The sequence below is a fragment of the Caretta caretta genome, chromosome 13 (genome assembly GCF_965140235.1).
Source record: "Caretta caretta isolate rCarCar2 chromosome 13, rCarCar1.hap1, whole genome shotgun sequence".
In the NCBI taxonomy this organism is placed as follows: Eukaryota; Metazoa; Chordata; order Testudines; family Cheloniidae; genus Caretta; species Caretta caretta.
Genome location: NC_134218.1, coordinates 38,758,069 through 38,892,925, shown reverse-complemented (window position 1 = coordinate 38,892,925; position 134,857 = coordinate 38,758,069). Strand labels below are relative to the sequence as shown.

The following is a 134,857-nucleotide window of genomic DNA, read 5'->3' as shown; positions in this document are numbered from 1 at the left end:
TGTGATGCAGAACAGCTAGGATTATGTTCTGGATAGGACCATACATGCCCTGGGGCATGTTGTGATGAAGTGGAGGATGGGCTCAGAGAGATGCAGTTCCAGGAGGTGGAAGGTCTTAACCCCCAAGAGAGAGTGGATCCCCGAGAAGGGCTGTCACACTGAAGGGGGTTCCTCCCAGGGACTGCACGGGGCCAAGAATGGGCACAACCTGTGAGTCCATGACATGTGTCTTATGTTCTAGAGCATATGTAACATGTTTGGGGGCAGGCTACTTGTGTTCCATGCCAGACAACTCATGTTCTAGAGTGCAAGTTCTGGGGCACGCACTTTGGGTTCTAGAGCACACATTGTGTTCTGAGGCATGCAACTCGTGTTCTGGATCATACCATTTGTATTCTGGATTGCAAGATCTGCAGCTTATCTTATTTCCAGACCCACCCCCTCCCGGCGGTACCTGGTAGGTGAGCTCCTTGATGCGCCGCTCCGACTTGCGCAGGCCCTTGATGCTCTCCACGTTGCGCTTCTGCTCCGACTCCAGCTCGTTCTCGAGCTCCCGGACTCGCGCCTCCAGCTTCTGCAGCTGCTTCTTGCCACCCTTGAGGGCCAGCTGCTCGGCCTCATCCAGCCGCAGCTGCAGGTCCTTGATGGTCTGCTCCATGTTCTTCTTCATCCGCTCCAGATGGGCGCTGGTGTCCTGCTCCTTCTTCAGTTCCTCTGCCATCATTGCCGCCTGCCAGCCAGAAAGAAGAATCATTCCTGCCCCCCTGAGACAGCCAGTCCCCCCACTCTGGGGCCAGATCAGAGCCGGCGCCTGCGGGAGGGGAAAGGCCCCATGTCCCATTCCCTAGCACTCACGTCGGTGATGGCTTTCTTGGCCTTCTCCTCAGCATTCCTGCACTCCTGCACGGCCTCCTCCACCTCTGTCTGCAGCTGGGACAGATCCGCCTCCATCTTCTTCTTCTGGTTGATCAGGCTGGTGTTCTAGATCAGTGGGTGAGGAGAGATAAGCTCAGAGGCGGCATTGTTCCATCAGATATAGACATGATTTCCTGACATCTCAGGATCAGGGCCATCTGAGCTCCTTCCTTGGTGGGCTAGAACCTGATGCTGGCAGGTCTGTTCTAGATTTGCCTCTCTGGGAGAAATGCCACTCCCTAAAATGTTCTAGCCCCTTGATCTTGAATTAAATGGGATCAGGGGGTGGTTGTTGAGACCCAGGTTCTAGATTGGCCCAAAACCAGCTGGTGGAGTGAGGTCTGTACAGGCACCAGACAAATAAGAGACTCTTGTCTCTCACACACAAAGCAGTGACTATTTTCTAGACTTATCCCACTCAAAATGGGCATATTATAGACTATTATTTGCACAAAAGGAGTAATTATCATATTCTAGACTGCCACCCCACCCAAATGTTCTACATTATTGCCCCAACCAAATGGTGCAGTGATCCCATTCCAGAATGCTATTTTACCTGACCAAGACAAGTTCTAGATAATTTCTCCAAGCAATCAGGACATTGGCCATATTATACACATATTCTAGACTATCACATCACTCAAAACTGTTCTAGACTCTTAGTCAGACGAAACTTCTAGATGATCATTCAGATCAAATAAAGTGATGTTTATATTTCAGAGTATTATCCAAAACAAATAAATGGCCACCATGTTCTAGATGACTATGCTGAATGAACTTGGCAATGGCCATCTTCTAGACTACTATCCGGAATGTGCTGACCTCTAACCATGTTCCGGAGCATCACCCAAAATCATTCCTGTCGTGAATGAACAGGGAAGCCCATATGGTTGTGATCTTGTGCTAGGTTGTTTCCCAGACAGAGTGGATATTCTAGACTATTATCCAGAACAAATCAAGTGGCAATCATATTCTAAATGGTTATCCAGACACAAAAATGGCAGTATTGATGCTCTAGACCACTTCCCAGAGCAAACAAAGTCCTGTTCAGGTTCTGGATTACAATCCAACCCCAACACAGCAGCACCCACACTCTAGATTATGGCTGTCATGTTCTAGATCACTCTCCAGACCCAACAGGGCAGTGTCAGTGTTCTAGGCTCCTGTTGTGAATGAACAGGGAAGCCCACATGGGTCAGTGACGGGAACCGCTGCTGGGGCCAGGTTCTCTGCAGTGGCCCGAAGAGGGTTCGACTCTAGGGGTCAGATGTCAGGGGTCCCTGTCTCTCTGACCTGGGTGTGGAGCAGCTGGACTCTCTCGCTGGCTTCTATCAGCTCCTGCTCGGCCAGTTTCCGGGCACGCTCCGTCTGCTCCACCACTGCCCGCAGCTCCTCCAGCTCGGCCGTCAGCAGGTTGTTCCGCCGCTCCACAATCGCAATGTTCTCCTTCAGGTCCTCATTGGCCCTGACGACATCGTCCAGCTGGATCTGGGTGTCCTGGGGTGGAGGGAAACAGGCCATGAGTGGGGAGACAGGGCATGGCTAGGACCCTCCCCTCCACAGCACAGCACCCCCTAGGGCCAGGCTGGGAAACAGGGAACCACTGGGACCCCCCCACAGCATAGCACCCCCTGGAGGTACCTTGAGCAATCCCTGCAGCAGCTTGACTTGCTTCTGGGCCTCGGCCGCCATGCGGTTGGCATGGCTCAGCTGGATCTCCATCTCGTTGAGGTCGCCCTCCATTTTCTTCTTGACCCTCAGCGCCTCGTTGCGGCTGCGGGTCTCGGCGTCCAGCGAGGTCTGTAGCGAATCCACCACCCGCAGGTGGTTGCGCTTGGCCTGCTCCATCTCCTCATCCTTCTCCGCCAGCTTCCGCTCAAAATCTGCCTTGAACTGGCTAAATTCCAGCTGGGCCCGCAGGATCTTCCCCTCCTCGTGCTCCAGAGAGGCCTGGGGAGTGGAAGGGGGGAAGGATGAATGAGTGAGAGAAAAGAGAGAGAGAGATTAATACATAAGAGAAAGAAAGAAAGAAAGAAAGAAAGAAAGAAAGAAAGAAAGAATATATTCAAGGAAGAATTGAAAAAGTGGCAGACAGAAGAAAAGAATTAGTGAAAAAAGCAAGGGTGGATGAAAGGGGAAGACCAGGGAAAGGGTTGGAAAGAGAGAGAGGGAAAATGAAATCAGAATAGGCAGAGCTGGTGCTGGGGTGGGGGTGTTTCCCGGCTGACCCCCATGCTGCTCTGGGAAAGGGTGCTCGGCCCGTGCCCCTCACCTCAGCCTCCTCCAGCGCCGCCTGCAGCTCCATCTTCTCGGCCTCCAGCTGCTTCCGCACCTTCTCCAGCTCATGGATGGTTTTGCCGCTGGTTCCCAGCTGCTCCGTCAGGTCTGAGATCTCCTCTGTGGGGGCAGAGAGACTGCGCTAAGCAGGAAGCAAGTCATGGCTAGGGTGGGAGATTGTCCTACCCCAGCCTGGGGCCAATGGGTGCTGTGCTGCAGGGACTGGGGGCAGGGGGTGCCGGGGAAGGGGGCGGGGAGTCTCACCCTGTAGGTTCTTGTTCTCCCTCTTGAAGGTCTCCAGATGCTCCAGAGACTCCTCGTAGGCGTTCTTCAGCTTGAAGAGCTCGGTGCTGAGCGACCGCGCCTCCTTCTGTGAGGACTCCAGCTCCGTCTGTGACTCCTCGAACTTCTGCTTCCACTCGGACAGGATCTAGGGGGTAGGGGGTGAGAGAAAGTCACTCCAATGGAGAAAACTCCCTGCTTTGGGCCCCTCTCCCTCCTTTCCTCTAGCTTTTCATTCCTTCCTGCTTTCTCTTTCCTCTGTCTCTCCCCCTTTCCAGTCACCCATGTCTCCAGCCCATATCTGACAACTGAGCTAGAATGTATCTTAAGACACGCTGGTTCTTGATTTAAAGATGCCAAGTGAGAGAGAAGCCACTGTCGGCCTACGCTGGCTGTTCTAAGGGTTAATTCCTGTGCCCATGAAAAATGTGTACCTTATTTCTAGTCTGAACATGTCGTGCTTCAGATTCCAGCCACTGGGTCTCGTTCTCCTTTGGGCGTTGAGATTTAAGAGAGCCCTACCAGAAAACCTCTTACCTAGGTAGATCCTTGTAGACCACGATCAAGTCACCTAGGAAGCTCTGACATATTGTGGACCATCTGGTCCCGCCATCTCCGACAGGAGAACGAGGTGGGAGGGGGGTGGAAATGTTGACTTTTCAGGGAAACAAATATTTTTCACCTCTTAGCAACCCAAGTCAGAATGTTTTCTGCTGAAAAATACCCAATTGTTGGTTGCCGAAAACTATTTTTTGCCTTCCTTGGCTCTGTTTCATTCATTCTTTGGCTCTGTTTCATTCACTCGTTCTTTATTTGGCTCTCTCTATTTTGTTTTTTTTCCATTTTTCACTCCATCTATTTTTTGCCTCCATTTAAGTCTCTCTTTGCTCTGTTTCATTCATTTGTTCATTGGTTTTTTATTCAATTTTTCTTTGGCTCTCTCATTCTTTCTTTTATTCTTTGGCTGTACTTCAGTCTCTCATTCTTTGGCTCCTTCCCTCTAGTTCATTTTTACTTTTTTTCCATTTTTTTTGCTCTATTTTATTTATATTTGGTTTTGCTTCTTTCTTTCCTTGGCTCTATTTCATTCTTTCTGTGCTCTGTTTCCTTCTTTATTTCCCTCCTTTTAGTCTTTCTTTCATCTATTTCATTCATTCACTCTGTTTTATCCCTTCCTTCCTTCCTTCCTTCCTTCCTTCCATTTAAATTTTTTTTTGGCTTTGTATTCAATTTTTCTGCGGTTCTACCTCCTCCTTTCTTTCTTTCCTAGGCTCTATTTAATTCATGCTTCATTTCTTTAGCTTTGTTTTATTCTGTCTTCCTTTGGCCCTGTTTCATTATTTCTTTGCTCTACTCCATCCATCCATCCATCCATCCATCATCTCTCTCTCTCTCTCCCCCAGCCCCACCTTGTCGAAGTTTCTCTGCTTCTTGTCCAGGGCGGCGGCGGCGGCGTTCGACCGCTCCACGTCCACCATCAGGTCCTCGATCTCATTCTGCAGCCGGTGTTTGGTCTTCTCCAGCGATGAGCACTTGGCGTTCACGGCCTCCACGGCCTCCTCCGCCTCCTGCAGCCGCTGCGCCAGCTTCTTCCTGCCACCGGGGGGCGACAGACACCATCAGCCACCGAAGAGCAACTTGAGCTCTTCCCCACCTCCCTGGGCCTTGGAGTTATGGGGAGTTCCCAGCAGAAAAATGCCCGTGACACTGGCCTGATGGTCTAGACTATTCTAGACAAGTTCCCCATAGAAAATTACCAAGACACTGACTTGACATGTGGGATTCTTATATTCTAGATTGCTCTAGACCATTGTAGACAATCTCCCAGCTGTACATGACCAAGACACTGGCCGGATGCATGGGAACCTTATGTTCTAGACCATTCAAGGCAAAAAGAGTTTCTTGTCCATGGTGGGGACTAGAGAGAGACACACACACCTGCACTTCAGGCAAGACGGAAGAAAATAGGAGAGATGGCGGGAATGTGGAACCAAGCATAAGAGAGGATTAAATGAAAGGATAAACAAGAATGAACAGGAAGAACAAACAATCAGGAAGAAAGAAATGAACTGAAAGAAAGGACAAGAAGGAGGAAAAACAGGAAGATGAAAGGAAGAAAGAAAAAGAATGAGACAAACAATAAAAAGGGAAAAAAGAAAAAACAGAAGGAGTGAAAGAAGGAACAAAAGAATGAAAAAGTATGAAAGGAAAAAAGAGCCGGCGGATGAAAGAACAAACAAATGAAAAGCCAACAGAAAGAAAGGAAGCAAGAGAGATGGGAAGACAGAACAAAACAGGGAATGAAAGAACAACAAAAAGAAAGAAAAAAATGACAGAACAAACAAGAGAATGAAAGGAAAAAAGAAAGAATGAATGAGAGAAACAAGAGGAGCGGATGAAAAAAAGAACAAAAGAATAAGAGAATGTACAAAAAGATAAAAGAGCAAGGGAACGAAAAGAAAAAAGGAGGGATTGAATGAGAGGGGGAAAGAAAAGAGGAATGGAAGCACAGGGTAGTGGAAGGGTTCTAGACCGCTCTAGACAAGTCCCCAGCAGAAAACATCCAAAACACTGGCCTGCCACGTGGGATCCTCATGTTCCAGATGGCTCTAGAGCATTCTAGACAAGTTCCCAGGAAGGGGGGAAGGCAGGGAAGGGGACGGTGAGAGGGAAAGCCGCCCAGCACTCACTTGGCCTCCTCCAGCTCCTCCGTCCGCTGGATGGCGTCCGTCTCGTACTTGGTTCTCCACTGCGCCACCTCGGAGTTGGCCTTGGAGAGTGAGCGCTGCAGCTCGGCCTTCGCCTCCGTCTCCTCCTCGTACTGCTCCCGTAGCAGGTCGCAGTCGTGCCGGGCCGACTGCAGCGCATGGGCCAGGGCGTTCTTCGCCTGGGGCGGGGGACGAAGAGCTCTGCCGGTGCCCCTCACTCCGCACCCACAGCCCCCTGCTAGCCCAGCCCTGGGCTCCTCAGATCTGCCGGTGCCCCTCACTCCGAACCCGCAGCCCCCTGCTAGCCCAGCCCTGGGCTTCTCAGATCTGCCGGTGCCCCTCACTCCTGACCCAGAGCCCCTGGTAGCCCAGCCCTGCCCCCACCCCAGCTCTGTGATCACTCCTGACCACAGACCCCTGCTGGCCCAGCCCTGGGCTCCCCCCACTCCCAGCTCTGCCGGTGCCCCTCACCCCTGACCCGCAGCCCCCTGCCAGCCCAGCCTTGCCTTGGCCTCTTCCTCCAGTTGTCTCTTGAGATCTTCCAGCTGCTGCGTGTACGTCAGCTTCCCCCGTGTCAGCTGGTTGACCAGCGCATCCTTCTCATCCAGCTGCCTGGCCAGCTCGCCTGGGTGCAGGGCAGAAGGAGAATAGGGAACCATCCTCCACAAGGACCCCCCCCACCCCCGTGCACGGGGGCCATGAGGGGGGCTCCCAGAAGTGTGGAGGGAGGATCCATCATATGGAGTGCAGGGGGTTGGGAGAGAGCTCTTGGGAGGTCCCTCAGGGAGGGGCAGAGGGTGGGGAGGAGGGTTAAAGGGCTCAGGGGCTCGTGCATGGTGTGTGGGGTGCAGGGGGGAGGGAGGGGACATGGGGGGCGAGGAGGGGGCTCCCAGAGGGCACATCCCTCATGGGGTGCTCAGAAGGATGTAGCAGGGCTCTCAGGGGCAGGTGGGGGAGTCCCAGGGACATAGGGGGCAGGAAGGGGGGGTCCCAGGTTTGCAGGGGATACCAGTGGTGCAGGGTCCCAGGGGTGTAGGGGGATGGGGGCATCCCGGGGGGCAGGGCAGGGCTTCCCCACTCACCATTCTCAGCCTGGAGCTTGGCACGCTGGGTAGTGAGGTCATTCACCATGCGCTGCCCCTCCTCGGACTTGGTCCTGTGCTCGTTCATCTGATCCTCCATCGTCCGGCACAGCTTCTCCAGGTTGGCCTGGGGAGGGGGAGATTTCAGGGCGGTGAACGGGGGGGAAGAAATCAACGGGAGAATGAAGGAGCGACAGGAAAAGGAGACCCCGAAAAGACAGGAGGGCGGGAGAAAGCGAGGCACCTCCCGCTGCCGCACTGGCCCTGCCCACGAGCTTCGGCCCCGCCTCCCTGCCTTTGCCGGGCCCTCATGAGCACTGGAGGAGCAGTGGCTCCTCCCCCACTGATGCTGCCCTCACAGCGATGATTGGCCCTCCATCCGGAGCCCCTCCCCCTCCCCGTGGCTCCTCCCCCTCCATGGGCCTGCCCCCTGGGCACCTTGGCTTTGAGCAGCTGCTCCAGGTTGGAGCTGATGTCGTCCAGCTCCAGCTTGAGCTCGCTCTTCTCCTTCTCCAGCTTCTGCTTGACGCGCTGCAGGTTGTCGATCTGCTCGCCCAGCTCGGCCACCGAGTCGGCGTGTTTCTTGCGCAGGGTGGCGGCCGTGGCCTCGTGCTGCAGCGTGGCCTCCTCCAGGTCCCGCCGCATCTTCTGGAACTCCGCCTCCCGCTTCTTGTTCAGCTCGATCTGCACCGAGGTGGCGCCGCCCGCCTCCTCCAGCCGCTCGCTGATCTCCTCCAGCTCCCGCGACAGGTCCGAGCGCAGCTTCTCCACCTTGGCCCGGGCCGTGCGCTCCGCCTCCAGCTCTTCCTCCAGCTCCTCGATGCGCGCCTGCAGCCGGAGAGAGACCCATGGGCTTAGACAGGCCTAGAACATCTCACATTCTAGAGCAGGCAGGAACACGTGGGGTAGAGGAGCAAAGATCCTCAGCCAAATCTAGAACATGACATATGCTAGATACGATAGAAAAGTTCTAGGAACAAAGGTCATTAGCCAGATCTCAGACACCCAGGTTCACATACAGCATGTAGACATCCTAGGTCATGGGAAAGACTCCTTTGGGTTCCAGAAGGAAAGGACCAGTAGCGAAGCTACGGGGGGCAGCGGGGCAGCGGCCGCTCCCCCACCGGGCAGATGTGCCGCCTTTCTAATTCTTTGGTGCCTTTTAAATGTTTACTCACCCGGTGGCGCTCCGGGACTTCAGCAGCACTTCGGCGTCGGGTCCTTCACTCGCTCCGGTCTTCGGCGGCATTGCGGTGGGGGGTCCCTCAGCGCTGAAGACTGGAGCGAGTGAAGGACCTGACGCCCAAGTGCTGCTGAAGACCTGGAGCGCCGCCGGGTGAGTACCAGGGGGTGGTGCCTTTTTTATCTCTGCTCCCCGTTCTTTCCACCTGGCTACGCCACTTTAAAGGACCTGAACTGGGTCTACAACATGCAGCGCCAAAGGACAGAATGTAGATGTTCTAGATCAGGGAAAGCATGTGTTGGTGGGGACTCTAGAAGCAAGTGGCCTTAGCAGCATCTAGAGCACCCAACGTTGAAAACGACTGGTGGACATTCTAGAACAGGGAAGGAATAATATGAGTTCTGGAGATTCCCTGTTCAATCAGGAGAGAGCTCAGATAACCAATTTCTTTAAACAGTTCAAGACCCCACTGTGCCAAATAAAACACATAGATGTTCTAGATCATTATAAAAGTAGTCTAAGTTCTAGAAGCAAAGGAGCATAGGCTCAGACCCATATGAGGTATTCTAACTTTTGGGCATGCTGTTCTACAGCAGAGAGGAAGAGAATTTTCCTGAGAGACAAAAGAGGGGACCCTGAATGTCTCTATTGGTTCTAGACTTTCGATGAGCTTCTCCCTCCTAATTCTAGACCGAAGAGAAAGGAGGGGAGGGATTGTGGAGACACCCACAAGCAACACAGAGTAAAGACTGGAGAGGAGATGAGCACTGAGATCATCCTGCTACCACAGCCCAGCTAGGTGGGGAGCATTTCTATACCCCAACTCTGGTGATGTACAAGCCAGCCTGCCTCACCTGAAGCTCTTTGAGCTTTTTCTGGAGCTGGGCAGCTATCAGTTGCTCATCCTCGATCCGGGCATTCAGCGCACTGAGCTCAAAGTCTTTCCTGAAGGAGACAGAAAACAAGTTCTCTTTCTGGATCTGGGAGGGGAGTGGGGTCTAGTGGTTAGAGTGGGAGGTTGGGAGCCAGGACTCCTGGGTTCTACCCCTGGCTCTGGAGGGAGTGGGGTCTAGTGGCTAGAGTGGGAGGTTGGGAGCCAGGACTCCTGGGTTCTACCCCTGGCTCTGGAGGGAGTGGGGTCTAGGGGTTAGAGTGGGAGGTTGGGAGCCAGGACTCCTGGGTTCTACCCCTGGCTCTGGAGGGAGTGGGGTCTAGTGGCTAGAGTGGGAGGTTGGGAGCCAGGACTCCTGGGTTCTACCCCTGGCTCTGGAGGGAGTGGGGTCTAGGGGTTAGAGCAAAGAGGCGACACAAGGAGGCCCCTACTTTTTCAGCTTCTCGTCCATCTGCTGCTTGTCATTCTCCAGGTCCATGATGCTCTCCTGGGCCAGTTTCAAATCCCCTTCCAGCTTCCTCTTGGCCCGTTCCAGGTCCATGCGGATCTTCTTCTCCTGCTCCAGGGAGCCCTCCAACTGAGAGAGAGAGAAAGAAAATGAACCCAGGAACCCGGGGTCTGCTCAACAGGACATTTTTAGTGGGAAACCCCCCAGTGATGTATCGCCCTCCATCGGAGACACTCTGCTCTGTGTCCTCCCAGGCACCCTCCCTGGACCCCAACTTGGATCCCTCAGAGATAACCTCTCCAGACACAACATCCCCCAGAGTCTAAGGAGTCTAAGGTGAGTAACTAATAACCTATCAGTAATGCCATCTAGCTCCTTAGCCCCATCCCCAGGCTGCTGGTACTTACATCATCCACCTGCTGCTCCAGCTTGACCTTGGCTTTGCTCAAGGTATTGACCTTGTCCTCCTCAGCCTGTAGGTCATCCAGCGCTTGCTGATGGGCCTCCTGCAGGGCCTTCTTCTCCTTGGTCAGCTTGGCTATTATCTCATCCAGCCCGGCCATCTCTTCTGTCAGGTTCTTCACCTGCAAGTAGATAAATCATGTGGGTTTAGATATAGGGTGGCCCAATGTGCGAAGCTCAATGTTGGAGATTAGTGGCTTAATGGCAGGATGGAGGGTTTGTGGCCACTTGACTCAAACCAGCAATCCTTGAATCCACTTGACGAACCCAACGCAATCATCCCTCAGGCCACTGAACCAACCCAGCCAGTCTTGAGAACTCTCAGTATAACCAGGTCTCAGGCCATGAAATCCAACCCAACCCAACCAACCTTGTGGCCACTCTCCTCAGTCCAACTAGCCTTGATACCACTCAACCACAATAGTCTTGAAGCCACTTATCACAAATCAAACTCCCGTCTCTGCCCTCACCTTGTTCTCTGTCGCGTGTTTCTCCTTCTCCACCTTGGCCAGGGTCAGCTCCAGGTCGTCAATGTCCTTCTTGAGCTCCGAGCACTCGTCCTCCAGCTTCCTCTTCTTGGCTGTCAGCTCAGCATTCATCTCCTCTTCATCTTCCAGCCGCTCCGTCTGCTCTTTCACCTTGGCCTCCAGCTGGATCTTGTTCTTGATCAGCTGGTCACAGCGCTCCTCAGCATCTGCAAGATTGTCTTGCTCCTGAAAGGAAAGAAGAAAAAGATGGAGAGAATGAAGGAAAGAAAGAGTGTGATGGGTTGATAGGTGAAGCATGGGGTTCAAGGATAGGGGAATCCCTTTTTATAAGCCTATAGGGCAGAAGTTGGAGCTCCTTCATGGGCGTCAGGGAGGATTAAAACTGGGGGATCTCCATCATTCATGGCCCAACCAGCCTTGAGGCTCCTCAACCCAACCTCACTGACCATGGGCCCAGAAGGGTCGGGGGGGAGGAATGCTTCCATCACTCACAGCCTGCACTTGCAGCTGGAGATCGTTCTTCTCCTGCAGCAGAGAGACCATCTTCTCCTCCAGCTCCTTCCTCCGGGCCTCCGACTTCTCTAGCGCCTCCTTCAGGCGCCCAAACTCTTCCTTCATGGTCTGCACAGGGGCAGGGGAAGGATTAGACCAAAAGGAACATATAGGCCAGTATTGGCCCATCTCACCCCACCTCACTACCCTGGACCAGAGCAATGAGCCCATCTAGCAGTATTTATCTATGAACCCATCCATCTGACCACACATATATTCCCCCCTTATCATAGAATCATAGAATATCAGGGTTGGAAGGGACCTCAGGAGGTCATTTAGTCCAACCCCCTGCTCAAAGCAGGACCAATCCCCAAATAAATCATCCCAGCCAGGGCTTTGTCAAGCCTGACCTTAAAAACTTCTAAGGAAGGAGATTCTACCACCTCCCTAGGTAATGCATTCCAGTGTTTCACCACCCTCCTAGTGAAGAAGTTTTTCCTAATATCCAACCTAAACCTCCCCCACTGCAACCCTTCCTCTGTAATATCCATCCATCAGTCCACCCACATATATATCCCTCCATCCCTCCCTCTGCAAGATTCATCCATCCACCTGATCTACAACTATGCTAAACAGTAACCGTCTTTTCCATCTCCCCTTGAGCAAAATAATTTCCACTGCCAGAGTGAAACCAGAACTGAACCCACCATCCCAGGTGAGCAGCCATCTGCATTGGGCTGCCTTCAGTTCTTTCTTCTGAGCAGCTACATTTGACCTAGAACCCAAGTAAATTCCCCAAATGGTTCCAGTTAACCTAGAAACCAGCTGAGGGTTTAGTGGCTTAGAACAAAGTTGTGTCTTGCATTTGGCCTAGCTACCAGCTCCTTTTCCTAAGTAGTTCCAGTTGACCAAGAACCCAGCTGCTGGTTGTATATGATCTAGAACACATCCCTGAAGCCAATTTCAGCTAACCCAGAACGCAGCTCCTCAAAGTGAATAGACCCAATTGAACTAGAATGCAGCTGGAGCTGCATGTGACCTAGAACCCAGATTATCAAACCAAACAGTTCCAGATGTCCTAGATCACAACTACAGGCTAATTCGACTTAGAACTCAGTCCCTCATCCCAATCAGTTCAAACCAACCTAGAACCCATCTAGGGATCTAGAACCCATCTCTATCTAGAACCCACCAGAGGTTGTGTTAAAACAAGAACCCAAGTTTGTTACATTAACCTAGAACCCAACTCTGCAAACGGTTGACATGACTGACTTGCATTTGACCTAGAGACCACCTCTGTCCCTGAGCAGTCACAGCTGAGCTAGACCCCCATGCAATTGCCATGGGCCTAGCGCCCACCTCTGTCTCCTGAGCTCTTTCAGATAATCCAGTTCCCCAGGCCCACTGCAGCCCCTACTCCCACCCTTTGACCTCACCTGCATCTCCTTCTCCGTCTCAGCGCTTTTCAGGAGTGGTTTGATCTTGAAGTAGAGCTTCATCCAGGGCCAGTTCTTCACCCCCATGAAGGCCCGGATGTTCCACTGTATAACCAGCAAGGAGTCCCTGGCAGGGAGGGAGGCCACATGAGCTGGAGCTGTGAACTTCCCCACAGCAGTGCCCCAGCCAGAAATGGCTGCGAGCTTCCCTGCAACAACAATGGCTCCTCTGACGCCTTTGCACCCCATCCTACCTGCGTTCCAAGATCTTCTTGAATTCAATGCGGGAGAGGAGGCCCCGGGACTGGGCCTGGATGCGGGTGATGATCCGGGCGAGCCGCTCGTCCCGCATCTCCTCCAGCAGTCCCAGCAGCCCAGCCTTGAAGAACACCTGGGACAGCCAGTGAAATATGTACATCAGCCCAGCGCCCCCTAGCACCAGGCTGGGACCCCCACAGCCCAATGACCCCTCGCACCAGGCTGGGACCCCCATGGCCCAGCACCCATGGCCCAGCACCCCCAGCACCAGGCTGGGAGACAGGGCACAGTTGGAACCCCCCCGCCCCAGCACAGTGTCCCCTAATGCCAGCACAACTGTATGGTCCATGGTCCCTGGGGGTGGTGGCTAGCTGGGACCCTGCCCCCCACAGGCTCCGCCCACCCACACAGGCTCCTCCCCCTCACCTTGGTGTGCCCGAATTTGTACTGGCTGGAGTCGATGTCGAGGGAGCCAAGCAGCTTTTCCGCCCCCTTGCGGCTGTCGATGAACTGGCCCTCAGGGATGGCCGCTGGGTTCAGGATACGGTACCTGCGGGGAGGGGATCGTTAGAGACCCTGGATCTCTGAGCTCATCCCGTGAAACTGCGAGCTTCCCCTGCAGCAGTGCCCCCCTCACCCTGACGCTGCGAGCTTCCCCTGCAGCAGTGCCCCCTCACCCTGATGCTGCGAGCTTCCCCTGCAGCAGTGTCCCCTCACCCTGACACTGCCAGCTTCCCCTGGAGCAGTGCCCCCTCACCCTGACACTGCCAGCTTCCCCTGCAGCTGTGTCCCCTCACTCTGACGCTGCCAGCTTCCCCTGCAGCAGTGCCCCCTCACCCTGACGCTGCGAGCTTCCCCTGGAGCAGTGCCCTGGGGGGGCAGACCCACCTCTGTCTGAAGTCCCCGTAGAGGATGCGGTTGGGGAAGCCCTTCCTGCAGATGCGGATGCCCTCCAGCACCCCATTACAGCGCAGCTGGTGCATCACCAGGGGGTTGTCCATCACCCCTGGGGTCAGGAAAACAGGGGGGTTAGTGATGGAAAGGGTTGGAGCCTGGCAGCCACAGGCCCTGCCTTTACCTCTTGGCCATGTCCCTTGCCTCTGGAGAGGGGGTGGATAGGGAGCTTTATTCATGCAAATAAAGGCCCTGCCCCTTCCCACTGAGCCATGCCCCCGTGCCCTTAGCCCTGTCCGGCTCCTTTGGGGAGGGATTGATTTGGGTGGGGGGCAATGTATGCCCGTTAGGCCACACCCACTCTGCCCTTTAGGTAGGGACAGACGTGGAAGGGGGGCCCAATCTATAAACCACGCCCCCTCAGCCACAGGGAGAAATGGAGAGTGGATAATTTATGCAAAAAATGAACACGCCCCACTTCCTCTTAGCCCTGCCCCTCTCCTTTAGCCAGGTCCCCTCACCTCTGGGGAGGGATGGAAGGCAACAGAGACAGGACAAACCATGCAGACATACTCCCCACCCCCTCATGATTTAGCCTTCAGCCCTTAGCCACACCCCTCTCCCCTTAGCCATGCCCCTACCCCTTTAGGACCGCCCTCCAGTCCTTAGCCACGCCCCCTCCCTCGGAACAGCCCTGGGGAACCATGGAGCCTGTGACTTCCCCTCCCCCCCCCGCAGGGGGTATCACGTGCCTGGAGACTTTGTCTCATTGGGGATGATGCAGCGGACGAAGTGGGGGTGAGTTGAGCGCAGGTTTGTCATCAGCTTGTTCAGGTTCTCCTGGGGAGGGGGGGAGAGAGATGGAGAGAACAGGACAGAAAAGGCGGGATGGATGGATAAAGAGAATGAGGCAAAGAGAGGCAGAGGGAATGGAGAGAACAAGAAAGGAAGGAAGGAAGGAAGGAAGGATGAAGCAAGAGAGGTGAACAGAGTGAAACACAGAGAGAAAAACAGATGGATGGAATGAGACAGAAAGGGAGGCAGAAGGATGGATAGAATGAGAAAGCAAGAGTCAAGGACAAGCAAAGAAGAAAGAACAAGAAAGAGAGCGGGACAAAGAAGGTCTGTTAGGAATCTCCTCTGGCAGAGCTGATCCCACAGGAGATCTGAACCCTACCTCAGCCGCCTGCCCCCGGACCCCCTTACCCTGTGCAGTGCTGAAACTGTCTGGAAAGATGAACCCTTCTTCTTTGATCCTTTCCCCTTCCCGCCTTCATGGGCTGTGCGGGAGAGAGACCCACACCCATCAGAAAGGGAATGGGGATTAGTGGTTACAATGAGGGGGAAGGTAGTGGGAGCCCAGGACGCCTGGGTGCTTTCTCTGGTTATGGGAGGGGAGTGGGTTCTGGTGGTTAGAGCAGGGGGGCTGGGTCTTACCTGAGTCGGCCCCAGCGTAGTTGGCGAAGAGGAGGGCAAGGAGTTTGAGGGCGGATTTCTGGTACAGCCCCACCACCGTCTCATTGAGGGGGTCCTTGTTCTTCTGCAGCCAGCCCATGATGTTGTAGTCCACCGTGCCGGCGTAGTGCATGAGGGAGAAATGCGCCTCTGGCCTGCCCTTGATGTTCCGCGGCTTGCCGAAGTTGCCTGACTTGCCCAGGTGGTTGTCATAGAGCTTGGCCTTGAAGGTCATGTCCGTTGCCTTGGGGAACATGCACTCCTCCTCCAGGATGGACATGATGCCCATGGGCTGGAGGACAGAGACAACTAGGAGTCACCACAGGCAAACAGCAAAGGATTAGGGCTGTCTCTCTACCCTTAACTCTGCCCCTCATGAGAGACAGACTTCAATTCTGTGATCATGTGCTGCTTTCCCACAGGACCCTGCCTCAATTAGCACCTGACCTGGCCCGGCTCTGGGGCTGAACCAGTGCTGAGTCTGCCAGACCCTGCCTCCTTCCGCGCCTGGCCCCAAGCCCAGCCAGGCCTGTGTCTGCCAGACCCTGCCTCCTTCCGCGCCTGGCCCCAAGCCCAGCCAGGCCTGTGTCTGCCAGACCCTGCCTCCTTCCGCGCCTGGCCCCAAGCCCGGCCAGGCCTGTGTCTGCCAGACCCTGCCTCATGCGCTGCACGAGTTGCAAGGCATGGAATGAATGAGGCAGGGGCTGCAGGATCCGAAAGGCCAGTCTTGGAGTGAAGCAGCTGAATGCTGCCCCAGAAAATTAGATTCTCTCCCTGCCAAATTCTTGCAGGCCCTGCCTCAGTGTCCAGAGTGCCCCGAACTCTGACCTGGAAACTGACATTGTAATTGACGTGATGTGGCTGTGGAAAAGGCCAATGTTCCAGATCCCTAAATGGCCCCCTCAAGGATTGAACTCAGTCCTACTGCTTGTCAGGACAGGTTTTTCCAGGAGAGATAGGGAGGTTTTAACGCCATTGGACAAGGCACTGGCAAAACCTCATCTGGGATCCGGTGAGCAATTCCGGTCACCTGTTCCAGAAAGAGGGCTTCCTTCCAGGACAGGTGCCGAGCGAAGGACTGCCGGGACAATCGGGGGAACGGAGAGCAGGTCTTATAGGAGGCAAATGAAAGAGCTGGGCCTGTTTAGCATCAAACACAGACTGAGAGGGGATCTGGCTGCTCTATGAATACATTGTGGGAGGGAGACACCGGCGGGGGAGAAGAGCTGATGAAGTGAAAGGAGAACATCGGCACAAGAGCAAAATGGGATGAACTGGCCAGGGATCAGCTGAGGCTGGACATGAGAAGCAAAACCTGACTGCAGATCCTACTCCAGTGGCCGCGACGGAGGCGTGGAGGGTCGCGATGGAGTGGCGGCAGGAGGTACCTTCTCGATGAGGTCTATGCAGGCCTGCAGGTCCATGCCGAAGTCGATGAACACCCACTCGATCCCCTCCTTCTTGTACTCCTCCTGCTCCAGCACGAACATGTGGTGGTTGAAGAACTGCTGCAGCTTCTCGTTGGTGAAGTTGATGCAGAGCTGCTCGAAGCTGTTGAACTGGGGAGGAGATGGGGGAGCAAGAGACGAGTGAGAACAAAAAGTACCTCCTACTATGGTGAGACCATAGAGGCATCTGGGGGAGACATACCAGGGTGTAACTACACCTGCCAGGTGATGCTTTTCCATAGAGCCACCTAATGGAGGAAGGGAGGAACTAAACCACAACTAGCACTCCCTACAGCACCTTCTGCTGGGAGACGCTGGAGCTGGGGTAGCCAGGAGCTCCCGCACAGCCAGTGCCCCTGCCCTGCTCCCTACAGTGCCCCCTGCTGGGGGAATCACTTACATCGAAGATCTCAAAGCCAGCAATGTCCAGCACCCCGATGAAATACTGACGTGGCTGCTTCGTCTCGAGGGTGTTGTTGATCCTGGTCACCATCCAGCCGAACATCTTCTCATACATGGACTTGGCTAGGGCTCCTACAGCATAAGCTACCTGAGGGATGACAGATGAACTGGTTACCTATTGCAGGCTGGGAGGGTGAATCCCAGGCTTGGTGGTCCCTGGGCATGGATCTCCACACTCTGGACTGAACTCATGAGTCCCATTTCCAATTATCCAGGCTCAATTCAGGTGAAAGCAAGAATGAAAGAAAAGAATGAGACACAGGGAAGAAACAGTGAAATGGAAAGAAAGAAAGAAAGAAAGAAAGAAAGAAAGAAAGAAAGAAAGAAAGAAAGAAAGAAAGAATGGCAGTTATGATGGAAAAATGGAAGTTAGGATGGAAAATAGAGATGCAGTAGTGAGAGAAGGAGAAACACGCAAAGTAAAAGAATAAAAGAAAGAAAAACACTGGAAGAAACTGAGACAGAAAGCATGGAAGAAAGAAAGGGAATGTGAAGGAAATAAAAGAAATAATGAGACACAAAGGAAGAGTGAAAGAAAAAATAAGACACAGAAAGAGGAGAGGAAAGAAGGAGTGAAAAAGGAGAAGGAAGGAAGGAAGTGGGGTCTCACCTGCTGGACAGTCTGCCCCTTGGTCACATACTCATTCCCCACCTTGACCCGTGGGTGAACAAGCCCCTTCAGTAGATCTGACGAGTTCAACCCCATCAGGTAGGCAGATTTGTCCGCCTCTGGAAAAACAAAGGAGACAATGTTTGTCTTCCATTCCCCCAGCCCTGGGCATGACCAATCCCCACCCTACATTGGCCCCAGTCGCCACCAGTGCCCACCCTCAGTGCCATCAGGCTCGGCCTGCTCCTCGCGTTGCTTCTGCTTGAACTTCATGTTCCCAAAGTGCATGATGGCGCCTGTCAGCTTGTACAAAGAGTTCTTCTCCTCCTGAGTGAAGCCCAAGATGTCAAAGGCGCTCTGTGTTGGGAGAGGGACAAAATGTCAAGGCTTCCAACTGAAAAAGAGACAGCAATGGCTTCCCAGGCAGTGGTCCCTTGAGAGTCTTCCCGGTCCCCTGCTGCCCCTGGCTATACTCACATCAGTGGCTAGCAACTCTTCAGCATCATCGATGGACGTCACCGTGGTCTCTCCTTGGGAGATGAAGGCGTAGTCATATGGATTGTTGGTCACCAGCATCATGTCTGCAGAGGGAAGGTGATGGTTCACGGATGGACACAAGACCCTTGTCTATATGACGCATCTGCGCAACTCAACTCAGTGAAAGAGTGAGGATGCCACTCAACTGAAACCAGCTCAGCAAGGAAAGGTCAAGGACTTGGGGCCACTCAGTTCAATTCCTCAAGACCTGAATTCACTCAACCCAACATGAGTGAATTCACTCAGACTCAACAGGACTTGAGGACACTGAATTCAGCTCTTCTGGATTTGAGGGATCTCAGCCAGACTTGAAGATGCTAAGCTCAGTCTAACAAGACTGGACGCCATGCAACTGAACAAGATATGATGCCTCTAAACATACTAAGATGTGAGGATGCTCGGCTCATTTCAAATCAACACGACAGAAGGTCACTCCACTCTACTTGCAAGACTCAAGGGAACTCAGTTTAAGGATACTAGAGTTCATCATCTCCTCAAGACTGGAAGGGATTCAATGCAAGGGTACAAGAGGTCACTCCACTTGAATCAGACTCCAGGGAACTCAACTTTACTTAAGGATACTAGCGTCCAGTCACCTTAACAAGCTTTGTGGACACACCACTCAACTAGACCAACTCATGTAGACACGAGGCTGTTCAGTACAGCGCAAGCACAAGCTGCCTAGGTTGCTGAAGATCCTCACCCAGGAGTTCTGGCTTCTTGTTGGACAGGATCTGGTAGTAGATGTGATAGCTCCTCTCGGATTTGAGCTGGAAGATGACCCGGGATTTTTCCAGGAGATCTGAGGGAAAGGGGGAAAGAGTGGGTTAGAGAGAAGGTATGGGGAGAGGCAGAGAACAAACATGAACCCATGAGCCATGGGATGGAGGCAGAGAACATTGACATTTATCACACTCACAGGTCTCTATATCAGCTGAAGCCAACTTCCCCGTCGCCCCAAAATGAATCCGGATGAATTTACCCTGGAGAGAGAGGGAGGGAGGGAGACTGCTCATGATTAGGGGCTAATATAGCAGAGATAGCCCCATGGACTCCAAACACAGACCCCTTCCCCCGGCTCCCACAAGCCCCAAAACTTTCTTCCCCACAGCCACCCACCCCGTACACGGCCCTTCAGACCTCAAACCCCATAGACAGACACAGAGACTTCTCCCCCAGATCTCCCACCTGACATACAGCCCCACAATCTCCTTCCCTATAGACTCTCCCATCCCAGACACTGCCCTTCAGACTCCCAAACTCCATACACAGCCCCATAGATCCCTCCCCCAAAGACACCTTCACCCCACATACAACCACACAGACCTCTCCCCCCAGACATATAACCACACAACCTTCCCCACTGCCCTCACCCCATAACCTCCTCCACTGACCCCCACATCTGAGACAACAGCCCCACGGCTTCCTTCCCAGAGCTCCCACCCCAGACACAGCCCCACATACTACTCCCCCAGCTCTCCACCTCCACCCAAATTCCAGGATACTCACGAATCGGGACGAGTTGTCATTCCTCACAGTCTTGGCATTGCCAAAGGCCTCCAGGGCAGGATTGGCCTGGATGATTTGATCCTCCAGGGTCCCCTGAAGGAGGAACATCACACAGATGAGGGAAAAGGGAAAAAGAAATAATTAGAGGAAAGAAAGGGAGGAGTGAGACAAAGAATGGATGATGGGAAGAATGAGAAATAGATGGATGGACATACGGACATATGTGAGGATGGACAGACAGACATGGGGATGGATGGATGGATGGATGGGTGAACAGATATAGGAATGGGACAGATAGATGGGTACAGAGTTATGGGGATGGGGATGGATGGATGGTAGCAGATAAACACAAGGCCAGGGATGGACAGACTAGTAAAGGGATGGACAGATGGACATGGGGATAGGCATAGGCGGATGGACATGGGGATGGATACAGGTGTAGATGGATGGTTCAGATAGATGGGTGGAGGCCACACCTTGCTCTTGTCCACCTGTTGTTCCTTCTTGCTGCGGTCACTGATGGCTGCGATGACAGCAAAGTACTGAATGACCCGCTTGGTGTTCACGGTCTTCCCCGCCCCGGATTCTCCGCTGGGGGACAGGAGGGGACAGTGAGACACAGCCCCTCCTGCCTGTGTCCCACCCACCCTGAGCGCTGGAGAAGCTGGAAGACTCCATGCAGAATTCAGGGGTCAGGACTTCAGAGAGGGGGCGGGAAAGTTAAAACTTTAGCAGGTGGGGCTAAGACTTGAAGGGTAGGGGCTACAATACAAGAAGGGCTAAAACTTTGGGGGGTGGGATCAGACTTCAAGCGGGCTGTTAAAGGTTTTGGGGTGCAGTGATTTTGTGGGAGGGAGGGGGAAGAGAGGAGGGGATGGCGTGGCACTCACGTGATGAGGATGGACTGGTTCTCCCGATCTGGAAAGAAGAAGGGGAGGAGAAACAGCATTAGGTGGATAGAAGCTACCTAGCCCCATTCTGCCCACCCCAGATCAGAATGGACATCCTGTACCCATCCACATGTGCTGGTGGGCAGAGAGGGAAAGGAAGCAGTGGGATAGGTGTGCAGGTTAGGGGTTCATGGTTAGGGATATAGTTAGGGATAGAGACTATGGTTATGGCCAGGGGTATATTTATGGTTATGGGTATAATTAGGGATAAGCTTATGGATAGGAGTATAGTTAAGGTTAGGGTTATATTTATGGTTATGGCTGGAGTAGAGTTAAGGTTAGGGTTATAGTTATGGTTAGGGGCATAGTTAAGGATAGGGTTAGGTCCCTACCTGTCAGCATGTTCTGATAGGCATTGTCAGAGATGGAGAAGATGTGGGGCGGGGCTTCACTTCTCTTCTTGCCCCTGTAGGCGCCCACCACCTCTGCATTATAGACTGGCAACCACTTGTAGGGATTGACTGTCACACAGAACAGCCCCGAGTAGGTCTGGAGAGGGGAATGGGATGTGAGGGGGGGAAGGATGGAGAGAGGGAAGATAACAGAGACAATGCCTCCTCCCCTCCCCAGTGATCCAGGAAAGGAAAAAATGACACCACCCAACCTCCATCTAGAAGAAGAGATAATGCCACCCAATCCCAGTCTAGAAGGTGAGGCAACCCCCACCAATATGGAATGACACTAACATCCTTGATTTAGGAGCGGAGTGGAAGCCCTTCTTTCTCCTTCTCTAATGCTCCCCCCACAATCTAGAAGAGACATTGAGTTTCTGCTCTAAAATGGCTCCAGTGCCCCGATCTAAACCAGTGACTGAGTTTCTTTACTAGAACGGCTCTAACCTAGAAGATGGAGAGAGTCCCCAACCCTCTGATCTAGAAGATGGACTGATTTGCTGATGAAGAATGGCTCTAAACAGAGCCACTGGATGGGCTCCTCTGATTTAGAACGTCTGGCTCCAGAACGGCTCTGGATGTAGAGCTCCCAGAAAAACTACAGCCCCGATGCAGGGGTGGGTTGCACACCATGGAGGTCCAGGTATTTGGTCCTTCGCTCAACTAGGGAGGCCGGGGAAGGGAAGCTGGCAGAGCCCAGCAGGGGGCACCCCCTCCCGACTCACGTAGATCATCCAGGCAGCGTATCGCTCCTTGAGGTTGTAGAGCACGGCCGGCTCGTGCAGGAACGTCAGCATGGCCATGTCCTCGATCTTGTCGAACTTTGGCGGGTTCTGCTGCATGATCTGATCCTCCTTCACCGTTATCGTCTGCAGTGACACCCCCCAACACACACACCGGGTGGCGTTAGCGTGGGAGACCATTGCACAAAGAGGAGGGCTGAGGAGGTGGGTGCCATCTGGGGCAGGCAGCCCACAGAGGAACTGGGATCCGCCTCCAGGGGGCTCTGTAGGGATGGGAGGGGCTAGAGGAGTTGGGGGTAGTGGGGAGTTTATGGGGGGGAGTTTGGAGGGCCCCTGAAGTGAACTCATGAGGGGTGGGGGCTGGAGGGGGGGTTCCCTGGAGGAGGAGGTGGGGTCACTTGGGGGTTTTGAGTGTATGGTGTGGGGGAGGAGCAGTCATCCCTTCTTGAACGGGGGACCCAGGAGGTGCTGGGGGGCACCATGGAGGATGGCATCTGGAGCCTGTCGGGGGCGCCGTGCTTAGGAGCAGTGACACTGGAGGGGGGCAGGAGAGAACTGTGTGGATGGAGCTGTCTGGGGCACCCCCCCGCCCCCCGCTCCTCCGCACCTGGCCACTCTCGGTCTCAGCGGTGATCTTGCCCCCTTCCCGGGAGAGGAGCTTGGCCTTGACAAACTCCTCCTTGACGTCCGGCACGAAGATGTCCTTCTTCAGGTCGAAGGGCCGGGTCTGCGCTTCGAGCCGCAGCTTCTCCGACTGGCGCAGATAGGGGGCAGCGGTCCCAAACTCAGCCATCTCTGCGTCCGACATGGCAGGCTCTGCGGGTGGCAGTGGGGCAGTGGGTGACCCAGGCCCCTCCTCAGCCACTATTCGAACCCACGACCCTGGTGTGCTGTAGTTCCCTGACAGACCGCGAGGGGCAGAACCCCCTCATCCGAGCATCCCCCGGGGGAGCTGGAATAGGCGGGGTGAACTTCTTACAGCTGCTACCAAGGGGCAGCAACCTTCTCTTGCTGAGGGGTTCCCGTGTAACTAGCCCCCGTGCCCCACCCCAGAGCCAGCCGCATCTCAGCGCTGGGCTAGGGGTCCCCATATAACCAGCCCCAGCGCCCCATCCCAGAGCCAGTCACATCTCAGTGCCAGGTGAGGGGTCCCCGTATAACCAGCCCCTGCGCCCCACCCCAGAGGGGGCCGCATTTCGGCCTACCTTTCCTTTTCCTCTAACGCTCCTGCGGGGGAAGATCGCGGTGGGTTGGGCTGGCTGCTGTGGGTCTGGAGTCCTGTAAGGCAGAGGGAGCAGGGTCTGAGAGGAGCTGGGGATCCAGGGATGCCCCTCGAAGGGCCCAGACCCCCACGCCCCACCCCACATCCATCATTCACATGAGACCCCTTCTCCTGCAGCTCACAGCATGCATGCCCCCCACCCCGCCCCCGCAGGGCAGGGCCCGGCCCCACCAAGAGGGGGTGCACACGCACGTAAACATACACAACGACACAAACACAAAACCTCATAGACCCCCACAACTCCAGCCCCCCCTTCAATCTCACCCTGACTCCCCCTCCCTATTCCAGCACCACACATCCCCACAGAGACCCCAACCCCTCTGTACCCCAGGTCCCCCCACCCTCTTCCTCCCAAATTCCCCAGGGAGCCCCCCATCAGCCCCATAACACTGCTAGTGCCCTCCAGCCCCTTTCCCCACCCCTAGGAGCCCCTCAGGGGAATCCCCAATTCCCCTTCCCCCCATGCTCCCCAGGGAGCCTCCACACTCCCCTTCCCCCTTACCCCCACCAGAGGCCTGCCCCCGCTTCCCCAGGGCGCATCCCCACTCCAGAGCTCTAACGTTGCCAGTGCCCCCGATGCGTACCTCACACCGACACAAATGGGGGGCTGTGGACGGGCGTCCGAGGTGGGTTCCCCATTATATAGCCTGCTCCCCGCCCTGGCTGGGGGCTCCTGCCCAATATGGGCAGAGCCCCCCTCCCCCCCCACGGAACAATTGGAAGCTCTCGTCATTGTCCTGGAACGATGAAGAATGGGAACAGGTTCGGGGCGGGGGAGGGGGGGTCCAAAATATCCCGGGGCCGGAGGGTTGGGATTCCAGAGCGGAAGGACGGAGGGTCCCAGCGGAGGAGGGACAGGAACACGGACACCCCATTACGCCAGCCCCCCTCAATCCTGACCCGCAGCCCCCTGCTAGCCCAGCCCTGCCGGTGCCCCTCACTTCTGACCCACAGCCCCTGCTAGCCCAGTCCTCCCCCCCTCCCCCCCCCCGGTGTATAGGGTGCTGTCTAACATCCCATGTAGTTGTGCTGGGATGTGGGGCAGGGGGGGCAATGAAGGATCTTGGTTGGTCCTGTATCAGCATCAGGAATATTATGGGATTGTGCCTGAGAGCTTAAGTTTCCATGGAAATATTTCTCCATAAATATCTACCCTATCCTGGGCTTTCACAACAAAGCATAGAACTGGACTCCAGGACTCCTGGGTTCCAGGCCCGGGTCTGGGAGGGGAGTGGGGTCTGGTGAGTGAGAGCACTGGGGGGCTGGGAGCCAGGACTCCTGGGTTCCAGGCCCGGCTCTGGGAGGGGAGTGGGGTCGGGGTGGGGGGGGCTGAGAGCCAGGACTCCTGGGTTCCATCGCTGCTGTGTGATCCGTTCCCTTCCCCCTGTGCCGTGCTCAGATGGACAACAAACAGGTGGCCGCTGGGGGTGGGAGACAAAGCCAGGAGCAGGTGTCTGGCTGGAATCCTGGCCGCATGGCTCAGGGCATGGAGGGGAGGGGGGGACAATGTCCAAGTGCTGGGAGCTCCCAGGCATTAACCCTGCACTTGCTAGAGACCCCCCCCCCCACCAGCACCCCTGGGCCTTCGGAGCTGCCTGCTCTGGCCCGTAGGCACTTTGCCAGAGCGTGAACCAGGGACAGAGCCAAGGGGGGGAGAGAGACATGACAGCGATTTTCTCCTTCTCTCTCCCATATTCGTTCACACTCTACGTGTATCCCCAGCTCTTTTATTCTTTCTTTCCCGCTCCCTACTTTCTGTCCCTTTCCTTCCATCCACTCTCTCTTGCTCCCTGGCTCTTCCGTCTCGCCTTCCCCCTCTGTCCCGTTCTTTGTTAATTCTCTCTGCCTTTTTCTTCCCCCCTCCCTCCCACTGGTATAATTTTAGCCTCCTAGATGCAAAGGACGCCCCCCCCCCTGCATTCCCACACCACACGCCCCCCTCCCCCCCGTCACTCGATCGCTGGGTAACAAAGCGGGAGGATGGGACAATAGCAAGGAGGACAGACGGTCACCTTGCCCAGCACCAGACCTTATATAGACCTACCCAGTGCACGGGCCCCAAAAGGCCTGGCCATATTAATAGTAGCCAGAGCTGAAAATAGACCCCAGGAGTCCTGACTCCCAATCCCCTTTCCTCTGACCCCTAGCCCCTACTCCCCTCCCAGAGCCAGGGATAGAACCCAGGAGTCCTGGCTCCCAGCCCGCCCCCCCCCCACTCTAGCCACCAGCCCCCACTGCCTTCCCAGAGCCAGGGACAGAACCCAGGAGTCCTGGCTCCCACCCCCGGCTCAGGCCACTAGACCCCAAAGAGTTGCTGGCTCCTAGAACAATGAGCAGGTAGCAGGGAGAGTAGCCCCGGGTGGGGGCGGGGGGGGGGGATTGCGCCAGGCCAAAGGGGAAGGGAGGGATGCCCTGGCACAGGCAGCTGCATTCCCTGGAACAACAGCCAGGTGAGGGATCCCCCTGGACTGGGACCCAGACAATGGGAAACCCCCACCCCGCAGGAATGCGCCTGGCTATTGTTCCAGCAGAGCGAGAGAATCTGTGGGGCAGGCAGCCAGGGCCACCCGCAGAGCTGGGTGAGGTTGGGGGCAGGGCTGGGCTAGCAGGGGGCTGGGGGTCGGGAGTGAGGGGCACTGGCAGGGCTGGGGGGGGGCCAGGGCTGGGCTAGCAGGGGCTGCGGGTCGGGAGTGAGGGGCACTGGCAGGGCTGGGGGGGCGCCCAGGGCTGGGCTAGCAGGGGCTGCGGGTCGGGAGTGAGGGGCACTGGCAGGGCTGGGGGGGCGGTCAGGGCTGGGCTAACAGGGGTCTGCCGGTTTGGAGAGAGGGGCACCGGCAGCGCTGAAATGGGTGCCCCCACTCCTGGCCCGCAGCCCCTGGGATCCCAGCCCTGCTTCCCCGCAGCTCTGCGGGTGGCCCTGGCTGCCTGCTCCACAGATTCTCTCGCTCTGCTGGAACAATAGCCAGGCGCATTCCTGCGGGGTGGGGGTTTCCCATTGTCTGGGTCCCAGTCCAGGGGGATCCCTCACCTGGCTGTTGTTCCAGGGAATGCAGCTGCCTGCGCCAGGGCATCCCTCCCTTCCCCTTTGGCCTGGCGCAATCCCCCCTAGGCTGCACTGCCAGCTGGCTGCCCATCGTTCTGGGTCCCATCCCCGTCACCCCGGATTTCAAGGACAGCGTGGACAATCGCTGTTTGTACTCATGGGTCTTCGCACGGCTCCCCAGACCAATTCGGGGAGAACAACGCTGACCGCACGGAGCACCAAGAGCCCGCCACCCAGCTGCGGCGTGTCGCCCTGCGGTGCCCGCACTTGCTGGCCACGCGAAGATCGAAGCAGAAATATTCACCTCGTGCGAGTTTCGTTTCAGAGCCTCTTCCAAGAATTCCATCCGCCCTCCGCCCGCACGCCTGCCAGAGCTTCATGTGGAAGATAGACAGGTCTCCAGCCTGTGAATTACGTGGCCATTTCTTCGCAGTTGGGTGCAAATCAGGTTGTTGCACTTAAAGTATGGCACAGGGTCTTGTCGGGGGGATACGGCAAAGCGCCTCATTTACTGGCAATCAACGTGTCAATCCACACTGCATCAGACGCATATGATCGATATTACACTCATGCACTCGCACTCACACAGAAGCACGCCCCGTCTTGGTGTTGTTACCAACTAGTTGCTCCCCTTAACTTCACTGGCCAGGGGAGTTAGATGGGGGAGGGGTGGAGCCGGGCTTCTGTCGGTCCAGCTCGATGCTCCCATGTTGACAAGATGAGACCCGGGGTCCTTCGCAAGACACCTCACATTTATAGCAGCTTCCCTCTCATGCAAATCTGTCCCAGATGCAAAATCTGCGTCTGTGTCAGCTGGTCATCTGGGATGCTTCCTTCTGGGCGATGTTTTAATGCTGCCACATTTATTTTCAGAGAGGGTGTTTTCAAAAGAAGGTGCTCGCTCCTAATTCCCAAGGCCGTCAATATGTCCGATCTTCTTTAGTGAGCCCACTTGACAAGACTTATTGTTCTTGGCTCTGTCTTCCATCCCCTCTCCAACTGTTGCAGCTGTCTGGAGGAGCTGGCCTTCCACGCCTTCCTCATTCACATCTCATTCATTCAACAGGGCAGTTAATTAAAAGGGGGGAGATCTTATTCTACTCCTAGTGAAATGACATTTTTCTTCTACCTTAACTATCCTTAGGGGCTATAACATTATACCAAGGCTCAATACAAAGTTTCTACATCAAAGGGCTTGATACAAAGTTACATGAAAATAGAGGTTATATATGGAAAGACTTAATACAAAATCATATGAAAATGATACACAATTATGCGAAGATGCTTAATGCAGAGATTTCTCTACAAGGTGAGCCTTGATACCAACCAAACCAAGACTTCTGCATTGGGCACCCAGTCCTGCCCTTTGAGGCCCAGCGGTTGTTGGAAACATACAAGGTTTCTAAGGTCTGGGTTTCCTGCCCATAGAGCAAAGTTGAGACCACAACGGCATTATAGACTTTGTGTTTTGTTCACAGACAGATTGTGTGTTGCGTCCAGATTCGGTGAGAGAGGTGACCACGTGCTTTCTTATTTCGCGCATCCACTTCACAATTGATTGTTGCTGCCTTATTTAACATGCCGCCGAGTCAGTGAACTACCTGGCAGCTCGGACCATGGTATCCTCCCTGCTGATTGATGGATCGGGGGAAAGTTGTTGAGCGACAGGCTGTTCATAGGCTCGTTTGGCAGATGGCAAGGCCAACCTTATAAGCTGCCCCAGCCAAGTGGTTTGTAAGATTTCGTCCTGCACCTTCAGGTTGTGCTACCAAGGGACAGTCATAAGAGCCTAAGAACGGCGACCCTGGGTCAGACCCAAGGTCCATCTAGTCCAGTGTCCTGTCTTCTGACAGTGGCCTACGCCAGGTGCCCCAGAGGGAACGAACAGAACAGGGAATCACCAAGTGATCCATCCCCTCTCGCCATTCCCAGCTTCTGGCAAACAGAGGCTAGGGACATCACTGGTGTAGAGCAGTTCCTGGATCAATGTTTTGATCTCCTTGATATTTGCACGTAGACGAGAGAGAATAAAAAGCTTGCCAGTGTGAAAGCATATAGAGATGCTGTGACGGGTTCGGTCACAGAGACCCCCTTGGGGGCTGCCACCTGATGTGCTGAGATTACCCCTGAGCTCGTTTCCCTGCCAGCTTGGGACTTCAGTGCCCTGCCTGGTTGTGCCAGACATGCCAGGCTGCTGCAAACCCAGACCCAGGTCCGAACCATGTCCTCCTGCAGGCTTACCTGAAAACAGCTTAAGAAGTGCTCCTGTCTCCAGCACTCAGATGCCCACCTCCCAATGGGGTCCAAACCCCAAAAAAATCCGTTTTACCCTGTATAAAGCTTATACAGGGTAAACTCATAAATTGTTCGCCCTCTATGACACTGATAGAGAGATATGCACAGCTGTTTGCTCCCCTCCCCCCAGGTATTAATACATACTCTGGGTTAATTAATTAGTACAAAGTGATTTTATTAAATACAGAAAGTAGGATTTAAGTGGTTCCTGGTAATAACAGACAGAACAAAGTGAATTACGAAGCAAAATAAAATAAAACACGCAAGTCTAAGCCTATTACAGTAAAAAAACTGAATACAGATAGAATCTCACCCTCAGAGATGTTTCAATAAGCTTCTTACATGGACTGGACACCTTCCTAGTCTGGGCCAAATCCTTTCCCTTGGTACAGCCCTTATTCCAGCTCAGGTGGTAGGTAGGGGATTTCTCATGACTGATGCCCCCTTTGTTCTGTTCTACCCCCTTTTATCTCTTTTGCACAAGGCGGGGATCCTTTGTCCCTCTCTGGGTTCCCACCCCTCCCTCTAAATGGAAAAGCACCAGGTTAAGGATTGATTCCAGTTCAGGTGACATGATCACATGTCACTGTAAGACTTCATTACCCACTTGCCAGCCCACGGGTCTACAGGAAGACTTACAAGTAAACAGAGCCATCTACAGTCAATTGTCCTGGTTGATGGGAGCCATCAAGATTCCAAACCACCATTAATGGCCCACACTTTGCATAATTACAATAGGCCCTCAGAGTTATATTTCATATTTCTAGTTTCAGATACAAGAGTGATACCTTTATACAAGCAGGATGACCACACTCAGTAGATTTAAGCTTTGTAATGATACCTTACAAGAGACCTTTTGCATGAAGCATGTTCCAGTTACATTATATTTACACTCATTAGCATATTTTCATAAATCATATAGAGCACAATGTCACAGATACCATTTGAAGAACGATGGAGGGCTTGCTCTAGCATTGGAGACCAAGAAGAATAGACCAAGGCAGCTAGGAGCAAGGACACATCCTTGCTTCACCCCATTCGTGACTGGAAACAGGTCTGTTAGATCGCCATCCACACTAAAGGAAAAGGAGTACTTGTGGCACCTTAGAGACTAACCAATTTATTTGAGCAGAGCTTTCGTGAGCTTCATCCGATGAAGTGAGCTGTAGCTCACGAAAGCTCATGCTCAAATAAATTGGTTAGTCTCTAAGGTGCCACAAGTACTCCTTTTCTTTTTGTGAATACAGACTAACACGGCTGTTACTCTGAAACCATCCACACTAACTCTTCCAACCATGCTTTTGTGGCATTGCCAGCTGTTGTTAATAAATTTGTCTGGACGTCCAAATTTAGCAAGGATTTTCCAGACGCTAGTGGGGTAGACCATGTTGAAAGCTTAGACCAGGAACAATGATGTACAAAGGTTGATGCTGTCATGATATTTTTCCTGTACTTGTCAAAGGATGCAAATCATGTCAACAGTGCTCCGCAGAGCACAAAGCTGCACTGTGGCTTTGTCAATAATTTGGATCCGAAGCTGGATCCAAGCAAGAATCTTACCGGCTGTGAAGAGCAAGCAGATGCTGCCATAGTTCATAGAATCATAGAATATCAGGGTTGGAAGGGACCTGATGAGGTCATCTAGTCCAACCCCCTGCTCAAAGCAGGACCGATTCCCAATTAAATCATCCCAGCCAGGGCTTTGTCAAGCCTGACCTTAAAAACTTCTAAGGAAGGAGATTCCACCCCCTCCCTAGGTAACGCATTCCAGTGTTTCACCACCCTCCTAGTGAAAAAGTTTTTCCTAATATCCAACCTAAATCTCCCCCACTGCAACTTGAGACCATTACTCCTTGTTCTGTCATCTGCTACCACTGAGAACAGTCTAGAGCCATCCTCTTTGGAACCCCCCTTCAGGTAGTTGAAAGCAGCTATCAAATCCCCCCTCATTCTTCTCTTCTGTAGACTAAACATCCCCAGTTCACTCAGCCTCTCCTCATAACTCATGTGTTCCAGTCCCCTAATCATTTTTGTTGCCCTCCGCTGGACTCTTTCCAATTTTTCCACATCCTTCTTGTCGTGTGGGGCCCAAAACTGGACACAGTACTCCAGATGAGGCCTCACCAGTGTCGAATAGAGGGGAACGATCACGTCCCTCGATCTGCTGGCAATGCCCCTACTTATACAACCCAAAATGCCATTGGCCTTCTTGGCAACAAGGGCACACTGCTGACTCATATCCAGCTTCTCGTCCACTGTCACCCCTAGGTCCTTTTCTGCAGAACTGCTGCCGAGCCCTTCGGTCCCTAGTCTGTAGCGGTGCATCGGATTCTTCCGTCCTAAGTGCAGGACTCTGCACTTGTCCTTGTTGAACCTTGTTGTTACCACAGTTGCTATTTGAGCTTTTGTGCTTATAGAGCATGATAATGTTGGCTTCTTTCAATTGTTGTGGTGTGACTTCTTGAAGCCAGAGATGCATGAGAAGAATGCACAAAGCCCGGCACAGAGGTTTCCTCTGTGTTTCAAAACTTCAGCTGGAATAGCATCGTGACCAGGAGATTTGTTATTTTTCATTGCTTGGATGGCCTTCAACACCGCAGCTCGTGTGGGTGGATCTGCAAGTGCGTTAGATGCAGGCTCTCTGTGGGTGTTATTCAGTGACTCACGGAGAGTAGAGAGACAATTAAGTAATTCCCAAAAGCGTTCATGCCACCATTGGTGGACGGCAGTGCGATCCATGATAAAAAGTTTGCCATCAACCCTTGTTACTGGCACCAAGGCAGATCAGGTAGGGCTGTATACAGCTTTTACCGCATCACAGACGCTTCTGAAGCCATGCTTTTCAGAAGGGACCTGCAGGTCATCCACTCTGGGGTCAAGCCACATATTTTGCATTTGGCAGCATTTGCATTGAAGCGTGCCGCAAGCTACCACCTATCTGGCCTTTTTTGACTCAGAGAATGGGTCAGCTACGAGCACATCACATCCTTGCTGCTTGGCATCAAGAAGATTCGATATTTCAGGATTGTGATCAGCAAACCAGTCTGCATGATGGCGTTTCTTATATCCAGCACAGTCCATGACAGTATTCTAGATTGTAGCACACATTTGGCAGACACCTTATCACTGATCATGGGAAGAGTTTCCAAACCTGTAGCTGAAAATGTTTGGCAGTCAACAGATCTTACAACCAGGCAACGGTTAGATGCTTAGCAGACTGGGTTTTGTGCATTTTTGGCCAAATAAAAAGGGAAAACTCCAACTGAACGAGACAGTGGGCAGTCCACAGATCAGCTCTGTATAATACTCAGGTTATACTCACGGTGATGCTGGCAAACCGGGTGCCAGCTTATGCCAAAGCCAGTCTCAGCTGAACGCTGACAAATAGCTGGAACCAGTCTGGCTCAACCTGTGTCTTAGAGTTGTTAAAATAGGTATTGGAGTTCTCAACCCGTGGTGAGTATTTAGACTTTATGAAATGCTTGTGAGTTGCCGCCTGCACTAATCTCACCTATATCCCTGTATAAGGTAATGCTGAAGGGTTTGTGTGAAGGTCAAGCTTCAGAGGGGTAGCCATGTTAGTCTGGATCTGTCAAAGTGGCAAAGAGTCCTGTGCATATATAGAGACTAACAGACGTACTGGAGCATGAGCTTTCGTGGGTGCATCTGATGAAGTGGGCATTCACCCACGAAAGCTCATGCTCCAGTACGTCTGTTAGTCTATAAGGTGCCACAGGACTCTTTGTGTGACGGGGCTGCCCATGAGAGCCAGCTGAGGTCACTCAATCAGGGTGAACTGCAAACAGAACGAGGCAGACAAACCCCAAACGCTGGTGGATATTCCGATACTTAGATTTACCCAGCCAGCCCAAACCAGCTTCTACAGCACCTCCCTGGGTACTCAGACATTCAAAGAACGCAGTTCCCTTAAAGTACCCAGCCTCAGGCCTCCAGCCAGACACACGTCGGATGTGATGATGGTTACTGAAAATCTTATCTCATCATATAAAAGAAAAGGTTCTTCCAATCCCAAAGGACCAGACACCCCCCCATATCAAATGAAACTTAGATCCTACCCAAAATATATGCTATAGTCAATTCTTGTTAACTAAACTAAAATTTATTAAAAAAGAAAAGATGAAGAGTGTTGGTTAAAAGATCAATACACGGACAGACTTGAATTCAATTCTTGAGGTTCAGATACAGAGCAGAGATGAGCCTGTAGTTGCCAAAAGTCCTTTTAGAAATAGTCCATAGGTTATAGTCCAGTGTCCATATTCAGGGTGACTCTAGTCAGAGACTGGGGATCTCAATCCTTATTGCTCAAGGTTTCCCCCTCTTGAAACCCAAAGCAGATCTGAGATGTTGATTGTGTCCCAGGGTTTTTATATACTTCCAGCAGCCTTTTGGCCTGAGAAAACAAAAGGCTTAACTTTCCTTCTTCCAAACATCCTGACAATTAGCACAAGGTAATTTATCCATTAAACAGTTCAGACACAGATTACCACCACCTTCAAAGAAACATATAGACAATTATACTATTTCACTCAAGTGTCTTCCTAAATGTTAATATTCCTCTTTTGATCTTTGAATTAAAGCTATAGCCCTAGACAAGACTTGTTTGCTTACATCACAAGACCTGAGCAAACATCTACCCTTCTACCTCTAACAATGCAGGCTTGCATTTCAAAGCTCTATTCATTTACATCTCTTCCTAACAAGTCTTTAAAGTTCGGCCATGGGTCAGGTCAGTCTGTGAGTTAATTAACTCTTTCTGGCCCTGTCACCTTTCAATGAGATATTATATTACACTCGTAATGTCACAGTTTGCTCTGAAACGTTGGACATCAGGCGACAGGAGAGAAGAGTTAGCAAGCATGAAATACTAGCTGCCTGCAGGAGGCAGTATGTCTTGCCTGACGGAAAATGGCCCGTCAACCCCAGATGAACCAGAGTGGAACATCAGAAGACCAATGATTTTGTGGATTGCTCCCCCCACCCTATGAAGAGGAAACGGGCAACTGACTTTCTCCCAACAGCTAAATCTGCAACTCAAAGCAGAAGCAGGAAAGGAATAAAAAGCCCTAACAAGGGGGAGCTGCTTTGAGTCTGAGGGGAGAGGATTATTAAGCATAAGAAAAAGATCCCTGGATTAGCCCTAAGAGACATATTTGCTTAGGGCATGTTTATGCTACAAAACTAAGACAACCCAATTTATGTTGGCATATGGCTGCTGCAGTAATTACTCGCTTGTGCAGGTCTACACTTTGCTCCTTGTGTCAGCGGTGTGTGTCCTCACCAGGAGCGCTTGTCCCAATTGTGCTGTCGGTGGGCGGCACTGCGGGACGACTTCTGAAAGCCAGTAACAGCCAATTTTGGGGGAGCAAAATTTTTGTGTAGACACTTCCATAGGTAAATTGACGTAAATTGCCTTGCGTTGACCTCATCTGTAGCGTAGACCAGACCTTATTATAGAAGCTTCTATTCACCTTTTGAAACTTAAGCCTGTAACTCATCTTTGTGTGTGTTTACCTGCTTTAACCTTGTCAATAACTCTCTGATTTCCTGTTGCTAGGTAATAAATCTTTCAACAGTTTATTATAGGATTGGCTACAAGCATTGTCTTTGTGAGATCAAAGGGGCAATTGACCTGGGGTCAATGCCAGGTCCTTTGGGACTGGGAGTAACTTGAATATTGTTGTGATTTTTGGTGTAAGGGACCATCGATCTTGACAAGAGGGACTGGAGTCCCCAAGGGGACCAACTGTGACTCCATGGTTAGGCAGTTATACATTTGATTCTTGGTTGGTGACATCTAAGTACAGTAGAACCCCATTTATCCGATCCTCCATTATCTGGTTCTCCGCATTAAACGAACAACCTGGACTCCAGGCCCCGAAGCAGGCGATCTCTCCTGCAGCCACTAGATGGCGATGCAGCACTGCATTTTCCCATTCTCTGGCTTAACAGTCCTTTTGGCTTTCCAATCTAGCCCCGGTCCCAATTAGATGGGATAAACGGGGTTCTGCTATCTAGCATTCGCAGCCAACTGGGGGCTTGTGCCCCGCTTCCTGAGAGTCTGCCCTGACATCGGTTCTCACTGCAGGCACTGTTCAGCTGAAACTTCCTCGATCTGTCATTTATACTAGGGGTTCTCAGCCACGGGTACATGTACCCCTAGGGTACGCAGAGGTCTTCCAGGGGGGACATCAACTCATCTAGAGAGTTGCCTAGTTGTACAACAGGCTACAGAAAAAGCACTAGCGAAGTCAGTGCAAACTAAGATTTCATACAGATAATGACTTGTTTATGCTGCTCTATTTACTACATCAGTGGTTCTCCAACTGAGAGTCGCAACCCCAAGGCGAGTTGCAAGTTCGTTTTTAGGGGGTCATCAGGGCTTGCATTCGACTCACTGGGGCCCAGTGCAGAAAGCCGAAGCCCAAGCAATTTAGCTTCACCCTGCTTGCCACGCCCCTAACTCTGGCCACGAGAGCAGGAACAGACTCTGTGTGGGTAAACACTTAATTATCTCTGTGGTTTCACCACCTCCCAGAATGCCAAGGCTCACAAGTGAAAACCAGGGTCATGTATCACACAGGAATGGAAGTACAATATTTCTATTCCAATCTGCTTTATTTTATAACTGTATGGTGACAATGAGAAGGTCAGCAATTTGCCAGGAACAGTGTGCTGTGACCATTCTGAATTTTTACGCCTGACTTTGTAAGCAAGTCGTTTTTAAGTGAGGTGAAACTTGGGGTATGCAAATACAAATCAGACTCCTGAAAGGGGTACGGTTGTCTGGAAAGGTTGAGAGTCCAGCTATGAGGACAGGTGACTAGACTAGACGACCTCTCGAGGTCCCTTCCAGTCCTACGAGTCTATGATTTATCCCGATGGGCAGGCTCTCTGTGACGTTCCCCTCTGGTGTTGTCTGGACCAGTGATCTGCTAGGCCACTCTGACCCTTGACTCTGGGAGCCGGCCTTACCCTGCTCTGCTGTGAGAAACCCCACTCTGGGAGGTTCACACGCAGCCTCTGGCATGTCAGCTGCTCCCAGCTACTTGCAACCAAATTACACTAGCCAATATCTCCGGTCCCAGCCACAACCCTGGGAACCTCCATCTTGCAGTGTCCAGTTATGCCCGCTGGACGCTGCAAACTTATATAAGTTTCAGAGGAACAGCCGTGTTAGTCTGTATTCGCAAAAAGAAAAGGAGTACTTTTGAAGTGAGCTGTAGCTCACGAAAGCTCATGCTCAAATAAATTGGTTAGTCTCTAAGGTGCCACAAGTCCTCCTTTTCTTTTTATATAAGTTTGTTAGTTTAACAAAGAAATTGGTATGTACCAGGCTTGTTCTCCCAAGGGGAGCCTCTGACACACCGCAAACCAAACGCACTGCTTCAGGTAGAATAAACAAACAGATTTATGAACTATAAAGATTGATTTAAAGTGATTATAAGTCAAAGCACAGCAAGTCAGATTTGGTCCAATGAAATAAAAGCAAAACGCATTCTAAGCTGGTCTCAACACTTTCAGTGCCCTTACAAACATAGATGCTTCTCACCAAAGGCTGGCTCTTCAGCCAGGCTCTCCCCTTTGATCAGCATTTCAGTCACTTGGCGGTGGTGGTGTCTGTAGATGTAGGCAGAAGAGAGAGAGCATGGCAAAATGTCTCTCCCTTTTATCACGTCCTTTCTTTCCTCCTGGCTTTCCCCCCCCCCCCCCCCGCCCCTTCAGAGTCAGGTAAACATTACCTCATTGCAGTCCCAAACCGCCCAAAGGAAGGGGGTGACTCCCTCGAGGGTCTAACAGATTCTTTTGTCACTCCTAAGCCAGTGTCCTTTGTTCCCCTGAGGCTGGGCTGGGTTTGTCCCATCTATGCCCTGACGAGGTGTGAATGGCCCCTCTGCTCTTGGGGAGTTTTCGCCTGGGCTTGTTTTAAGCCATGAGGATACATTTTCAGCCTCATAACTACATACATGAAATTATAACCTATAACCTTACTATACCATTACTGTGACAATTACTGTAACATCACTATAACAACCATACTCAGTGCATCATGAGCCTCCCGAAGACACCCAACATGACAAACTTTGCTTTGGGTACCACACAATCATTTTATAACGATGAACCTGGGGGCGTAGAGTGTTCCCCTGAGGTACAGTGCGTCACACTCTCCAAACGAGATTCTTTCTCATTGTGACATGGACGCCCAAGTCACCCGGTGCATTTCGTGGCCGTCTCTTCCACAAGAAAGCGTATCCAGTTGCTCAGTCAATTGACGCTCTTCAGCAAGTGCAAGGGGCAGTTTGATTTGGACGATGAAGCAGCACACCGACCTCCCACGTCGTAACACGGAAGCTTTTCAAGGCTTATGTGTTGACAGCAGCTGGTCTAGGCTGTCGGGGAGGAACAATTTTTCGGGTGCGTTTTCGAGTGCCCCCCTCAGCTGGAGGTGGGCTGGGCTGTCGCTGAATAGAGCAGCCGGGTCGGCAAAGAAGTGGCCAAGCTATGGCGCCTCCCCCTCCCCCCACCAAGTCAACACACAAGTGGCCAAAGTCTCGACCCGCCCACACGCCATGAGTAGGACTCCAGCAGTGTCCGGCGTGGGTCGCTTCTGCCCTCCCCCATTGCTGTGGGACCCGTGGGATCGGAGCTTAAAGTGGGCGAGCGGCCGCCAACAACTTGCACGTGGGCTCAGCCGGCAAGGGCATTTCCAGCGATGGGGGAGGCTCTGTGGGGGCTAGTGGTTAGAGTGGGCGGGATGGGAGCCAGACTCCTGGGTTATCGGGGGGGGGGCTAGTGGTTGGGGTGAGGGGATGGGAGCCAGGGTCCTGGGTTTTTCTTGGGGGGGGCAGTGGTTAGAGTGGGGGAGATGGGAGCCAGACTCCTGGGTTATTGGGCGGGGCTAGTGGTTAGAGGGGAGAGGTGCGAGCCAGGACTCCTGCTTTTTCGGGGGAGGGGGGGGGAGCTAGGAGCCAGGACTCCTGGGTTATCAGGGGAGGGTCTAGTGGTTAGAGTGGGGGGATGGGAGCCAGGACTCCTGGGTTTTCGGGGGGGGGGGGCGCTAGTGTCACGGAGTCCCTGGCCGATGCTCTGGAACTGCTCCCTACTAAGCCAGTCAGGACTCTGGGGAAGTCTCCTTTCTGGGAGCAGCCTGTCTGCAGGACACACGGCTCACACAGCTTCCACCGTCCTGGGCCTGACCTAGGAGCATTCAGCCTCCTCTGCCCCTCCGTGCGCTTCCCACAGCCAGTCCGTTCAGGCGGGGTCCTGGGGAAGCCAGAGGGTCCTGCACCCCCAACTCCGCACTCAGCCAGGACTCTCAGCCAGCCAGGAAAACAGAAGGTTTATTAGACGACAGGAACATGGTCTAACACAGAGCTTGTAGGTGCAGAGAACAGGACCCCTCAGCTGGGTCCATTTTGGGGGGCAGTGAGTCAGACAACCCCGTCTGCCCTTCACTCCATGTCTCCAGCCAGCCCCAAACTGAAACTCCCTCCAGCCCCTCCTCCTCTGGGCTTTGTCCCTTTCCCGGGCCAGGTGGTCACCGGATTCCTTTGTTCTCCAACCCTTCAGCTCCCACCTCGCAGGGGGGAAGGGCCAGGCCATCAGCTGCCAGGACACAGGGTGTTGGCCATTCTCTGTGTCCAGACCCCTTCACACACCTGCCCTCTAGGGCTCCGCAGTGATCACACACCCGGACCCCACCCCCTAGAGACTTAAGAACTGCAGAGGGGAAACTGAGGCAGCCCCACACTATCCAGAGGAAACATTAAGAACAGTCCCGCTTCGTCACAGCTAGTGGGGGGGGATGGGAGCCAGGACCCCTGAGTTTTCGGGGGGGGCTAGTGAGGGGGAGCCGCGGGGGGGGGGGGGGCTCAGACAAGAGCCACCGCCTCCCAGCCCCGTTCTCCCCTCCGGCTCCGTCCTAGAGAATCTCTCCCTGCCATTGGTCTCCGTCCCTGTCAAGCACCCTCAGCCCGCCCCTCACCTCCCAGTTGCTGATTGGTCCGATAGAACCATGTGGAGGGAGCCAGGCGGCTGATTGGCTTAAATTTAGAGCGCTGCCGGCGACGCGGGGCTGATTCGCTGATTCCTCTCGCGGCGTCTGCATCCACCCGCTGATGGGTCCAACCCCGGGAAGGGGGCGGGGAGGGGGCGTGATTCCGTCTCTAATTGGTTAGTTCCTTTCTACCGGAGGCGGGCTAAGAGCATCAGGTGCCGCCCGCGATTGGTCGGATCCTCTCTAACGAGGCGGAAGTGCGGTCCTGATTTGCCCGAACCGCCGCCAGGAGGCGGGATCCGGGGCGCCGATTGGCCGAGGCGGGTACCGAGGCGGAAGCGGTAGGTGCGCTCGGCGCCGCGTGTCCCACTCCACGGGGAGGTTGGGATGGAGGCGGCAGGGCCCGAGCTGCGGGTGAGGCGGGGTTCCGGGGGGGGCGCCCGGGGGCGCTGGGGAAGGGAGTCGGGGGGCGCACGGGGGGGCGGGGCTGGGGAAGGGGATCGGGGGGCGCACGGGGGGGCGGGGCTGGGGAAGGGGAGCGGGGGGCGCACGGGGGGAGGGGCTGGGGAAGGGGAGCGGGGGGGCGGGGCTGGGGAGCGGGGAGCGCACGGGGGGAGGGGCTGGGGAAGGGGAGCGGGGGGCGCACGGGGGGAGGGGCTGGGGAAGGGGATCCGGGGGGGCGGGGCTGGGGAAGGGGATCGGGGGGTCGCACGGGGGGAGGGGCTGGGGAAGGGGATCCGGGGGGGCGGGGCTGGGGAAGGGGAGCGGGGGGCGCACGGGGGGAGGGGCTGGGGAAGGGGATCCGGGGGGGCGGGGCTGGGGAAGGGGATCGGGGGGGCGCACGGGGGGAGGGGCTGGGGAAGGGGAGCGGGGGGCGCACGGGGGGAGGGGCTGGGGAAGGGGAGCGGGGGGGCGGGGCTGGGGAGCGGGGAGCGCACGGGGGGAGGGGCTGGGGAAGGGGATCCGGGGGGGCGGGGCTGGGGAAGGGGATCGGGGGGGCGCACGGGGGGAGGGGCTGGGGAAGGGGAGCGGGGGGGCGGGGCTGGGGAGCGGGGAGCGCACGGGGGGAGGGGCTGGGGAAGGGGATCCGGGGGGGCGGGGCTGGGGAAGGGGAGCGGGGGGCGCACGGGGGGAGGGGCTGGGGAAGGGGAGCGGGGGGGCGCACGGGGGGGCGGGGCTGGGGAAGGGGAGCGGGGGGCGCACGGGGGGAGGGGCTGGGGAAGGGGATCCGGGGGGGCGGGGCTGGGGAAGGGGATCGGGGGGGCGCACGGGGGGAGGGGCTGGGGAAGGGGAGCGGGGGGCGCACGGGGGGAGGGGCTGGGGAAGGGGAGCGGGGGGGCGGGGCTGGGGAGCGGGGAGCGCACGGGGGGAGGGGCTGGGGAAGGGGATCCGGGGGGGGCGGGGCTGGGGAAGGGGAGCGGGGGGGCGCACGGGGGAGCGGGGCTGGGGAAGGGGATCCGGGGGAGCGGGGCTGGGGAAGGGGATCGGGGGGCGCACGGGGGAGCGGGGATGGGGAAGGGGATCCGGGGGGGCGGGGAAGGGGATCTGGGCGGGACGCTGGTGGGAGGGGGCCTGGCAGGAGGCATGGGGGGGTGGCTCGGTTTAAAGTCTCCCCACCCTGCAGGAGCAGCTGGTGTCCGACCTGCCCCCCGCACTGGCCTTGCTGGGATCGCTCCAGGAGCAGGTGAGAGAGACCCCGACCCCCCAGATCGGGGCCGCCCCCCAGGGGAAAGGCCCTGGCTCACCCCCTTTCTTCCCCCCACAGGTTGTTGGGGTCACGGCCCATGTCCAGGGGCTGCTGCAGAGGGTCCGGGCCGGCACCTTCCCCACGGAAAAGGTAAGAGCGGGTCCTCTTCCGCCCCCGGGTGTCCCCCCCCCATCCTGCCCCTGGGTCCACCCCCATCCTGCCCCTCTCCCGCTTCCCTGCCCCGGGCGTCCCCCCTATCCTGCTCCTGTCCCCTGGGTCCACCCCCATCCTGCCCCTCTCCTGCTTCCCTGGCCTGGGTGTCCCCCCGATCCTGTCCCTGTCCCCGTCCCCCCCTTGATGCCTCTGCCCCCTTCCGCAGGGGCTGAGTTTCCTGGAGCTGAAGGCCCAGCTGCTGCTGTTCTATCTCCAGGACCTGGCCCAGCTGCTGCTGGAGAAGAGCTCGGGCCGCTCCCTGGCCGCCCAGCCGGGTGTCCTGCGCCTGGCTGAGCTGCGCACGGTGCGTGGGGCCGATGGAGCCCATGGGGGCCATGCCGGGGCGGGGGCAGACCGCTGGAGGCAAGCTTCCGGCTCTGTAGGGTACCTCCGGGAGGGGAGTGGGGTCCAGTGGTTAGAGTGGGGGGGAAGGGCTGGGAGCCGGACTCCTGGGTTCTATCCCCAGCTCTGGGAGGGGAGGTGGGCTAGTGGTTAGAGCAGGGGGGGTACAGGGAGCCTGAACTCCTGGGTGTGGTGGGTGGTTCTTGGGGGGGCAGGGTCTCCCCACGTCTGACTCCCCCACACTCCTGAGCCCCCCCCCAGGTGTTGGAGAAGATGCGCCCCATTGAGCAGAAGCTCCGGTACCAGGTTGACAAGCTGGTGAAGGCAGCTGTGACGGGTGCCGTGGGTGAGTTGGGGGCACCGAGGGGGGTGGGCGCGAGGTGACCAGGGCCCCCGCTGACCACGCCTCACCCCCCCGGGGTGCTCTCATTGCAGGAGACGACAATCCGCTGAGATTCAAACCGGACCCTGGGAACATGATGAGCAAGGTGAAGGGGAAGGGCAGGACTCCTGGGTTCCATCCCCAGCTCTGGGAAGGGAGGGGGGGGTCTAGTGGTTAGAGCAGGGGAGGGGTTGGGAGCCAGGCTGGGCTCTGTCTATGGGGAGGAATGGGGTTACTCATTGGCCCGCGCTGGGGGGAGGAGGGCAGGGCCAGCTCTTGATTGACAGGCTGTTTTCTCTCGGGCAGCTGAGTGATGAGGAAGAGGACGGGACGGGAGGCAAAGCTGCCGGGAAGAAGCCCCTGGCCAAAGGAGGAGTCCGGAAATACGTCCCACCCCGGCTGGTACCGGTGCATTATGGTGCGAGCTGGGAGCCTGCCCAGCTTCTAGCCCCCGCCTTAGAAAGAGCGGGGTTTGTATAACCACCCCGCGCCCCACCCCAGAGCCAGCTGCCTCTCAGCACCAGGGGAGGGGTCCCGTATGTTCAGCACCGCGCCACATCCCAGAGAGGGCCACCTCTCAGCTCTGGGGGAGGGGTCCCCGTATAGGCAGCCCCCGCCCCACCCCAGAGGGGGCCACCTCTCCGCGCCGGGGGAGGGGTCCCCGTACACTCAGCTCCCGCGCCCCACCCTAGAGGGGGCCGCCTCTCCGCACCAGGGAAGGGGACCCGTACACTCAGCTCCCGCGCCCCACCCTAGAGGGGGCCGCCTCTCCGCACCGGGGAAGGGGTCCCCGTACACTCAGCCCCCGCGCCCCACCCCAGAGGTGACCACATCCCCATCCGTCCCCCCTCAGATGAGACGGAGGCCGAGCGGGAGAAGAAGGCCCTCGACCAGGCGAAGAAGCGGGCGCTGAGCAGCTCCGTCATCCGGGAGCTGAAAGAGCAGTTCTCAGACGCGCCGGAGGAGATCCGCGAAGGGCGCTACCTGCATGCGACCAGGCAGAGCCAGGAGGATGAGCACCGGTGAGTGCGGGCTAGTGGTTAGAGGCGGGGGGGCTGGGAGCTGGGACTCCTGGGTTCTGTCCCTGGCTCTGGGAGGGGAGGGGGGTCCCCGGGCGATGCTCTGGGACTGCTCCCGACGAAGCCAGGCAGGACTCTGGGGGAGCCTCCTCTCTGGGCGCAGCCGTCTGCAGGACACGCAGCTCACCCGGCTCCACCTTCCTGGGTCTGACCCCGGAGCATTCAGCCTCCCCTGCCCCTCCGGGTGCTTCCCACAGTGAGGTGGAGTCCTGGGGGAGCCAGGGGGTCCTGCCCCCCAACTCCGCAGTCAGCCGGGACTCTCAGCCAGCCGGTAACACAGGAGGTTTATTCGCCGACAGGAACACAGCTAGGGCACAGCTTGTTAGCACAGAAATCCGTGACTTTCAGCCAAGTCCATCTTGGGGGTCGGGGAGCCCAGAGCCAGGGCTCTGGCCCTCCCCCTGCACCCCAAGCCAGCCCAGACCGACTCGCTGCCAGCAGCCTGGCCCCTACCCTGCCCATTGCTCCTCCTCCGGCCTTCATCTTGCTTCCCAGGCCAACCATCCCCCTCCTGGGTCTCAGGTTACGAAGGGGCGGCCAGAGCATCCCTGCAGGCAGCTGGAGCAGCCTCCCCAAAAGTCACACACCCTTATTCCCACCACCTAGACATTGGAGCAATACACGGGGAAACTGAGGCACGCACCGCATCCATGCAAAACAGTAAGACTCACATAGGGTCACATACAACATAACAAGGGAAACTCCCCACGACATCACAGGGTCTAGTGGTTAAAGTGTGGGGCTGGGGGCCAGGACTCCTGGGTTCTATCCTGGCTCGGGGAGGGGAGCGGGGTCTTGTGGTAAGGGCTGGGAGCTAGGACTCCTGGGTTCTCTCCTAGCTCTGGGAGGCAGAGGGGAGTGGGGTCTAGTGATCAGAGCAGGACCCAGGCTCCCCGTTCTGGTCATTGCAGGAGGAGCTACGAGGAGGCCATGCTGGTGAGGCTGAACTTGAGCCGGCAGGACAAGGCCCGGCGTCGCCGGGTGGCTGCGCTGGGGGCCCAGCTCCACTCCTTGACCCACTTTGGCGACATCAGCGCCCTGACTGGGGCAGCGCCCCCCACTGGAGAGGTGAGGCAGCGCAGAGTGATGGGTAGGGGCAGGGGAGCAAGCTGGGGCTGAGCCTCACCCAGCTAATTGTCTCCATTCCTCTCCCAGGATCTGAGCCCCCAGAAGAAGAGGAGGAAGAAGACTAATGCAAAGAGGGGAAGGAAAAAGGGTGAGTGTGAAGGGCAGTCCCCTCTGTCCCAGCAGTCCCAACTTCAGTCCCCACCCCCACCTTTTAGAGCCCCTCAAAATCCAGTGGCAGGGGGTTCCACAGGTGAACAGCAGCCCGAGGAGGTTCTAGAACTAGCTGGGAGTCCGGTCACCGGGGTCCTGGCTCTGGAAGGAGAGTGGGCTGTAATGGGTTAGACCGGGTGGGAGGGGAGCCAGGACGCCTGGGTTTTCTCCCAGCTCTGGGAGGGGAGCCGGGGCTGTGATCTGTCACTTGTCCGCTCGCTCTCCTTCCACACTCCCCTATTCTCTTCCTTTTGTAGGTTTCCGGAGGCGATAACGGAGCCACATTGTCCCCACTGCACCCGCTGGAGTGATGCCCCCCGCCCCCACCACGGAGCGACTCTCACACGGGGCAGAATGTTTAGACAATAAAATTGAGCCTCTGAACATGTGTCTTGGTGTAAACGTCCACTAGGGGGAGCTGTGCTGCTGGGGCCCGTCGCCCAGCCCGTCACTAGGGGGCGCTGTGCGGCAGCGTTGCCTGCTCGGCTTAGGCCAAGGGTCCCCGGCAAGGGAGCTGATGCACGCTGGGGCCCTGTCCTATCCCCTTGCTCGGCCGGAGGGCAACCGGACCCCAGCATGCCCCCCAGCTCTTTGCCAGCCCCGCTCCATATCTTTGCCAGATCTCAGCTTCCCTCCCCCTAGGTCCTAGCGTAACTGAGCTAAATGTATTAGTGGGGGGGCGGGGGCCAGCTGTCCCCATTCTCCCTCTCGGGGGATCAAACGGGGGCGGGTGCCCCGTGCAGCTTTCCTCGGTTTCCGCCCTTGGGACGGGGGCCAAGCCAGGCGCCTGCTGGCGTGTGACCGCGGGTCATGCCGCAGTTAGCGACCGAGGCCAATTGCGCAGGGAGCCACCCTGCCTCGGTTGCTCGGCTGTGGGCTGGCCCCATAGGGCGGGGCCTCCAGAGCTCTGGGGTGAAAGCCATGTTCTGTGACCGTAGCATCCTTCGATGGGCTGCAGCTGTGGGGGCGTTGGGCTGCGGAGGGGGCCGGTCCGTGCCCAGTCTCCCCCCGACGCTAGGGGGCGCTGGGCTGCCTCTCCCCAGCACTAGGCCCCATTTCAACCTCCGCCGCCCCTGCCAGCCCCATCACTTTTGAGGGGCCACATGGCGCCGGCGTGTCAGGCCCGGAAGCGTTGTCGTCATGGGGGGGCGGTTGGGGGTCCCCGGCCAGCACCCCCGCCCGGAGCAGCTCCTGGTAGTGCCGGGGGCGATGCCGCTGGAGGTAGACGCTCATCTTGCCGGGCACACCGGTGGCACCGTCCCACCCTGGGAGGGGAGAGAAGACCCGGTCAGTGGGGGCGTCCCGGCGCCTCCCCCCCCCCCCCCCAGTGTCCCAGACGCCACTCACCCAGTGCCCGCTGAAGCTGCATCACCCCCTCCAGCGCTGCCGGCACCTCCTGCTGGGTCCCCACCACGGCCTCCACCTCGGCCACGGTGTAGCCGAAATCCGCCTGGTCCAGGTCCACCCGCAGGCCCCCCAGCCGGTAGCTGCGGCGCCAGGTCACGAAGCTGGCAAACTCTTGCAGGCCCAGCCCGGCCACGGCCCCGGGCACCTGGTCCCAGCCGGGCACGGGGGCCACGCCCAGCACCCCGCACAGCCGGCCCACAATGGCGCGGGGGCTCGTCAGCTCCTGGTAGGTGGTGGCCACGGCAGGCGGCTCTGGGGACGGGGCACCCGGGACGTGGCTGGAGCCTCCGGCGCCCTCTGCTGGCGGCTCTGGGGACAGGGCACCCGGGACGTGGCTGGAGCCTCCGGCGCCCTCTGCTGGCGGCTCTGGGGACAGGGCACCCGGGACGTGGCTGGAGCCTCCGGCTCCTCTGCGTGGCACCGGGGGGCACTTGAGCTCCCAGCCGGCCCCCTGGCGGAGCCGCAGCCAGTGGTCAGCCCGCGTGAGCCGCAGGTCGGGGGTGTCGTAATAGCGGTCGCGGAAGGACGAGCTCCCGGCCAGGGCCGCCCCCAGCGCCGCCAGCCTGGCCTCCGTGCCCGGCCCGGCTGTGAACTTCACCTCCACCTCGATGCTGCCCGACGGCATCACGGCCTCTCTGGGGGCAGGAGAGGGGGAGTGAGCCATGGAGCGACCCCCTGGTCACAGCCCACTGACCCCCCCCACGGCACCCCCTACCCCACTCCCCATAGCACAATGCACTTCACACAGGCCTGCCCCATGGTGACCCCCACCCAGCCCAGCTCCCTGCCCCAGAGCAACCCCCACCCTGCCCCACAGTGCCCCAGCCCAGCTCCCTGCCCCACTCCCCGCCCCACTCCCCAAGCACAGTGCACTTCACACAGGCCTGCCCCATGGTAACCCCCACCCAGCCCAGCTCCCTGCCCCAGAGCAACCCCCACCCTGCCCCACAGAGCCCCAGCCCAGCTCCCTGCCCCACGGCGCCCTTCGCCTGGCCCACTCCCGACAGCACGTGCACCCCGCTCAGCCCCGCCCCACTCCCTGCTCAAGGGGTCTCCTGGCGGGGTCCCGGGGCCAGCACCGACCTCGCCCCGGTCCCAGCTGTCGGCGCCTCCTGGGCGGGGCTGTGAGTGGGCGGGACTGCGAGGAGGGAGCTGGGAGGGGGCGGGGCCGTGAGGCGGGCGGGACTGTGAGTGGGCGGGGCCGTGGGGGGGCTGGAGTTTTCTTTTCGGAGAATTAATTTGCTTCCTCGCGCGAGAGTGGTGGGGAGAGGGGCATGCTGGGAGCTGTAGTTCCAGGGGGTGGGGCATGCTGGGAGCTGTAGTTCCAGGGGGTGGGGCATGCTGGGAGCTGTAGTTCTGAGGGGAGCAGGGAATGCTGGGAGCTGTAGTGCCAAAGGGAGTGGGGCATTTTGGGCGAAGTAGTTCCAAGAGGGCAGGGCATTCTGGGAACTGTAGTTCTGTAGGGAGCAGGGCATTCTGGGAGCTGTAGTTCTGTAGGGAGCAGAGCATTCTGGGAGCTGTAGTTCTGTGGGGAGCAGAGCATTCTGGGAGCTGTAGTTCCAGACGACTAAGGGATTGGGAAAACCGATGTCTTTGGCCTCTCTCTCTCTGTCTCACTCCCCGGCCCGCCAACTGCGTCTGTCTCGCTTCTTTGCTCCCAGTTGCTATGGTGACCGGAAAGCTGCAATTAGGAGCTGCAGGATGGGGGGTCCTTAATGAGGAGATGGGGTTAACCCCTTGTGGACCAGGAGGCAGGGACTTCTGAGTGCTATTCCGGGCTCTGAAAGTGGAGTAGGGTCCAGTGGTTAGAGGTGGGAGGGGGGCTGGGAGCCAGGACTCCTGGGTTCTCTCCCGGAGTCTGGGAGGAGAGTGGGGGCTAGTGGTTAGAGCGGGGGGTTGGGCACAGCTGATTATTGCTGTTCTCTCTCTGCCTGACAGAACGACCGGCCAGGGAAGGGAGCCCAGAGGCAGCCGGGGAGGAGACGCGGGCTGAAGAGCGGAGGGGGGGAGGGAGTGGGGTGATTATGAGGGAAAGACCATGGGGCGGAGGGGAGATGGGGAGGTTGTAGGGGGCGGTGAGCGAAGGGCTCTGGGGTCAGGGGTGGATGGGGAGGGGGTCAGGGGATGAGGTGTGGGGGAGAATTAGGGGGAAGCGATGTGCGTCTAGGGGAGTGTGGAAGGTGGGGGGAGGGGCATTGGAGCAATGGGGGCTGGGGGAATGGGTGGGGGTGGGGGTTAGCAGGGGCTGGAGGACTGGGGTTGGGAAAGGGCTGGAGGGTCAGGGGTGAGGTGAGGTGGGGGAGAAGGGTTGGGGGTCGGGTGAACCCCCTGAGCTGCTCCGTGCCTCAGTTTCCCCAGTGTAACATGCAGAGAATAGTCCTGCCCTCCCTCGCAAGGGGGTCGGGAGGGGAAAGCTTGTGGGGGGCTGTGATTCTGTAGGAATAGGTTGGAGGCCTGGCTGGCTCAGAGGGGCGAGGATCGGGGTCTTTTGCCTCTAGGGGGCGATGCTGAGGGGAGGCACGAGGCCTTTCCCCTCTAGGGTCACCAGCTCCAGCCCCAGGGGGGACTCGGGGACCTTCCCCTATAGGGGCCGCTGTGGGGCAGTGGGGGGGCAGTGCACCTGCTCTGGAGGGGGGGTCAGACACGCCCATCTCATCCCCCCCGGCTCCCCCTCACACACACTTTTGTCCACCCCAGGGTGCAGAGGCGGGGGGGGGGGGCAGAGCCTGCGGGGGGGGGCGAGAGACTACATTTCCCATCATGCTCAGCTGCACCTGCTCCCTGCCGCCCCCCCCCCCCGCCGGGGTGCTGGAGGGCGGGGGGGGGAGGGAAATTGATTATTCCATTGTGTGGCGCGGCTGCCGGCAGCTCCGGAGCGAGGGAGCGGAGCAGGGCGGGCGCGGACGAGTGTAAATCAATGGGGAAGCCCCGGCGGCGCCCCGATCGATCCGCGGGCCGGGCCTGAGCCAGGGGGAGGCGCTGGAGGAGGGGAGCGGCCGGAGCCGAGCTCCCCCCCCATCCCCACCCCCGGCGGAGCCCCCTCTTCCAGCGAGCAGAGTAAGTGGGATCGATTTCCCATCGCTTCACTCCGGCTGGCAGCGTGTGAACGGGAGGGGGGAGGGAAGGAGACAGAGGAGAGAGGGAGGGGGATGGAGAGAGGGAAGGAGACAGAAAGGGATGGAGGGAGGAATGGAGAGGGGGAAGGAGACAGAGAGGGATGGACAGAGAATGGAGAGGGGGAAGGGGAAGGAGAGAGAGGGGGATGGAGGGGAGAATGGAGAGGGGGATGGGGACAGAGAGGGACGGAGGAGGGATGGACGGGGGAAGGAGAGAGAGGGGGATGGAGAGGGGGAAGGAGACAGAGGGAGGGAGGGAGGGCGGGCGATGGAGAGGGGAAGGAGACAGAGAGGGATGGAGGGGGGATGGACAGGGGGAAGGAGAGAGAGAGGGAGGGCGATGGAGAGGGAGAAGGAGACAAGGAGGAATGGAGGGGAATGGAGACAGGGAAGTAGACAGAGGGGGATGGATGGGGGGTGAAGAGGGGGAAGGGGAGATAGAATGATGGAGGGGAGAATGAAGAGGGAGAAGGAGAAAGAGAGGGAAGGAGAGGAGGGGAAGGAGCGAGGGGAGGGGAGAGGAAGGAGCTAGGGAAGGGGATGGGGTGAGTGGAGGGGAAGGGAGGGGAAGGAGAGAGGGGAGGGGATGGGACGGGGAGAGTGGAGGGGAAGGGAAGGAGAGAGGGGAGGGGAGGGGATGGGGCGAGTGGAGGGGAGGGGATGGGGCGAGTGGAGGGGAAGGGAAGGAGCAAGGGGAGGAAATGGGGGAGGGGAGGGGACAGGGCGAGTGGAGGGGAGGGGATGGGGAGTGGAGGGGAAGGAGTGAGGGGAGGGGACGGGGCGAGGGGAGGGGAGGGGAAGGAGACAGGCGAGAGGGGGAAAGGGAGAGGGTGCATGGCGGGGAGCCCGCAGAACAGGGGAGGGAGGCGAGAAGGAAGGAGGGAAGAGGGCAGGGGAAGGAGATGAGAGAGGAAGGGGGGATGGAGGAGGAGAGAGGACTGAGACAGGACAATGGAGGGGTGTGTGGGGATGAAGCGAAGGATGGCTGGAGAGGAGAATGTAGGGATGGGAGGTTGGATAGAGGATGGGGCATGGAGGGACGGAAGGGAGGATGGAAGGAGGGGTGGAGGGGATGTGGAGATGGTGGATGGAAGGGTGGATGGAAGGAGGGGTGTGCGGGGATGGAAGGAGGGGTGGAGGGGATGTGGAGATGGAGGGATGGATGGAAGGAGGGTTGGAGGGGATGTGGAGATGGAGGGATGGATGGAAGGAGGGGTGGAAGGGTGGATGGAAGGAGGGGTGGAGGGGATGTGGAGATGGAGGATGGATGGAAGGAGGGATGGAAGGGTGGATGGAAGGAGGGGTGTGCGGGGATGGAAGGAGGGATGGAGGGGATGTGGAGATGGAGGAGTGTGGGGATGGAGGGATAGGGGACGGAGGAAGGTTTGGATGAGGGATGCATGGAGGGAAGGATGGATGGAAGGGAGGATGGAAGGAGGGGTGTGCGGGGATGGAAGGAGAGATGGAGGGGATGTGGAGATGGAGAGATGGATGGAAGGAGGAGTGGAGGGGTGGATGGAAGGAGGGGTGTGCGGGGATGGAAGGAGGGATGGAGGGGATGTGAAGATGGAGGGATGGATGGAAGGGTGGATGGAAGGAGGGGTGTGCGGGGATGGAAAGAGGGATGGATGGAAGGAAGGGTGGAGGGGATGTGGAGATGGAGGGATGGGGGATGGAGGGATGGATGGAAGGAGGGGTGGAGGGGATGTGGAGATGGAGGGATGGATGGAAGGAGGGATGGAAGGGTGGATGGAAGGAGGGGTGTGCAGGGATGGAAGGAGGGGTGGAGGTGATGTGGAGATGGAGGGATGGATGGAAGGGTGGATGGAAGGAGGGGTGTGCGGGGATGGAAGGAGGGGTGGAGGGGATGTGGAGATGGAGGGATGGATGGAAGGGTGGATGGAAGGAGGGGTGTGCGGGGATGGAAGGAGGGGTGGAGGGGATGTGGAGATGGAGGGATGGATGGAAGGGTGGATGGAAGGAGGGGTGTGCGGGGATGGAAGGAGGGGTGGAGGGGATGTGGAGATGGAGGGAGGGGTCGATGGGGCATGGAGGGATGGATGGAAGGAGGGATGGGACAAGGAGTGTGTGCAGGGGGGAGGGCCAGGCCCAGACGCGAGGGTTGTCTGCTGGGGGTCCCGGTATTGGGTTCCCCCCCTCCAGCTGGGCCCCCTTGTTTGGCTCCAGACACCCACTCCTGTCCCCGCTACAGCCAGAGGTGGGGGTTGGGGGAGTAGCAATGTCGGGAAGTGGGGGGCACAAAGGGGAGATGGGGTGGGGGATGTGGACAGTGGGGGAGGGGAAAGGAGCAATAGCGGTTTTGCGAGAGCCACCCTCCATGCCCCCCCGTGCCCTCCATGGGTGGGGGGAACAATGTGGGGGGAAGAGCGGCACCCCCAAACACACTGCCCCAGAGACTGTCCCCCCTCCTTTCTCTCCTTCCCTCCATCTTGGCTGGAGAAGAGGGGGTGGGGTGGGCGGAGGGATGGAGGGAAGGAGAGAACCAGGCCAGCGGACGTGTGGAGGGAAGCAGACAGGGATGGAGGGAAACTGGCTGGTGGAGGGATGGAGGGAAGCCACAGGGATGGAGGGAAAGAAGAAGCCGGGCCGGCGGAGGGCTGGAGGGAAGGAAGGAGTCAGGCTGGCGCAGGGAAGGAGGGAACCGGGCCGGAGGAGGAATGGAGGGAGGGAAGGAACCGGGCCGGCAGAGGGATGGAGGGAAGGAAGAAGCCGGGCTGGCGGAGGGATGGAGGGAAGGAGGGAACCGGGCCAGCAGAGGGATGGAGGGAGGAAGGGAAGGAGGGAACCTGGCTGGCAGAGGGATGGAGGGAAGGATGGAGCCGGGTTGGTGGAGGGATGGAGGGAAGGAAGAAGCAGGCTGGCGGAGGGATGGAGGGAAGGAAGAAGCCAGGCTGGTGGAGGGAAGGAGGGAACCAGGCTGGCAGAGGGATGGAGGGAAGGAAGGAGTCAGGCTGGCGCAGGGAAGGAGGGAACCGGGCCGGAGGAGGAATGGAGGGAGGGAAGGAACCGGGCCAGCGGAGGGATGGAGGGAAGGAAGAAGCCAGGCTGGCGGAGGGATGGAGGTAAGGAGGGAACCGGGCCAGCAGAGGGATGGAGGGATGAAGGGAAGGAGGGAACCTGGCTGGCAGAGGGATGGAGGGAAGGATGGAACCGGGTTGGTGGAGGGATGGAGGGAAGGAAGAAGCCAGGCTGGTGGAGGGAAGGAGGGAACCAGGCTGGTAGAGGGATGGAGGGAAGAAGGGAACCGGGCCAGCGGAGGGATGGAGGGAAGGAAGAAGCCAGGCTGGCGGAGGGATGGAGGGAAGGAAGAAGCAGGCTGGTGGAGGAATGGAGGGAAGGAAGAAGCCAGGCCGGCGGAGGGATGGAGAGAAGGAGGGAACCGGGCTGATGGAGGTAAGGAGGGAACCAGGCCAGCAGAGGGATGGAAGGAAGGAAGGAGCCGGGCCGGCGGAGGGATGAAGGGAAGGAGGGAACCGGGCTCGCGGAGGGGTGGAGGGAAGGAAGAAGCAGGCTGGCGGAGGGAAGGAGGGAAAAGGGCCGGCAGAGGGATGGAGGGAAGGAAGAAGCGGGGCTGGCAGAGGAGTGGAGGGAAGGAAGAAGCCGGGCCGGCAGAGGGATGGAGGGAAGGAAGAAGCCGGGTTGGCGGAGGGGTGGAGGGAAGGAAGAAGCCGGGTTGGCGGAGGGATGGAGGGAAGGAAGAAGCCAGGTTGGCGGAGGGGTGGAGGGAAGGAAGAAGCCGGGCCGGCGGAGGGGTGGAGGGAAGGAAGAAGCAGGCCGGCAGAGGGATGGAGGGAAGGAAGAAGCAGGCCGGCAGAGGGGTGGAGGGAAGGAAGAAGCCGGGCCGGCAGAGGGGTGGAGGGAAGGAAGAAGCTAGGCCGGCGGAGGGATGGAGGGAAGGAAGAAGCAGGCCGGCAGAGGGGTGGAGGGAAGGAAGAAGCCGGGCCTGCGGAGGGATGGAGGGAAGGAAGAAGCCAGGCCTGCGGAGGGATGGAGGGAAGGAAGAAGCCGGGTTGGCGGAGGGATGGAGGGAAGGAAGAAGCCGGGCCGGCGGAGGGGTGGAGGGAAGGAAGAAGCCGGGCCGGCGGAGGGGTGGAGGGAAAGAAGAAGCCAGGTTGGTGGAGGGGTGGAGGGAAGGAAGAAGCCGGGCCGGCAGAGGGGTGGAGGGAAGGAAGAAGCCGGGCCTGCGGAGGGGTGGAGGGAAGGAAGAAGCCGGGCCGGCAGAGGGGTGGAGGGAAGGAAGAAGCTAGGCCGGCGGAGGGATGGAGGGAAGGAAGAAGCAGGCCGGCAGAGGGGTGGAGGGAAGGAAGAAGCCGGGCCTGCGGAGGGATGGAGGGAAGGAAGAAGCCGGGTTGGCGGAGGGGTGGAGGGAAGGAAGAAGCCGGGCCTGCGGAGGGGTGGAGGGAAGGAAGAAGCCGGGCCGGCGGAGGGGTGGAGGGAAGGAAGAAGCCGGGCCGGCGGAGGGGTGGAGGGAAAGAAGAAGCCAGGTTGGTGGAGGGGTGGAGGGAAGGAAGAAGCCGGGCCGGCAGAGGGGTGGAGGGAAGGAAGAAGCCGGGCCTGCGGAGGGGTGGAGGGAAGGAAGAAGCCGGGCCGGCAGAGGGGTGGAGGGAAGGAAGAAGCTAGGCCGGCGGAGGGATGGAGGGAAGGAAGAAGCAGGCCGGCAGAGGGGTGGAGGGAAGGAAGAAGCCGGGCCTGCGGAGGGATGGAGGGAAGGAAGAAGCCGGGTTGGCGGAGGGGTGGAGGGAAGGAAGAAGCCGGGCCGGCGGAGGGGTGGAGGGAAGGAAGAAGCCGGGCCTGCGGAGGGGTGGAGGGAAGGAAGAAGCCGGGTTGGCGGAGGGATGGAGGGAAGGAAGAAGCCGGGTTGGCGGAGGGGTGGAGGGAAGGAAGAAGCCGGGCAGGCGGAGGGGTGGAGGGAAGGAAGAAGCCGGGCCGGCGGAGGGGTGGAGGGAAGGAAGAAGCCGGGCCTGCGGAGGGGTGGAGGGAAGGAAGAAGCCGGGTTGGCGGAGGGATGGAGGGAAGGAAGAAGCCGGGCAGGCGGAGGGGTGGAGGGAAGGAAGAAGCCGGGCCGGCGGAGGGGTGGAGGGAAGGAAGAAGCCGGGTTGGCGGAGGGATGGAGGGAAGGAAGAAGCCGGGCAGGCGGAGGGGTGGAGGGAAGGAAGAAGCCGGGCCGGCGGAGGGGTGGAAGTCGGAGTGTATCAAGGAAGCTCATATATTCCAGTGGGCGACAGCTCCGTGCCCTGGCTGGCTCAGCCCATCGATTTTACAATCCTTCTTCCTCCGTCACCTGCTTCTTCGCTCCCTCGCTCCCCCCTCCCCCCGCACAGGACAGAACCCACAGCGCGGGAGGGGGGTGGTTACAGCGGGGGCTGGGAGACAGGACTCCTGGGTTCTCTCCCTGTCTCTGGGAGGGGAGTGGGGTGTGGTGGTTAGAGCGGGGAGCTGGGAGCCAGGACTCCTGGGTTCTCTCTCTGATTTTATGGGACTCCCCCCATCTGGGCAGTATGGGGTGTTTGAATCACTTATTCTCTGTGGCTGAGGCCTAAAGGAGGTTGTTGCCGTGTTGCCGTTCTGTGCGTATTGAGTTGTGTAGCAGCCCCAACGGGCTCGTGATGGGACACAGCAGAGGAGACAGCAACACAAACACACCAAACACAACCCAGCAGCAGGACACAACACACACAGAACACAACCAGGCAGGGGTACCCAGCGCACAACCGCACACGAGAGAATCACAATACAGACCCACAACACAACTGCTTGCCCCTCACCTCCGAAGTCCCACACAACAGAAAGATAAAACACAACCAACCAACACTCCACACAAAAACACACCCTCGCAAAACACAACCAGCCAGCAGGACGCTGCACACAACCAGGCCACACAACAGGCAAATGAAGAAGCAAATGCAAACACCACAAAAGCCCAGCACAAACACATCTCCCAGAATGAAGCCAAACACAACATGACAAATGTAACACACAATCATATAAACCCCGCCAAGGTTTCACAAAGCACCCCCAGCAAATGGTGACACAACCCCCCAGAAATCAAACACCAAAAAGCACAACCAAGCAACAACACACAAAATACAAATCACATAACCGCAGAGAACCCACAATAAAACCAGAAACATACAATAAAACCAGAATCCACAATAAACCCCTCACAACGCAAACCCACAAAACAACAATGCACAAAGCCCCAATCCCAACCCCACAAAAACTCCACCACCAAGACACAAAATACTAAATCCACAACACCGCCCACCAAAAACGCAACCAACTGACACAAAATCCAACCAATAACACACAATATACAAAACCCACAACAACCAGAAAGGACAACCAGCCAACAATATGCAAAATGCAAAACCCACAAGAAACACAGACCACAACCAACAACACACACAAAACCTAACCCTCACAAAAAGTACACAACAGACACCCAGAAAACCAGTCACAACAAACAAAGTAGAAACATCGTCTAATACAACCCAACAAACATATGACTCCAACACAAACCCTAAAGACACCCACACACCCTAACTGCACACTACACCACAACAGAAACCCACAACACACTACCAGAGAACAAATACAACAACACAAAACCCACCTGACATAATCTCCAAATGGAAAACAACATCACAGCACATACTTCAATAACACAACCCCCCCGCAACAACACAACCACCACCACATCCCCCTCCCATTCCTTGCCACAGTAACACAACCCCCCCACCAACACTCCACCGTCTTTCTCTCTCTCACACACACAATCCACTCCCACAGCCAGATACAACCACACAATCCCCAGTAACACAACACGTGCTGTCAGCCACACACACACCCCGCACCCTGACACTGAATAATGTACACACAACCACTCACACCCAGACACACACAACTCACATGTAGACACCTCTATACCCCCCCATCACACACGCCATATACATATAGGTGCTAACCAAAACCTCCACCCTCACACCACTACACAACACCACACCATATACACAAGCATCTCACAGTCATACACAGCACCCCCAAAGAGAGACAGGAACACACACAACATCTCACACAAATACACAACATACCCGTCAACACACATGCAACCCCCTACCCTCAAAAAAGATGGGTCATTCAAGTGCGACTACACAAACACAACACACTGAGCCACACAAACCAGCACACACAGAGACAGGGCTCCCTGGACTGCCGCATTCTGTAACACACCCCAAACATCCCCCCAGAGTCGCACAATGACACACTTGGCACAGACAGGGCAGGAGCACGCGTGTGCAGTCGACACACACAGCAAGTGCACCAGTGCACAGCTGGCATACAATTGACACACACAACATAAAGAGCACCCACAATGGATACACACAACACACCCCCAAGCGACACGCCCAATCAATGTGGAGAACACACACGCGCGCGATCAGTATACATAACGCATCCAAGCCACACAGCTGGTCGATATACACCACACCTCCAGTTCCCACACCCCATTGACAAACACAACACACACACAGAGTCGATGCACCTGATGGATGTACGTAACACACACCCAATCAATATACACAACACACACTTGATGGATATACACCACACACACGTGCACAGCTGATACACCTGATAGATATACATGACACACACCTGATCGATACACACAACACACACGCACACACAGTCAACACACCCTATCGATATACACGACACACACCCAATCGGTACACACACACACGCACACACACACTGCCGACACACCCAATCGGTGCACACACGCTCACACACACACACGCACACACACACTGCCGACACACCCAATCGGTGCACACACACACTCACACACACACACACTGCCGACACACCCAATCGGTGCACACACACACTCACACACACACACACACTGCCAACACACCCAATTGGTACACACACACACACACAGACACACGCACACTGCCGACACACCCAATCGGTACACACATGCTCACACACACACGCACACTGCCGACACACCCAATCGGTACACACATGCTCACACACACACGCACACTGCCGGCACACCCAATCGGTACACACATGCTCACACACACACGCACACTGCCGGCACACCCAATCGGTACACACATGCTCACACACACACACACACTGCCAACACACCCAATCGGTACACACACACACACACACACTGCCGACACACCCAATCGGTGCACACACACTGCCGACACACCCAATCGGCACACACACACACACGCACACACACACTGCCGACACACCCAATCGGTGCACACACGCTCACACACACACACACACACACATACTGCCGACACACCCAATCGGTGCACACACACTGCCGACACACCCAATCGGCACACACACACACACACACACACTGTTGACACACCCAATCGGTACACACACGCACACACACACACACACTGCTGACACACCCAATCGGCACACACACACACACACACACACTGCTGACACACCCAATCGGTACACACACACACACACGCACACACACACACTGCCGACACACCCAATCGGTGCACACACGCTCACACACACACACACACACACTGCCAACACACCCAATCAGTACACACACACACACATACACACACACACTGCCGACACACCCAATCGGTACACACATGCTCACACACACACACCGCCAACACACCCAATCGGTACACACACACACACACACACACTGCCGACACACCCAATCGGTGCACACACACACACACACACACACTGCCGACACACCCAATCGGTGCACACACACACACACACACACACACACACACACACACTGCCGACACACCCAATCGGCACACACATGCTCACACACACACACACACTGCCGACACACACACACACACACACACACACACTGCCGACACACCCAATCGGTACACACACACACTCACACACACTGCCGACACACCCAATCGGTACACACATGCTCACACACACACACACACTGCCAACACACCCAATCGGTACACACACACACACACACACACACTGCCGACACACCCAATCGGTGCACACACACTGCCGACACACCCAATCGGTGCACACACACACACACACACACACTGCCGACACACCCAATCGGTGCACACACACACACACACACACACTGCCGACACACCCAATCGGTACACACATGCTCACACACACACACACACACTGCCGACACACACACACACACACACACACACTGCCGACACACCCAATCGGTACACACATGCTCACACACACACACACACACACACACACACACACACACTGCCGACACACCCAATCGGTGCACACACAAGAGAGCCAGAGGATGTTGTGGCTTTCCCAGTCTCTCCGCCCTGGGCCCTCTGATGGCGTTTGCATATTTGCATATGCAGATGAGCGGGTGGAGCCTCCAGTCCACACCTCCCCCACCCCGTCAGCACACAGAACAAGATCAGAGCAGCCTCTTGGACACCCAGGGCTCAGGATTGTATGCAAATTCGATGCAAACGAGTGCCCTTGTGCATTGTGGGATGTCAGGCCTGGGAGAAAGGCCAACCACCGCAGGCATCCCTCCCCCCCAACCCCCAGCCAGGCCCTGCCCTCCTGCCCCCCCCGCATGGGAACTGCCCCCCCAGCGCCCCCTGCTGGAACGGGGCTGGAGGCGCCGGGAGCTCCCCTCTCCGGGATGCACCCGCTGCTCCAGCAGGCCTTTGGCTGCGGCTCCCCGAGCTGGTAACGAGCCTTTCTCGTCTCCCACCAATTAGTGCCACAAGCCAGCCCTGCCCCCCAGGTGAGAGTGAAGGGAGCAGGGGGGCAGGGCTGGGCTATCAGGGCTGCGGGGTCCGGAGTGAGGGGCACCAGCGGGGCTTGGGGGGGGACAGGGCTGGGTTGGCAGGGGGCTGCGGGTCGGGAGTGAGGGGCACCAGCGGGGCTCGGGGGGGGGCAGAGCATCTCCCCTCCCCCAAAGGCTGGTTTCTCGACATCTCGCTCGTTTTATTGACAGTTGCTGCGGCCCCGTCGCCCCCCCAACATGAATCTCCCCAAATCGGCCTGCGCCGACCCCACCCCTCCCCCACTGCCTGCGGCATGGACCCCTGGGTCACCCCCCCCATCACTGCCTTGCTCTGTCCCCTCCGCTGTCTCCTTCCCTCCTTCCTCCTCCTCTCCCTGCTTCATTCCCTCCATCCTCCTCCTCTATCTCCTTCCCTCCTTCCTCCTCCTTCCCTGCTTCGTTCCCTCCTTCCTCCTCCGTTCCCTCCTTCCTTCTCCTCTCCCTGCTTCCTTCCCTCCTTTCTCCTCCTGTCTCCTTCCCCCCTTCCTCCTCCTCTCCCTGCTTCGTTCCCTCCTTCCTCCTCCTCTGTCTCCTTCCCTCCTTCCTCCTCCTCTCCCTGCTTCGTTCCCTCCATCCTTCTCCTCTGTCTCCTTCTCTCCTTCCTCCTCCTTCCCTGCTTCGTTCCCTCCTTCCTCCTCCTCTCCCTGCTTCGTTCCCTCCTTCCTCCTCCTCTGTCTCCTTCCCTCCTTCCTCCTCCTCTCCCTGCTTCGTTCCCTCCATCCTCCTTCCCTGCTTCGTTCCCTCCTTCCTCCTCCTCTCCCTGCTTCGTTCCCTCCATCCTCCTCCTCTGTCTTCTTCCCTCCTTCCTCCTCCATTTCCTCCGTTCTCTTCTTTCCTGTCTGTTGCATCGTCGTCTCCCCTTCTCCTCTGTCTGTTTCGTTCCCTCCCTCCATCCCTCCTTCTGTCTCATTCCTTGCGTCAGTCCCTCTGGCCTCTGCCTCCAACCCTCTTTTCCAGCCTTTCGCTCTCCCGAGCTCTCTCTCGTTTTCTTTCCCTGTCTCCCGCTGCCTCGCTCCCTCCATCCTTCCCTTTCCCTCCCTCCAGCCCCTGTTTTCTTCCCTCCATCTCTCTCCCCTCCCCCATCCCGCTGCCTTTGTGTCGCTGATAAGAAATACAAGGCCCAGGCTAATTACCCTGCCCGCCGCTGGTTCCTTAATGAGGTGATTTGCATCCACAAGACTCCCCTCGGAGGGGGGAGTCCGCCCCCCCCCGCCTGGAACTCCCCCTCCCCTCGCCCCAGCGGAGACATGGGAGACAGAGTGAGATGGGAACGGGGGGGGGGTGAAAAGGGGGAGAGAGACGGGGGGGATGGATGGGGAAAGGGGGGCCGAATGACGGCAAATGGAGGGGTCTACGGCAAGGGACGAGTAGGAATGAATATCAGACTATGGCCTCCCCCCACCTGCATCCATCCACCCCCTGCACCCACCCCCATCCATCCATCCACCCCCTGCACCCCCCCATCCACCCTTCCATCCCCACCCACCCCCTGCACCCTCCACCCCCCATCCATTCATCTCCTGCACCCACCCACCCCCTGCACCCACTCCCCATCCATTCATCCATCCATCCATCCACCTGTCGCCATCCACCCCCTGCACCCCCCGATCCATCCACCCACCTGCACCCCCTTTATCTAGCTATCCGGGAGGTGGAGGTGCATTTTGCCGCTCTTAGGCCTGGTTCCCCCGAGCAGGCTGGTCTCAGGGGTCCCATGCCCTGGCGATTCTGTCTCTCAGCCCAAGCTCCCCAAGTGCCCCCTGTGGTTCTCAGCCCCTCCCCTGTGTCCTCCCCCCTCCCCCCCCCACTCCCAGCCTGTGTCCAGCTGCATTTGCAATGGAAATTCCTCCTCCAGCCTGGATTTGCCAGTTAAATAAACTCCTCTTATTTGCAAGTTAAACAACCTCCCCCTCCCCCACCAGTTCCTCCCCAACCAGCACCCCAATCCTACAGCCAGCGCCCCATGGAGGGGACAGGCCCTGCGCCCCACTCCCAGCCCCCCTGAGCCGGCCAGTCCCCGCCCAGGGGCCACAGGGGATGGGAGGAGTGGGGCCCTGGTCGCTGGTGTGGGGGGATGCAGTACTAGGCCCTGCCCCGTAGGGGGCTCTGCTCGCCCAGTCTCAATGGGTCCTGGCTGCGTGGAGGGGGCGGGGGGGCGCGGGGGGGCGTGCGGGGGCTCCCGTGCACTCCTTTTTTCTCACCCTCCTTCTTTCACTCTGTTCTCCCCCCTGCCCCCCGTAGGGTCTCGGCTCCTGCGCTGAGATGACCCCTCCACGCTCCTCCTGCCTCCACCGCCATGGACGCTCCCTCTAACTTTGCCTCCTCTTCTTCCTCCTCCTCCTCCTCCTCCTCCTCCTCCGCCCCCCCGGCCGACGGGCAGGATGCCAGGGCTGCGGGCTGGCCACCTCAGGACCCCTCCGCCCCTCCAGCCACCAAAGAACCCTCCCTGCCGGACCCCCCCTCCGCCTCCCCTTCCCCCGCTGAGACCATGAGGCCCAGCCCCATCCCGCGGCTGGAACCAGGCCCCGCCAGTCTCCCAGCGGCCATCTTGTCCACCCCACAACTCCAGGCAGGCTTCAGCCTAGTAGCACCAAGCCCATCCCTCCTCCAACCCTCGGCCCCCAGGGAAGATGGCCAGGAGGAGGAGGAAGAAGGAGGCAATGATGATGATGAAGAGGATGTGGAAGATGATGGCAGCACAGCCCATCTGCTCTTCTTCCCTGATGGCTCAGCCTATCTCCTCAGCGGCAGCCATGTTCTCTTACCAAAGGGCTACCCTGGCGCCACGGCAACCCTGCCGGTGTCCACCCTCCACGTCCAAGATGGCGGCCCCAACCAAGGCTTTATGTCTACTGACCAAATGTCCCAGAATACCTCAGCGCCGGGCGAGCAGCCCCCATCCGGCGCCTTCCGCAGCTACCGACTAGCCAGGGCCTCTGCTCCCACCACCTCTGCCAAAAACTCTCCCACCGAACCCAAAGATGCCGTCACCGACGGGGAGGGGGAAGCCAAAGTTGGCCAAGAGGAAGAACCATCATGGCCACCCTGGCTGTGCTTGGCCTGCCGTCTCTCCTTCCGACAGGGCTGCTCCTTGGCATCCCATGCCCTCTCGGCCCATGGGGTGCGGCTCAGCCCCGGGGAGCGCCGGGCCCTGTCCCGAGGGGTTCCCGCCATTCTCCAGGGCACTGCCCTCAGCTTCCTAGAACCAAATAACCCCACCAGCAGGGTGGACCTCAGCGCCGGAATGTGTAGTGGATGGGTGAATGTAATGAAGGAGGAGGAGGAGGAGAGAAGCCCCCAAGAAGGACGCAAGCCACCCGATGCCAAAGATTCAAGGGCCGGCAGCGTGGACTGGGCCAACGGGGGACAGGAGGAGGAGCAAGAGGAGGAGAAGGCTGAAGGCAGGAAGGAAGAAGAGGATGGGCTGAGGCTTCCGCCAGACCAAAGCTCACACGGCCAAAGCCCACCAAGAGGCACCAACGTCCCAGATGACCCACCACCAGAGAAGGCCAACACCGAGGTCAGCGTTGGGTTGGCCAACACCGAGCTCAACAATGAGGCCAATGTTGGGTTGGCCAACAGCGGGGTCAACCCCAACACTGGAGGGGTCCCTATTGGCTTTGGGGACGATTACACGGCCATGGCCTATCCTGGGCTCAGTCTCTCTGGCCACATGTCCCTGCTGCATTCCCGCAACTCCTGCAAAACCCTCAAGTGCCCCAAATGCAACTGGCACTACAAGTACCAGCAGACCTTGGATGTCCACATGAAGGAGAAGCATCCTGAAAGCAACAGCCACTGCGCCTTCTGCAGTGCCGGAGGCCCCCACCCACGCCTCGCCCGCGGCGAGAGTTACAACTGTGGCTATAAGCCATACCGCTGTGAGGCCTGCAACTACTCCACCACCACCAAGGGGAACCTCAGCATCCACATGCAGTCGGACAAGCATCTAGCCAACCTTCAGGGTTTCCAAGCCAACACGAGCAGCGGGGCCCATCCGGTGCCACCAGCCACCCCCACAGCCCCGACCCCTGTGGCCCCTGAGGAGAAAGAGACCAAGAGCAAGACGTCCTGGCAGTGCAAAGTCTGCAGCTATGAGACCGGCATCTCCCGCAACCTACGCATCCACATGACATCGGAAAAGCACATGCAGAATGTGCTTCTCCTCCACCAAGGGCTGCCATTGGCCTTGCCTGGACTCCTGGGACAGCCGGGGGGCAGCAGTGGGGGGAAACAGCAGCCGCAGACTGAGCTCTTCCAGTTCTATGGGGTGCAGGCTCTGGGTCACCACCATGGCCACCACCATGCAGGAGCCACCAGCGCCGTCCAGGGACTGCGGGTGGAGAAGCCCATGGAACCAGCCCAGCTGCTGCTCAATGGCTTCCACCCACTGGGTCCCGCTGGGAGGAAGGGGGCGGTTTCAGCACCAGGTAAGGGGCTGTGGCCCTTTGCCTCACTGTGACACTCACACCATGCCTTCACATCTCCCCCTGTCAACACCATCACCACCAGTGACCTTCTGCCCACACTGTGCCCCCCATTCCCCTCAGTAGTTAATTTTGGGTGGGTTGGCCAACAGTGGGGTCAATGTTGGGTTGGCCAACAATGGGGTCCAACTTTGGGATGGCCATCAATAGGGGGATCCCTGTTCACGTCCTCCCATGTCGCTCCTTCCTCACCATGTATCCCCATGTCCACCCCACCAGTGAGCTTCTCGCCGCCTTCCCAACCCTACTGCCACCCTTCTCTCCTGCTCCATCCCATCATTCCTCTTCCTCCTTCCAGGGGGCAGGACACTGAGAATCTGGAGGGGGCTGGAAAGGCTGGGATCCCCCAAGAGAGTTTGTGGGGGCAGTAGGGAAAATATCTTTTCAGGTCAATATTAACAGATTTCATCCATTCTCTTCTGTCCATCTTCTCTCTACATTTCGCCCTATCTTTCTTTTCATTCGTTTCTTCCTTCCTTCTTTCTGACTCGCAATCATTCTTTCTCTCATTCCTTCCTTCCTTCCACTTCCATTTTTTATTCATTCCTTTTTTCTTTTGTTCTTTCCTTTTCTCTCTCTCATCCATCCATCCATCCTTTCCTTCTTTACTTTCATTGTTTCTTCTTTACGCATTCTTTCTTATACATTAATTTGTTCTTTCATTCCTCTTTTTTCTTGTTCCTCCTTTCTTGCTCACACACATTCATTCTTTCTCTCTTTCCTCTCATTCATTCTTTCAATTGTTTCCCCGTTCTGGCTGCCTTTCTTGCTCATTTATTCATTCCTCATTTCTTCCTGTTTCATTCGTTCATTCTTTTTGTCTTCTCTCTCCCTCATTTGTTCGTTCATTCATTCTTTCTTTCTCTCTTTTATTCGTTCTCTCTTGTTCATTTTCTTTCAATTTCCTGTTCATTCTTTATTCCTTTCTTTCCTATTCATTCTTCCCTTTTCTCTCATTCTTTCTTCCTTTTCCTCTTTCTCTTTCCCCTTCTCTCTTTCTCTCCCTGCCCCAGCCCCAGCGGCTCCGGTGTCACTTTCCCCCTCCCCATGTCCTCTGCCCCCGCCGGCCCCTGCCTCCCCCCCACTGGCTGTGCCAGTGGCATCGGAGCGGCTCTTCGGCTGCCTGGTGTGCCAGCGGTTCGGCACGGACAGTGTGGAGGAGCTGCTGCGGCACTCCACCGCTCCACGCCGGCTGCCCGAGGCCGAGTGGAAGGAGGTGGCGGGGGATCTCCACCGCTGTCGGCTCTGCGCCTACGGCACCCAGCTCAAGGCCAACTTCCAGCTGCACCTCAAGACTGACAAGCACGCCCACAAGTACCAGCTGGCTGCCCACCTGCGCGAGGGGGGCGGGGCCTTGCCCACCGCCGCCCCCGGAGGGGCCGAGCTGCAGCCTGGCCCTGCCCCTGCCCCGGCCCCCCTCCACCTGCGCTGCAACCTCTGCGACTACGAGACCAACAGCAAGGAGAAGATGCGGCTGCACGTGCGGGGGGCGGGGCACGAGGAGGGCGAGCGAAGCTACAAGGTGAGGGGGCAGGGCTCTGGGGAAGGGTGGGGCTTCCAGGTAAGGATGAGGCAGGGCTGTGGGAGAGTGTGGAGTTGGGGGAGAGGGGATGGGAGGGGACCAGAGGAGGGCAAGCCAAGATACAAGGTGAGGAGGGGCTGGGCTAGCAGGGGAGGGTGGGGCTACAGCAGAAGGGGTGGGGCATGAGGAGTGTGCCCGGGCTATGAGAGGGCAGGTCTGCCATGCACTGGAGGCGGGGAATGAAAGGGGAGGGCGTGGCAACCGGGCATGGGGGTGAGGCAACCAACAGAGGGGGGGACGCATTGGTTCTGGGGGGGTGGGAAGCCAGGAGGGGAGTGTTGGGGGCAGGGTTGGGGGGGCTCCCCCACCAACACCTCTGATCTCTCTCTCCCCACCCCAGTTCCTACTGGAGTTGGAGGCGTCGGCACCGGGTCCCGACCCCCCGCACTTCCACTGCCTGCTCTGCAACACCACCGCTCCTTCCTGCCTCGCCATTCTGTCCCACCTGCGGGCCCCCCGGCACCGCGATGCCCAGGGCCAGCACCGCCTCCACCTGCTGCAGGGCGGGCGACCCACAGACGAGGGCACCAAGGCCCTGGAGAGATGCATCCGCCTGGCCGAGCCCGTGCCCCGGAGCACCGGTACCCAGGGGCTATGGGTCGGGGGGGGGGCACCGGCAGAGCTGGGAAAGGGGGGGAGCCCAGGGCAGGCAGACCATGGGGCTGCGGATCGGGAGTGAGGGGCGCCGTCACAGCCGCTGCTCCCCACCCCCCAGGGTGTTTCAGGCTCATGCCGCCCTGGGACACATTCAAGCGCGAAGCGGCTGCAGGGAAACTCGCCCCCCCCCCATGGATTCTGACAGACACCGGGACTCGTTGCCTAGCAACCAGCGGGGCGAATGAAGGAACGGGGAAAATGAGCCAGAGAAAGAGAGAAATTATCTCTGTGCGACTGACAGCCGCACGGGGGACCCCAGGCCTGGAATCTGCCCCCCCTTCCCCACCCCCTGAACCTGGGGAGCTGTGGGTCGGGAGTGAGGGGCACTGGCAGAGCAGGGGGGCAGAGCTGGGCTAGCAGGGGGCTGCGGGTCAGGAGTGAGGGGCACTGGCAGAGCTGGGTGGGGGGCAGGGTAGGGCCGGCAGGGGCTGTGGGTCGGGAGTGAGGGGCACCAGCAGGGTGGCGGGGGGGGGGCACTGGGCTGGCAGGGGGCTGCGGGTCGGGAGTGAGGGGCACCGCAGGGCCTGGGGTGGGGGCTGGGCTGGCAGGGGGCTGCGGGTCGGGAGTGAGGGGCACCAGCAGGGCCCGGGGGGGGGCGGGCAGGGCCGGCAGGGGCTGCGGGTCGGGAGTGAGGGGCACTGGCAGGGTGGGGGGGCAGGGCCGGCAGGGGCTGCGGGTCGGGAGTGAGGGGCACCGGCAGGGCCCGGGGTGGGGGCTGGGCTGGCAGGGAGCTGCGGGTCGGGAGTGAGGGGCACCGGCAGAACTGGTGGGGGGGCTGGGCTGGCAGGGGGCTGCGGGTCGGGAGTGAGGGGCATTGGCAGAGCTGGTGGGGGGGGCTGGGCTGGCAGGGGGCTGCGGGTCGGGAGTGAGGGGCACCGGCAGGGCCCGGGGTGGGGGCTGGGCTGGCAGGGGGCTGCGGGTCGGGAGTGAGGGGCACGGTCTGGTTCTGGGGCCAGTCGAACAAAACTGACGCAGGGATGGGGGGAACGAAGCAGGGGCGGGGGAGCATTTCCCCACCCCCGGCCCCACCCGACTGCTCCCACTCCCATAACCCATCCCGTCTGCCCCCCCACCAGGGAAGGAGTCGGCATCCGAGCCCACGACCCCCGAGAAAGAGACTCTGAACAAAGCCCCGCCCCCAGGTGAGTGGCCCCTCCGCCGCAGGACGCCTGGGTTCTGCCCTCTCCCCCCCCTCGCAGGACACCTGGGTTCCTGCAACCCACTGGGAGATTCCAGCTTTGCCCTCCCTGCTTGACCCTCCTGCAGCCGGGCGGCCTGGTGGCCCTGACCCCGCGCATGCTCCGCCCACTCCCCAAGGGGGAGGCCAGCGGGCTGGTGCTGGGCATGGCTGGCGGCCCAGGGCAGTTCGGCGGGGGGCAGACGGGGAGGGGCTCCCGCGGAGGGGGAGAGGGGCAGGGTCGAAGGCAGAAGGGGTGGGCCGCGGGGCGAGCCTCTCCAAAGGGGGGCTCATGCCACCCATTCATCATGCCCCCAGCCCCACCCGACTGCTCCCACTCCCATAGCCGGGGGGGCTCAAGGGGGTGCAGGTTGGGTGGGGGAGGAAGCAGAGCCAGTCACTAACACACCCCCACACACACACTGCAGGACTGGACGAGACAGAGACGAAGAGCCGCGCATCGGGGGAAACCCAGACCGTGGTGAGCACCCCAACTGGGAGAGGGCGACTCCCCATCCCGGACACCTGGGTCCAGTCCTGGTCCCTCCACCATGCCCCAAGGGCTGACAGCTGCAGGGCTGCTGTCCCAGATGTCTGGGTTCCTTTCCCCCGTCCCGGACTCCTGGGTCCCTTTTTATCCAGCCCTGTCTCTCCCTGCCCCACCTCCTGGGACTGGGAGCTGCAGGACAGCTGTCCCAGATTCCTGGATCCCCTCTCTGGTCTTCGATGCCGGGGTCCCTTTCCCCCATCCCGGAGGCCTGGGTCCTTTTCACCTGTCCCAAATGCTTCGGCCCCCCCATATGATCTGACAACCCCTCTCTCGGCCCCCCTGCCCCCCCCAGGTGTTCTGCTGCCCATACTGCAGCTACGTGAGCCGGGCGCTGGCGGGGGTGCGCAGCCATGCCGTCTCCCAGCATGCCCTGCAGCCGACCTACCGGTGCCCACTGTGCCAGGAGGAGCAGCTGGTGGGCAGGGGCAGCCTGCGGGTCCATCTCAGTCACGTCCACAACGTGGTGCCCGAATGTGTGGAGAAACTGCTCCTTGTGGTGAGCACCCCCCCGTGCCAGCCTGGGACCCCCCAAAACACAGTGCCCCCCAGTGCCAGGCTGGGACCCCCCGAAACACAGCGCCCCCTGTGCCAGGCTGGGGCCCCCCTGACACAGCGCCCCCCAGTGCCAGGCTGGGGCCCCCCAAAACACAGCACCCCCCAGTGCCAGGCTGGGACCCCCGAAACACAGCGCCCCCTGTGCCAGGCTGGGACCCCCGAAACACAGCGCCCCCCAGTGCCAGGCTCGGACCCCCCCCGACACACAGCACCCCCCAGTGCCAGGTTGGGACCCCCCAGCACTGCTCCCCCAGTGCCAGGTTGGGACCCCCGGCACAGCGCCCCCCAGTGCCAGGCTGGGACCCCCCCCAACACACAGCGCCCCCCAGTGCCAGGCTGGGAACCCGCCGGCACCGTGCCGACCCCCCAAGACAGTGCCCCCTAGTGCCAGGCTGGGACCCCCCAGCAGCGTGCCCCCAAGTGCCAGGCTGGGAGACGGGGTCTGGGCCTGGTATAACTCATTTAATTCTCCTGTTTCGTTCTCTGCCCAGGCCACCACAGTGGAGATGAACTTTGCCACCAAAGTCCTACCCAGCCCTGCCCCCGAACCTCCTGAGACAGGAGCAGCCCCCAACCCTGAGTGCAGGGGGGAGTGTGAATTCGCACCCACAGGTGAGCGCCCCCTGGGGCCAGGCTGGGAGATGGGGTGTGGCTGGGACCCCTGGCACAGCGCCCCCTGGGGCTGGGATGGGAGATGGGGAATGGGTGGGACCCCTGGCACAGCGCCCCCTGGGGCCGGCATGGGAGATGGGGTGTGGCTGGGACCCCTGGCACAGCGCCCCCTGGGGCTGGGATGGGAGATGGGGAATGGCTGGGACCCCTGGCACAGCGCCCCCTGGGGCCGGCATGGGAGATGGGGTGTGGCTGGGACCCCTGGCACAGCGCCCCCTGGGGCCGGTCTGGGAGATGGGGCAGGACCGGGACCACCGGCACAGCGCCCCCTGGGGCTGGGATGGGAGCTGGAGGATGGCAAGGGATTCACGAAGGGTTCACCCCTGGGGAGACTGGAGTGGGGGGTATATGGGGGGACTCCTCCCCAGAACCGCCGCCTTTATTGATCCCCCCACAACTTTCTCTCGCTCCTCCCCCCTCGCTGCAGCGCCCCCTGCTGGAGACGCCACCACCTCAGCCCCACTCGCCCCTGCCCCCTCGCCTCCTCCTCCAGCAGCCGACCTGCCCCCCCAGCCCTGCCCGGCCTCCCCCCCGGCTCCGAAGGCCAACGACATGGAGGAGGAAGCTCCTGTCCAGCTTCCCGCCCCCTCTGAGGAGCAGCAGCGCCCCCCCGAGACCTTGCCGGCCCTCCAGGACCCACGGCACCCCCTGTCCTACCGGAAAGCCACCAACTTTGCCCTGGACAAGTTCTTGGATCCGTCGCGGCCCTACAAGTGCACGGTGTGCAAAGAGTCCTTCACCCAGAAGAACATCCTCCTGGTCCACTACAACTCCGTCTCCCACCTCCACAAGATGAAGAAGGCTTCGGCCGACCCCAGCGCCCCGTCCAGGGGTGACTCGGGGGCTCCCGGTGCCCCCCCGCCCTCCTCCGACAAGCCCTACAAATGCACCACGTGCCGGGTGTCGTACAACCAGAGCTCCACCCTGGAGATCCACATGCGCTCGGTGCTCCACCAGACCCGCTCCCGGGTGGCCAAGGCGGAGGCCGCCAGCAAAGGAGAGGCAGGGGAGGCGGGGGAGGCGGGGGAGGCAGCCCCGGTGCCCCCCACTGAAGCCGAGCCCCCCAAGATCCTGGAGGTGCCAGGGGCGCTGCCCTTCCCGGCACCGCTCTTCTCCCCCCCGCTGCTGCCGCCATTCCCGGTCGTGCCGGAATCTCTCCTCAAGCTGCAACAGCACCAGCTCCTCCTGCCCTTCTACCTGCACGACCTCAAGGGGGCGCCCAAGCTCGCGCTGGCTGCGCCGGCCCTGGCCCTGCCGGCCCCGTCCGCCCCGCTGATCCTGGCTCCGCCCAAAGAGCCGCCCCCGCCCCCGCCGCCCCCCGCCGCCTGCCCCGGCCAAGACGGAGACGGAGGAGGACGCTGGCGGAGAGGAAGCCAACGTGGCCTCCCACCCGGCGGCCAAGGCTCTGCTGGAGAACTTCGGCTTCGAGCTGGTGATTCAGTACAATGAGGGAAAGCAGGGGCAGGGGGGCACAGCCCCCCCTCCAGTGGCCCCGCTGCCCCGCCCGCCGGCCGAGAAGCTGCGGTGTGGCACCTGTGGGAAGGTCTTCTCCAACATGCTCATCCTGAAGACGCACGAGGAGCACGTTCACCGGCGCTTCCTGCCCTTCGAGGCCCTCAGCCGCTACGCTGCCCAGTTCCGGAAGACCTACGACAGCATGTACCCGCCGTCCGAGGGCCCTGCCCCCACGGAGATCCCCCCAGCGCCCCCCGGCATCCCCCCTCTCTGCCCACCCTTCCTGATGCAGCCGGTGCCGGTGGTGGTGCCCCCAGGGCTGGCCGAAGCTGAAGGGCGGTGGGTCCAGGGTGAGGAAGAGGAAGCAGGGATGGACCCATCCCGGGATGGTCAGTCAAGCCGGCGGTTCTCCCGCACCAAATTCACCGAGTTCCAGTCGCAGGCTCTCCAGTCCTTCTTTGAAGCCAGCGCCTACCCCAAGGACGGCGAGGTGGAGCGTCTCTCCATCCTCCTGGGCTTGGCCAACCGGGTCATCGTGGTGTGGTTCCAGAATGCCCGGCAGAAGGCCCGGAAGAATGGTGCTGAGGCAGGGGGCGCTGGAGGGGGCATTGTCACCAGCCAACCCAGCTGTAAGAAATGCCAAGCCGCCTTCCGGTGCATCTTTGACCTGGTGCGGCATCTCAAGAAATGCTATGATGACCGTCCCTCAGTGGAAGGCAATGAGGAGGAGGAGGAAGAAGGAGAGGAAGAGCCAGAGGAAGAGGAACCGGAGGAAGAGCCTGAGCCACCAGCTGAGGAAGAGGAGGCGGAAGAGGAGGAAGAGGCACCAAGGGGCGATGGAGACCCCAAGGAAGATCAGCCAGTGAACGATGGAGCCATGGAGCCCCTGGAGAGCAACGCCCCCGCATTCTCTTCAGATCCACCAGGAGCCCATGGCTCAGCACTCCTGGCCCCTCATGACCCACTGCCGGAGCTGCCCCGCAGCCAGGGGGTGCCCATGAAGAGGAAGCATGAGGATGGGAGCCAGTCGCCGGGTGGCGGGAGCAGTGGCGAAGGGGAACCTCCGCGAGACAAGCGTCTCCGAACCACCATCCTCCCAGAGCAGCTGGACGTCCTCTACCGCTGGTACGTGCAGGACTCGAACCCCACCCGCAAGATGCTGGACTGTATCTCAGAGGAGGTGGGGCTCAAGAAACGGGTGGTGCAGGTGTGGTTCCAAAACACCCGTGCCAGGGAACGCAAGGGACAGTTCCGGTGCGCTGCCAGCGCCGGGATCCCCCCCATCAAGACCTCCCCATCCTCTTCCTTGGCCAAGTTGAGTCCTGGGGGCGGGACGGCCAACGTCTCCATTGCTGGGATCTCCAACATCTCCAGTGGCGGGATGGCCAACGTCACCATCGGTGGGACGGCCAACATCTCCGTTGGCGGGACCTCCAATGTCTCCGGTGGGGGGATGGCCAACATCTCCGTTGGCGGGACCTCCAATGTCTCCGGTGGGGGGACGGCCAACATCTCCGTTGGTGGGACCTCCAATGTCTCCGGTGGGGGGACCTCCAATGTCTCCGGTGGGGGGATGGCCAACATCTCTGATGGCGTCTCTGATAGTGGGACAGCCAAAGTCCCCTACAGCATCAACCAGGCCGAGCCAGAGCCATCAGAGTTTAACGAAGCCCGGAGCCCATCTGGTGGTGATCTGAGCGACTCTTCTTCCTCCTCTTCCTCTTCCTCCTCCTTGGCCGACCCAGAGTCGCCGGGCGGGCACGGGCGGGCGTCGGAGGGGGTGGCTGGGCTGGATCTGCTGGGCCAGCGCCGCTACCGGACCCAGATGTCCAGCCTGCAGCTGAAGATCATGAAGGCGTGTTACGAGGCCTACCGAACGCCCACCATGCAGGAGTGCGAGGTGCTGGGCGAGGAGATCGGCCTGCCCAAGAGGGTCATCCAGGTCTGGTTCCAGAACGCACGGGCCAAAGAGAAGAAGGCTAAGGTGGCCTTGGGTGAGGGGGGCCCTGGGGCTCCCTCTGAGGGCCCCCCTGAGCCTCGGGCTGAGTGCCCCGTCTGCCAGGTCAAGTACGACTTCTACGTCTCCTGCCGTGGCCACCTGTTCTCCCGTGGCCACCTGGCCCGGCTCAAGGAGGCCGTGCAGGCCCAGCTGCGCAGCGAGGGCCACGAAGGGGTGCCAGGGCCCCCGCTCCTGCCCGTCCCCCCTGGAGCCTCCCCGGCAGCCAGCGCCACAGGTGAGTGGAAGGGCATGGAGAGGTGAGTGGTGTCAGTGGGGGGAGGGGAAAGGGGGCTTCCCTGCCCCTGCTTCCAGCGTCCTCCTACTGACCCCATGCCTCTACATTGCTCCTCCCTCTCCTGCCCCGGGCCCACCCACCTTCCCCCTGCCCTGTCCCCCTTCTGCATGCGCCCCACTCCCTCTCCTCTAGCGGTGCCCCCTGCTTCCCACCCTTCTTCCCCTCTCCTCCCGTATTTCCCTTCCCACTCCCAGCTTCCTACACCCCGGCTCCCCTCCCCCTTCCCAACTTCCTTCCCTCTCTGGGTTGGGGTGGAGTTCCCATGGTTATGCCGGGGAGGGGGGGCACGGATAGAGTGGGACCAGGTGGGCAGGGAGGGGCAGGGACTCTCAGCCCACCATGCTGACCTCCCCGCAATGCTTTTCCCCTTCCCCTCCCCCTCCTCTGAGCAGGCCCCTCCGCCGCCCCCAGCACCGGACTCCTGGGTTCCACGCCGCCAGGACGTCCCTTACCTCAGAGCCAGCTCGGCTCAGCGCTGGAGCCCGCCGGGGAGACCCAGCCAGAGCCGGGAGCCGCCGGAGCGTCCGTCGCCGGAGCCACCAGACTTCCCAGCACCGTGGCCAACCCCACCTCGCCCACCCTAAAGACCCTGAAGAGTTTGAAGCCGACGGTGCCCGCCCTCCTGGGCACCCAGTTCCTGCCCTTCTCCGTGCCGGCGGGTGCCCCGGCCTCTCTGTTCAGTGCCCCGCTGCCCGGCGGCTACTTCCAGCAGCTGTACGGCATGAAGAAGGGGCTGTTCCCCATGAATCCCGTCATACCTCAGACCCTCATCAGCCTGCTGCCCGGCAGCCTGCTGCCCGCCCCCGAGGCCCCCGAGCCGGCCGGGGTCTCCACGGTGGACGTGGCCCACCACTACCTATGCTGCCAGTGCAAGGCGGCGTTCGAGGGGGAGGCGGCGGCCGCGGCCCACCAGACCGGCTTCTGCTACTACGGCCAGCCGGCGCCCGCTCCGCTGCGGGTGCCCGTCTGCACCTACCACTGCCTGGCGTGCGAGGTGCTGGTGAGCGGGCGGGAGGCGCTGGGGGCCCACCTCCGCTCCAGCGCCCACCGCCGCAAGGCCGGCCCCGCCCCCGGCCCCGCCCCCGGCCCCACCCCGGCCTTTGCCAAAGAGGAAGCAAAGTTACCTCACTCGGATCCCAGCCCAAAAAGCAACTCTACCTCGACCACGCTTCTAGCTTTATGAACCGCGCGGGGTGCAGCTGGAGACGGGGGGCACCTGGACCCTCCCCCCCCCCCGCCTCCCGGAACCCTCCCGCCCTGGGTGACCCCCAGCCTGGAACCCCCAATGCCAGGCCCCAAGCCCCCTCACTCTGGGGAACCCCAACCCAGGACTGCCCCGGGTCCTGAGGGACCCCCCACCCGGAACACCCACTGCCAGCTTCCAACATATCCACATACCCCCCAGTCTGCCTCCCCAGCTCCCAATGTGCCCCCCTTGCCCCTCCCCCATACTCCCAACCCAGCTGTAGGGAGTTGGCACAGCTGGGTGCGTGGGGGGGGGCGTGAATTGAACGCACACACCCTGCCTTCTTGGTTGGCGAGGTGGCCCCACGTGTGCTAGGCGTGTTCCCAACACAGCTGGCCCCACACACCCCCACCTCTCCACACACGTGTCAGGCATGTTCCCGCCACGCAGGCTCCCCCAAATGCCCCCAGCCTTCAGCCCCACATATGCTCCCTGTGCACCCCAGAGACGTCTCAGACTCTGCCCCCCCACACACATGAGACAGGGCTTCCACATGACCCACCCCACCACCTCCCTCTCCTCCCCCAGCCTTTCCCTTCCCCTTCCCCCCCAGCCTCCCTTCCCCCCATGCCAACTCCCAGGTGCCCCCCAGGCTGCCCCCCCCAGCACATGCCCCGTACTGTTACCGATCAAGACAGGCCAAAACCAAAACTCAACTCAACGGACAGCACGAGAGACAAACTCAAGGAAATGAAAAATGGGGGGGGGGCAACCCCTGGACCCCCCATCCGTCCCCCCCCGAAATCCCGCCTCTTCTCCTCCCCTCGAGCATGCTCCGCCCATTGTGTATAGAACTCGTCGGGACGGACGGACGGACAGACAGACACTGGCTCCAGCCCCAACCAAACAGGGGACCGGGGGCCCATCGCCCCGCCGGTCTCTCGGCCGAGGGCTTTGCAGGCTCAGCCCTCGCTCCCCAGTGTTTCCGGGGCGACCCGGGGCGGGGAGGAGGGCGTGGATCGATGGACGTGCCCCCCCGACCCCCAATCCTTCAAAGGCTTTAAAAGATCCCCACGTGCCCGGTTCCCCCCACCCAAAAACTTCCTCCCCATCCACCCAGGCCGCCGGACGAGGGAACGAATTCACCCCCCACCTGCCGCCCCGCGAAGCCAAAGCTTCTCCTACCGCAACCAAAAACCCACCAACCACGCAACCACCCGAGCGAGGACCTGACAGACGCCTCCGCCCCCCCAAAAGAGAACTCAGCCCGAGGCCGCACCTCAACGTCCGACGGCAAAGGGCTGGGTCTGCCCCCCTTCCCCGCCTCATCCCGTCGAAATGATTTCATTTCCGTCACCCGGTTGGGTAGTTTTAAACTTCCCCCCCCCCGTGTCCCCTGCACCCCAGGATCGAGTCATTTCTACGACGGGAAGGGGCCGTTTTGTGAGCCCGCTCGTCGCTGTGAACCAAACGTACTACAAACCATGGGGGGGGAAGGGGGGGAAATAAAACTTGGGCTTGTGCCCCCCCCGCCTCCAACCCGCCCTCCCCACCGGAGCACCAAAAAACCCGGCATTTGTTGTGTATTTAAAGAAAAGGGGGGACAAGGGAAAAGATCCCCCCCAAAAGGAAATAAAAGGAATTGAAAATAAATGCTATGAAAGAAAAGAGCGGTCGGGGGGGCGCATCGGGTCATGGAGCGGATGGGCAAAGTGGGGGGAAGAATCAGAAGGAGAAAGTGGACGGAGATGGTGGAAATTCCCATTGTTTTAGGGGATTTGTCCTGTGTGTTCCCGGCCCTGGCTCCGCCTCCTGTGGAAGGAGCCCCGCCCCCTGCAAGGCTCCGCCCCCTCTGGGCTGACTCCACCCCTTCTTTCCTAGCTCTGCCCCTCCACCTCAGCCCCTTTCCCTGCTCTCCCGACTCCTGCAGAGATGCCCCTGTTCTCCCATTGACCTCACCTCTTTTGCCATAAGCCCCACCCCTCCTCAATTAGACCCGCCCCTTCTGCCATTGGTCCTTCTCACCTCCCTCGGCCTGTTCTTCCCACCCCTTTCCCCATGAGCTCCCCCAACCCCTCTCTTCACCCTGGTCCCACCCTTTTCCCCATCGGGCCCTACCTCTTCCTCCTTAGCCCCTCCCCTTCTTCCTTAATTGAACTCCTCCCCTTATTGGCCCCTCCCGCTTCCTAGAAGCTACTCCTTTCGCCCAACCCCTTCCTCCACCGATCCCCATTGCCCCCACCTCTTCCTCCATTAGCCCCACCCCTTTCTCCATTAGTCCCTCCCAGTTCCCTGGTTCCCCCTCCCCCCCTTAGTTCTGCTTTTTTTTTGTGACTAAAATTGACCCCGCCCCTTTCTCTTTGACCCGCCTCTCATGGGAGGAGGGGGAGCACAAGAAGACTCCACATCCTTCTCCAGACTCCGCCTCCTCCCCTGCAGAGAAGAGGTGGGGCTAAGGAGGTGGGAGGGGTCAATGGAGGAAGGGGTGGGGTTAAGGAGGTGGGTGGGGCCAGTGGAGTTGGGGGTCATGGGTTATGAGGCAAAAATGAGGTGGGGTGAACAAGGAGGTGGGCCTGTGGGGATTGGCATATGGCGAGGAACCAGTTGGGTGCCATTTTGGTATGACCCACCAAAATGAGCCCTGGCTCTATTTTCCTCTCTCCCCCCCAAAATCTAGCCTCATCCACCCCGGGCAGTCAGGAAATAGTCTTGGGAATACCGGGGTGGGAGGTCCCCCCAATTCCCCATCATGCACCCCCCCATACGGGCCCCAAGCTCCCCCTGCCCCTCCCGTCCCTCCTGCCCTACAACTTCACCCTCCCACCACTGGCCCCCTCATCCCGCTTCATCCCAGCCTACCGCCCCACCCCCTCCCTTCCTCCCACCCATCATCTCAACCCCTTCCCCAAAGCGCTCACCTGGCATTTTCTAACCCGAGGGCAAGAGAAGACGAAAGAGACAGGAGGAGTACAGTGTGGGGGAGAGGTTCCCCCATCCACCCCACATTTCCCTCCCCACCAACACCAAAGAGCTGAAGAACCTGGATGTGCAGATCTCAAAGCACTTTCCCAAGGGGGCCGGGTCATCCTCTCCCACTTCACAGATGGGGAAACTAAGGTACGGCGCAAGGTCACCCAATGGTAGCTCGGAATTGAACCCAGGAGTCCTGGCCTCTAGTCCAGTGCTCTACCCCTTAGGACTCACCCCCACAACACAGCCTGGACCAAGCCACCTCGGCCCCCGCTGGTGCCTCTCGCCATTTGTTCTGCTTTGATAAGTGAAAAACCATCCCCTGTCGACCGGGGTGATTCCGTTCAACCGGACTTTCCGGTTCAGGCCCAGAAATAAATAGCCGATATCGGATTATACAGTATGACAGGTGATGGATGGAGCAGGGTGGTGAATTCCCCCCCCCCCCCCCCCGAACCGGTGGTTGGCCAAAAATGCCGCGTTTGTTGAAATGAAAAGATTTCGACCGACCTGTCCGTTTCGATAACACTTCATGGAGGGAAGAAACCACGACGCGGTTTTGAGACGGCGGGAAAACGTTCCAAAACAAAATCCATGGGGTGCCTTTAAACCCGCTCAAAAAGCTCGCCCGCCAAGCAGGGTATTTTGATTTTATCGGGGAAAAGCCCCCAACATTTCAATCCACCCAAAGTGATTTTTTTTCACAATTTCGTTCAGTGGGAAATTGTGAACATTGTGGTTTTCCTGCCGTTTTTTCACATTTGTTTTTTAATGAAGCAATTTCCCATAAACGGAAAATCCAATTCCCATCCATTGCTCTGTATGATTGACTATAGCATAGAATATTAAAAGGTTTAATCTATTTCTGTATGTATACATACACTAAGTACTAGATTATTTAAGATTATTGCTCTATCAGGTAATTTTTCCACCAGATCTAGCACCAGGCTGGCACTCAGGAAACTTGGGTTCAAACCCCTTATCCACCCCAGACTCCCTGTATGACCGTGGTCAACTCACTTAACCGCTCCGTGTCTCAGTTTCCCTTCTTGCTAATAATCACAGTTCACTACCTGATAGGGGTATTGCGAGCGTAAATGTGGGAAAGGTTGTGAGGTGCTCAGGTCTCACGGTAATAGCTGTTTCGATATGTACCATTGGTTGACCCGGATACCCCACCGTTGATGGGAATTGTGGTACCCAAGAATCTCCTGAGAGCTCAATCAATTTTACACCCCAGGTGAAATATCTTGAAGCCCAACTGGTGCCATGGCTGGGCAGAAAGGATTCACCTTTATGGGGCCTGGGGTTATTAACCACGAAACGACCCCAATGTGAGAAGAACATAAGATACTGGGTCAGAGCAAAGGTCCATCTAGCCCAGTGTCCTGTCTACTGGCAGCGGCCGGTGCCAGGTGCCCCAGAAACAGACAGATCATGATGCTCATTCTCTTGCCCTGCCTTTCTTGTTCTCCTCTTCGCTGGAATTCCCACCCGAAACAATTGGATCTTTTGCCAAGGAGGGGAAGAAGGACCTGTCTTTGGGGAGGAGGAGAAAAGAGATGGGGAGAGGTTCAAAGAAGGGAAAATTATGGAAAAAATAGAGATGATGGAAGTGGAAACTCTCAGGGTGAAGGGAAGGGGCAGGATTTGGGGCACGAAGGGAAAGACGGGTGGAAAACACATCATCCAGGTGGCAATTTGGAAAAATTGAAGAAAATCTTCATTTTGGGTGGACGTGAAAATGAATTGTTTCAAACCTTTCGATGAGTCGAAAAGTCAAAAGAAGTTGAGTTCGGGTGGCACAAGACGGTGCAGTTTTTGGACACAATTGAAAGGTCTGGCATCAGTTGTGACCATTTGCATCCAATCGGGCCTGTTCATTGGTGATTGGAATGGAACTAAGGGGACAGGGAGAGAAAAAGTCGTTCAAAACCGAAACGCCAAAATGCTGGGACCCGGTGGGAGAAAATGCCACGATTTCCCTTGGATTGTTTTTGAGGTGGGAGGTTGACAAAAGGTATCTGGAGACACTGCCACAAATTCGCAGATTGGTTTTGTGTCCGTGGTTTTCATAGAGCACCAGCTCTGTGCAGACTGGACCAGTGGCTCTATCCCGGGTCAGGGGAAAGACAGGGGAAGGCGGGATGGGACAAGGACCTGGGTTGGGCTGGAAACCGGTCAATATCCATGCTGGGCGTGATGTGATGCATGGGAGAATTATGGATGAGTACCCGAGATTGTGAGGCAGCAGGGAGCGGGGCGGATTGACCTGGGGGTGTCGCAGGGCGTTCTACTGGGACTGTCAGCACTGGGGATGGGAGAGCAGGGGGTGACATGAGGGATGATACATGAGCCCGTAATCTGAGCCCAGGAGGGGCTGGGGCCAGGTGACACCTTTGCCTGGGAAACTGGACAAAGGCTGGAGGAGGACCCGGGGGGAGACGGCTGGAAGGGGTTTCAGTTTGGAGCAGTCTGGGGAAATGGACGGAGCCCCAGGGCTAGGGTCTAAGCTCCCTGCCCCCCAGAGGGACCTGACTGAGGGGTCCTGGTTGTACCTACAAGCTCTGTTTGGGACTGTGTTCCTGTCGGCTAATAAACCCATTTTACTGGCTGGCTGAGAGTCACAGGGAATAGCAGGAAGAGGGGGGTGCAGGGCCCTGACTCCCCCACACTCCATGACAACTGGTCGCAGTGGTGGGATCTACTGCACCCTGTGGGCGGCACTTCCTGCAGTAAGTGACTGGGGAGCAGTAAAACGAAGGGGGATTGACAGGAACCAGGGGTGCTGAAGATTCAGAGAGGAGCAGTTTTGGGGGGCAGAGGAGCTGTGCTTAACCCCTGGGAGTATGAGACCAGCAAGAAGGACTGTCGCAGTAACGGGGTCCCCCTCGGGACTGCAGCAAGTGGTCCCAGGGGTGGAGGAGTCTGCGGCTAGATCCTGGGAGAGAGGTGGTGACCTGGAGAAGGGCTGGCACACTAGGGGTTCTCCCTGGAGACCGTGGGGAGCTGCGAGCAGACAGGCCTGTGAGTGACCAGATGGAAGATGTATAATAAGTGCCTTAAGAGTGACCTGGTGGAGCTGTGCAGGCAGAGGGGGCCGCGCATTGGGTGGCTCACCAAAGAACAGCTGATTGCCCAGCTGGAGGAGGAGGATCGCTCGGATGAACCGATCCCTGCCTCTGAGGGAAGCAGCCCGGCAGATGCAGCGCGGGCACCAGGATCTGTCCCAGCTGGGAGCAGTCAGAAGGCTGCAGAGGGCATCCTATGCCTAGGGGAGGGGCTGGGAGGAACCCCGTGAATATGGAGGACACTGTGACCCCTGCAACCACCCCTGGAGCTGAGGCGGCTGGAATGGGAGAGAGAGCTATAACTGAAAGAGTGGGAAGATCAGGAGAAGGTGCGGGAGGATGGCGAGGAACAGGGTCAGCATGAGCTGGAGCTGGCCAGGCTGAGGAGCAGCGGGGCCCCGGCTGCGGTGAGTGAGGGGGGACCCAGGACTGCGTGGAGATTTGATAAGTGCTTCCTGGCCCAGCGTGAGGAAGGGGAGGACATAGATGACTTCCTGAATGCCTTTGAGAAGGTCTGCGATCTGCACAGGGTTGACCCGGCAGACAGGCTCCGGTTTCTCACCCCCTTACTGGACCCCAAAGCCGTGGCGATGTACAGACGAATGGAAGGGGCGGAGGCAGAGGCCCACGAACTATTCAAAAAGGCCCTGCTCCACGAGTTTGGGCTGACTCCCAAGATGTACTGGGAAAGGTTCCAGAGTCAACATAAAACCCCTGAGGTCACATATCTAGAACCGATCCTCCGAATGCAGGGATATGCCCACAAGTGGTCAGATGAGGCCCAGACGAAGAGGGACCTGCTTAACCTGATCGTACTGGAGCAACTGTATGAATAGTGCCCATCCGACCTGAGGCTATGGTTGGTGGACAAAAGCCAGAGAACCCGCAATGCGCAGGGCAGCTTGCCGACGAGTTTGTGAAGAGCTGGTCAGGGGGTGGCAGGGAGGAGTCCCAAAGGAACAGGCCCACCACTGCCACGATGCCAAGAGAGAGTCATCCTGGGACCTCCCAATGGGGAATATGGAAAACTCCCTCCCAAGGGGAACATCCGGCGTCAGGACCAACCGACCGGCTTGAGGGGACCAACGAGACATGAGCTGCTATTACTGTGGCCAGAGAGGCCACATACAGACCCAGTGCCCCAAGCTCAAGGACAGACTGAGCAGACCAAACCCACACAGAGTTAACTGGGCAGGGACCCAGCTGGAGGAGGGGCAGGCTTCCCCAGCAAGGGGGGCTGACAGCTTACCACCTGCTCAAGAGGGAGGAGTTTCCCAGACCAGCTCCTCTTGGGGGCTGGATGCTCCGGACTCAGGGTGCTCGGTTTACGGGAGGGGGGGGAGCGGCGCGGGGTTGTCCCTCCAGAGAGAGTGCCTTGTTCCCCTGGCAGTGGATGGGAGGAAGCTCAATGGATACTGGGATACAGGCACGGAGGTGACGCTGGCCCGGCCCGAGGTGGTGGCCCCAGATCGGGTGGTGCCCAACACCTACCTGACCCTGACAGGGGTGGGCGGGACCCCATTTAAGGTGCCCGTGGCAAGGGTACACCTGAAATGGGGGGCCAAGGAGGGCCCCAAGGACGTGGGGGTGCACGACCCTTTGCCCACTGAGGTTTTCATGGGGGGGACCTAGAGGACTGGCCAAGCAACCCCCAGACTGCCCTGGTTGTGACCCGTAGCCAGAGCCGGCGAGGGGCACTGTGCCCTGACCTTGGGGAGGGTACCACACCGGAGGCACAGGACCCCCCTGGTGGGGAGGGAGCGCCGAGGGGCAAGGCTCAGAGAGGCTGAGGCCTCAGACCTGGCCACTGTGGGGGAACCGGGCCCCATCCCTTCCAGGCCAAGTTGAGGGAAGATCCCTCCTTACGGAAGCTCAGGGACCTGGCCGACCTCAGTGTGGGACGGACCATGAGGAGAGGCTGCCAGGAGAGGTTCCTGTGGGAGAAGGGGTTCCTGTACCAAGAATGGGCTCCCACAAGGGAAGTAGAGTCCTGTGGGGTCAGGAGGCAGCTGCTGGTCCCCCAGAAGTATCGCCGCAAGCTCCTGTACCTGGCCCATGACATCCCCCTCGCAGGGCACCAGGGAATCCGGCGCACCCGGCAGAGGTTGCTACAGAACTTTTACTGGCCTGGGGTCTTTGCCACGGTCCGGCAGTATTGCTGATCCTGTGACCCCTGTCAGAGGGTGGGGAAGGCCCGGGACAAGGGGAAAGCAACTTTGAGACCTTTGCCCATGTAAGCAGTGTCAGGATGGGCTCCACCCTGACATCTGGTGGTGAGGTGTGGCAAGTTGTGGAAAGGAACTTCGGGGGCCGATCTCATTTGCATAGGCACACCCACCCCGCCTAGAATGAGGCCATAGCTGCCCAAATGGTCACTTTGGCTGCTGTGGGATCCCCAGTGTCTCTGTTATTGGGGCAGGAAGAATAAATTGTTATTACCCTGATTATGGGAACTGTGCTTGAAACTGTACTTGGCCTTTTGTTATGATGGAGGGACTCACCATCAACTAAGTAGCACTCGCTAGGCAAGGGTCATGGGTTCCAAAACTCTGTGCATGGAGAGAGGCTGAAGGCAAGCATTAATACTTGGTGGTAGGGGCCCCCGCATGAGGGCCTTACATGCTAATTGCACTTCCTCTTCTCTCCACTGTGGAATATCAGCGCTAATTTTGATTCCGTTAGGAGTCTAGTTACAGGCTGCTGAGCTCACTAATGGTGCAGGAGCACTGAGGCTCCCCTACTACAAGCTGAATTCACCTAAGAGCTGAAATCACTGAGTGCTGTGTTAAGTAGTGGGGGAGCCTGAAGATATATTGTGGAGCAGTTTGCCGGATGGCTGGAGTGCCTTGTGGACAGGCCAGTAGAGCAGCTCGTAGGACGGCGGGAGCTGCTGGTGGGCTGCGGAGCTGAGCGAAGGAGTTCGTGGGGTGGCTGGCGGAGCGGAGCGAAGGCCTATGGAGCTGTGGGGTGGTCAGCTTCAGATCATGTAAGGTGCCTCTTACCCCCATCCCATCTCCACCCAGATTGGGAGGTAAAGCTCCGCAGATAAACTTTCGAACTCTGGGGCTGCCCTGACCAGGGACAGAGACTTTTGGGTCATTGGACTTTTGGGACTTTGGGTGATTTGCGGTTGCTGGACTCAAGAACCAAAGGGAAAGGACACGCCCCAATTTGCTTGGGGTGGGTCTTTTGCTCATGGGTTGTGTTATGAATCCTGTTGGTGGTGTTTCCCCAACATAATGTCACATTGTTTCTCTCTGTTATTAAAAGGCTTTTTGCTACACTCAGACTATGTGCTTGGGAGAGGGGAAGTATTGCCTCTTGGAGGCGCACAGAGGGGGTGGTATATATTTGTCCCAGGTCACTCGGTGGAGGCTCGAGCCGGTTTGCATTGTGTTATTGGAATGGATCCCCTAGATATTGAACCTGGCCCTTGTTGCTGCCAACTCTTTTGAAGGGCAGAAGGGTTACACCCATCATAGAGGAACCTTTCCAGAAGGTGGCCATGGACACCGTGGGACCTCTCAGCAAGACGACCCGGTCGGGGAAGAAATACATTCTGCTGGTGGTAGATTTTGCCACCCGCTACCCCGAGGCAGTGCTCTTAGCTTCCATTGAAGCAGACGCCGTGGCCGATGCGCTCCTGACCATTTTCAGCCGAGTGGGGTTCCCCAAGGAAGTCTTGACAGACCAAGGCTCCAACTTCATGTCGGCCCTGCTCCGGTGCTTGTGGGAGAAATGTGGGGTCCGGCACAACTGGGCCTCAGCTTATCACCCCCAGTCCAATGGGCTGGTGGAGAGGTTCAATGGGACGCTAAAGATGATGCTGAAAACCTTTATGAACCAGCACCCGCAGGATTGGGACAAGTACTTACCTCACCTGCTGTTCGCGTACAGGGAGGTGCCCCAGGAGTCTACCGGATTTTCGCCTTTCGAACTGTTATATGGAAGGAGGGTGAGGGGCCCCCTGGACCTGATGAGAGATGAGTGGGAGGGGAAGGCCACTCCCGATGGAGAGTCAGTGGTGGAGTATGTCCTGATCTTCCGAGAGAGACTGGCTGAACTCATGGGCCTGGCCAGGGAGAATCTGGCCAGAGCCCAGAAGAAGCAGAAGGTCTGGTATGACCGCACGGCACGGGCCCGTGCCTACGCCACCGGGGATCCGGTGATGGTTCTCATCCCTGTGAGAAAGAACAAACTACAGGCCGCCTGGGAGGGCCCTTTCAAGGTTGTCAAGCAGCTCAATGAGGTAAACTATGTGGTGGAGCTGTCGAACCGGGCGCACCACCGCCGGGTGTACCATGTGAATATGATGAAGCCATATTATGCCAGGGGGAATGTGGTGTTGGCCGTGTGTGGACAGTGGGAAGAGCAGGGAGATGAACCTTTAGTAGATCTATTCCCTGGGACCAGAGCTGGTTCCACCCTGGAAACAATTCCCTTCTCGGATCAGCTAACCCCTGCCCAGCAAGCTGAGGTCAGAGGGGTGCTGCATCCGTACTGACAGCTGTTTTCCAACCAGCCTAGATGCACTAATCTGACTGTCTACCGGGTGCAGACCGGGTCGCACCCGCCGATAAGATGCTCCCCCTTCCGAGTCACAGGGAAAACTGCTCAGGACCTGGAAAGAGAGATCCGGGACATGCTGGCTTTGGGGGTGATCCAGCCATCTGCCAGCCCTTGGGCCTTGCCGGTGGTGCTGGTCCCCAAAAAGGACGGGTTGGTCCGGTTCTGCGTGGACTATCGGAAGCTCAATGCCATCACTGTATCTGATGCCTACCCCATGCCCAGGCCTGACGAGCTCCTAGACAAGCTGGGAGGAGCTCGGTACCTTACCACCATGGACCTTACAAAGGGCTACTGGCAAGTGCCGCTGGATGCAGAGGCCCGGCTGAAATCGGCCTTTATCACCCCTCTGGGGCTCTATGAGTTCCTGACCCTGCCTTTCGGCCTCAAGGGAGCGCCGGCCACCTTCCAGCGCCTGGTGGACCAGCTACTGAGGGGGATGGAGAGTTTTGCCGTGGCGTATATTGATGACATCTGTGTCTTTAGCCAGACCTGGGAGGACCACGTGTCCCAGGTTAGACAAGTGCTGGACCGACTCCAGGGGGCTGGGCTGACTGTAAAAGCGGAGAAGTGCAAGGTGGGGATGGCGGAAGTATCTTACCTGGGCCATCGGGTGGGGAGCGGCCGCCTAAAGCCGGAACCAGCCAAGGTGGAGGTGATCAGAGACTGGCCCGCTCCCCACACCAAAAAGCAGGTCCAAGCCTTTATTGGGTTGGCAGGATACTATCGAAGGTTCATGCCCCACTTTAGCTTCATCACCACCCCCATCGCTGAGCTATGCAAGAAGGGGAAGCCAGACAAGGTGGTCTGGACCGAGCAGTGCCAGGAGGCTTTCCGGGCGCTGAAGGAGGCTCTGGTCAGTGGCCCAGTTCTGGCAAACCCAGATTTTGACAAGCCCTTTCTGGTGTTCACCGACGCCTCAGACACGGGACTGGGGGCGGTGTTAATGCAGGAGGATGGAAAGGGGGAGAGACACCCCATCGTGTACCTGAGCAAGAAGTTGCTACCCCGGGAGCAACACTACGCGGCCATCGAGAAGGAGTGCCTGGCCATGGTGTGGGCCCTCAAGAAACTAGAGCCCTATCTCTTCGGGCAACACTTCACCATGTACATCGACCACTCTCCCCTGACCTGGCTGCACCAGATGAAAGGAGCCAACGCCAAACTCCTGAGATGGAGCCTGCTCCTGCAGGATTACGACATGGACGTGGTCCACGTGAAGGGAAGTGCCAACCTGATAGCGGATGCGCTGTCCCGGAGAGGGGGCCCTGAACTTCCCAGGTCACGGGTCAGAGTGACCCCGCTCCGTTCAGTCTCGAAGGGGGGAGAGATGTGACGCAGCAGGGAGGGGGGAGTGTTGACCTGGGGGTGTCACAGGGGAGTTTTACCGGGACTGTCGGCATTGGGGATGGGAGAGCAGGGGTGACTTGACTTGAGGGACGATACCTGAGCGTGTAACCTGAGCCAGGAGGGGGCTGGGACCAGGTGACACCTTTGCCTGGGAAACTGGACAAAGGCTGGAGGAGGAACGAGGGGGAGACGGGGGGGAGACGGCTGAGGGGGGTTCATTTTGGAGCAGTCTGGGGAAATGGAGGGAGCCCCAGGGCTGGGGTCTAAGCTCTCTGCCCCCCAGAGGGACCTGACTGAGGTTGTACCTACAAGCTCTGTTTGGGACTGTGTTCCTGTCGGCTAATAAACCTTCCACTTTACTGGCTGGCTGAGAGTCCCGGGGAATCACAGGAAGAGGGGTGCAGGGCCCTGACTCCCCCACACTCCGTGACAGAGAGGAACAGACACAAACGCAGACATGGCTACTTGTCCCAGGCTATATCCCAGCGCCTGGAAACCCCCAGCACCAATACACAGCCCTGTTCCCTCCCCGCCATTATATCTCAAGCCCTGGGACTCCCAGCACCGAGATACGGCCTCGGCACCCTGCTATATCCCAGCCCCTGGGACCCCCAGCACCGAGATACGGCCCCGGCACCCTGCTATATCCCAGCCCCTGGGACCCCCAGCACCGCGATACGGCCCCGGCACCCTGCTATATCCCAGCCCCTGGGACCGCCAGCACTGAGATACGGCCCCAGCCCCCCTCTATATCCCAGCCCCTGGGACCCCCAGCACTGAGATACAGCCCTAGCCCCCCTCTATATCCCAGCCCCTGGGACCCCCAGCATTGAGATACGGCCCCAGCACCCCTCTATATCCCAGCCCCTGGGACCCCCAGCACTGAGATACGGCCCCAGCCCCCCTCTATATCCCAGCCCCTGGGACCCCCAGCACTGAGATACAGCCCTAGCCCCCCTCTATATCCCAGCCCTTGGGACCCCCAGCATTGAGATATGGCCCCAGCACCCCTCTATATCCCAGCCCCTGGGACCCCCAGCACTGAGATACAGCCCTAGCCCCCCTCTATATCCCAGCCCCTGGGACCCCCAGCATTGAGATACGGCCCCAGCACCCCTCTATATCCCAGCCCCTGGGAACCCCCAGCTCCGAGATACAACCCTGGGCCACAGTTATATCCTAGCCCCCGGGAATCCCCAGCACCAAGACATGGCCCCTCCCCCGCCCACTATATCCCAGCCCCTAGGAACCTCCAGCACCGAGACACGGCCCCTCCCCCCTGCCAACTATTTCCCAGCCCCCGGAAACCCCCAGCACCAAGACATGGCCCCTCCACCCCCATTATATCCCAGCCCCTAGCAACCTCCAGCACCGAGACACAGCCCCTTCCCCCCGCCCACTATATCCCAGCCCCCGGGAACCCCTAACACAGAGCCATGCCCCCCCATTATATCCCAGCCCCCGGGAACCCCCACCCCCGAGACACATCCCCATACCCACCCCCGCTATATCCCATCCCCCCGGAAACCCCCAGCACCAAGACACGACGCTCCCCCTGCTATATCCCATCCCCCGGGAAACCCCCAGCACCAAGACATGACCCGTCCCGTCCCCCCCAGCTATATCCCAGCCCCTGGGAACCTCCAGCACTGAGACACATCCTTGCTCCCCCCAATCCCCTGCTATATCCCAGCCCCCAGGAATGCCCGGCACCAAGCCATGGCCCATCCCATAGTTTTCGCTTATTCTCTTTCAGAACCAATGTGCGCGAAGGGACATTTTCCACTCACCTCTGGCTGGGATCTTTTTGCTCTTTGGATCCTTCCACTGTCCTCAGCCTGCAGGAGATTCCCAGATTTCCATTGACTGCAAAGTGGCTTGCCTTTGTCCCATTGCATTTATAAATCATTTACATGCACTCGAAGGTCTCCCAAATCTGATACCCCGAAAGGAGCTGGTGGAATCTCATGTTTTCCCTTCCAAGGAGAATCCCGGCTTTTCCCAATTTCCTCTGGTCCCGGACCGGGATGCGAAGTGAAGGATGGAGTCTGCCCGAGAGAAGAAAATCCCTGAAAATTTGTGTGTCCAAAGCATTGAAAAAACCTCATGGAAACACTTCTCTGGAATAAATTTGTTTTGACTTTAATATATAAGGAATTACATTAGATTAGATTAGATATCTTTCTAAAAGATCGACTATATATATATATATAATACACACTCATCTATTGATCTATCCATCCATTCCCATACATCTCCACCTAATCTAAACTCTCTATTTAGCCATCTCCATACCATCCATACATCTAATCTATCCATCCATTGAGCCCCATCCTCAGCTATCTATGTAATCCTTCCATCTACACCCATCTATCTACCCAGCCAGCCAGCCAACTATTCCCATACACACATCTATTTACACATCCATCCATCCATCCTTCCAGACACATGTCTAGTTATCTATCCATCCGTCCATCCATCCCCATCTACACCCATCTCATCTATCCATCCATCCCCTTACATATCTATCTAATCTATCTATCTATCTATCCCCATGCACCCCCTCTATCTAATCTATCCTTTCTATCTCAATATAATATAATATAATCCAAAGGATAATGTCTAATGGAAATGTTTCACCAAGACCCAATGGAAATATTTCTGCCTAATCCAAATGACAATCCAAATTTTTATCCCATCCTTTTAGTATTCCAGACAGAAAATCCTTGGGAAATTCTGCTTCCCAGGAAATCCCAGCTGCCCCATCCCATTCCAAGGCCACTGTGCCCCGCAGGAGGGGAATCCCATGGAGTGGCTGCCTGGAACTGGTGTTTGGGGGATGCCATGACTTTGTCCGGCTGGGAAACATCGGAAAGTTCTGAGCCCATTTGGCTTGTTCTAGTGGCCAAAGGTGGACGAAAGGATGGGAAGGGCCCTTCAAGAGTAGTACAGACAAGACACCCTTTGTCATCTCATCCCCTCAGCCAATCCGAACACGGTATTCACTTTTCACAGGTGTGGACATCACTCCCTTGGCCAATCAGGAAGCACGGCTGCGAAGATGCCCGACCTCCCCTTTTCTTGAACACCTCCATTGGTTTTCCCACCTCTGCTATTGCCGACGCGTCCCTTCCCTCCACCACACGCTCACCCTGAGAAACGAAGAGACTCTTTGTGTCCAGGCGGCAGGACCAATAGGGGGGTTGAGATCTTCCTCCGGTGACTTCTCCTCCTCTTCCTCAGCCAGTCTCTGCGGGAGATGAGAGAGAGAGAGAGAGGCGGATGGGGATAGAGAGAGAGAGAGAGAGGCGGATGGGGATAGAGAGAGGGGTGGGTGGGGATGGACAGATAGACAGACAGAGAGGGTGAATGGTGATAGATCGATCGCTCTTTCTCTTCTCTCTGGGCTGTCCCCATCTCTCTGTTCCAGCCCTGGTTCTCAGTGATCCAGCTGTTGCCCATGGTGCCCCACTGTGGCTAGCTGGGCCTTGGTGGGCCTGGTCGGCCTTCTTTCTCTCTTCGCTGCCTCTGTGGCAGCACTGGGTCAGGCAGGTGGCTCACTCGCCGGGCAATGGCAGCCCCACTTGGAGGGTGCCAAGGGCAGTGGTACCCAGGGGTGGGCGACGCGGAGGAGAGAGAAAAGTGGAAATATTAAAAGTGCTGAAAATTCTCAATGGCTGGTTCTGAGCCTCTTTCTCCCTCCCGGCCTGGAGACAGAAAGACTCACTCCCCCGCCATTTCTCCATCCCTCCTTCCCCACCCCGCTAACCCTGCACCTCTGCAGTTCTCTCTGTCCTGCCCTCCATAGGTATCCATCCCTCCCTCCCTCCCTCCCCACTCCCCTCTCTCTCTCCCCCAGCTACCTGCCTAACCTAGCCGTCCATCCCTGTACGCCCCTCTATCTATCGCTCTACCCATCCCTGTACATCCCTTTTTCTGTCTAGCCAGCCAGCCCTGTGCACACCCATCTCTCCACCCCCATGCAATCCCTGTTTCTCTCCATCGCCCCCTCCATCCCCATGCTATTGATCCGGCCCTGTGCACACCCATCTCTCCACCCCCATGCACTCCCTGTTTCTCTCCATCACCCCCTCCATCCCCATGCTATTGATCCGGCCCTGTACACACCCATCTCTTTCTCTGACAATGCCAGTGCTCCATGCCAGTCGCTCTCCGTGCCTGTGTTGGGGGCTGTGTGCCAGCCGCTCCCCGCCCCCCGCGCGCCCACCAGCCGGCACCTTTGACTCAATGCCAGCTGGCTGAGGGCTGGCACGTGGGGGGGGGCTGTGTCCCCATGGGCACAAGGCTGGCACCTCCCCCCGCGAGGGTGCCCGCCGGGCTGTCCCCCTCCCCCTCCCTGGGTGGCACCAAGCCATGCCGCAGCGTGGGGGGAGGGGGCATCTCCCTGGCAGCTGGTGCCCCTCCCCCCGCACAGCGTCACTCTGGGCATCAGGGCTGGCAGATGCTGTAGCCCCTCCTCTCCGCCTGCCTTGTTCTTTCGCTCTGGCCAGCCCGCCCACTTCCTCTGCTCTCCCTCCCTCCCGTTTCCACTCTCATGCCATCTCACCACCCTCTCGCTCCCTCTTTCCCTGCCTGGCCTGGTGGGTGCCCATCTCTGGACCTGGAGGGGGCGGGGAGACAGCCACCCCATCACTCCTCCGCCCGCTGCCCTTCTTCATTCTGTCCATTCCCCTCCCCCACTCCGGCCCATTCTCCCAGACAGTGGTGGCATCATGCCAAGCCCGCTGGGCCCATCCGCCCCCCTCCCCCCCAATCTGGGCCCTCCACCCACCCCCGCCGCCTCGTTAATTAGCATCTGAATTAATTAAACCTGAGACACTAATTAAAATTCTTCCGGAGCAGGGGAGGGGGGGTGAGGGAGGGGATACAAGGTGAAGAAAGAAGGAGAAAACGGCACACGGGAAGACAAACAAAACTCCCAGGCTGGTGCTGGGAGCCAGGATACCTGGGTTCCATTCCCCAGATCTGGGAGGGGAGTGCGATGGTTAGAGCGGGGAGGGAGCCAGTGGTTAGAGCGGGGAGGGAGGCGCTGGGAGCCCGGACTCCTGGGTTCTCTCACTGACTGGCGGGGCCCATGTTAGTAAGCTGTGCAGTACAGGCAACCCTTTGCTGAGTCTCACTCAGCCTCCTGTTGCCAGGTGAAGACCCCCCCCCGACACCCCCGAAGCCGCGGGCTTCTCCCTGAGCCCTTCTTCCTTCCTCGTTCCCGCTTGCCCCTCCCTGGCTCCTTTCCTTCCACCTTGCTTGGTCTGTGGCCCTCACCCCTCCTTCATGACTTCAGCCTTTTCTCTTGTTTTAAGGACCCCCGGCGCGAGGCCCCCCAAATACCCTGCCCCCCACACCCCAATCACCAGGAACAGAAATCCAATTAACTGAGGAGCGAATTCACGTGGGTGGTGAAGGCAAGGAGAGGACAGAGGGGGCTGGCACGGCCCCCCCATCACATGGGCACAGACAGACGGAAACAACAGAGAAAATCCAGTGCCAGGCGAACCACAGGAGGCTGAGGGACTGAGGGGCACCAGCAGGGCCAGGAGGGGCCCAGGGCTGGGCTAGGGGGGGCTGCAGGTCGGCAGTGAGGGGCACCAGCAGGGCGGGGGGGTGGGGGGGGCTGCGGTTCGGGAGTGAGGGGCACCGGCGGGGCAGGGGGAGCAGGGGGCTGCGGGGTGGTAGTGAGGGGCACCGGCGGGGCGGGGGGGCTGCGGGTCAGGAGTGAGGGGCACCGGCGGGGCGGGGGGGGGTGGGGGGGCTGCGGTTCGGGAGTGAGGGGCACCGGCGGGGCAGGGGGAGAAGGGGGCTGCGGGGTGGTAGTGAGGGGCACCGGCGGGGCGGGGGGGCTGCGGGTCAGGAGTGAGAGGCACCTGCGGGGCGGGGGGGTGGGGGGGCTGCAGGTCGGGACTGAGGGGCATGGCGGGTCGGGAGTGAGGGGCACCGGCAAGGCAGGGGGGAGCAGGGGGCTGTGGGGTGGTAGTGAGGGGCACCGGCGGGGTGTGGGGGTGTGGGGAGGCTGCGGATCGGGACTGAGGGGCACTGGCGGGATGGGGGGCTGCGGGTCGGGACTGAGGGGCATGGCGGGTCGGGACTGAGGGGCACTGGCGGGGCGGGGGTGGACAGGGGGCTGCGGGGTGGTAGTGAGGGGCACCGGGGGGGGTGGGGGGGCTGCGGGTCGGGAGTGAGGGGCACCGGCAAGGCAGGGGGGAGCAGGGGGCTGCGGGGTGGTAGTGAGGGGCACTGGCGGGGTGGGGGGCTGCGGGTCGGGACTGAGGGGCATGGCGGGTCGGGGCGGGGGGGGCAGGGGGCTGCAGGGTGGTAGTGAGGGGCGCGGAGGGGGTGGGGGGGCTGCGGGGCGGGAGTGAGGGGCAATCTCAGGCCCCCGGCCATTACGGCTCCTTCGCTCCGCCGCTTCCCCCCCGCCCGGCGCGACGGGGGCGGGGGCGGGCGCGGGGGGGGGGGACGCTGCAGTGAGGCACCAAGTTAATTGGAGGCGGGGGGCGGCGCCCCGGCTGGAATATGAATGAAGCGGGGGAGGGGCAGCAGCGCCACCTGCTGGCGGGACCCGGCTCCGCCCCCGCCGCCCCCGCCGGATGCGGATTCCAGCCGCCGGAGAAACCCGCTCGATGGCAGCGATCCTGGGTGGGGGGAGGGAATCCGCCCTGCCCTGGGCTTCCCCAGCGCTTCCGAGCCGCCCTCCCCCCAACCAGCCCCCCCAGGCCTGGGATCCCCCTCCCTCTGTCTGCCCCCCAAACAGCCCCTCCTGGCGTGGGATCCCCCCCTCCCTCTGCTTCCTCCCCAACCTGCCCCCCCAGACCTGGGATCCCCCTCCCTCTGTCTGCCCCCCCGCATCCCTTCCCTCCAGGCCTAGGATCCACCTCCCCCCCGCCAGGGATCCCCCCTCCCTCTGCTTCCCCCCCAGCCTCTCCTCCCCGCATCCCGCCTGGGATCCCCCCTCCCTCTGCCTGCCCCCCAAACAGCCCCTCCTGGCGTGGGATCCCCCCCCCTCCCTCTGCTTCCTCCCCAACCTGCCCCCCCAGGCCTGGGATCCCCCTCCCCCCACCTGGGATGCCCCCTGGGTCTGCCTGCCCCCCAACCAGCCCCCCCCCCGGCCTGGGATCCCCCCTCCCTTTCCCTGCCCCCACTCCTAGTCCCCACCCCATGCTTGACGTCCAGACCCCTCCCTTTCTCACCAGCCCCAAACCCCAACCCAGGCAGTGCCCCCCCGCCCCGCTCCCCCCCAATGTACACACACTGGACACAGACTCTGTCTCTCCGGGTGGGGGGGGGGCTGTTTTTATTTACGCAGCCCTCCCCCATCTCTGTCCGGATCAACAGCGCCCCCTGGTGGCGGCTGGCAGGAACCATGGCCCGGGGGCGGGGTCCTCACGGCTGGGGGGGTCGGTCACTGCCAGGCAGCTGCAGGGAAGTCGTTGATCTCCAGGGTCTCCTGCACCGGGACCCCCGCGGGGGGCGTATAGGCCAGTCGCAGGCGCATCCGCAGGGGAGCCTGGGGGGAGAAGGGGGAGTCAGGGTGGGGGCTGTGAGGAGAGATATGGGGGAGGGGATCCCCGGGCTGATGCCCCCCCTCACCTGGCCGGGGTTCCGCACACGCAGCTGCTGGCTCAGGGGGGCCCCATCGGGGCCCGGCACCGACGTCCCGCTGGGGGCCTCCAACTGCACCTGCAGAGCCTGAGGGGTGGGGGGGTCAGTGGGGGGCAACCCAGCCCTGAAATGCCCCCTGTTCCCCATGCTCTGCCCCTTCCTCTCCCCTCCCCCACCCAGCCCGTACCCCAGCCCCCCACCCTGCCCTATGGCTCCAGTTCCCCCTCCCCCATGCCAGAGATCGTCCCTGTCCCTAAGGCGGGACTCCAGTCCCCCCAGAGGGGAGCGGGGCACCAGGAAGGGGGGCTCACCTTGGGCACGGCCGCCTGGAGCAGGAACCCCGAGGTGGTGCCGGGCTGGGTGCGGCTGGCGCTGGCCGTGATGAGGAGCAGGTGGGGGTCGGCTGGGGGGCGCTGGAAGGCAAAGTCCAGCCGCAGCCCGTCCCCCTCCCACACCCTCAGCGGGGGGATGGGGGGCGCTGGGGGGGGTGAGATTGACACCAAGGACTCACGGGTGCCCCCACTCCCCACTCCACAAAATGCCCCCACTGATTCCCAGCCCCCCCTTCATTCCTCACTGCCCCCACACTTGACCCCAGCCCCCCCATTCCTCAACCCAGCCCCTTTCCAGCCCCCCACTCCTCACCACCCCACCTGATCCCAGGCCCCCATTCCTCACTGCCCCCACACTTGACCCCAGCCCCCCCATTCCTCAACCCAGCCTCTTTCCAGCCCCCCACTCCTCACCGCCCCCCCACCTGACCCCAGCCCCCCTCATTCCTAACTCCCCCACCAGTTCCCAGCCCCCCATTCCTCACTGCCCCACCGCTTGACCCCAGCCTCCCCCTGATTTATCACCAGTTGTCACGTCTTCCAGCAAGTCCAGCAGAGATTCGGCCACAGGAGTGTCTGAGCCTGCGGGGACCAGGGGGTCAGCTGGGGGCCCCCCAAGGAGATCCAAGAGGTCGGCGACCTACAGGAGGAGAGAGAAGGTGGGACGGGGGTTGGGGGGGACAGGGAGTGTCTAGGAGCCCCCCAGCACAGCGCCCCCCAGACCAGGCTGGGAGAAGGGGCATGGCCGGGACACCCCCCCCTCCAGCCCAGCGCCCCCCCAGACCAGGCTGGGAGAAGGGGCACGGCCAGGACACCCCCCCCTCCAGCCCAGCGCCCCCCCAGACCAGGCTGGGAGAAGGGGCATGGCCGGGACACCCCCCCCCCTCCAGCCCAGCGCCCCCCCAGACCAGGCTGGGAGAAGGGGCACGGCCAGGACACCCCCCCCTCCAGCCCAGCGCCCCCCCAGACCAGGCTGGGAGAAGGGGCACGGCCAGGACGCCCCCCTCCAGCCCAGCGCCCCCCCAGACCAGGCTGGGAGAAGGGGCACGGCCGGGACACCCCCCCCCCTCCAGCCCAGCGCCCCCCAGCCCCGGGACACGTTCCACACCTGGCTGGGCTCCTCCTGAGCGGTGGAGGACGGCGCCCTCTTCTGGCCTCCTGGTGCAACAACCTCAGCTCCTTCCTCTTCCTCAGCCTTCACCAGCGGCATCTTCTCCAGCACAGACGCCCTGTGGGAATGAGCCTGAGAACCCAGGTGTCCTGGCTCCCAGCCCGCCCCCCACTACACCCCACTCCCCTCCCAGACCCGGGGAGAGAACCCAGGAGACCTGGCTCCCAGCCCGCCCCCCACTACACCCCACTCCCCTCCCAGACCCGGGGAGAGAACCCAGGAGTCCTGGCTCCCAGCCCGCCCCCCACTACACCCCACTCCCCTCCCAGACCCGGGGAGAGAACCCAGGAGACCTGGCTCCCAGCCCGCCCCCCACTACACCCCACTCCCCTCCCAGACCCGGGGAGAGAACCCAGGAGTCCTGGCTCCCAGCCCGCCCCCCACTACACCCCACTCCCCTCCCAGACCCGGGGAGAGAACCCAGGAGACCTGGCTCCCAGCCCGCCCCCCACTACACCCCACTCCCCTCCCAGACCCGGGGAGAGAACCCAGGAGACCTGGCTCCCAGCCCGCCCCCCACTACACCCATCTCCCCTCCCAGACCAGGGGAGAGAACCCAGGAGTCCTGGCTCCCAGCCCCCCCGGCTCCAATCACCAGCCCCCACTCTCCACCCAGAGCCAGGGATGGGACCCAGGAGTCCTGGCTCCCCGCCCTCCCGCTACCTGAGGTGGTCATATTTCCTGAAGAGGGCGTTGTACTCCACCGCCCTCTGCTGGAGCTCGATGTCATGGCAGCTGCCGAACACCGAGACAATCCGCCGGATGCGGCTGGGTGGAGACAAATTGGGGGCCCATCAACTTCCAGCGGTAAAGGGGGGCTAGGGGGTGAAGGGAAAGGCGGGGGGAAGAAAGGTGCCTGGAGATGGGGGGCAGGAAGGATTTCCGGGTGCATGGGGGAGCTGGTGGGGGTTCCAAGGAGATTTTGGGTGCATGCACAACATTGGGGTGCTGCTGGGTTTGGAGCCACAGTGGGGACATGGGGTGCAGGGAGAGTTCTGGGAGGATTCATAAAAATCAGGGAGGGAAGAGAGGATTTTGGGGGTGCAGGGAGCATGCACAGGGATTCTGGGGGTGTAGAGGGGATCTGGGGTACAGGGAATGTGCATGGGGATGTTGAGGGTGCAGGGAGCATACACAGAGATATGGGGTGCAGGGAGTATGCATGTGACATTGGGGTGGAGAAGGCATTCTGGGGGTGCAAGGAGCATGCACAGGGATTCTGGGGGTGCAGTGGGGATTTGGGGGTGCAGGGAGCATGCAAAGGGATTCTGGAGGTCAATGGAGATTTGGGGTGTAGGGAGCATGCATGGAGATTCTGGGGGTGCTGAGGGGGATTTGGGGTGCAGGGAGCATGCAAAGGGATTCTGGGGGGTCGATGGAGATTTGGGGTACAGGGAGCATGCACAGGGATTCTGGGGTGCTAGGGGGATTTGGGGTGCAGGGAGCATGCACGGGGATTCTGGGGGTGCTGAGGGAGATTTGGGGTGCAGGGAGCATGCACAGGGATTCTGGGGTGCTGAGGGAGATTTGGGGTGCAGGGAGCATGCACGGGGATTCTGGGGGTGCTGAGGGGGATTTGGGGTGCAGGGAGCATGCACCGGGATTCTGGGGGTGCTGAGGGGGATTTGGGGTGCAGGGAGCATGCACGGGGATTCTGGGGGTGCTGAGGGGGATTTGGGGTGCAGGGAGCATGCACGGGGATTCTGGGGGTGCTGAGGGAGATTTGGGGTGCAGGGAGCATGCACAGGGATTCTGGGGTGCTGAGGGAGATTTGGGGTGCAGGGAGCATGCACGGGGATTCTGGGGGTGCTGAGGGGGATTTGGGGTGCAGGGAGCATGCACCGGGATTCTGGGGGTGCTGAGGGGGATTTGGGGTGCAGGGAGCATGCACGGGGATTCTGGGGGTGCTGAGGGGGATTTGGGGTGCAGGGAGCATGCACGGGGATTCTGGGGGTGCTGAGGGGGATTTGGGGTGCAGGGAGCATGCACGGGGATTCTGGGGGTGCTATGGGGGATTTGGGGTGCAGGGAGCATGCACGGGGATTCTGGGGGTGCTGAGGGAGATTTGGGGTGCAGGGAGCATGCACGGGGATTCTGGGGGTGCTGAGGGGGATTTGGGGTGCAGGGAGCATGCACGGGGATTCTGGGGGTGCTGAGGGGGATTTGGGGTGCAGGGAGCATGCACGGGGATCCTGGGGGTGCCTCACTCGATGTCCCCCGGCAGGCGGGTGCTGAGTTTCATGAGGGCCGTCAGGGCGAGGGCTCGCGTGGGGGGCAGCGAGAGGTGAGACTGCAGCACCCGCTCCAGCAGCGCCGGCACCTGCCCCTCCTCCACCTGCGGGGGGCGACACGGGGCAAGGGGTGAGCCGTGCCATTCCCCTGCTGCCCCACAGCCAGGCACCCCAATGCCCCTGACCCCGCCGCTCCAGCTTGCAGCCCCGCCCCCTGACCTGCACAGGCTCCGCCTCCTCGCAGCTGTCGGCTAAGAGAAGGTCGCCATACTCGCCGATGCACCAGGTGGCCACCTGCACCAGGGGTTGCTGGGGGAAAAGCAGGGTGGGGGACGACCCCCAAATTAGACAGTGGGGCTTAGCCACCCCCAAAACTGCCTGGCCCCGCCCCCCACCAGGACTCCACCGCCCCCCACTCGTCTCCTCCATCCTCCCTTCTCCCCCTCCCCCACCGAGACCCCCCCTCACCTGGGAGATATCGCAGGCCAGTGCCCCATAGAGACGTCTCATGATGTAGGGGTGCAGCTCCCCAGCCCCCACAATCAGCTGGATCAGGCGGGAGACAGCATTGTCCGGCACCGAGGAGCCGGCCTGGGGCAGGGGAGACCTGGTTACCCGCTGCCCCCCACCCACCGGGCCCCCCATCCCTCCTTCCCCCTCCTCCTTCACCTCCCACAGAACCCTATCCACCCCTCCCCCGTCCCCCATCTGCCCCTCCTCCCTGCCACTTACCCCAGTGCCCCTCCCTCCCCTCTCCCATCTATTCCTAGCCAGCCACTAATGAGTTAAAGAGCCCAAAGGGTCTAAAAGGGACCCTCTGTCAGTTTCCAGGGTGGGGCGCAGAGCCTGGAAACAGACATGGGAGGATGGCAGTGCCTCATGGGAGCCCCTAGAAACAGACATTGTCACAACTCATGTTCTATATGACACCTGCACCGTGACGGGAGAATACAAGCTCTTTCCCCCATCTCCCCCCGCCAACTATCCCCTCCAGCCCAGTCTCACCCCCACCCACAACCACGCTGCCCCCCCCCAGGTCTCTCCACATGCTCCCTGCACCCCGATCTCCCCATGCCCCCAGGTCCCTCTGCATGCCTCCTGCACCCCGATCTCCCCGCTGCCCCCCCAGACTCCTCTGTGCTCCCTGCATCCCGAGATCCCCGCCTCTCACCATGGTCAGCACTTGCAGCATGGTATCTATGTGCCAGCGTTTGTTTGGGGCAAATCTGGGGGTGACAAGAGATAAAAGGGGTGAGGGGGGGCCACACGGTGACCCCCTGGCCCCGCTCCCCATCATGCCCCCTGCCAGCCAGACTTACCTCTCGGCGGCGAAGAGCAGCCCAGAGGCACAGGGGGGCTTCATGGCCGGGGGGCAGGTCTCCAGGAACCCCAGCAGCTCCTGGGTCATGGTCCGGACGTTGGCGCCCGTCATCAGGGCCAGGCTGAGATCCAGGGCACGTCTGGGGGCAGGGAGGGAGGGGTCAGTTACTGGGGGCAGGGGGAACTGACGCTGGGCGGGGAGAGGGGGTCAGTCACCGGGGGGGATCGGTCACGGGGCGGGGGTCGGTCACAGGGGGGCAGAGGGGGAGGTCGCCCCCCCGTGTCTCACCGGTGGATGGAGGGGTCCGGGTCGCGCAGACAAGCCAGCACGGTGGCCCGGTGCCTCTGGAGGGCGCTCTGCTCCACACGCACCAGCCGCAGCAGGGACATCAGGGCCACGGACCTGGGGGACAGCCCCCGCCCTGGGGTGAGTGCCCCACGTGGCCTCCCGGACGCTCTCCAGCCCCCCCCAGCCCCTCCCTGCCCTGGCCCCCAAACTCAGATCCCACGATCCAGCCACTGCCCCCTGCACCCCCAAACACAGATCCCCTGACCCAGCCCTTCCCCACCCTGTACTCCCAAACTCAGGTCTCCCAACCCAGCCCCTCCCTGCCCTGGCCCCCAAACTCAGATCCCCCCACTCAGCCCCTCCTCACCCCCCCAAACTCAGGTCCCCCAACCCAGCCCCTCTCCCGATCCTCCCAACTCCTCAAAACAGCTCCTCTCCACCCTCTTGGACCCCCACCAATCTAGCCCCACCCCCTCTCCCTTTCTCACCCAAAACCCAGCCCTTGCCCCTCATCCTCCCTGACCGCCCCACCCCCTGCTCCCTCCGTTCCCCCCCAACCCACTCCATCTCCACAGGGGGCTAATGTCCCGGACACCTGGGGACCTTTCCCAGTCCTGGTCTCTTCCTGCCCCCTTTCTTACTAGGGGCCACGGGGAGCATACCAGACGCCTGGGTCCTTTTACCTGATGTTTCGATCCCTGCTGAGGAGGAATCGTCCCAGAATATTGACAGCCAGAACCTGGGGGGGGGGGGGGGGGGGAGAACAGGGGGAAGAGGCTGAAACTGGAGACAACTTACCCCATTGTACCAGTCCCAGACTGGGGGAGGGAAGCTGGGAAGGAGGGGATGGGGCAGAGCAGCCAGGGAATGAGCAGGGAATCAGATCCCAGGGTTAGAATACACCTAGGAGTGGGTTGGGTGGTGTTAACCTGCGGAACTACCCACTAATGGATTTTAGCCCAAATGTTGAAGGGAGGGGGCTGGGAATGAGGGAAAGGGAGAGAGAATTGGAGGAGGATTGGTGGGGCGTCAGGGAGGAATGGGGCAGAGAAGCCAAAGAATGAGTGGGGAAATGGGTCTCATGATTAGATTGCTTTTGGGGGCAGTTTGGGTGCATTGACCTGCGGAACTACCTGCTACTGGATTCGGGTCCGACTGGGGGAGGGAACGGGGAGCAGGGCAAAGAGAACGAATGAGTGGGGAGGAAGGAGGGGATGGGGCAGAGCAGGCAGAGAGGGAGTGGGGAATCAGGCCCCAGGGTTAAATGATGCCTGGGAGGCAGTTGGGGGGGCGTTAACCTGTGGAACTACCTGCTGCTGGATTCTCAACTGATTGGGGGAAGGGGGGAGCAAGCCAGAGTCCCGGGTGGAGGAGTGCTTCCCCCAATGGGTAGGCTCAGGTTTGTGCCCCCCGTACCCGCAGGCCGGGTGCCGAGTGCACCGCCGTGATGGTCAGGACCGTCTCGTACAGCACCGCGCTGCCCACGTTGTGCGAGGTCTCCGTGTTCATGGCCACCTGGCAGGGGGGACATGGAGGGGATCAGTGCCGGCTCGGTGCTTGCTCCCCCCTCCCCCACCCCATGCCCCACCCACCTGGGCTAGGGTGTCGTTCATGGCCTCGCTGGCCTCCTTGCTGCCCTGTCCAAGGACTCTCAGCAGCCGCAGGGCGCGCACCTGGGGGGGGAAATTGGGGGGGGTCAGAGAGGGAGGTGTCGGGGGAGGGTGGTGAGAGGGACCCCAAGGGGCAGGGGCGGTGGGGGGACTTGGGGGATGGCAGAGGCCTGGGAAGGAGTTGGGGGGGAAGTGTGTTTGAGGGGATGGGGAAGGGCAAGGTGGGGAGCGCGAGGCTGGGGGGCAGGGAAGGGGGTACCTGCAGGAAGGGGTTGCTGACCCCCATGATGCTGTGCTCCAGCGAGTACCCTGACACCTCCAAGTTATGCAGAATCTCCACCACTCGGGGCACGGCCTGCAGGGGGAAGGGGGGTGAATACATTGCCTCCCATATCACTCCCATCACCCCCTCCCTTCTCTCCCCACCCCCCCATATCCCCTACCACCCTCTGGGAACACCTGTTCCCAGCTCTGGGAGGGGAGTGGGGTCTGGGTTCTCTCCCAGCTGCGTGAGGGGAGTGGGGCATAGTGGTTAGAGCAGGGGGTCCTGGGAGCCAGGACTCCTGGGTTCTCTCCCAGCTGTGTGAGGGGAGTGGGGTGTAGTGGTTAGAGCAGGGGGTGCTGGGAGCCAGGACTCCTGGGTTCTCTCCCAGCTGCGTGAGGGGAGTGGGGCGTAGTGGTTAGAGCTGGGGGGTGCTGGGAGCCAGGACTCCTGGGTTCTCTCACCTTGCGGAAGTGATTCAAGACATCGGGCCTTCGCTCGCACATTTCCGTGATCAACAGCAGGGTGCCGTGAAGGAGGCCTGACATGAGGCCGACAGGTGTCAGTCAAGTCCCGGGGCTCAGGGCAAGGACTGTAACCCCCTGCCCCTTCTCTCTGGGCTGAAGTCCCTCACCAGGGCGTCAGTTAACATTTGGGGCTGCAGGACAATCTTTGGCAGGGGCCAGCTCCTCTGCGGTTGGGGGTCATGGGCCTACGAGGGTATTTTGCTGAGAGGGGTATGACCCCTAGGTGTGCCTCAGTTTCCCGACGGTCTCCCTAGCCGCTGGGGGAGGGGGTGTTTGAGTCCATCTGGGTTGGAGTCTAAGGGACCAGGGAGGCCTGGGCAGACTCACTGCAGGTGGCGAGACCCAACCGCTGGACCCCGGGGGGGCGACACCCCCCGTCTGCAGCACCCACAGACCGGATTCCATGGCTGCTGCCAGGCAGCAGAGGGTCAGAGGAGGGGCTGGAGGCAGAAGGTCCCTCTAGGGGTCCATCCCTCCATCCCCACATGTCTGCTCCCCCCCCCACCCTAGAAAGGATGGGGTGGAAGGCCCTCCGGGGTCCCACGCGCTGAGGCAGGATCACAGCGCAGGATGGGGGGGTTCTCCAGCGGGTTGCGGCGTTTCAGGGGGGCAGAAGTTCCCGGCGGCCGGGGGGGCACTCAGGATTGGGGGGCGTATGAGGGGGAAGAGGTTCCCGGCAGACAGGGGGGTGGGGCACTGAGGATCGGGGGGACGGGGTGTTTCAGGGGGCAGAGGTTCCCGGTGGCCACGGGGTGGGGCACTGAGGATTGGGGGGACTGGGCGTTCCAGGGGGCAGAGGTTCCCAGCGGCTGGGGGGGGCACTGAGGATGTGGAAGGGGCATCTCATGGGGCAGAGGTTCCTGGCAGATGGGGGGGTGGGGCACTGAGGATTGGGGGGATGGGGTGTTTCAGGGGGCAGAGGTTCCCAGCTGCTGGGGGGGGATAGGTCCCCGGGGCGGGGCTGCACTGAGGATGGGGGGGACAGTGCATTTTGGGGTCCCTCACCGTGGCTGCGCTCCTTGAGGAGCCGGTTGGGGGGTGGGGCACTGAGGATCGGGGGGACGGGGCGTTTCAGGGGGCAGAGGTTCCTGGTGGCCACGGGGTGGGGCACTGAGGATTGGGGGGACTGGGCGTTCCAAGGGGGCAAAGGTTCCCAGCGGTTGAGGGGGGGCACTGAGGAAGTGGAAGGGGCATCTCATGGGGCAGAGGTTCCTGGCAGATGGGGGGGTGGGGCACTGAGGATTGGGGGGATGGGGTGTTTCAGGGGGCAGAGGTTCCCAGCTGCCGGGGGGTAGGTCCCCGGGGGGGGCTGCACTGAGGATGGGGGGGACAGTGCATTTTGGGGTCCCTCACTGTGGCTGCGCTCCTTGAGGAGCCGGTTGGGGGGTGGGGCACTGAGGATCGGGGGGATGGGGCTTTTCAGGGGGCAGAGGTTCCTGGTGGCCAGGGGGGTAGGTCCGGGGGGGGCACTGAGGATCGGGGGGACTGGGCGTTTCAGGGGGCAGAGGTTCCCGGCGGCCGGGGGGGCACTGAGGATCGGGGGGATGGGGCATTTCAGGGGGCAGAGGTTCCCGGCGGCCGGGGGAGCAGGTTCCTGGGGGGGCGGCACCGAGGATGGGGGGATGGTGTGTTTCGTGGTCCCTCACCTTGGCTGTGCTCCTTGAGGAGCCGGTCGCAGATGGGGATGAAGATGTCGGAGAGCTCCGGGACTTTGCGGACCATGTGGACAGCGCAGGCCACAGCCTGGGGGGCAGAGGCGGGGGTTAGGACTTGCAGGGGGGCAGGGATCTGGGTTATAGGGAGCAGAAGGGAGTGGGGGAAGGGGGAACAAGGGAGGCTTCGAGGGCAGAGGGATCGTAGGGGATGGGGGTCCCGGCGAGGAGGGGTTGGGGGGCAGGGAGGTTGGGGGGTACCCACTCACCTTCCTGCGCACGGAGGCCAGGGCGTCTCCCGCCAGTCGCTGCACCTCCCCCACCAGGTCGCGGCACATCCCGGCCGAGCCCAGGCAGCCCAGACAGGCCAGCGCCAGGCCCTGCACGCAGGGCGAGGGGTGCGCCAGGTCACTGCGGGGAGACAGGGGGTGAACCCTGAGGACTGGGCCAGGGACCTGGATCCCAAACCAGCATAGCCCAGCTCTCAGCCCCCCAAACCCTGGCCTGGACACCGCAACCCCTCCAACCTCATCCTCTGAACCCCAAATTCCTGTCTTCACTGCCCAGATTCAACCCTAGCCCCCCAAACCTCTAGTGCCCCATAGCCAGAAGCTCCCCTGACTTCCTGAACCCCCATATCTCAGCCAGAGACCCTCAGAATCATGAGCCCCCTTGGGGTCCCCCCAAATCTCCAATCCTCAGCCCCCCCAAACACCAGCCCTCTTGAGCTCCCCCCTCACTTCTTGATGCTATTGGTCAGGAGCAAGTGGGCGTCCTGCCTCTCGTCCAATAGGAGCGCAGCACCCAGGTAGCCTATCCGCTTCTGGTGGAATTGGGGTGAGGCCAAGAGCTTCAGACACTCCATCTGGGGGGACAAGGGGGCGCATGGGGTAGAGGGGATCAGTGGGGGGATGGGCAACAGGGAAGGGGAGAGGATGCTGGAGGAAAGGGACGCAGAGGGGTGCCACTGGGAGATGGGGGTACAGGGTGGGAGGATTGGGGGTGCAGGCAGTTCAGGAGCGACAGATGGAAGAGAAATTAACAATAATCTTAGTACCCATCTTGCCCTGCTGGGGTCCCTCCTGGGGGGAGCAGATGGGGGTTAGGGGTGCAGTGGGGTGATATTGGGGTCCCACCAGGCCTTGGGGCACAGCAGGGCAGGGTTTGGGGGTCCCTGGGGGCATGAAGGGAAGATATAGAGATCTTGGGGGGACTAGAGGTGCAAAGGGGGTTATTGTGGTGTGGGGGTGGCAGTGAGGAGCCTTGGGGTGTGGAGGTGCAATGGGGGGCCTGGGTGTGCAGTTAGTGATATCAAGGTCTGAGGGTGAAGTGGGGGATATTGGGGCATGGAGGTCTGGGGGTGCAGTGGGGAATATCAGGGCCTGGGTGTGCAGTGAGGGTCTCGGGGTGCAGTGGGGGATATTGGGGTGTGGAGAGGCAGTAGGAGGTTGGGGGTACATTAGGGGATATCTGTGTGTGGGTGTCCAGTGGGGGGCCTGGGGGTACAGTAGGGGAATATCAGGGTCTGGGGGTACAGTGGGGGATATCGGGGTGCAGAGGGGCAGTAGGAGGTCAGGGGTGCAGTGGGAAATATAAGGGTCTGGGGTGCATTGGGGGAGCTGGGGATGCAGTGGGGCAGTAGGAGCTCTGGGGGTGCAGTGGCGGATATTGAGGTGTGGGGGTGCAGTGGGGGCCTGGGGTATATCAGGGTGCGGTTCCCATACCTGGCCAAAGTGGGCAGGGTACCCCAGCAGGTGGATGTAGAGCAGTTTGGTGAGGTTGGTGGTGCCGGCCTGGGGGTCCCCGGTCCGAATGGCCCCCCGGATCCGGGCACACTCCCGCTGCACCAGCTCCTGCGTCCGCGCCCCCCGCACTCCCCGGATCAGCTCCGGGAGCGTCATGAGGGGGTCCCCCATCCTGGGAGGAGAGGGAAGGGGTTACTCCCCAGACACAGCGGCCCCTAACTGAACCCCGTATCCCAGTCCCCCCGCTCCCCATCCCCTCTCCCTCACTCCCTCACTCCCTCCCTCCCCCCCACACCTGGGCCCTGCCTCCACCCCAGTGCCCTTCCCCCACTCCCCACGTCTCTCCCCCCCCAGGTCCCCCGGGGCCCATTTCCCCCTCCATGACCCCATCCCCCCACTCCCCTCACCCCTCCCTTCCCGCCCGCCACGTGCACCTGGGCCCCCTCCCTCTTTGCCCCCCACATTTCCTTTCCCCCATTACCCCACACCAGACCCCCTCCTGGCACATCCCTGGGCCGCCGCCTCCCCGTCACCTGCCTACTCTCCTAAATCAGCCCCTCCATCTCTCCAGGACGGGGGGGAGCTCCGCTCCCCGCCCCCCCTTACCTGCCTGTCTCCGGACTTCCGCAGAAGACCTCACCTGTGCGCTGCGCTCACCTGGCGGCCGGCGCCCCCTACTGGCCGCGGGACGGAACTTCACCCATTGAGGCCGCCGGGAGCCGGAGCGGGATTGGGGAAGCAAAAACAGTGGGGATAAGAGGCAACTGGGGAGTTGGGGGAGCAAAATTGGGGGTTGGGGGGGCCTGGGGGTTCTGGGAAAACAGGGGACGCACTGCTTGGGGGTTCGGCTGGAAGCAGGGGGTGGGGCAATAACTGAGGGATTGGGGCTTCTGGGGGCAAAAACTGGGGGGGTTCTGGGGAAAATGGGGGAGTCTTTGGGGGGAACCGGGGGGTTCTGGGAGCTACTTGGTTTTCGGGGGGGGGTTCTGAGGAGGGAGGGGCTTTAGGGGGAGCTGGGATGTGTCGTTCCATCGGGACCCACCCCTTGGGGGCACTGAGCTCAGTGCGCGTGGGACCGGGGCAGAGCAGCAGCCGCGGACGCCTGGGTCCCACCCAGGGAGAAGGAGCCTGGCCCATCCCCCTTCGACCCCAGCCTCGGAGGGCGTGTGGGGCTAGGGGCAACCCCCAGGCTCTGCAGACACTACAATCAGGGACACTAGGTAATGAGGGGCTGGGAGCCTGCCCGGACTCCTGGGTTCTCTCCCTGGCTCTGGGAGGGGAGTGGGGCCCAGTGGGTTGGTGGGGGCTGTGGGCCCGGATTTCTGGGTTCTCTCCCAGACTCCTCTGTGTTGGTGCTGAGTGATGATGCCCTTGACGGGCTGGGGGTGCTATTGGTGGGGGCCATGGCCTCTCTCTGGTTGTGGGAAATAAGAGCCCCCCAAAGAGTCCACAGTCCAGTCCCCCACCCCTGAAGTCCCTCTCCTCACCCCTGGGCTGGAGTGGAGCGGGGGGGGGGGCTGGAGTTGAGGGGGGCAGAGCTTATAAAGTAGGGGGAACCCAGGGTCTGTACAGAGTCAGGGTCCCTGGGTGATGGGGGGTCCCCTATGCCCAGGTCATTACAACATCTTCCTCCCCCCCCGTAGTATCCAACCCCTCAGATTGAACCCCCTGAGCCCCCGTTACAGATGCAAGTCCCCAGCTCCAACCTTGATTAGTCCCCCAGCCCCTGGAGGAATCCAGACTGACCCCCACCCCTGCCGAATGCTTGAGCTGTCCGGTCCCCACTCCTCAGGGTCTCCCTCCTCAGACCTGCTCTCCCGGTTCTGTCAACAGGTGCCATGTACAGGACCCCCAGCCCGTGGAGAGGCGCTGAGATGGAGGGTCCCCAGGGGGGCATCATCAGGGAGTGTTTCTCACACCCCTGCCAGGGCTGAGATGAGGACACCCAAGTGCATCGGTCAGAGGAGGGTCCAGGAGCACCCCCAGGACCCTGGAGGTGGGGCGAGGCCCAGGCTGGGCCATGGGAAGAGCAAGACGGATCATCTGCCAGAGACCTGCACCTGCAGAGACGCTGGAGGGGCATGGGGCGGCCTGGTGGGGGCACCAAGGGGCCCTTTCCCATAATCCTCCAGGGCTGGGAAGAACTTCACGGGGTATCCCTGAAGAGATGTCAAGGGGACCCTTCCCAAAATCCCCAGGGGCTGGGTAAGAACATGGGACAGCGTTGTGGGGAGCAGACTGGGCCACATCTAGGGCCGCCAAAGTCATGGAGATGGTTGGAGACCCCAGCATGTTGCTGGAGAGATGCCGGGGAGGGGGGACCCTTCCCAGAATCCCTTAGGGCTGGAGACCCCAGACCCCCTGCCCAGAATCCTCAGTGTGGTAACAGTCAGGGCAGCTTGGGGACCCCGACAGGGGACCATCCTCTGGAGGGGGTGCCCCAAGCGGACATCCGCACCCGGGCAGCCCCTGACACGACAGGGGCCCTGATCTCGGCTGGAGTCTGTGCAGCGCCCGGCACAATGGGGCCCTGTTTTCAAGCTGGAAATAAAACCCATTGTTAACTAGGAGAGAATTCCTGACGGGAACTGCTTCATTCGCCAATGTCTGGATGCTTTATACCAGGGGTCTCAAACTCAAATCACCACGAGGGCCACATGAGGACGAGAACATTGGCCCGAGGGCTGCACCACTGACACCTCTCCCCCTGCTTCCCCCGGCCCCACCCCTTCCATAAGACCCCGCCCGTGTCCCATCTCTTCCCAAAGTCCCCACCCCAACTCCGCCCCCTCCCTGCCCCCATTCCAACCCCTTCCCCAAATCCCCACCCCGGCCCCGCCTCTTCCCCTGAGTGCATGCATCCCTGCTCCCTCCTGGAAAGTCCTGAGCGCCGCCAAACAGCTGTTTGGTGGCAGGAAGTACTGGGAGGTAAGCGGAGGAGCGGGGACGCGGCGCGCTCGGGAGGAGCAGGGGCTGGGGCTGAGGCTGAGCTTGGCTGCTGGTGGAGTCGGCGCCTATGTCCACCTATGGCGGGCCACAGGAAATAACTCTGCCGGCCACATGTGGCTGCGTTTTTGAGACCCCTGATTTATACCTAGACCGGGTGGCTCTGTCCACGTTCCTCTCCAGCTCGCCCATCAGATATGGGCTGGATGAATCACGCCGGTCTGTATCAGATGGACTACAACCCCCCTAGCCTCCGTACCCAACTGGCTAACAACCACGCTTCCAACTCTGCTAAGTTACCTCCAGCCCTTCCCCTTAAATTGCTAGCTTCAGGAATCCTGTCATTTCGCCTTCCCTCTAGGCCATTCCCAGCCCCGGGAAAGGGAGCCCATGAACCACAGAGGGGGTGAAAAGCCCCAGAAATGGAACATTTTTTGCTTTCGTGGTTTGCTCGAGGTCCTGATGGCTGATTTCTCTGCCCTCGGGGGCCACGTGGTTGTAATTATAGTGGGTGGGTTAGAGTTGGAGGGTTGGGAGCGAGGACTCCTGGGTTCTCTCCCCAGCTCTGGGAGGGGAGTGGGGTCCAGTGGTTGGAGGGTTGGGAGCCAGGACTCCTGGGTTCTCTCCCCGGCTCTGGGGGGGCGGGGGGATGTCTCTTTAAGACGATAGAGACACTAAGGAGTCCTCCAGCCTCCTCCCAGAGCGTCCTTCTCCCTCCCTGCGCGCCCGCTCTATCTTGCACTGGATGGTCGGAGCCTCTCTGGGAAGCGCCGTCTCTATGGTGAGCGGCGGCCGCTCTCGGATGCGATACCATAGAGCGCGCGGAGCCGGGGGCGGAGTCTTCCCTGCCCAGCGGCCGCGATCGGGGAGCCCGGACTCCTGGGTTCTCTGCCCGGCCCCGGCGGGGGTTAGAGCCCGGACTCCTGGGTTCTCGGCCTGGCCCGGGGCGGGGGTTAGAGCCCGGACTTCTGGGTTCTCGGGCGGGGGGTGGGGGGTAGAGCCCGGACTCCTGGGTTCTCGGCCTGGCCCGGGGCGGGGGTTAGAGCCCGGACTCCTGGGTTCTCGGACGGGGGACGGGGGTTAGAGCCCGGACTTCTGGGTTCTCGGGCCGGCTCTGGGCAGCAGTTAGAGCCCCGGGGAGCCCGGACTCCTGGGTTCCCAACATGAAAGAAGACGATGTCAGTCCATTTCCCCTTTTTTTTATTAATATATTTTTATTAAATTTCTCATTTTTTAAATCTGCAAGACTGTTTGTGTTTTCAATCCCAAAGACACGCTATAAGAAATATCCCGTGGAAAAGGCAATCCGGGGAGGGGACATCGGATCAAGGCCGGAGCAAGGGAGGAGACAGCCAGCAGGGAGGGAGGTAGAAAACTGCAGGGCCATGGGGATTGGAGTTGATTATACACATTCCCAATACACTGAGCATCCTCATGCATTTTCTGGGGACCGAGAGGGAGATTCCTGCCAGGGGGTGCTCCCCAAAGGGCCTCCCAACTTCCTAGCCCTGCCCTGGGTGATTGGAAGGGATGTATCCTCCACAGCTATACTGCACCCCTCTAAGTCAACAAGTACCTTGGGGTATCGTTGCGTTCCCCTCCCATGGTCAGGCAGGCTCATTGGCCCAAATCGTGTCTCCCTGCCTTCCAGAAGGTGGGACTTCTTGTTTTGCACCCACCAATCTCTGCAAAAAGGCAGGACTTCCTGCTTTGCCCCCTTTAGGAGTATTTTCCACCCTCCGGAAGGCAGAAATTCCTGTATTGCACATCACGTCCCTTTAAAAAGGTGGGACTTCCTGTTCCACCGCTCAGCTGAGTATTCTCTACCCTGCGGAGGGTGGAACTTCCTGTATTGCACTGTCACATCCCTACAAAAGGCAGGACTTCCCGTTTCTCCCCTTCGGGGGGCGTTCCCGACCCATTTCCTTTATTGCACCATCACATCCCTGCAAAAGGCAGGATTTTCTGTGTTGAACGCTTGGGGTGGCTCTCCTGTAGGAGGAACTTCCCCACCCTCCAGTAAATGGTGTTCTACACTACGAATTCCCCACTAAGCCCACTAGGAGGCAGGATTTCCTGTCTGACCCCTTTAGAACCATCCTTCCAAAGGTGGGACTTCCTCTTTTGCCCCACTAGGTGTAGCAGCTGCCCTCGACAGTCTCGCACCAGGATAGAGCTCCCCAGTCACCCCCAATGGCAGAATCGCCCCCTTCACCCCCTTTTTAAATTTAACTAGTTATTTCATTCAGACGCAGCAAGAAAAGTCATTAAAAAAGCAGAAATAAAAGTTTGCCATTTTTGTTTGTTTTTGGAGGGGTGGGGAGAGCACGCCCCCTGCTGGGATTCCCCTCCACTCCCAGGCGTGGGGTCCCCCATCCCCAATTTACTGAACTCCAAAAGAAGGAGTGCATTAAGGGGAAAGGAACCTCAAATTTCAAACGGGGGGGGGGGTGTTTTTGTCATGGTCTCAGACAGAGAAAGAGAAATCTACTAGAAAGAGCCCTTCATATGTAAACAATCTAGAGAGAGAGAGAGAGAGAGAGAGAGAGGGGGAAGGGGGCAGAGCAGGAACGGAGGAATGAAAGACACAGACCACAAAGAATGGGAGAGAGAAAGAGAGAATAAAATAGGAGAGAAGAACAAGTGAAAGAGAGAGAGAGAGGGAACAAGAGAGGAGAGAAGAAAGAGAGAGAGGGAATGAGACAGAGTGGCAGAGAACGAGCGACAGGTAGGGTGGGGGAAGGGGCAGAGGGAGGGGTCCGGTGGGGAGCTGCCCCCCACCCCCGTCTCAGGTGAGAAGCAGAGAGAACAGGTGAGCCAGGCAGATGTCAATCAACACGACAGCCAGAACCACCAATGGGTGAGCTCCCTGCAAGGGAAAAGGGAGGGGTGAGACACGCCCCTCTGACACCCAGACCTTACCCTCTCCTCAAACACCCCCTTCCCACATAACCCCACCCCAGCTGACACTGCAGCCCCCCATACACCTCCCAACTCCCCAGCCTCAACCCCCCCTCCCCAAACACACCCACAACTTTCCACCCCACATCCCCCACCCTCCACGTGACTCCCAGCCTCTCACTCCGCTCTAACCCCCTATACCCCTGTCCCCTCCCAGAGCCAGGGATACAACCCAGGTGTCCTGGCTCCAAGCCCACTCTAACCCACCAGACCCGCAGCCCCCCTCCCCACGGCCAGTTCCTCCCAGCACCCCCCACTGCAGCTCTGCTGGGCGGGGCTGAGATGCTGCAGTGGGGCGGGAGGGATGCTGGACGGAGGATGCAGTTGCTATGAGACAGGAGCCAGGACATCAGCCAATCCGTGGAGCTTCACCAGCTGGGCCACGCCCACAACCCCCCCTCCCATCCTGACAGACTCCTGGGTTCTCTCCCAGCTTGGGGACGGGAGTGGGGGCTAGTGGCTGGGGGGGAGGGGCTGGGAGCCAGGACTCCTGGGTTCTCTCCCAGTTCTGGGAGAGGGGGAGATGGGGGTGTCCCTTTGCCCCTCTTACCTGTCTCACGGCTGCGCCTGTCTCCTTCACACCCTGAGCCGCAGCCCCCCTCCCTGAAGGCAGCTTGTCAGCCCCCAGTCCAGAGTGCCCCGGGGGTCCTGCCACCTCTGACCCCGCCTGGGGCTCCCCAATATCCAGCTGGTGGAGCTCTTCCTCGTAGTCCTCTTCCTCGTCTTCCTCCCGGAGGCTTCCAGAGCTGCCGCTGGGAGGGGTGCCCACCAGGGGGCGCCCCGGATCCCCCTCCTCCTCGTCCCCCTCCCACAGTTCCTCGGGTGGGAACCCCGGTGTCCGGGCAGGGAACCTCCGGCACCCCCACTCATCCTCAGGGTCTGATGCATCCGCAGGGGGCACTCGAGGGAGTCCCCCATTCTCCAGAGGGTGCCAAGTCCGACGGGGGTCTCCCCTCCAGGGCTGCAGTGGGGTGGGCGGGTAGCTGGGGTCCGGGGTCACGTCTGATGGGGTGACCCCATTTTCATAGACCTCCGGGCTGTCGTATTCTAACAGGTCCGTGTCGGTGCCTTCGGAGTCCAGGCGGGTCCGTGGCTCTGGGTTTTTTTGGGGAGAGATAAAAGGGCAGTCAAGAGTGGGTTTCTGTTGATAGACTCCCACAGGGTTCAATGCCCCCCCCAAATTCAGCCCTCCCCCCGACACTGTCAGGAGAATCCAGGTTTGGGGGTGCAGGGAGAAAAGGGATGTGGGGGTCAAGAATTGGGAGGCAGAGACAAAATGGGTGCCATGGGGTAAGAAAGGGTGTTCAGGTCAAAATCACCCCCATACAAGCATGGGGAGGGGTGGATGCCCCTTCTGCAATATGGGGGAGCCCACAGGCACACTTGTACAGAGAGGGGGCTGGGGGGCTTCCCGGCAGACCCAGGATTAGAAATATGTATGTATACATATTTCTTCTTACTCTATGTTCCATTCTATGCCACCGATGAAGTGGGTTTAGCCCACGAAAGCTTAGGCTCAAATAAATTTGTTAGTCTCTAAGGTGCCACAAGTCCTCCTGTTCTTTCTGCGGATACAGACTAACACGGCTGCTACTCTGAAACCAGGATTAGGGGCTCCCTCTTCCCTGCCCTGCTCCCCAAACTCACCAGGGTCATCCAAGATGGGCTGAAGATCCTGGGCCAGGATCTTGGCCACTCGAGCCGCCTCCACGGCCTTCTCGGCAGAGGCCAGTGCGGCCGTGGCCTTCAGCCGGGCGTCGGCTGCCCTGGGGAGAGGGTCAGGGTGGGTCTCTGTGGGGTGGAGCCTCCCTGGGGTCAGCGCTGCCCCTCCCCCACCCAACCCCACCCACCCATCCTGCACCCATCCCCAGTGCAACCCAATCAAACCCTCACCCTATCCCTCTGCATCCACCACCCATCCCCATCCATCCTACCCCACAGCCACCATCCCTTGCCGTCACCCCACCCCCCCAACCCCCACCCTGAGCCCCAGCACCCATCCAGACCCACCCTGGGCCCCAGCACCTGTTCCCACCCATAGTCTGATCACACACCCTGGCCCCAAGGATCACCCACCCACCCATCCCTATACAGCCCCCAGCCCCCAACTTGCCCCTTCACTTCACCCAGTCCCCAATGCCCTCCCTTTAATTCCCAGCCCCCTCCCCGCTCCATGCCAGGGGAAGTGCCCTTCCCCCACCAGCAGCCCCCCCTCCCCTGGTCCATGCCCAGTGGATGCTGCTGCTCCACTGTTTCCACAGCAACCACCAGCCAATCGCTGTTGCCATCACCCGGTTGTCTAGGAGACCAGGCAGCCTCTGCCAGGCCCTTGCATACACTCCATGTAACCTGTCTTCCGCACCCCCAGCCCCCAACCATGCCCTCGCTGGGGATGGCAACATGGCGGGGGGGGAGAGCAGGGAATGGGGGGGGGGAAGAAGAAAGAAAGAAAAGAAAGCAAGACAAAATGAGACAGAAAACGAGCCAGCCAGCAAAAGAAATAATTAACGAAAAGCAACAAGAGAGGAGAGTGCCAGAGGAAAGGAGAGAAAAGCAAACTCCAGCCAGACAGAGAGGAGCCATCGTCGCTGTTTGTTGGCAGAGCCAATGTCTCAATTTCAGTGCTGGGCAAGGACACAAGTTCTGACAGCCAAGTCCATCCACCCACCTGCCTTCCCCATGCCAGCAAGAAACCCAGTAGTCTCCAAGAAAGCACCTCAGTATGGTCAAATTTGGGCAGTAGGGCCTTCCCCTCCAACACCTCAGTCTCAGCAAGGCCTCCACATCATTCACACAACCCCCCAGCCTGTCCTCCATCCAGACCAACTGGACAACTTTCAAGATGGCTGCCCCAACTGGGATCATTAGAACCAACTTTCAAGATGGCTACTCTTGACCTCCCTCTTGACCTCACCCTAATGCAGGGTGAATTCCCCCTTCCTGGTAGGGATGAGACTTCTCCTGCAGCCCCTCAGCTGGCCACTGGGACCTCCCGGTTCATTTGCCTACTGGGACTCCATTGTTAATTAGTTCCCATCCAGCCCCCGTCCCACCCAGGCATGCCCGCAGGGCGGGCGGCTCACAGAATAACCCATGTGCCTCTGGGAGAAGGGACACGCTGGCGTTCCATGGTCATTTCAACCAGCTTTCAAGATGGCTGCTCAGTTGGGGAGGTCACTTGAGTCAACTTTAAAATGGCTGCTCAGCTGAGGCGGGTTTGAACCTGATTTCAAGATGGCTACCCCAGTTGAGGACCACTTGATCCAACTTTCAAGATGGCTACTCAGTTGGGTTGGCTTGAGCCAACTTTCAGGATGGCTACCACTTGGCGGTGTCACTTAACCCAGGTTTCAAGATTTTACCCGCTCGGGGGATCCCTTGAGCCAACTTTCAAGATGGCTGCCAGTGCCCCGCTCACGAGCTCTCCCCATCGTGGACTGAGGTCCCCCTTCCCAGGCAGGAAGGGAAGGTTCAGGAAGGAGGGAAAATGGCAGCTGGGGAGGTGGTTGTGGGACAAGATGGCATGGATGGAGGAATTATGGCTTTGGGCCTACTGAGGCCTACAAGGCCTAGCTGAAGCCTGGGCCTTGTCTAGATTTGTGGCCAGGAGAAAAGGCAGAGTTCTGGGGTGTTTTTGAGGGGTGAATCCCAGGACCCCCAGAGGGCTCCCTGCCCAAACCCCTGAAGCCCCACTCAAACCCCAGTCCCACTGCAAGCCCCAGAGCGTAACAGGGTGTGTTATTGAGACACACACCCACTGCCCCCCACCCCCAGCCATTCCTCTACATCTCCCCTCCCCTCCCTCAGCCTCCTACATCCCCAATCCCCTACCCCCCTTACCCCCCAAAACTCACCCCATGCTCCGCCTCCACATCCCCCACTCGTCCATGTCCCCCATTCTCCTGCATCCCCTATGTCCCCCATCCCATGCTCCCCTCCATAGTCCCCCTCCCCCGACGCCCCCTGCACTCCCCCACCCACACCTGACCGCTCCCAATACTCCAGCTCTCCAGCACCCCACGGCCCGCCAGTGCCCCCCGTCTGCCAGCTGACCTGGTGGCCGCCATCTCCTGCTTCTGCCTGGCCAGGCTGACGGCCCTGCGGGCCATCTCCACCGCCCGGTCCACCTTCTCCTTCACCTTGCTGCGCCGGAGCGGGATGAGGTTCTTGACCTTGCCGCTCACCAGCCGGTTGAGCTTGTACTTGCCCTCTTCCTTGGTGCCGTCGGGGTAGGTGGTGCGCCCGTAGCCATGCCGCCGGTTCCCCAGCCACTCGCCTTCGTAGCGCAGCCCATTGGAGCGCCGGCTGACCCCGTAGCCGCTGCGCCGGTCAGCACGCCACTCCCCGGCATACACCTCGGTGGAGGATCCCTCGATGGCCAACCGTGAAGGCATCTCGGGGGGTTCGGTCTCGGCGTAGCTCAGGGTGGTGGCTTCGCTCCCAGTCGAGCTCACCCCAGCTTCGCTCTTCAGCGAGCCCCGCTTGCTGCCCAGGGAGGCTTTGGACTCGGCTCGGCGCACCCGCAGGCCACTCAGCAGCAGGGAGCGCCGGAAGAAGAAGCTCCCCGTCTTCTTCTTGGCCCCCTTGGGGAAGCCCGGGTCGCCGGGGAAGGCCAGCACAAAGCCGCCGCGGGAGCCCGAGGCTGGGCTGTCCCCCGGGAGCAGCGGAGGTGGCAGGGGAGGGGGCGGGAGCGGAGGAGGGGGCACGCCGGGGTCGGGGTCGCTGCGGAGGGAGTCCAGCGAGGTGCGGCGCAGGGAGCACACCAAGGCAGCCTGACGGTAGGGGGCGCTCTGGCGAACACCGTAGCCATGCCGCTTCCCGGCTTGCCACTGGCCCTGGTAGGTGCCTGCAAAGGAGGCACGGAGCGGGGAAGGGTTAGAGGAGGGGAGAACAAATCGGCGGGGGGATGGAAACCGGGCAGACAGAAGGAGGAAGTGAATGTGGAAGTGGAGGGCGGGAGGAAAGTTGGAACTGCAGGGATATATGGATGGGTGATGGACCTGGCTGGCTGGATGGAGGGAGGGAGGGTGAAGCCGCAGGGATAGAGGGGTGGGTGATGGACCTGGCTGGATGGATGGAGGGAGGGAGGGTGAAGCCGCAGGGACAGAGGGGTGGGTGATGGACCTGGCTGGATGGATGGAGGGAGGGTGGAGCCGCAGGGATGGAGGGGTGGGTGATGGACCTGGGTGGATGGACGGAGGGAGGGAGTGTGAAGCCGCAGGGATAGAGGGGTGGGTGATGGACCTGGGTGGATGGACGGAGTGAGGGAGTGTGAAGCCGCAGGGATAGAGGGGTGGGTGATGGACCTGGGTGGATGGACGGAGGGAGGGAGTGTGAAGCCACAGGGATGGAGGGGTGGGTGATGGACCTGGGTGGATGGACGGAGGGAGGGAGTGTGAAGCCGCAGGGATGGAGGGGTGGGTGATGGACCTGGGTGGATGGACGGAGGGAGGGAGTGTGAAGCCGCAGGGATGGAGGGGTGGGTGATGGACCTGGGTGGATGGACGGATGGAGGGAGGGTGGAGCCGCAGGGATAGAGGGGTGGCTGGCGGATGGATGGAGGGATGAATGTGAGTGCAGCAATGGAGCGCAGAACAGAGCAGGAGAGCGGATGGAGCATGGGCCTGTGCATGGACGTGGTTGGATGGAGGGAGCGCGCAGCTGAACAGATAGAACCCCCCTTTCCCTCCCTCCCCCCCCCCCCCGAGCTGGCACCCGTCTGCCCTCACCTCCGTCAGCGTAGGTCTCGGTGCCGTAGCCATCCTGGAGCCCGTCCCTCCACATGCCCTCGTAGGTGACCCCGGAGTGGCTCTCCCAGATGCCAGCCCGGCCCTTCAGCCCATGGCTCCACTCCCCCTTGTAACACCACTTGCTCTTGCGCTCCACGCCCAGCCCTTCCCGCTTGCCCTGGCTCCAATGGCCCTGGTAGGTGTTGCCGCTGGGCCAGGTGTAGACACCCAGAGACTCGAACCCACGGCGCCACTGCCCGCTGTACTCGCCCTGTGCCCCAGGGCCGGTGCAGACCCCATACCCGTGTGCCCGGCCCTCCTGCCAGTCACCCACGTAGCAGCCGCCATCGTCAAAGTCGAACCTGCCCCCGTGGGACATGCATGTAACGAGGCCCCGCCTCTCCCGGCGCCGGCTACCCACAGGACCCTGCGCTCATAGCCAGGGCCAGCCCCACCATGCGGGGCTGGCTGTAGGTGGCAGGGTCAGGGTGGCATCTGTAGTGGGAACTTCCACTCCTCCGACAGGCGGGCAATGGGACTAACAGCCGTACGTCAGTCCTGGAGTTCTTCCCCTACAGGCGGGGTGACAGTCGCACGCCACTCCTGGCTTCCTGCCCCTTACAGTCGTAGGCAGATCCCCAGCTTCTCTGTCTATGGGCAAGTAGTGTAGCTACAGGTGAATGAAGAACCAGGAGTTCTCCTCCTACAGGTGGACAGTGGAGCTACAGCGCATGGCCAGTCCTGGAGTTCTCCACCTACAGGCACATGGTGGTAGTGGTGGGGGGCGGGGGGAGGGGTTTACAGTCGGAGAGCGACCTCTGAGTTCTCTGGCTACAGGTGTGCACTTCAGCTGCAGTCATACACAAATGCCAGACATCTCCACCTACAACCATTCAATGGAGATACGGTCATACAGACATCCTGGAGTTGTCCCCTACAGGCGTACGGCAGTGTTACAGTGGTACAGAAGTCCCAGACTTCTCCGCCTACATGTGTAAAGTGGGGGTCAGTCATACAGCAGTCCCAGACATCTTTGGCTACAGGCGTATGGTTGCTTCAACACCTACAGTAATCTGGCTTTGGCTATGGCTGTATGGTGCCCTACAGTAAGACTACAGCCCATAATTCTGTAGCTATGGGGGTATGGAGGCTGTCTGATTACACCTGTACGTGGCTCCTGGAGTTCTCTGGTCACAGATGTAGTATGGTCCTGGAGTCCATGTGTTACAGGCAGACAGTGGCCTACAAATCTGCAATGACTTGGTTCTGGCTCTGTGCTGCCATGCTGTGACCTGGGAGTCTCTGTATCTTACAGGCAGATGGGGGCTGGAAGTTCTCTGGCTACAGGTGTGCAACAGTCCTTGATTTCTCCAGCTATAGGCATACAATAAGTTCAGGGGTCTTCTGTGACAGGCGATCCCTATGTTCTGTAACTACAGGTGTAAAGTGCTCCTGGAAGTCTTGGCTACAGGTCTACAGCCATCCCAGAGTTCTCCGGCTACAGGCGTACAGCGGTCCTGGAGTTCTCCAGCTACAGGCGAACAGCGGTCCTGGAGTTCTCTGGTGACAGGTGTCTAGCAGGGAGTGTATTTCTCCAGCTACAGGCCGAGAGTGGTCGGTTCTCTGGCTACAGGCAGACAGAGCCCTCTAGACTTGCAGCCACTGGTTACGACGGTGCACTGCCAGGCTGTAACTTGGAATTCTTGGTGTTCTACAGCCCAGGAGTTCCCCAGCTACAGGTATAGTGTCCAACAGGCATAGAGCAGGCCTTGGGAATCTCTGCCTACAGGCGTCAGGATGTGCTCCCGGTCCCCTGACTCAGAGAGGCTCCGGGTGTTCCCAGGAAGCAAACGAGCTGCTGGGGGTGTGGAACGGAGCCGGGGGGCCAGGGAGGGCTCCCAACAGTGGCCTCATGATGTGGGGTACCTACAACGAAAGAAGGTGAGAGAGTGGCTGGCCGAGGGTGGGAGGGAGGAACAACCAGACCCCCAACTTAGAGAAACAGCCTGAAAAATACCCCCAACGCAAACACACACAAGGGGCAGGTCCAAATCCCCTCCAGCAGAGGGCAGCAGGGAGATAGATAGATAGATGAGATAGATGGGGTGGATGGGGATAGATAGATGGACGGGGTGGATGGGGATAGATAGGTAGATGGGGTGGGTGGATGGATGGATGGGGTGGATGGATAGATAGAAGGGGTGAATGGGGATAGATAGATAGATAGATAGATAGATAGATAGATAGATAGATAGATAGATACTCACTCCGTATTTATTTCCTGAGAGGCAGAGGAGAAGCAGGAAGCGAATCCATGCGGCCAGGAAAGAGGGAGCGGAGAAAAGCCCAGAGGGCTAGAGGGCTAGACACACCCAAGGCGGCAGTGAGCGGGGACGAATCTCGCCCATGCTCTGGAGGGGAAAGAGGGGAGCGTGGAAATGCAGGAAAGGAAGGCGGGTTGGAGCGGGGCTGAGAGGGGGGCTGAAGGGGGGGCCGGGGGCAGTGCCGGAGGAATGGGGAGAGGGAGCTGAACCAGCTCGGGGGGGGAGTGAGTTGGAGGAAATTTCCAAATGGAGAGAGAAGATCTCGGGGGTGGAAAGAGACAGAAGGGGGGAAATTCAGGAATGGAGAGATTTGGGGGGTGGGGGGGCTAGGGACTGTCAGGAACGGAGGGAGGGAAATCTCAGAGGGGGAAGGAGCCACTCCCCGGGGGGGCCGGGGATGGAGGGGAGGTAGAAACCCCCCGGCGGAGAGAGAAGCCGGCCGGAGCGGGGCAAGGAGCCAGGGCTGGGATGGAGGGAGACGCTCCCGGGAGGCTGAGCCGGGCGAGGGATGGAGGGAAGGTGGAAGGCAGCGGCGGCGGAGGAGGAGTGGGGGGGCTGCCGACAACACAGCCCCCCCTTGCGGGAGCGGGGGGGACGTAACGTGGGGGGCGGGATTCTAGTTAGTCCCCGCCCCTTTTCAACCCGTTATAGAGCCCGGTCCCGCCCCCTTCACAGACCCCCTCCCCCTGCCCCTCCCCTGCCCCCCTTTACAGACCCCCTGTCCTCCTTCTTCCCCCCCATTATAGACCACCTGCCCCTCCCCCTGCCCCGCCGCCCCCCTATTATAGACCTCCCCCAAAAGAGGCAGACCAAGGACGCAGAAACAATCTACCAAGTCTTTGGCAGGTGGCTGGTCTCCGGAGAGATCGGGAAGGGGGGTGAAGGGCAGGGGTCCCCATGCCCCAACACTCAGACCCCCTCCCCAAATGGCCACGTGTCCCCCCAATCCACCCTCCCAGACACCCAAAATCTCCCCCTTCTCCTCCTTGCCCCACCACTGTGCCCCAAAACTCCCCCCACCTCTCCTCCCTGATGTGTACCCCAATAATACCCTCATGCCCACCCCCTGCCCCCATCTACCCCTTGCCCGTCCCCCTTCCTGCCCGCAGCCTCAAAACTACCCTGCTTTTCTCTCCCCAAAGGAGACCCCCCCATACAGGTCACCCCAGCTCCCTACCGCCCAAAAGCTGATCCACTGGCTCACTCCAGCCCCCCCAGTGGACCTCAAATTCCAACCCCCACCCAAAATCTTGCTCCCCTACTTCCCTCTAGCCCTTCCCCACAATTCCTACCATCCAAACCTGCTTCTCTTCCAGACCCCCAAGATTCCCCTTCCCTGAGGAGTGTACCCCAAGAGCCATCAGACCCCGCAGGCTCCCCATTTGGGATCAGGCCAACTAGGGCCAGCCCATCCATCTGTCAGGTCATCTGTGTTCTGGGGGCTCAGAGGCAGGAGGGGGCGCCCCCGCCCACCACCACCGTCGCCCCGCTGATTTAGCTGGTGTCGGGGAAGCACAGGAAGGAGACAATCCCAACGCAGTCAGACGGGACCCCCAACCTGGGGAGAAGAGACAGGGTTAGCCCGGGGGGGGACGGATGGATGGATAGGTGTGTAAGGCGGTCGGTGGATGCATGGATAGAGGGGTATGTATAGGGGTGGATGGAAGGGTGGGTGGATGACTTATGAGGAGAGGCTGAGGGAACTGGGATTGTTTAGCCTGCAGAAGAGAAGAATGAGGGGGGATTTGATAGCTGCTTTCAACTACCTGAGAGGTGGTTCCAGAGAGGATGGTTCTAGACTATTCTCAGTGGTAGAAGAGGACAGGACAAGGAGTAATGGTCTCAAGTTGCAGTGGGGGAGGTCTAGGTGGGATATTAGGAAACCCTTTTTCACTAGGAGGGTGGTGAAGCACTGGACTGGGTTCCCTAGGGAGGGGGTGGAATCTCCTTCCTTAGAGGCTTTTAAGGCCCAGCTTGACAAAGCCCTGGCTGGGATGATTTCGTTGGGGATCGGTCCTGCTTTGAGCAGGGGTTTGGACTAGATACCTCCTGAGGTCGCTTCCCACCCCGGGTTCTAGGATTCTGTGGGTGGCTGGATGGAGGGAGGGAGGGAGGGGTGTGTAGGGGGAGGGAGGGAGGGAGGGAGGGAGGGGTGTGTAGGGGGATGGATGGAAGGAGGGAGGGGTGTGTACAGGGATGGAGGGATGGATGGAGGGGGGATGGGGAACTCTCAGGTTCTTCAACATTTTCTCCTTTATGGCCTCGTCCTTCCACAACTGGAAGAAAAATCAGAGTTGGGGATCACTGCCCTGCCCCCCAGGTGCGGCCCCGCCCCCAGCAGTGCCCCCGCAGCTGAGGCCCCGCCCCCAGAAGTGCCCCCCGAGCTGGGGCCCTGCCCCGCACTGACGGCTGAGCTGAACTTGGTCTGGACGATCCCCGGTGCCAGGCAGTTGGTGCGGATGTTGCGGGCGCCGAACTCGGGCGCCAGGGCCTTGGGGAGCCCCAGCAGGGCCGTTTTACTGACGCTGTACGGGCCCAGCGCCTGTGGGGGGGGCAGGACAGCCAGCCCTACCCCCCATGCCCGCCCCGGCCCACCCCTCCGCCCACCTACCCCCCGCCAGCCCCCCCTTGCCACCTCTGACCACCCACTGCCACCTCTCCACTCCGCCTCCCCACCCCACCAGCCCCCTCCATCTGCCCACCAGCCAACCATCCCCCCAGACACTCCCCTCCCTCCCTCCTTCAGGGCCGTGGGCGGGCCGGGGCATCTCACCGGGAAGGGGGAGAACCCGGCGATGGAGGAGACGAGGATGATGGAGCCGCCCCTGAGCGGAGAGAGGGAATGAGCCAGAGACAAGAGACCTGCTGCCCCCTCATGTCGTCCCCCCCCCACTCAAGCCTGTTTCTCCGCGGGGGGGCAAGACCAGGCTGACTAGCAGTGCCAGTGATGTCCCATTCACCTGCAGGATCTGAAAGGGGAGTCGGGGTTCAGGAGGGGTCCTGCTTCTCCCCACACACCCCCAGACTCCCTCAAGCCCCACACTCTGCCCCCCAGTTGCATTTCCCCCTCTCCTCCCTGGGACTCCCTGTACCCCATGGTCACCACTTTTATAGGGCTATGATAAATCCTCTACGAAGTATGCCTTGGGAGGTTACCCTCTGAAAAATCATAATTTGCTGAGTATCAGTGTCCTGTTGAACGACGTGTAGCAAAATGGTGCAGGAAGTTGTACGAGTCTGCTGTCCCGTTGTTACTGCATCACGCTGCGGTTCTGGGGGGAACGGTCCTCACCTGGAAATTTCCCGAGTGCTGAAAGCATTTGGCTGAGAGAAACCGTTCCGCTTTCAGCCTGCTGGCGTTGCTCACGTCGAGGAACTAGCCTGCAGATTTAACTTTTATTTCAAGTCTAGCCAGCTCCAACCTTGGTGCTTAATATTCGCTTAAAAATCTTCTGTTCTCTAGTGAATGGGCTGGTTTAACTGTTTGACTTTAAGCAGTTCGTGAAAACCCTGGGAGCGGGGGGGAGGGGGCATGGCCGTTCCATGGTCCAGATGGTCCCCCGGGGAATGGCACGCTCCCCCTCTGCCCCCCTCCCCCCACCCCTCTGACCCCCACGTCCTCTCCGCAAACCCCCATTTCTACTCCCACCTCCTCGTCCCTCCACCCACTCCCACAGAGCCCAACTCACCCCACCTCCTCCTCCGATCCCAGCCCCCCTCCGTCCCGCAACTCCCCCTTCCCCACCAACCCTTGCTCTCTGCTCTGCCCCTACCCCCACCTCCACCCCCACCTTGTTCCACACGTCCTCGCTGGCATCGAGCATGCTGCCGAAGAACGGCTTCATGGCCGCATTGGAGACCAGGATGTCGATACCCCCGTGACGCTCCAGGGCCTGGAGAGACGAGACGTGAGGGGGCTGGTTACCGACCGCGATCGGTGCCCCACTGTGCTGGGCGCTGCCCTCCCAGGGCCGGGGAGAGAACCCAGGAGTCCTGGCTCCCAGCCCCATGTTCTAACCACTAGCCCCCACTTCCCTCCCAGAGCCTGGCAGAGAACCCAGGAGTCCTGGCTCCCAGCCCCCACCCCCACTCTAACTACTACCCACTCCCCACCCAGGATAGAACCCAGGAGTCCTGGCTCCCAACCCCCCTGTGCTAAGCACTAGCCCCTACTCCCCTCCCAGCACTGGGGATAGGACCCAGGCATCTGGGCTCACTGTGGCGATCAGGGGGGTCGGGAGTGAGGGGCACCGGCAGAGCTGGGGGGGCAGGGTTGGTCTAGGAAGGGGCTGCTGGTCGCAAGTGAGGGGCACCAGTTGGCTTGGGGGGGTCACTCACCCCTCGGTAGGTGCCATCACAAAAACCACCTTGTTGGCCAGGAGCCCCCAGCGCACCCCGGCCGTGCCCATCACCTGCAGCGACCCCCGCACGGGACGGGAGATCCTGGCCCCCGCCCGCCTCCCCCACATGCCGCCTCCGGCCTCTGCCAGGGATACACGGACCTCAGTAGTCAAGTGTCCCCCCCCCTCTTTTTGGGTTATGTCCCACCCCTGGTCTCATAGTTGGACCTACCTGCTTTGGCCAGTGGGGAAAAACCTATTTTAAATGTTCATGGGGAACCTGAGGGCTGTTTGTGTGTCTGTGTGTGTGTCTCTGTGTGTGTGCGTCTGTGTGTTTGTGCGTGTCTGTGTGTGTCTGTGTGTTTGCGTGTGTGTCTTTGTGCGTCTGTGCGTCTTTGTGTGTCTGTGCGTGCCTGTCTGTGTGTGTCTTTGTGTCTGTGTGTGTCTTTGTGCGTCTGTGCGTCTTTGTGTGTCTGTGCTTGCCTGTCTGTGTGTGTCTGTGTGCGTCTGTGCGTGCCTGTGTGGTTTTGTGTGTGTCTTTGTGCGTCTGTGCGTGCCTGTCTGTGTGTGTCTTTGTGTCTGTGTCTTTGTGCGTCTGTGCGTCTTTGTGCGTCTGTGCGTGCCTGTGTGTCTTTGTGTGTGTCTTTGTGCGTCTGTGCGTCTTTGTGTGTCTGTGCGTGCCTGTCTGTGTGTGTCTTTGTGTCTGTGTGTGTGTCTTTGTGCGTCTGTGTGTCTTTGTGTGTCTGTGCGTGCCTGTCTGTGTGTCTTTGTGTGTCTTTGTGTCTGTGTGTGTGTCTTTGTGCGTCTGTGTGTCTTTGTGTGTCTGTGCGTGCCTGTCTGTGTGTGTCTTTGTGTCTGTGTGTGTGTCTTTGTGCGTCTGTGTGTCTTTGTGTGTCTGTGCGTCTTTGTGCGTCTGTGCGTGCCTATGTGTTTTTGTGTGTGTCTTTGTGCGTCTGTGCGTGCCTGTCTGTGTGTGTCTTTGTGCGTCTGTGCGTCTTTGTGTGTCTGTGCGTGCCTGTCTGTGTGTGTCTGTGTGTGTGTCTTTGTGTCTGTGTGTGTGTCTTTGTGCGTCTTTGTGCATGTGCGTGTGTCTGTGCGTGTCTTTGTGCGTCTGTGTGTCCTGGTGGGTCTGTGCGTGTCTTTGTGCGTGTGTCCGTGCGTGTGTCTTTGTGTTCACACATGAAGGCTTAAAGGAAAGGTTTTCAGAGAAAAAGAGGCTTGTGGGCATTTTTGGATCGTGCGGAGAAGAAGGCAGATCATGACTGGAACATACCAGAAGAGAGGGTTTTAAAAGTGCTGTGGTGACAACAAATGCACAGTTGCTTCTTTCTAAACCAAAGGGATTAAATGTCCGGTGTTTTTAGGGAACTACGGGGGAAGCCTGTTTCGAAATAAGGGTGTTAAAGATGAGATTTTAGAATAACGCAAGCCCTGTGCATGTTTCGACATAAAAGGATTCAATATTAGGGTTCGGAAACAACAAGCGTTCTGCGTTTTCAGCGTTCGGTTTTAGAGAAAATGGGGGTCGTCCATTTCGGATATTTTGAAGCTGAGCCTGTAAAGTAACCGGGGGCGCCCTGAGGGCCAGACTCGCGTCTTTCTTTTCGAGAAAACCGAGATGCAGCGTGAGAGGGAGCAGCCGAGACGAGAGAAACCCTGCTCTGGGAAGGGAGCGGACGTTTAAGCAAACAAACCAACTTTTAACCCACAAACCGAAAGGCCCATGGGTGTACATGTATGTGCCACGTTTACGTAAATTTAGCAAACATCCGTATTTGTTTTTTGTTTTGGGTCAGAGTGAAATTACCTCTAGGCATGGCCGTGAACAATGGTAGCCGGGAAAGTTACGTTTAATCTCTATACCCCTCTCCTTAAAGGAAAGTATTCTTAGAGCCGTGTACGGTTCCTGGAAACTCGCAACTCTTGACTTTTGCTGTAAGGAGACCTTTGAATTGAAACTCTGTGCCACCGGTGAACTGGACCCCCTTCGGACAGCACGGAGATTTGGGGACGAATGCAGCCCTCCCAGCGCTTACCCGGGTTATCCGAAGCGGTGACCTGGTGCAGCAAAAACAATTGTTTGGTTAGAAATAACGCACACTCATACCGGAGCTAAATACGCCACAAGGAACCAGCGCTGGGCAACCGAGGTCCCTCTCTGCCCTGACGTGATCTTTTTCTAACCCCACGAAGCAGCAGATCCCCACCACTCCACACGGTCACCTGAAGAAATAGCCCCCAGACCGCCCGACCCCAACTTCTCCCTGTTAATTTCAAACCCTCGCGGGCCGTCGCTGCCAGGCGGTTTCTACTCATCCCAACGGTGCACGCAGAAGAGCAGCGCTGACCATTCGCGGCCGGCGGCGGGACGGCAAGGCCTGTCCTGGGGCGCGTGGCGGAGGTTGGGTGAAATAACCATGTCGAAGCGGCACCGCTGTGGCCTTTCCAAACGTCTGAAGGAAGCAGACAAAAGCTGGCGACGGAGCAGGGAGCGGGGTGGGTTGGCCTGGGGATGTTGCAGGGGAGTTTTACTGTCTGCGTTGGTGGTGGGATATCAGGGTGCGAGCACGTAACCCAAGTCCAGGAGGGGGTTGGGGAAACGGAGGGAGACCCGGGGCCAGGATCCAAGCTCCCTGGCCCCCAAGATGGACCTGACTGAGGGCTCCTGTTTTCTGTACCTACAAGCTCCAGTTTGGACCGTGTTCCTGTCGGCTAATAAACCTTCGTGTTTCTGGCTGGCTGAGAGTCCCGCTGGATCGCAGGAAGTGGGGGTGCGGGGCCCGGACTCCCCCACTCTCCGGGACAAAGCTGTTCCACGTGTGGCCTGCAAGGAATGCGGGGCGTAACATGAAACTCTTCCACTGAGGGGACTTGCAGGGGGGATGTCACTGGAGATACAAACAGGTTTCAACAAACAAATTCAAGTTCAAGCCGCCTGGAGGAGCGACTGCTTTGCCGAAACGAATTGCCCAGAACACAAAAGCAAAACACCCAAAACCCAGCTCCACTTGTCAATTGCAAAGAAAGCTGCGAAAGCCGGGGGACGGTATAAACCCCGCAACTGGGGCTGGTTTACAGTGACAGGATTACAAGCTTGGCTTTGCCACCGCGTGAAGTTCAGAGATCAGGGCACAGCCGCAGACGCGGTTATCTGAAGAAACAGCCCCAAGCAGACGCCGAGTTTTTGTCACTGGTAAAACGGTCATCTTCTCCGTGGTCTTTTTGCTAAACACGCCGCCTTGGCTGGTAGCCAACCAAGCGGGTTTTTCATTTTGTAAGGCCAGAGGGGAAAGTGAGCTGGCGCGGAGATATTCTCGCCCAGTTTACGAGGCATCGTCTCCCCCCACCCAACAAGACAATCAGAAATCATCAGTAAACAAGATTAACCAAAGCGTGGGGGATTGAACGCTTGGCGAGATTTGCTAGCAACACCTGGAAAGCAACAAGGGCGTTTGTGTGTTTGTTTATTCTTACATTGTCTGGACACACGAGAGAATTCTTTGCTGTTGTTTTTCTACCCTTTTATCCAACCGGGTTTTGAAGCGTTGGCCCTAAACTATTCGCTCAGAAAGTATCGCGCAACCGTGGAATAGAAGAGGACGCGTGGTTGGAACAGGCCTGTTGATTAAAGATGGACGCGCCGAATGTCACCCCTCACTGAGACCAAGAGGCCGTCAGTCTGCGAGCGCAGCGTTACAACGAGCCGAGAGAAACGTATCTGAGGAGAAACGGCGGCTGGCTGCACCGACTTCATTTGGCTGCATTTTCGACCCGACGCTGGCGTGGAGACCAGCGAGCTTGGTGGCTATCGACGAGCCTCTGGAAAACAATCACAAATCTCACAACATTTTTTAACGGGTAACCTCGCTCGGCGGTCGGCCAACTGGAAGAGTCTCCAAAGTCAACATTCGCACGCCTGGAAAGAAAACGCTGAGCCAGGCCGAGGCCAGCGGGTTTCTGAGGGAAGGCGGCATGTTCGCTGCCATATGGCTTCCACGTTTAGTTGGTTGACCAAAGCCAGGGAGCAGTAGTTGCCAGTGATTAAAAGGAGACCTCCTGATACAGATGAAACATACGGGGTCTTCCTTCCTATCGGTAGACGCTGGCCTATTTTGATTTTCCCAGGCCTCAGCTGTAGCTGGAGGAAGAATTTTGCTACGCGGGCACAACCGAGGCGAAAGGAAACCCGTTGCATTTCCCATTTGGCCCGAGCGTTGGTGCTGAAATTCGCCGCCGAATGAATAACCACTAAGGCAATGAACCAGCCCGCCCTGGGTCAAACGGCCGCTCCCGTCCTCTGCCGGCTACGTGCAGCCCTCAGCCGTGCCCGGGAGCTGCTGGAGCGAGTCGGCGTCACGCCGGCACGTGCCCCAGGCTCTCCCGGAGCGCCCCAGCGGGACCCCCACAGAAGGGTCAGGAAAACGCCAGCGTCGTTCCTGGGCCCCAGAGGCGACATGGTGGCACCGTTGGCTTGAGTTGGCAACACGACAATTCAAGAGCTTTGTGCAGGCGGAGAGAGAAGGTGGAAGGAGGGGGAGGAGGAGTGTGTGTGGCGGGGGGGGCGCACTCTGCAAAACAGCCCCCCTTTGCGGGAACAGGGTGGGGACGTAACCTGGGAGGGCGGGACTCCAGTTAGCCCCCGCCCCTTCTATACACCTATTATAGCCCCCTGCCCCCTCCACCCCCTTAAAGACCCCCCCCGCCTTTTCCCCTTCCATCCCCTCCCCCTGCAGCCCTGATAGAGACCCCCTGCGTTAGAGACCCCTGCCCCTCCCCACAAAAGAAGGATGCAGACAGAGGATGCACTGATAATTTATCAAGTCTTTGGCAGGTGGCTAGAAGCCAGAAAGATGGGGAAGGGGGGAAATGGCACGGGGTCCCCGTGCCCCCCAATACTCAGCCCCCCTCCCCAAATGGGGGGGCCAGCCCCAAAATCCACCACCACAGCCTGCCTAAATCTCCCCTTCTCCTCCCTGCCCCACCCCTCCTCCCAGATGTGTACCTCAATAATTCCCTCATGCTCACTCCCTGCCCCCCATTTACCCCTTGGGCCCCCCTTCCTGCCTCCATCCCCAAAACTGCCCTTCTTCTCTCTCCCCAAAGGAGACCCCCCCATACAGGTCACCCCAGCGCCCTGCCCCCCAAAAGCTGATCCACTGGCTGTCTCCAGCCCCCCCAAATCTTGCTCCCCCACTTCCCTATAGTGCCACCAACAATTCCTGCCACTCAAACCTGCTTCTCTCCCAGACCCCCCTCCCCTGAGGAGTGCACCTCAATAGCCATCAGCCCACACAAGTCTCCCAATTTGGGGTCAAGCCAATCAGGGCCCACCCGTCCATCCATCAGGTCATCTGGGTTCTGGGGGCTCAGAGGCGGGAGGGGGCGCCCCCGCCCACCACCACGGTCTCCCCGCTGATGTAGCTGGCGTCGGGGGAGCACAGGAAGGAGACGATCCCGGCGCAGTCAGACGGGACCCCCAACCTGGGGAGAAGAGACAGGGTTAGCCCGGGGCGGGGGTGGGGACTGAGGGGGGGTGGATGGATGGATAGAGGCATGTGTAAGGGGGTGGGGGGGATGAGGGGAGGGGTGCGCAGGGGGCTGGAGGACATTGGTACCTTTGCACTCTCAGGTTCTCCATCATTTTCTCCTTTACGGACTCGTCCTTCCACAGCTGGAAGAAAAACCAGAGTTAGGGGTCACTGCCCTGCCCCCCAGCGGAGGCCCCGCCCCCAGCAGTGCCCCCCCCAGCGGAGGCCCTGCCCCGCACTCACGGCCGAGCTGAACTTGGTCTGGACGATCCCCGGTGCCAGGCAGTTGATGCGGATGTTGCGGGCGCCGAGCTCGGGGGCCAGGGCCTTGGTGAGCCCCAGCAGGGCCGTTTTACTGACGCTGTACGGGCCCAGAGCCTGGGGGCGGGGGGGGGGGGTTAGCACAGCCAGCCCTACCCCCCGTGCCCCCCCGCCGGCCACCCCCTGCCCCCACCAACCCCTGCCTCTCTGACCCAATAGCCAGCCCCTCTCCCACCTGCCACCCGCCCCGGCCCCACCAGCTACCCCCTGCCCAGCCCCAGAGCAACCGCCCCTGCTCCCCGCCTTGCCCTCCCCCCGGCCAGCCACCCCCCCTCCACCCCCTTCCCCCCGCTCCAGGGCCGGGGGCGTCTCACCGGGAAGGGGGAGAAGCCGGCGATGGAGGAGACGAGGACGATGGAGCCGCCCCTGCGCGGAGAGAGGGAATGAGCCAGAGACGAGAGACCTGCTGCCCCCTGGGCTCCCCACCTCGTCGTCCCCCCTCATCGCCCCTCCCCCATGTGTCCCCCTCTCCCTGGGCTCCCTTCTTCCTTGTCCCCCCTCCCCCTCTCATCCCCTTGCCCCTCATCCGTTCCCCCTTCCCCCGGGCTCCCCCCTCCCCCATCTCCCCATGTGTCCCCCCAGGGTCCCCTCCCCTTCGTCTCCCCTCTCTCCATTTCCCCCCCTCCCCCCAGCCTTCCCCACTCACCCCCGTTTCTCCATGTGGGGTGCGACCAGGCCGACTAGCAGGGCTGTTGCCGTCACATTGATCTGCAGGATCTGAAGGGTGGGGTCAGGGGGGTCTGGGGTCTGTCCCCCCCATGCCCCAGATGCCCTCCCCCCCTGCCCCCCAGCTACACCCAGGGCCCTTTCCCCTCTCCACCCCGTCTGCCCCCCCAAGCTGCCCCCTCTCATCCAGTGCCCCTCCCCCACCCCTCTGACCCCCATCTTCTCTCCCCCTCCCCCCTCTGCTCCCCAGCTACACCCAGGGCCCCTTCCCCTCTCCACCCCGTCTGCCCCCCCAAGCTGCCTCCTCTCATCCAGTGCCCCTCCCCCACCCCTCTGACCCCCACCTTCCCTCCCCCTCCCACCCCTCTGACCCCCAGCTGTTCCCAGCTCCCACTACATCCCCTAGTCTCTCTGCCCCCCAACTCCTGCTCTCCCCCCACCCCCACCTTGTTCCACACGTCCTCGCTGGCATCGAGCGTGCTGCCGAAGAATGGGTTCACGGCTGCATTGGAGACCAGGATGTCGATACCCCCGTGACGCTCCAGGGCCTGGAGAGATGAGACGGGGGGGGGCGGCGGGGCTGGTTACTGACCGCGATCGGCGCCCCACTGTGCCGGGCGCTGCCTTCCGAGGGCCCAGGAGAGAACCCAGGAGTCCTGGCTACCAGCCCTGCCCCCCCGCTCTAACCACTAGCCCCCACTCCCATTCCTAGAGCTGGGGACAGAACCCAGGCGTCCGGGCTTACCGTGGCTACCAGGCGGTCCCGATCCTCGGCGATGCCCACATGACACACGGTGCCGGACACGCTGAGGTTCTGGGCTTGGAGCTCGGCCACGGCTCGATCCACATTACTCTGCTTCCTGCTGCTTAGCACCACGTGGGCCCCATCCTGTGCCAGGCGCCGGGCGACAGCGAACCCGATCCTGGGGGGAGAGCAGGGTCGGGAGTGAGGGGCACTGATGGGGCTGGGGGGGATCCCAGGGGGCTGCGGGGCGGGAGTGAGGGACACCAGCAGGATGTGGGGGGATCCCAGGGGGTGCGGGACGGGAGTGAGGGGCGCTGGGGGGGATCCCAGGGGGCTGCGGGTCGGGAGTGAGGGGCACCGGTGGGGCTGGGGAGGATCCCAGGGGGCTGCGGGGCGTGAGTGAGGGACACCAGCAGGATGTGGGGGGATCCCAGGGGGTGCGGGACGGGAGTGAGGGACGCTGGGGGGGATCCCAGGGGGCTGCGGATCGGGAGTGAGGGGCACCGGTGGGGCTGGGCAGGATCCCAGGGGGCTGCGGGTCGGGAGTGAGGGGCACCGGTGGGGCTGGGGGGGATCCCAGGGGGCTGCGGGTCGGGAGTGAGGGACACCAGCAGGATGTGGGGGGATCCCAGGGGGCTGCGGGTCGGGAGTGAGGGGCACCGGTGGGGCTGGGGGGGATCCTAGGGGGCTGCGGGGCGGGAGTGAGGGACACCAGCAGGATGAGGGGGGATCCCAGGGGGCTCCGGGTCGGGAGTGAGGGGCACCGGTGGGGCTGGGCAGGATCCCAGGGGGCTGCGGGTCGGGAGTGAGGGGCACCGGTGGGGCTGGGGGGGGTCACTCACCCCTCGGTAGAAGCCGTCACAAGAGCCACCTTGTCGCCCAGGAGCCCCCGGCGCGCCCCGGCGGTGCCCATCGCCCGCCGCGACTCCCACACGGGACGGCAGATCCTGGCCCCCGCCCGCCTCCCCCACATGCCGCCTCCGGCCTCTGCCCCACGGCCGGCCTCTGCCCCCTGGGAAAGGAGAGCGAGCGTCAGAGGGGGCCGGGGCGGGCGGGGCTGTGCTCACCCCACCCCACGGGGACTGTGTTCCGCTCCTCCCAGCTCCCGGCAGGCCCCCCCGCCTCTTCCCCCGCCCCATGGAGCCCCCCCCTCGCCCCGCCCCCACAAAATGTCGCTTTCAGAAAACTTTTCCCCTTCGCTGCCAGGCGGGCCTGAGCCCCTGGGTCGCTTCCTGCAGCGACCCCCCTCGGGGGCTGCCCTCCACTTCCCTCGCCCCCCAGCACCCTTCCCCCCCACATACCCCGAACAGCCCCTTCGCCCCCCGGGGGCTGCCCCCCACTCCCCTCGCCCCCCAGCACCCTTCCCACCCACATACCCCGAACAGCCCCTTCCCCCCCCGGGGGCTCCCCCCACTTCTCCGCCGCCCCAGCACCCTTCCCACCCACATACCCCGAACAGCCCCTTCGCCCCCCGGGGGCTGCCCCCCACTCCCCTCGCCCCCCAGCACCCTTCCCCCCCACATACCCCGGACAGCCCCTTCGCCCCCCGGGGGCTCCCCCCACTTCCCCCGCCCCCCGAGTTCCGCTGGCACCTGCGGGCTGCGCGCGGCCCCCGGGCCCGGCGGGGTGCCGGGGCGGACAGACAGACGGACTGACGGGCGCCGAAAGCGAAAGCGGATCGAGCAGAGCCCAGGGCGGGACCGGGGCGCCCCCTGGCGGGGAAACGGGCCCGGCCGAGGCCACATGGGGCGGCCTTGAACAGGGGAGCGGGGGGCGGACTCGGGTCACTGGTGGGGTCTGAGCGCCCAGGAGGGCTGAGGTGTCAGACAGACACATAGAAACCGGGGGGTGGGGGTAGATTCATAGACACTAAGGTCAGACGGGACCATCATGATGGTCTAGTCCGGCCTCCTGCAGGACACAGGCCACAGAACCTCACCCACCCGCTCCTGCGATAAACCTCTCACCTGTGTCTGAGCTACTGAAGTCCTCAAATCCTGGTTCAAAGAGTTCAAGGAGCAGAGACTCCTCCAGCAAGTGACCCCTGCCCCACGCTGCAGAGGAAGGCGAAAACCCCCAGGGCCTCTTCCAATCTGCCCTGGAGGAAAATTCCTTCCGGACCCCAAATATGATAGAGGGGGTGGGTGGCGATGGATAGATAGATGGTGTGTGTGGGAATAGATAGATAGAGGGGGTGGATGGGGGTAGATACGTAGCTAGATAGAGAGGGTAGATGGGGATGGATAAATAGATAGATTAGATAGAGGGGGTGGGTGGGGAGAGATAGATAGATGGGGTGGATGAGGATAGATAGATGAGGATGGATAAATAGATAGAGGGGGTGGATGGGGATGGATAGACAGAGAAGGTGGATGGGGGTAGATACATAGATAGATAGAGGGGGTGGGTGGGGATGGATAAATAGAGGGGGTGGATGAGGATAGATAGATGGGGGTGGATGAGGATGGATAGATGGGGTGGATGAGGATAGATAGAGGGGGTGGGTGGGGATAGATAGATGGGGTGGATGAGGATGGATAGACAGAGAAGGTGGATGGGGGTAGATACGTAGATAGATGGGTGCGGTTGAAATGTGTCATTTTAAATTGTTGGATGCTGAGGAATTGTATTTGATAAATGACGAACAATCTTTCTTTTAGGCCTGGGGAAGCCGACATGGTTTTCCGGCTGTGACTGTTTCTCTGCCTGCCAAGTCCAAGGCATCTCTTCCTTCTCTTCGGGGGCACCCCTGCTCATGGCCCCATCAACTCCCCCCAGTTCGAAACCCCAGCTCTTTTATTACTAAAGGAAGAAGAAGAAACCAAAGACGAGTGGCCGGGCCCAAAGGGATGGGTTGGGTGGGCTCGGTCACGGTCTCTTCCGGTTGACTTGTGGTGGGGCGCATCGAGCAGAGCTTGTGCCTGGCTGGGCGGGTGACGCTTTTTCTCTTGGGACGCTGAGACCAAAGTCTGTTATTTCCACAAATTCTTGTGACTCCATTCGGAGCCTCTCGCCCGCCGGCCTGGCAGGATCAGATTTGATCGGTCAGTAAACGTCCATTTCGCCACACACCCCAAGCCCCGGACAAAGCTCTCCACCTGTGATCAGCCACACTCACGGGCGGGCAAGGTAAGACACAGCTGCTTGCGAACTGAGCCGTGCTGGATTTCACGCCGTGCGCTTGTGGGCCTGTGACGGGGAGACCGTTTGTGCTTTAATGGCTCTACAGGTTTCACTTTTTGAATCTCAGCGTCAATAATTATCGTCTGGTCGCCCGTTCGTTTGCACAACTGTGAACGTTAACATTGATAAACATTGAAAACAAGGCTTAAAGCCCCATCGTTTCCTGCAACTGTGAAAATGTAACGTGAGAAAACTCAAATAAACAGCGATATTGTCTGTCAGCATGAACTGAATTCTGCCAAGACTGCTTCTTAGATACCTAAAAACTGTTTCCGATTGAGCAAATGAATGTTGTTTACCGAATTCTGGAGCCTGCAGGTTATTACTGAATAACCCAGACAGTTAATAATTGGGCACAGTGAGAAGCCATTTAAGGAGGTGTTTTGAGACAGGCCAATTACAAATATTAAGAATTGTAAATCCAATTAAACCCACTATTTCTCTGTGAACCAGTTTTTAGCCCCTGCCCTCTTTCCAGATTCTAAGCATCTGATGATTAACAGGTCAACGGCTTAGTCATTTCAGATACGACCGTGTTTTCATCTCCCAATATGCAGAAACAGAAAACAACACAATAAAATTTCACTGTACACAAAAAGCTAAACACACAGAAAATAACACAATACATGCACAACCACACAACATGCACACGCAACAACTAAACAAAATGACACCAAACATCTACAATATGCACAAAACATTCACAGTACACAAAAAGCTAAACACACAGAAAATAACACAATACACGCACAAGGAATACACAGTACATGCACACACACACAGAACAACAGGCATGTGTCGCCCAAGCTAACAGAGCATGGCACAAAATCGGCTGCAACGGCAGTGAACTTCCTCTCTCCAATGCTAAAGTCTTGGGGGAGAAGGGTTGTTCCTTGTGTTGGCTTCTTCTTGACTCTTTTGTGTTCTTCTTACCTGTCGGTTGTAGTTTGCTTGTAAACAGGACCTGCCGATGAGCGCATACAGTTTGAGCAGACGACGGGCGTGCGTGGCTTGCACACTTCAGAATTCTTAAATGCTCTTTTCCTTCCTATTTCCATGAGATCAGGAGCACAAACTTGTAAATGTATGCTCCCATCTCGGGACAAAGCATGTCGGCCGCACTTACAGGATGGGGGCTCTATCCTGGGGGGCAGGGACTCTGAAAAAGGTTTGGGGATCATGGTGGAAAATCAGCTGAACACAAGCTCCCAGTGCGATGCTGTGGCCAAAAGGCCAATGAGATCTTGGGCTGTATCAACAGGGGAATCTGGAGTAGGGGTAGAGAGGTTATTTTACCTCTATATTGGGCACTGGTGTAACCACTGCAGGAATCCTGTGTCCAGTTCTGGTGCCCACCATTCAGGAAGGATGGTGATAAATTGGAGAGGGGTCAGAGAAGAGCCACGAGAATGATTCAAGGATTAGAAACCTGCCGTATGGTGAGATACTCAAGGAGCTCCGTCTATTCAGCTTAACAGAGAGAAGTTTCAGGGGTGACCTGATCCCAGTCTGTAAGTACCTAAATGGGGAACAAATATTTAACAATGGGCTCTTCAGTCTAGCAGAGAAAGGTGTAACCCCATCCAATGGCTGGACAAATTCAGGTTGGAAATACTGTGTAAATTTTTAATGGAGAGGGTAACTAACCACTGAACCACTGGCCAAGGGTCACGGTGGATTCTCCAACACTGATAATGTTTAACTCAAGATTGGATTTTCTTCTCAGAGATCCGCTGTAGGAATTATTGCGGGGCAGGTCTCTGGCCTGTCCTCTGCAGGAGGTCAGACTATGTGATTGCAGGGTTTTCTTCTGGCCTTAGAGTCTAGGGAGCTGGGAATTTCAGGCTTGTTGAGATTCAGAGTTGTTGGTTGTCACTTTTACCTCGTGCTAGCGAGGTTGACACCTTCAGCTCCTGAATAATGCAGTTTGTTCACCAAGGGCACAGCACACATTCGTTGCTCTTTGTGCAGCAGGAAGATCCCAGATAACCTTTTCAAGCTGGAGTTCACCTTCTTCTTTTTGTTTGGTTCCTTGCCTGAGTGGTTCCTTCTGTCTCAACGGGAAATGAAATCCAGCTTTCAGAGAGCCCAAGTGCCCTGTCCTTTTCAATTCTCAAAACAGTCTTTTCACATTCAATCCCTCTCCCGAAGCCATGAGCTTAAACAACTAAAACATTCTTGATTTTTATACCAGGTTTTGGAGACAAGTTCGTATTCCGGGGTTTGCTGAGGGTTTGCTTGCGCGCTGTCTGTAGTTAGTTAATTCCCAGTTAATATAACTCTTCGGTACTTAAATGGCTTCTTACGAGGGAAATTTGGGTTACATAATAGCAACAACTTTCTGACTATCAGGGTAGTTGAGCTCCAGAATCGGCTTCCAAGGGAGGTTTTTAAAAACAGGTCGGACAAACACCCATCTGGGATGGTCTCGGTTTACTTGGCTTGCTCGGTGACCTCTTGAAGGTTCCTTCTAGCCCCACATTTCTACGATTCTGTGGTTAGTAATTTGTTTATAGCACTGAAAAAAAACTTCCTATATTTGTATCCAGAACATTATCCTTTTCATATAACAACAATAATGGACATTTATGATACAAGGGCTTGCATTTGGATACAACATATACCACTATACAAAATAAACAAATCTACATTTTAAGGTGCTGACTCCGTGGGTGCTCTGGGGCTGGAGCACCCATGGAGGAAAATTAGTACCCCGCCCCACCTCACCTCCTCCCCTGAGTACGCTGCATTCCCGCTTCTCCGCCTACCTCCCAGCACTTGTCGCCGCAAAACAGCTGTTTCGCAGCATAACAAGCTCCAGGAGGGAGGGGGGAGAAGTGGGAACGCGGC

The 134,857-nt window shown here is 59.5% G+C and overlaps 7 protein-coding genes and 2 long non-coding RNA genes across 15 annotated transcripts in view; 3 read left to right on the top strand and 6 right to left on the bottom strand.

Annotated features, from left to right (window-relative positions):
* Window positions 1–22,731, bottom strand: part of MYH7 (myosin heavy chain 7) — a 24,533-nt gene extending 1,802 nt beyond the window's left edge. Inside the window, exons 1-36 of the mRNA XM_075118959.1 lie at window positions 22,531–22,731; window positions 21,906–22,049; window positions 21,121–21,277; window positions 20,729–20,756; window positions 20,315–20,429; window positions 19,839–19,931; window positions 19,249–19,312; window positions 19,033–19,131; window positions 18,270–18,373; window positions 18,011–18,149; window positions 17,793–17,911; window positions 17,121–17,270; window positions 16,661–16,831; window positions 15,255–15,564; window positions 15,024–15,097; window positions 14,570–14,657; window positions 13,812–13,929; window positions 13,350–13,473; window positions 12,920–13,056; window positions 12,666–12,792; window positions 11,230–11,358; window positions 10,720–10,962; window positions 10,195–10,371; window positions 9,771–9,916; window positions 9,302–9,392; window positions 7,703–8,092; window positions 7,265–7,391; window positions 6,689–6,807; window positions 6,165–6,361; window positions 4,884–5,067; window positions 3,457–3,622; window positions 3,188–3,312; window positions 2,557–2,865; window positions 2,209–2,412; window positions 856–981; window positions 455–730 (exon numbers count right to left, since the gene is read on the bottom strand). Coding sequence (XP_074975060.1) covers window positions 455–730; window positions 856–981; window positions 2,209–2,412; window positions 2,557–2,865; window positions 3,188–3,312; window positions 3,457–3,622; window positions 4,884–5,067; window positions 6,165–6,361; window positions 6,689–6,807; window positions 7,265–7,391; window positions 7,703–8,092; window positions 9,302–9,392; window positions 9,771–9,916; window positions 10,195–10,371; window positions 10,720–10,962; window positions 11,230–11,358; window positions 12,666–12,792; window positions 12,920–13,056; window positions 13,350–13,473; window positions 13,812–13,929; window positions 14,570–14,657; window positions 15,024–15,097; window positions 15,255–15,564; window positions 16,661–16,831; window positions 17,121–17,270; window positions 17,793–17,911; window positions 18,011–18,149; window positions 18,270–18,373; window positions 19,033–19,131; window positions 19,249–19,312; window positions 19,839–19,931; window positions 20,315–20,429; window positions 20,729–20,756; window positions 21,121–21,277; window positions 21,906–22,049; window positions 22,531–22,731 — 5,571 coding nt within the window. The remainder of the gene's footprint in view (window positions 1–454; window positions 731–855; window positions 982–2,208; window positions 2,413–2,556; window positions 2,866–3,187; window positions 3,313–3,456; window positions 3,623–4,883; window positions 5,068–6,164; window positions 6,362–6,688; window positions 6,808–7,264; window positions 7,392–7,702; window positions 8,093–9,301; window positions 9,393–9,770; window positions 9,917–10,194; window positions 10,372–10,719; window positions 10,963–11,229; window positions 11,359–12,665; window positions 12,793–12,919; window positions 13,057–13,349; window positions 13,474–13,811; window positions 13,930–14,569; window positions 14,658–15,023; window positions 15,098–15,254; window positions 15,565–16,660; window positions 16,832–17,120; window positions 17,271–17,792; window positions 17,912–18,010; window positions 18,150–18,269; window positions 18,374–19,032; window positions 19,132–19,248; window positions 19,313–19,838; window positions 19,932–20,314; window positions 20,430–20,728; window positions 20,757–21,120; window positions 21,278–21,905; window positions 22,050–22,530) is intronic.
* Window positions 22,732–38,885: 16,154 nt separating this feature from the next.
* NGDN (neuroguidin) lies at window positions 38,886–43,923 on the top strand. Of its 2 annotated transcripts, XM_048819698.1 has the most exons (11): window positions 38,886–38,972; window positions 40,183–40,242; window positions 40,324–40,395; window positions 40,625–40,762; window positions 41,062–41,146; window positions 41,236–41,288; window positions 41,489–41,600; window positions 42,036–42,204; window positions 43,173–43,329; window positions 43,417–43,477; window positions 43,797–43,923. In XM_048819698.1, exons 1-11 carry the CDS (start codon window positions 38,946–38,948, stop codon window positions 43,811–43,813), a joined length of 951 nt encoding a protein of 316 aa, XP_048675655.1. In that variant the 5' UTR covers window positions 38,886–38,945; the 3' UTR covers window positions 43,814–43,923. The 2 variants fall into 2 exon arrangements, with proteins under 2 accessions (XP_048675655.1, XP_074975059.1); XM_075118958.1 differs by having other exon boundaries at window positions 43,417–43,923.
* Window positions 42,527–88,921, bottom strand: THTPA (thiamine triphosphatase). 3 transcript variants are annotated; one of them, XM_048819694.2, is made up of 5 exons: window positions 88,637–88,921; window positions 87,660–88,091; window positions 86,299–86,556; window positions 44,887–45,581; window positions 42,527–44,804 (listed from the first exon to the last, which is right to left on the bottom strand). In XM_048819694.2, the coding sequence occupies exons 3-5, from the start codon at window positions 86,415–86,417 to the stop codon at window positions 44,554–44,556; spliced, it is 1,065 nt and encodes a 354-aa protein (XP_048675651.2). In that variant the 5' UTR covers window positions 86,418–86,556; window positions 87,660–88,091; window positions 88,637–88,921; the 3' UTR covers window positions 42,527–44,553. The 3 variants fall into 3 exon arrangements, with proteins under 3 accessions (XP_048675651.2, XP_048675652.2, XP_048675653.2); XM_048819695.2 differs by having other exon boundaries at window positions 87,660–87,758; XM_048819696.2 differs by lacking the exons at window positions 86,299–86,556; window positions 87,660–88,091; window positions 88,637–88,921 and adding an exon at window positions 46,030–46,127.
* Window positions 47,781–74,204, top strand: ZFHX2 (zinc finger homeobox 2). The gene is given in 11 exon segments (XM_075118957.1): window positions 47,781–48,003; window positions 60,178–62,366; window positions 63,437–63,945; window positions 64,346–64,586; window positions 65,739–65,804; window positions 66,268–66,320; window positions 66,682–66,885; window positions 67,436–67,556; window positions 68,044–68,930; window positions 68,932–71,305; window positions 71,758–74,204. Coding segments are annotated over 10 exon segments (7,380 nt in total). The 5' UTR covers window positions 47,781–48,003; window positions 60,178–60,232; the 3' UTR covers window positions 72,549–74,204.
* Window positions 88,922–91,794: 2,873 nt separating the features above from the next.
* AP1G2 (adaptor related protein complex 1 subunit gamma 2) lies at window positions 91,795–103,875 on the bottom strand. Of its 3 annotated transcripts, XM_048820510.2 has the most exons (22): window positions 103,802–103,875; window positions 103,244–103,436; window positions 102,260–102,384; window positions 101,789–101,930; window positions 101,514–101,610; window positions 99,805–99,881; window positions 99,338–99,433; window positions 99,061–99,141; window positions 98,885–98,983; window positions 98,152–98,207; window positions 97,469–97,582; window positions 97,179–97,319; window positions 97,031–97,085; window positions 96,328–96,450; window positions 96,079–96,168; window positions 95,836–95,963; window positions 94,292–94,396; window positions 93,566–93,686; window positions 92,983–93,097; window positions 92,437–92,603; window positions 92,114–92,212; window positions 91,795–92,030 (listed from the first exon to the last, which is right to left on the bottom strand). In XM_048820510.2, exons 2-22 carry the CDS (start codon window positions 103,433–103,435, stop codon window positions 91,926–91,928), a joined length of 2,328 nt encoding a protein of 775 aa, XP_048676467.2. In that variant the 5' UTR covers window position 103,436; window positions 103,802–103,875; the 3' UTR covers window positions 91,795–91,925. The 3 variants fall into 3 exon arrangements, with proteins under 3 accessions (XP_048676467.2, XP_074975056.1, XP_074975057.1); XM_075118955.1 differs by lacking the exon at window positions 92,437–92,603; XM_075118956.1 differs by lacking the exons at window positions 99,805–99,881; window positions 103,244–103,436; window positions 103,802–103,875 and having other exon boundaries at window positions 102,260–102,349.
* Window positions 94,313–105,839, top strand: LOC142068849 (uncharacterized). The gene is made up of 2 exons (XR_012664771.1): window positions 94,313–94,435; window positions 105,098–105,839. It is a non-coding gene; the product is annotated as an uncharacterized LOC142068849 (long non-coding RNA).
* Window positions 105,840–107,404: 1,565 nt separating this feature from the next.
* JPH4 (junctophilin 4) lies at window positions 107,405–117,821 on the bottom strand. Its single transcript, XM_048819495.2, has 6 exons — window positions 117,168–117,821; window positions 114,901–116,826; window positions 113,225–114,017; window positions 110,819–110,937; window positions 109,722–110,266; window positions 107,405–109,079 (listed from the first exon to the last, which is right to left on the bottom strand). The coding sequence occupies exons 2-6, from the start codon at window positions 115,277–115,279 to the stop codon at window positions 108,999–109,001; spliced, it is 1,917 nt and encodes a 638-aa protein (XP_048675452.1). The 5' UTR covers window positions 115,280–116,826; window positions 117,168–117,821; the 3' UTR covers window positions 107,405–108,998.
* Window positions 117,822–119,371: 1,550 nt separating this feature from the next.
* On the bottom strand, window positions 119,372–126,254 carry LOC142068848 (uncharacterized). Of its 2 annotated transcripts, XR_012664770.1 has the most exons (4): window positions 123,372–126,254; window positions 121,016–121,117; window positions 119,998–120,193; window positions 119,372–119,500 (listed from the first exon to the last, which is right to left on the bottom strand). It is a non-coding gene; the product is annotated as an uncharacterized LOC142068848 (long non-coding RNA). The 2 variants fall into 2 exon arrangements; XR_012664769.1 differs by lacking the exons at window positions 119,372–119,500; window positions 119,998–120,193 and adding an exon at window positions 120,300–120,605.
* A 106-nt stretch (window positions 126,255–126,360) lies between these two features.
* Window positions 126,361–130,584, bottom strand: LOC125621993 (dehydrogenase/reductase SDR family member 4). Its single transcript, XM_048819497.2, has 9 exons — window positions 130,417–130,584; window positions 129,667–129,836; window positions 128,825–129,002; window positions 128,526–128,627; window positions 128,060–128,130; window positions 127,728–127,779; window positions 127,336–127,470; window positions 127,180–127,235; window positions 126,361–127,045 (listed from the first exon to the last, which is right to left on the bottom strand). The coding sequence occupies exons 1-9, from the start codon at window positions 130,567–130,569 to the stop codon at window positions 126,931–126,933; spliced, it is 1,032 nt and encodes a 343-aa protein (XP_048675454.1). The 5' UTR covers window positions 130,570–130,584; the 3' UTR covers window positions 126,361–126,930.
* Between the last annotated feature and the right edge of the window lie 4,273 nt (window positions 130,585–134,857).

Coding starts and splice junctions, on each gene's coding strand:
- THTPA (XM_048819694.2), bottom strand. CDS start 86,417: ATGATTTATAAATGCAATGGGACAAAGGCAAGCCACTTTGCAGTCAAT. Junction 45,582..86,298: donor CAAAAAGATCCCAGCCAGAG/GTGAGTGGAAAA, acceptor TCCTGCCCCCAG/AGAGGCCGTGATGCCGTCGG. Junction 44,805..44,886: donor GCAGCTTCAGCGGGCACTGG/GTGAGTGGCGTC, acceptor CTCCCCTCCCAG/GGTGGGACGGTGCCACCGGT.
- LOC125621993 (XM_048819497.2), bottom strand. CDS start 130,569: ATGTGGCCTCGGCCGGGCCCGTTTCCCCGCCAGGGGGCGCCCCGGTCC. Junction 129,003..129,666: donor GTGACGGCTTCTACCGAGGG/GTGAGTGACCCC, acceptor CTCTCCCCCCAG/GATCGGGTTCGCTGTCGCCC. Junction 127,780..128,059: donor CCCCACATGGAGAAACGGGG/GTGAGTGGGGAA, acceptor CTCTCCGCGCAG/GGGCGGCTCCATCGTCCTCG.
- JPH4 (XM_048819495.2), bottom strand. CDS start 115,279: ATGTCCCACGGGGGCAGGTTCGACTTTGACGATGGCGGCTGCTACGTG. Junction 110,938..113,224: donor CAGGAGATGGCGGCCACCAG/GTCAGCTGGCAG, acceptor CCCTCTCCCCAG/GGCAGCCGACGCCCGGCTGA. Junction 109,080..109,721: donor CAGGCGCAGCCGTGAGACAG/GTAAGAGGGGCA, acceptor TTTCCCTTGCAG/GGAGCTCACCCATTGGTGGT.
- NGDN (XM_075118958.1), top strand. CDS start 38,946: ATGGAGGCGGCAGGGCCCGAGCTGCGG. Junction 40,763..41,061: donor GCCTGGCTGAGCTGCGCACG/GTGCGTGGGGCC, acceptor GCCCCCCCCCAG/GTGTTGGAGAAGATGCGCCC. Junction 41,289..41,488: donor CTGGGAACATGATGAGCAAG/GTGAAGGGGAAG, acceptor TCTCTCGGGCAG/CTGAGTGATGAGGAAGAGGA.
- AP1G2 (XM_048820510.2), bottom strand. CDS start 103,435: ATGGGGGACCCCCTCATGACGCTCCCGGAGCTGATCCGGGGAGTGCGG. Junction 94,397..95,835: donor CGCCTGCCGGGGGACATCGA/GTGAGGCACCCC, acceptor GTCTCCACCCAG/CCGCATCCGGCGGATTGTCT. Junction 92,031..92,113: donor GTGTGCGGAACCCCGGCCAG/GTGAGGGGGGGC, acceptor TTCTCCCCCCAG/GCTCCCCTGCGGATGCGCCT.